Raw genomic sequence first — 136,272 nt, 5'->3', positions numbered from 1 at the left:
ACTAGTTTAAAATTGAAAACTTATATGTTAATTTTTTTGTAAACAAGTTGAAAAATATTTGTTCTTGTTTAGAGACAAGTTTGGAAATACTCGTTCAATAAAGAATTAAGTTTAAAAATTCTATAAATAGAGTTGAGATTGAATAGAGAAAAAGAGAGAGAGAAAAAGAGATAGCTTTAGATAGAAAAAGTAAATCGAGTTTGTGAGAGAAAAAATAATGTATAAACTAAAATATTGAAGTAAAATAGTCGTACTTCACCTTTAGACATAGACAATCTCGTTTTGTATCTGTATGTGCGTTTTTATCGTTATATTTGCTTCTAACACAATTCACATTATTTATGTACAATTCTACATTTATGATGTAATTACATTATTATTTTATGATGTTACATGCAAAGACGTGGCACCACAAGAGGAGATATGTTGATTTCTCTCTAGACACTTCAAGGGAAAGAGTTTTTTAAAAATAGGAAAGATTCTCCAATCTGTCTCACTCTCACATGAATGAAGAAAAGCGAGGATTGCTTGTTAGGGTTTGCTTGGAATGGCATGGATTGGAAAGGTCTTAGAAGAGGAAGAGGAAAAGGAAAAGATGAAAGTGAAAGGCTGTACAACTGTCCATTGTTTGGTATCGTTATTGAATTTAATAACATGATCAGTTAGAGGATTAAATAACCTCGAGAGTCTTGTAGATTACCTTAGGTACCTTGAATGGTGAATTGACATGTATGCCTTTAAATGCGGCAATAATGCCAAATGTATTAAATTTCATATTCCAAAATAGAACAGAGAAGAAATTAGTAGGAGAAAACTACACAACACAAGTGATGTGCATGTGAGGGTCCACAATATGTAGAAACCATAAAAAGTTAAATTGAGAATCAAAGAGAAAAAATTGTAAAATGAAAAAAACTAGTTGGGGAAAATTATCCTTGTGTAACCATGGCTTCAGAGAAGGAGATAGAAGACGAATTGTCACTCAAAATAGCCTTCATATGTCTTTTTTTTTTTTTTTTTCCTCTTTTGAATCTTTTCTTCGAAAAAACACTCCTATACCAATTTTGTTCAAATCAGAAAAACCACTAAATTGTAACCTGGAGTATGTATTTTTGTTGCTTCTGAACATCTATATGATATGACAGCAAACAATTGATGCCGTTTGTCTAACGATAAAAGGCCATAATGGTCTGTACCCTAATCAGTAAGGGAATAATAATTATTCCTTTTATAGCCATGCAAGTGATGCATGTTTGGGCATATCAACCATACATTTCTGGTATTTATTTATTTATTTTCATGGCAAAAATGTTAGAATAGAAGTGATAGGGTGAGAAGGCTTCTAACCGGACTCTCTAAGAACGAGGAGCAACTCAACCACTCAATTACGACAGGTATGTGTATACATTTTGGTCATTTGGTTCAATTAATTTATTTTCATTAGCAGCGTGCCTTGACCTTTGTTTTGTTTTCCGTCTTGGGCATCTTATCGCGTTAGAGTTTGGGTAATATTTTAGTCTTTTGTTTTTTTTGCTTTGATATTTGTTTTGCCGTCTTCTCCGTCACATGGCGTTAGTCTTTGGGCAATATTGTATTTCTCCGGAAATTAATATTCGGGTAATATTGTACTTTTTTTGCTAGGCTGTGTGCATATTTCAATACCCATATTTACCTTGCAAGTTAAACTCATCTTTTTACATATCGCTTATGTAATAACTTTTTTTTTCTTTTTTAGTCGATATTCAAACACATATTGTTTTTACCGAGACTTAAACCTAATATTTTAAAGACATTCCTTTGAAAAAGGGGAGTTTGATACTGCTGGTTTAATAACTCACATTGCATGTACAAAGTAGGCACGAATCCAATCCAATCAGGTGTAAAAAAAGCTACCTTGCGTCATGGCAAAGTCATTGGAGGTGAGAGGATACCAACTAATTAAACGTGGAGTCTTTTCACAGATTATTAATCGATGCCGCATGGAATGTCCCACCAATGGACAATGCCTACCCAATTGATAGTGAAACACAGCTCATGCCTAAAAGGTTTTCACTCCAATTGCATTGTCATGTTGCTAGTTCTGGTGGAAAAGAATAAAACACTAATGATGCAACTAAATGCAATTAGCAAATCAAATCAACCACTACTTTTAATTAAACACATCAAACAGTGATTCAAAATCCTACATCATGCTTTAAATTTAATGCTGGTTCTAATTGGAGATACTCAAGCCATGCAAGAAATTCCATGCTTTTTTAGCTGCCATTATTGGTTCAAAAACATTGTTTTGATTCCCCAATTTCACATACCTAAAACTCATTGCAATCACAAGGAACCTAACTAGGAGCAATTTCACATACCTACCTTAAAATCATTGCAATCACAAGGAACCCACAGCAAATAATATACAAAAGGGTAGCTGTTCATAATACATGGCTGTTCACTTCCTTCATACAAGAAGCAACCCAAAACACATAAGAGCTTCAGCTATCATCACTAATAATAAAATTTAGGATAGGTTAAATTAGAAAAATTATCAAAAGGATTTGGAGGTAGTGTGTAGAGAGACTACCTGTCCCGGTCGCTGCGGTTTGTAATATCCTGACTTGAGAAACTTCGACATACTTGCTCTCAATTTGACCCGATACAATAATTGCGAGATCCACCTTATGAACATGACCTGGATGATGAGGCTTCACCTAGGGAGACAGAAGTCAAGGAAGAAGCCCAAACTCTGGCATTCTTTGCACCATCATGAAAGTTCCTGGTCTTGCATAGTTTCAGCTTGGTCCAAGCCCGCTTCGCATCAATCAAGTGAACAACACGCCCCAATATTTGGCTCCCCCCTCCAAACATCTCCATATTGAAATGGGATACAAATGATACCCAGAAACCTTTAAAATGAGACATTGCTTTAGGGCATACATGTACAAGTATCCTTAAACAGATGAACAAGGTAGAGAGAACTAAGTAGGGCTCCCTTGCTAATATCTTATTTAGTGATGACCCGGTCCATGACTGCATAACAAACTTTTCACTGTTCCTCAATTTGATAGGTTGAGCCACATGGGCATTTTGAACTGGTTCAAAGCCTGAATTCTACATAATCAGTTAAACAGACCCCAAAAATTCAACATGATCTCATGGCCTGAGCTTAGCGATAGGGAGCTACAAATTGCAAGTGACTGCAAGGCATTGATTTAAAAGAAGTATTGGACCTAGAATCTTCTGGCCTCCAGTGTTGCCTCTTTGACCAATGACTTGCAGTCACTGCTCCCCATGACAGCATCAAGCCCATTAGATCAACATTTAATAGACCTAAAGGAAGAAGCAGAAATGATGAAAAAATTTAGTGTCTCAGATATATATACATTCATTAAATTCAGGAAACAACTACCTGTGGTTTTCTCGTAAAATTTCACAAGGGAGCGGAGATCTTTTGAACCACAAAATCTTGTTCTTGATGTCTGGTTCACAATTAATATAGTGGGCAAGCCATGAATGCCATATCTTGAAATTACACTGCAATATATGACCCACAGAAAGTGAATGAGTGTAGAACACTTTTGCAAATTCACTGCGACTACAAACAAGAACAGGTTCTCAAAAAAAGCTACACTTTTGTATAAATTACTCTTACTTTCATACAAGTACCAATTTCGTAGAGAGAAGAAATAAAGCAAGTTTACTCTCAAAAACAAAATATGTACCCTTGAAATGCTACTGATATGATGCCTAAGATTCTAGATTGAGTTCTTTTTTCAAGGATAAATGTTCTAAGTTCTAACAAAATCGTTAACATGAACTCTATTTTAATAACAATATGGTGGTAGAAGCAAGGCAAGTAACAACATCCATACTACCTTCCTATTTGAAGGAACAAAATACACCAATACAACTGAGGCTTAATCAGTATATATGAATAAACTGTTGATTGTTGCAAAATATGACTATATAATTCACTAAACAAAAGATCAGTCACGAAAAGCAAATCCCATAGCGGATAAAATAAAAATTAAAATTAAAAGTACATGATTATTTAAACAAAACAAAAAAAGTAATCAATGAGAAGTTAACCCCATGGAACAGCTTTTACATTCATAAAATGCAGAATTAGAAAGGGGCAATTACAGACTAGTTATATATTGTAAACCACTTTATAAAGCTCTTCAGACAATTATATATTACAGACCATTTTGGGCTAAAAAAATCTCAGTTCCAAGAGCCCTCCCCTAAAAGAATACTCTAGAAGATGGAGTATGGGCTGATTTCCTAGGACAAAATCAATATAATTTTGTAATCTTCTGAAGTAAAAAACGTTTAAGCCAGAAGTCATCCTTGTTTTTACAAGGGTTCTGATGTTCTAAGTTACAAAAGTTCTGATATTGTAAAAATTTATACCTTACATTACCCATGCTAGTTGCTAATTCATCATACTTCTGGTTCCAAAGGCTTTCAAGTCCAAGGACTCTCCCCTAAAAGAAGGATCTAGAGGACAGATTTCATATCGCTTTGACCATTTCAATCAAATATTATACTATTATAATATTTTGTAGCAAAAATTCAAGCTCTGTATCATCCTTTTATTAATCCAGGTGTTCTATAAGTTTCAAATTGCAAAAGTTTATTTTCATATTCAGTTTAGTGTTTGGACGTTCAAAGAGGAGAAAAAGAAGAAGAAACAAAGAGTTAGATATTCCCACCTTGGCATGGCTGAAGATTGTTCAACTGCCAAATGATCAATTTGAGGAAACATGGAAGCTAAGGCTTCAAATTTTGAATGGGCAGTGCGTGAAAATGGACACCATGACGCATAGAAGAGTACAGAAGTTTGCACATTCCCCCGTATAGAAGTCAAAGTTCTGTCAAGGAAGTCTCCATCTACCTGAAGATAACCAAAACCTTATGACCTATCAATATGTTTACTGCATTGCCAACAATGCTAAGAGCAATATATGAATCCCTGAGAGCTCATGCTGGCCCATCATTATTTCCTCATTACTAGTAGATGAAACTGTATAATATAAATGCCCGTGACAGAACATAAGCTAAGAAGGCAAGGATTAATATATGGCGTAAGATGACTCTTAATACAAGTCAGTTGCAAAACACAGCAAGTGAACTTAATTGAGTTAAATAACTTAAATGCATCAATATGAGATGTGACAGTCTTGATGAAAGATTATACATTCAAGAAATTTGGTTTAATTCCAGTAAATATTATTTTATAAATAGTTAGAGGGATTCACAGTGCAGATAAAACTCTAGTGAAATTGAATTGGACACTCTTGGACATCAAAGGTTAGAGAAAAGTTTGAAAGGCACAAGATGACATACCAATGAGAGTTGGAAATGTATTGGAAAGGCAGCATATTTAACAAAGTTGTACAACATAACTATTAAGTTGGTTTTAGTGCAATCCCACAAGTTGGCACACCAAGAAAGGTACATACGTAACATACCATGTTCATCATAGAGGGTAGAAACAAGATGACTTATTGAAGTCCTTAGATCCCTTATAGAGGAAAAACATAGTTATTTGAATACAATGAACATTTAATGGACTCATTAGCTACAGAGAAAAAAAAGGAAAAACACACCAGTGTGTGGACACACGGTGGACTCATTTTAAATCATATGCTGTGGGAACACAATTGTTGAATTTCTACGCAACATCCATACGGCCAAAAAAAAAAATGCAAAATCAAGAGATATAAACCATCATATACTTCCCCCACATACAAGATTTCTTTTTCTTTTTCTTTTTCTTTTCTTTTTTTTTTTTTAAAAAAAAAAATTATCTTTGCACCAGTTGTCATTTAAAAGAAGAATTTTCTAACAAACTATGAAAAAGAACAACTAAGTAAAGAAACAGGCATGAAAATTGAACATCAAGAAATCAGCGTTCACTCAACCATAAACAACCATCTTACCCACAACCTAAAAAGATTGAAGAGGCCCATTCAGCATTGATTTATCCTAAAGATTTTATTTTTCGATAATTTTGTCATCATCCAATTGTTCCCAAATGGGTCCATTCAACGATGTAAAATATCACAATGTCCCAAGGGCAGGTTCTTACGCGTTACTCACCCGTCCGCCACTGGACAACTGATGGAAAGGCTAAAGTAAAATAGAAAACCTCCGCATGGTCGTTAATGGCTGTAATAAAGTATATCATTGAATTCCTAAGGAGAAAAAACAGTGCTATTGGTGAAGACTGACACACAATATATATTATGATCTGATCATAAGTGTATTGTGATTTGTGAAGCTATAGAATTATAGCTGGCACACAGAAGAATAATAATAATGATGATGCTGATTGGAGGTAACCAAATTGAAATTCCCAATTGAGTAGGCTTACCTAGAGTAATCTCTTTGTTTTGGATATAAATGAGCTGACTGGGAACATAGTGGAAGCCCACTACATAATAATTCAGATGAACTAAATTATTTATAAGGATAAAGAAGTCCTAGATCACAAAGATAGGACTACCAGAACCTGCTTTGATTTACATAGCCTTCAACATGTATAACAATTAACAAGATATAAAGGAATGCCTCTTGCGACAAAAAGGGGGTGACAATATGTGTGTGTGTTTAAGTGGAGTACAATTAATTGAAGGGTAGAGAACATTGCTTTTATTGTTTTATCTTTACTAAGATGCGTAGTTAATTTTGTTTCATGCGTACAGATTACAGTATTAACTTGAAGAAAGAAAGGTGTACATTGATTTTTGAGTCATTAGACAGCAATTATGTTATTGTTTTATTTGGGATTTCTACTTTGTTTTTCATACTTGAATGTGATTTAGTTTTTCCTGTCGTTAGTCATGATTATATAGTACTCTATAAATAAGACTTTAGATTGTCATATAACTATGGAAAGGGAACAAATGCTATAATCAACAATATAACACGTCAAATCAAAAGTTAGTTTAGGTCAGTTTGTGCCAGTTAGTCATCATTGATTTGCCTAGTTATTGCCTCAAAAAACGTGATTGAAGAATGTAGATCGTGAAGATGACTTGAATTAACAGTCTTGATGATCTTGAACAGCATATAATTAGGTAAAGGTAAGTTTGACAGAATGGATCATAAAACTAAATCGTATTAAAATTAATATGATCAACCTGAACAAATGTCTACCACACCAAAGAAGTCTTGTTAAGTGTTTTTAAATGCAAAAATGTGTTATTTATCGGATTTAAACACTTTACACCTATACAAACATAACAAGTGTGAATGAAATAAGCTGGTTAAAATGGACAAACTAGTAATATCTTATGTGATGTCGTGATAAAGAGAATATCAAATAGGCTGAAATGAAATCTTACAAGCCGATCATTAGGTGAGGTATCTAATGTGCAGCAAAATGTTAGAGACACCGAGGTAGACTGAAACTAACATAATGGAGTGATTAAAAGACCTAAAGAAAGTAGATGTAATAGAAGAATAGAACAAAATGAAATGAGAGGATTCGGGTGGCCAAGAATTTGATTCAAATCAAAACATGGAAGTTATGAAAACCATCCTTGTAAAGTATGACATTGATAGTAATCCATGCATGACCAGAGATTAAAGGATATATCTTTCTATTTTGAGGATCAATCCATGTGTGTCCCTAGTGAGTTAATAAACAAATCAGAGTTGTTCAACTGTAAGAAATATATATATATATATATATATATATATATATATATATATATATATATAAAAGAATTTCTGATTTTGTAATCTACCTTTTAGAATTTAACTTGGACTAAGGTTCCAAGTTCCAAGTAATGTAAACGGGCTAGATGGCTTTCTCAAACATCTCGAGTGCATGAGAGCATAATTGGGCAAATAGGGAGTGTATTGCAAGTGTTTTCCTACGGACATAGTTTGGGAGATTTGGTAAGAACCTCAGAGCTTGTGCATTCAACATTGTTCTTGGAGCTTGGCTTTGAGATTGATTGATAGAGAGTTAGCAAGATTGTTTTCCCTCACTTCACAATACTACAGACCTTAGTGTCACTCTTTGCCTGTGAAGCAATATGTAGTAGAACAAGTGGACGGGTTATTGCCTACAAAGGATCAAAATGTGCGGAGATGCACTTATTGAAGAGACAGTTACAAGACTTGTGCAAACAAAGTTGGGCATACGACTTGATCAGAGGTAAATCAACTTCATTGATCCTTAGGTAAGAATATATAACTTAAAGTTGTCTTTTTTCAAAGTGGATCGGTTAGCGTCAAAACTAAGTCCCTCAAGTTTTCTCAGTTGGGACTTTTTCATATAAATATCTTGGTGTCATCTTTTTCATTGCTTAACTGATTGATTGGATGGTTATGCATAGTTGAATAATGGCAAATTAAATTGGACTGGCATTAAGGACGCTTGGAGGGCTACGCTGCTTTGTATCTGGTGGTGTATTTGGCTTGAGAAAAATAGGAGATATTTTGACGGAAAAAAGAAGCCTGTTTCTATGCTTAAGTTCTCTGTTATTTCTACTCTTTTTTGTTGGGTTTCAGGGAGAGATTATAGATCTATGGAGGAAATTATTGTTTTCTTGGCCTCTCTGAAGGTCTAAGGCGCCCTTTGGCCCTTTTGTTTCTTTGGGCTTCGCTCCCCTTTTGAGCGTTTTTAATAAATTCTTACTTATCAAAAAAAATAAAAAAAATTGGACTGAAAACTGGTAACTGATTAATCTTCCAAACCGCATCAGTCAAAAGAAGATTAATTTACCTCCCACTCTAGGTCCCTACGAATCCATCTAGATTCTTCCATTGTACAATTTCCATGGTCTCAAAAAGGAAAATGCATACATATTTTTTTACATATATATATATATATATATATACTGAATAAAGGTCCACCATCCCTAGAATCCAACTGTGTACCAAAAAACTTGTTTTTCAACTTTCATTGCCTCCTTCGCTTCATCAACTGAATATTCCTCCCAGAACACAGCACCAAACAAAATGAGGCTGCATTCCTGTGAAGTTTCTCACCTCTCCGGATATTGAATAAAAATGCCATTAGTCCACCCAAAACAACCAAGAGAAGGTGGCACAACTCCCTAACCACCTTACAATGAGATGATCCGCCAAGGCTTATATTAGAAATTAAGTAACGCACACGGTACACCTATTTACGATGCACTTTGAAGGGTAATACTTCTTCACATACTAAATAGCCCATTAACACAAATTACTTGCTTACCGTACCACGTACAACTTAAGGCTTACGCCTCAAACAATTTAGAAATTACTTCCCTGCCACAATTTTATAATTGATAACCCCTTGGTATGCCATATTATCCACCAAATGATTTACATTCAACGTCGCATCAAGAATTTTAATTAAAAAGAGAAGAAAAACAGAAGCTATCCTTCTCGCTAAGGATCAGATGTAATAATCAAGAGCCAGTTGTTCCCTTACATGCCTAAATGTTGAACACTTGAAGACTTGCAATAAACGATCCAATTTAATGTGTATATCATTGAAGTCCTAATTCATACAAAAATAGTTGGAAGACATATGAGAAAGAGAGGGACTAGAAGGTGCTGCTGAAAATAACTTCATAAGACTGGAATTAAGGACTTCTAGAACAAGAATATTAGAGGTCCTCATCTTCGACGCATCAGAAGTCACAGCAACAACCTCTCTCTGTCTCTGTTTAGCACAAGGCACATGCTTATACATGGTTAGCATTTCTAGAAGGGCATAAGTATGAATAATAAGCATAGTTTCCCTATTAGTTTGTGAACCCCTAACTGTAATTTGTGAAATGTTTCTTTCATACTAAACAAAGTTTCCCTCTTAGTTTTAAAACTCCTAACCGTAATTTGTGAAATGTTGCTTTCTCTGTAAAGGCATAAACAAGTAACCATTTCATACTAAGAAAGTCCAAAAGCCAATTCGGTTCTTTATTCTCAACTACTACTATATTTTATTATCAACCTAAACAAGACTTTAACTTCAAACATTCAAAAGTCAAAATATAACACCTTTATTCTGATTCTTTAATTTGTACACCACAAACTCTGTCTCGCCAAATCAAAAAAGAAAAATAATAATAATAAAAAGTAAAGAATTAAAAGAAATTTTATAGTAAAAAAAAAAAAAAAGCATCTGAATTAATCAACAACTACCAAATTTTTCAAATTAATGCTAAAATTTCCGCAAAGAGCAAAATTTATAATGATTAACCAAGAACAAATATGAAACCACGAGAAATGCATCAAATGAATACAAAAGAAACAATATTCCATAAATTGCTATTCGAATTGAACATCTGCAACCTATATGATTAAAGCAAAATTAAAACTATAAGTCGTAGTAATACGTTTATGTACTTGTGTGTGTGAAACCTTGAGCAGATAATCTGTGATCGTACCTGGAGAGGCGAATTGGGGGGAAACGAGAGAGGGCACTGAAATCGGAGAGCGTTGATAAACAAAGATGATTGGTGAGGGCACATGGAGATTGATGATGATGAGACGCGTCGTAGCGCATATACGGCACATATGCATATGAAGAGTAGATATGGCGTTGAAGTCGCCATTGGAGGGTTCAGAGAACCAGAAAACAACGAAAGGAATAAATGATTAACACAGCACACACAAAATGGTGAAGTTGAAAGACAACACCAACAACAATGTCTATCTGGTTTCTCTCTCTAAAACAGTATTGCTGTATGAGTGGGGTACTGGTATCCCTTTCGCTCGCCAATTCGATCTCTCCTTCCTCTCTAGTCTCTACCAACCTATTTTTTGTTTTTTTTTTTCAGCTTAGATGTTTATAATCTTATACCTCTCCTCTATTTAAAAAAAAAACGTAGAAGAGATACAGTGATATGATTATAATTATCGGTGGTAGAACTGAGTATTAGGAGGAGAGAATGAGTCAGAATTACAAAATAACATCAAAACATTATTCTTACTTTTTCTTGCTCTTTTTTTTAATGGGTGTTGATGAATGTGCCACATTACCTACTTGCGTGGCACAACCTACTCTAAAAAGGACACATCTAGCCAGAACCTATCTGGCCTGTCACTGAAAAAGAGACAAGTAACCTCAAGCCACTTGTTCCATAACTGGAATCACTAGCGAGGAAGGAGTCGCTACCCTTCACTCCCTTTGAGGACGTACCCCTGTCCAGACGGATGGGTCCCTCCTCCTTTCTTTGTTATTGCTCGAGGTTCCTTACTGCAGGTAGGACCTCAGGTGCATTTCACCTTTCTCACCTCGAGCCCCTATGCTCAAGGAGACCTTGAAAACCGAGATCTCTCCATTTCAAATTCCCCACCTTGAGTCTGAGGGGAACTTGGGAACCGAGATTTGCTTGTCCCGAGGTCCCACCACCTTGAATTCAAATAGACCTCGAGGGCCAAGTCTGGAGCGGGATCTTGCGGGGGCAAGAAGGCAGTACCTTGAGGAAACTCATTCCCCATCTCTGAGATCGGGAGTCTGAGAAAATGTGGATAGGTGGCTGGGACCCAAGGCTTCGCCTTATTCTTTCAAAGGCCAACACAAAAGGGAAAGGATATTGATACCCAGGGTCAAGTTCTAAATAGGTATGAAGAGATGCATTAATTGTGAAAGACAACTGACGTGACCTGCGTTAATTAGGAGCGCCGTTTCCCCTTCGGACTGAAGGGCAAAAGTGCCTCCGCCCACTGGGTAATACCCCATGTGTCAGAAAGAGGAGTCCTCGATCCTGTGGACAAAAGGAAGCTCACCTCTATGACTGATAGATATTATCCGTTCAGAGGCATTATAAATAGGAGGAGTTAATCAGCCTTAAAGGGGGGAGTTAAGAAAATCTAACAACTAATTACCATGAAGCTCGAGCTTACCTTGGTACAATAAAAATATTGCCTTTCCTTTCTTAATCTTTGAGTTTCAAGAGTCCTTTGTGTTGCTTGGATCCCCACTTGGATACTGATCTCAGCACTCTAGGCTTACGTGGAATATATTCCTCATTTTATAAAGAACTATCATCAACAATGGGTTAAGTGTTAAAAAAATAATAAAAAATAAAATAAAATTGAGGGTTTTAATCTTTATTTTTTTAAAATGTGCATATTAGTTCATAAAAATAAAAAATAAAAAAGTACAAATAAGCCCCACAAAAGCTAAATATGAAAATTCTATTTTACCCTTTTAATTCCCAATTTGCCCCAACCCTTATATGTGCATATTAACCCATACCCATTTCCTCCTCCCTCTCTCTCTAGGGTTATGATATATATATATATATATATATATATATATATATAAATTCTTTATGGAAAATTGTCAAGAAAAAAGTCGAAGGATAGAATAAGGAAAGTGTCTGGAGATTCCGTTGAGTGCTTAAGATGGATTATTTCTCAGAGATGTCAGCATCATTAAACTTGCCAGATAGGTTTTCTCGAAACATCAGGATTTGAGTGATGATCTTGATCATCTCAGTAACGACACCCAATAGGACACAGTCAGGCCAAGTTCCTCTAATCAAGGGAAATATGGCAGCAAATGCGTTATCCATAATATCCATCATTTGGACGGAGCACTCCTTTCGTGACCAAACCCCAGAAAACAAAGGTCTCAAAAGCTGGAAAAGGATACGAGTAAGATGGAATAGACGTACTCACAGCCACAACACCCAAGAGTGATGTGGCCTCTTTTTTTTTTTTAATTTTATTTTATCAATTCAATAGACATATAAAATAAAATAAAAATTATTTTAGGGTAAACACAATGGATAGACAAAAAAACATATATACACCAGAACAACATCAATATGAGAGAGAGAGATAAATTAAGAGTGATGAAAGGTGGCTTACTTGTGAGATGGTGAAAGAATCTACACCAGAAGAAAAAGCAGAGTATATATATATATATATATATATATAACACCCAGAAAAGCAATCCAAGTGGAGAACAAATTAAAAGGTTCACATGAAACCCATGTTTAAGCCCAATACAGATCGCACTCTCTGCCTTCAAATGGGTTTTCGCCATTTCGTAGGTACAAAAAGAGAGTGAAGAAGATTGATTTGCAATGAACAAAAATCAAAAAGAACCCAAAATATGTACTTCAAGTATGATGAGATATATGGGTTCAAAGGGAGGTCTAAGCTTAGACAGAGGAAGCAGGAGGAGGTGGCAAGAGGCAGCGGCTATGGTAGGGAGGAGGAGGCGGCGGCATTTTATACCACACAGTGACCTATTTACGCCAAATTGACAGTATATGGGGTTTTATACCACATATAGATTTTTTTGCATTATATTGAAAGTAGAGGGGTTTTTTTTGCACTTAGACTCTTTTTTAATCCAGGTAAAAAAACAAAAACTTCCTTAAAACAAAAGAAGATATTCTCTTTGTATAAAAAATGGTTAATTACAACGACACCCCCTGATGTTTGCCCTATTGACAGTTATATACAACTTAGCCATTTTTTAGACAAAGACACCCCTCAAGTTTGCAAACTTGAATAATGATACCCCAAACATGATGAAAGTACATGTTTACCCTTTGACCATGTAAAATGACCAAATTACCCTCAATCAAAAAATCTCTTCTTCCAAATTTTCCATCTTCCCATTCTTGTGAGCCTTTCTTCCCTACCGAGCATCAAAGCCGGCACAGCCCACAGCCGAGCTCTTCACCGTCCCGCTGTCACCCTCATCCGAGCCATCCACAGCCGCAATCTATTACCCTCCTTGAGTTACATATGGTCTATTTGATGATTACAAACAAAGCCCCAATATTTCAGTTAGTGTCATATAGATTATTGAGTCAATTTGAAGATAGATGGAGCTAGGGTTTGGGTGAAAAAAAAAATTGCAAAAAAGATAACAGGGTGGTGCGTGTGTGGTGATGATGGTGGATGGGTAGAGAGAACTCCATATTTTCCGGCGCATTCCATTCTTGCCGTTGTTTGCTTGGAGCATAGAGAGGTTAGAGAGAGAAAAAGTACAGGGTTTGAGAGAGCTCGCTACCATCATCCGCAAGCTCACAGCCAAAGCCGCAACCAACCCATCGCCGTCACAGCCAGCCTATCTCCACGTCGGGGGTCACAAGCCCATCGTCGTTCTGAGCCGAACCAGGCCGTCGCCCACGGCCCAACTGTCTGCCGTCCCCATCTCCCCACCATCCGAGTCGGCTGCCATCAAAACCAAGCTCGCAGCCGCCTCCATCAAAACCGATCTTCTTCTTCACGGCCAACTCCTCCACGGTCGTCGCCTTCTCCACAGTCGCAATCCGCCTTTGCTATCATCCACGACCGAGTCCACCACCGCTGCCATCTCGTCGCGAACCAGACCATCACGGTTGAGTCCTCCCCATAGCCTATCGCCGGCACCACCTTGCCCGAACCAGCCCGTCCTCACCGTCCGTGCATTTTGGGTGGACATCTATGGAGCACATTTTTTTGTCAAATATTTTATTCAATTATAAGGCTGTGTTTGGTCAAGTTGGACAGAAAGAGAAACGACTGAAAGAGAGAGGAGATGAGAGGGTAGTTTGGTCATTTTAGGTGAGGATTAAAATATATCTTAGGGCATATTAGACATTTCATATCACTTAAGGCTGTGTTTGGCTCCGTTTTTTTAAAATGGGGTGTCATTGTTCAAGTTTGTAAACTTAGGGGATATCTTTGTTCAAAAATGGGCTATGTTGTATATGGCTGTCAATATAGCAAACCTCAGGGGGTGTCATTGTAATTAACCCTATAAAAAAAGAATGTTCTTTTTTTGGGAGTAGTAATTTTTAAGGTGAAATGTGAGACATTTGTTATTTCCTAAAAAGTTAAGAACTTGTCTTTTTAAGTTTTGAATATTCAAATTTAAAATTTTAAACTCCAAGAACAAATATGAAAAAAATATATGAAAATATGTAAAATATATTGTTTCAAAAAGGAAAGTGGACAATTATTTTAAAACAATCAAATAAATAAATGAAAGGTATGAAAGTTATTAATTATTCCTTTCACATTAAATGAATTGATATTTTGATTTTAGTAATTTTTTTTTTTTTTTTTCCTTCTCTAGTACTAATATTCTTCTTTCTCTAAAAATCTAAATGGTGGGTACGTATCAAACACTTGGATAAGGCATTGATTAGGGTGGCCACAGATCAGATTGGATGACACCTAATCGATCCGATTCTAGCAAATTGAAATTTTTTGAATCCGCCACCAATCCATTATCCTATGGATCGAATTGGATCCATGGATTGAGATTTTTTCTAAATATTTCATATTATTTATTTTTTAACCACAATCCAATAAATAAAATTTTCAATTTATCATCGTTACTTCATATATTTAAATGATTATTAACTAATATATTATTAAAGTCCATTAAATGATCAATCATCAACTAATTAAATTAACTAATACATTATTTGAATATATATATATATATATATATATATATATATATAAATTTCACGGATCGGATCGGACTTACGGATCGAATTTTTAACAGCTCAATTTGTGATTCGATCCGTGAGTTACAAATTCAATTTTTTTGAATGCATCACCGATCCGTGGGTGTAATAATCTGATCTGATTAGATCCGCACGAATTGAACCGGATTGAGTCAGAACGGATTCACGGATTATTTGTCCACCCCTAACATTGACACCCGTTATATATATATATATATATATATATATATATATAGAGAGAGAGAGAGAGAGAGAGAGAGAGAGAGAGAGAGAGTGTGTGTGTGTGTGTGTGTGTGGGCAGAAAATAGCTAACGGACACGTCATGCACACTTTCAGGACACAATACACGTTATGAACACTTTTAAGACACGATAAAATGATTTTGTAATTATTTTTTAAAAAAAAATGAAATTCAATACAATTTACAATATATTGTGGGTTAATGCGAAAAATAATATAAAATTAAAAATAATTAACATTTAATTCTAAACTTTAAATTAGTCAAAGGAGATAAAATAAAGAAAAATGATTATTTTTCTATATAGTAAAATAATTATTTTTTTTCATTTTACAAAAAAATACGACGAGAGGCTGGATAGACAGGATAATGTGGTGGGGTAGTGACAGAGATGGTGGCGGTGAATAGGTGGTTAGAGAGGGAGGGAGGGTGGGGTTGTGTTGTGTAACTTAATACTGTTGCCGGGTTTTTTAGTTACTTCATTTTTAATTTTGTAATTAAAAAAAAAAAGTTAAGTGCAAGAAACATCTTCACTACTTATTAGTATACAGGTGTTTGTTGCACTTAATCTATTAAAGAATGCATTAAAACAAGGGGTAAACATGACATTTCATACGGGGCCATTCTCGAATGTAATTAGACCAAAATTCAGGGGTGAAATTATATGTTTTTTTCATTTTTTACTTCAAAAGTTTTTAACAATTTTTAAAACAAAAAGAGAAAGGAAAAAAAAAAAGAAAAAAAAAAAAGAAAAGAAGAAGAAACAATCTATATATAAACCAGTCATCAAAAAAAAAAAAAAAACTATATATAAACCATTTTTTTTTTTTTTTTTTTAAGCACTTGGCAGAAAACAAACAGAATAAAAGAGGGAAATAGAGTTAGGGTTTGGTGAGGGACGAAGCTAAATGGAAGTGATAGCAGAGAAGAAAGAGTCCGATAACAAGAATTCACTCGTTGATCATTCATCAACGCCCACTTTTGATAAAGAATCCGAAGATCGCGAACGCCAAGCTCGCGATCTCAAAGCTGGGCTACATCCTCTCAAGGTCTCTCTCTCTACATATATATGTGTATTTGTGTAAACATCCTTTGCTTTCTTTATCTTATTTCGGACTGCTGCTTTATAGATTTTTGTTCCATGTTTGGTTGTTTCTATTGTACGTGATGGGATTTCTGTTTCACATATGAATCAAGATCTTGATTTATATTTTAATTTAGATTTAAGTTTCATTCTCGAGTAGATATCGTTGGTTCATTTCGACATGAATAATGAATTTGTTTTTTTTATCTATGCGTGTCTATTAGTGTGTGCATGCTTAATAGTTGTGTTTCTCTGTGGATGTGTTTGTATATTTGCCTGCACGGACTATAATTCGTCTTGGAATTGATCGGTTTAGCTAAATTTCAACCTAAATACGTGTATTGGTATTTGTGTTTGTAGACACTGCTAAAAAGGATCATTTGGAAGAGCAAGATGATTTTGAACATAAAATTAAAGCATGATTGAGGGATATGAGGTTTTTGAATTGTAGGGTGGGATGCCCTGTTCATGGGCCGCCATAGGACTAGGTGTAGGGTAAGATCAGATTTTGTATTAGGATGTGGATGGTTGGTTGAAACTTGGTATGGGTGAGATAGGGAAGTTGTATTATTATTAATTTTTTGAGGTGAGGTATTCCCAGTGGGAGCTTAAGGAGTGGATAAGAAGGGTTTCATGGAGACCAGTTTGGTTCACGATGGCCCCTCCAAAAGTTGCAAGGATTTGATAATTTCTTAAAGTTAAGACATAACTATTAACTGTTGCACACATGTACGCCCGTGGGGGGCATCTTTCTCTGCGTTCTCAGTAGTGAGGATTCATGGGCTTTTCTTCTCGTCCTTCTTTGCAGTTTGATGTGATTTGAGCATCAAATAAAAAAATCTAATGTATCCATTAAAAGCTCAACATAGTAAATTCAAAAGAAAAAACAAATATTTGGGAACAACACAAATCCCTCCCTATTGTAAGGGTGGGGGAATAATTGTAAGAAAGACACTGAGGTAGAGAGAGTTTAAGTGGATAAAGGAAGAGGGGAGGGAAGAGAAAATTATTCGATAGGGCTCACAGAAAAGCAATTTTCCAAACCTCATGAACATATCGCGAGAGAGAGAGAGAGAGAGAGAGAGCTTAAAGTTCGCTTAAAATTTTCTCTATAAGAAGTCTTGTATGGGTTCCTCCTTGTTACAAGGTCAAAGTAGATAATATTAGAGATACCAAAACACAAATGTGAGGGATCAAGAGAGAAGTTATGGATGGAGGAGAAGTAGACTAGCCAAAGGGACCTTCTGGTTATTTGGCAAATGTTAAAATGAAGAAACGTTCAATTAATCCGTAAATTACATAATTTTTGTAAAAAATGTCATTGAAAAGATATACATGGATATCTTTCTATATATCATTAATATTCCTAGAATCAATACACAACTTTTTCTTGCATCAACAAACAAAATTATTGATAAATACGTTTACAATAATAAAACAAATCAAGAAAGAATTGCGAAAAGAAATAAAAGGTAGGAATGTTTTTCTCTGTATGTAAGTGCAGGATCAATTACGTTGCCTTTAATGCTTGCTCTAATGTTGATATTTATAGTCTGATGTCGTTGGTATTACCCGTTGGTCCTTGAGGGGGTTCGGTTTTTTTACCCGAGACGTACCTTGCTAGGTCATGATTGGCTTAGACACCTAAGGGGTCCCATCATTCCTTAAACCATGACTCTGTTTTTGCGTGGTGTGTTAACCCTAATGCAAACATTAAATGCATTTGGCGCTTCGGCAGTGGCGGTGGTTGTAAACATTAATGACTCTCATCATAGCATTAAACGTGATTGTAAGGGTCTCTGTCTAGGCACGTGATTCACTATCCGTTTGGCGAGGCCTATGCTCAAACCTATGAATGCTCTGACTTCTCACCCTCCAATCCAAAAATTAGTTGTGAGTGCTTGAGATGATCCTACCCTTGTAACGTTTTGTGCCCTCAACTTTGAATCAGTGTGTCCTCGGTGACCTAGTTGTGATTCTAGGGTTTTATTTGTACTCAAGAATTGTACTGTCGAGGTTTTGTAACCTGGCATATCACTAGGGCCTTTTACTTGTACTCAAGAGTTGTATCTTCCAGGTTTGATGACCTAGCGTGTTTGCTAGGGTTTTGTTTGTGCTTGAGAATTGTGTCTTTGAGGTTTGATGACCTAGCCTGTTTGCTAGGGTTTTCTTTGTGCTCGAGAATTGTATCTTTGAGGTTTGATGACCTAGCCTGTTTGCTACTTGAGAATTGTATCTTTCGAGGTTTGATGGCCTAGCATGCTTGCTAGTGTTTTGTTTGTACTTGAGAATTATATCCTCGAGGTTTTGTGACCTAGTCATAATGCTAGGGTTTTGTTTGAGAATTACATTCTCAAACAAAATGGTGACCCGGCAAGGTCTATTGATACATTTTGTTGACCCTACAAGTCCTTCGTGGCTTTGTCCTATAACGCGGGCTTTACAAAATTCTAGAACAACTTTGGGCTTTACGAGTCCCTAAAACAAGTCAAAGCATTCTAATCTTATATGTTCTTTTTAGCATCAATTTATTGTACAATATAGTATTCCTAAAATCTCTAATACTTGGTAAAAGCCACTACTCAAATGTTTGTTCCATTAATCTAGGGTGTATTGGGAGGATGGACTTAGTACAAGAATAACATTTGGCATTATTTGCATACTGGCTTCCTTGGACTCAAACTATCTTTTTCGAGCTTGAATTAGCGTAATTTTCATTTTTTTTTTATTTTTTATTTTTATGAAAAAACTTATGAAATTTCCATTTTGTTCTTATTAGTTTGCCCTCCCTCATTCTCATTCTCTTTTTCATTCTTTTGGAATGAAGTTTTGGTAGTTATGTCTCTCTCCTAAAAGCTTGTACCTTTCATAGTAGACGGTGGTGGTTGTTTTTTTTCTTCATATTAGTATGTGCAATTGAAAGGTTGTTCATTAGGGTTTAGGAGACATATTAGTTGTGCTATATTTTCACTTACGCAATCATCTTGTTATTCTTTCCTACTTGTTTGTTCTTATTTTGCTATTGAAGGTCTCTTTTTCCCTCATCTCTATCTAGACACATTACTAAAAGAATTACTGTTCTAAGCATAACTCAGGTAACTTTTTTGCTTGTGATGGTTGGGGAATTTTCTCTATCACGTTTATCATGTCAATATTGAAGGCCCCGCCCTATATTTAGATATTTTCCAACTATTCATTTGGAAATTTTTAGTGACAATATCAGCCCTTATATTCATTTAAATACATAAAGCAAGAGAATGTAAATCCATCAGGATGAATAAATGTTAGGGATAGATGAATATATTTATACGCGTTTAATTCATCTTGTTCGTTTTCATGTTTAATTTTTTAATTTTTTTTTAATGTCTATGCTTATAGTGCCACTCATCTTTCTTTAATGTTTCTATAACCAGCACAAGTTTGTATTTTGGTACACTCGTCGAACACCTGGAGTTCGAACTCAAACATCATATGAGGACAATATAAAGAAAATAGTGGATTTTAGTACGGTAAGCTCCTTCTATATATGTTTAAATATTATTAGGCTACGATGCTAACCAATCATAAATCTTTACTTTAATTAGTTTTACTAGATTTATATATTTTGGTTGAGTGTGTTGCTTTTGTTTTATAATTATCTATTTACAGGTTGAAGGATTTTGGATCTGCTATTGTCATTTGGCTCGTCCCTCATCTTTGCCAAGCCCTACTGATCTGCATCTTTTCAAGGATGGAATTCGCCCACTATGGGAGGTAAATATTTGATCCTGACATTCCATTTCTTGTGATAATTAACGATAGTTTTTTCCTTCTTCCACCCCCTTCCTCTTTTATGCTACACATTATGAATTTGGGAAATGATAAATGTACTTTTTTTTTCTTTAACTAAATGACTTAAATGCCCCGTTATACTTCATTCTCAAGAATGCAATAAAGGACGATAATGTTAGTTCACATTCAAAGTGGAGTGCATTCCCTTTGAATCTTTACCCAACACAATTTACTGATTCTATTGGAAATTATTGTTTGATCAGGATTCTGCTAACTGCAATGGTGGTAAGTGGATAATACGATTCAAAAAGACCGTCTCAAGTCGCTTTTGGGAGGATTTGGTATGTTGAAAGGACAATTAGTTTTTTTTTTTCTTTTTTCTTTTTTCTTTTTGACACTGTATTTAAAGATTTTTAGTTGATTTTTCCGTTCACCTTCAAGTGTTCTGCATTTATTACCGGCCAAGATATTCCCATGAAGTGTGCAATTTATTATGATTTTCTTTACTGTCTCACGCTATAGCGTTCCAATATCTTTGACAGTTTGCATTTTTTTCCCCTGGAAGGTAACAGTTTGCATAATTTAAGCCTTTCTCCCAGCATATATATATATATATATATATATTTTTTTTTTTTTGGATATTCCCACAATTAGAGATATTAGCATACTTGGAGATTTACTTGGCCAGCCGTGTACGGAATGCTAGCCCTCTCTACTTTAAAACTTCGTGCACCGGGGGCCAAATAATTCCAAATTTTGGACTAAATTTCCTTTGACTTATGAATTGATGGTAAATCAAATTTTAAATCTCCTATATTACTTCTAACTAGTGCCTAAACATCCCCATTTGATATACGTGAGGTGGAAATGTTTAAGTTCCATTCCACATGGGGCCTTAAGGATCATATCTGGATCCAGTAAGGCTTGATAAATGTGTCATCTGATGTATCTTATCTTGTATTTTGTTTTTGGGAAATCATATCAGGGTGAACTGAAAGTGGCTTAACCTTGTGTTGATGTTTGGGAAATCATATCAGGGTGAATTTAAAGCGGCTTGATTAAATAAACCTGTGTGTTGGACAGCCATGCATTACAATGATTGGCTTGGTTCATGTGCTCAACCATTTAATTTAACTTTAGAATGCTATCTTTATGTGCATGGAGTGGGAGATTCAAATGTATTCGTTTACGAAGCTCTGATAATCTGAGGAAGCTTGTGTGAATAGAGTTAGACTCGGACCCCCCCTTTGTTGGGTATGTTAGGCTAGCTCATGGCTTTGAAGCTGATAACGTACAGAAATGAAGGAGGTGTGTAGTCTGCAATGTGAATGTGGTTGTTAGCTGACAGTAGACATGATCCTTTTTTACTTTTACTACTAATACATTGCAGCCTTCTGATAGTGCTGCAGTACACTATCAATTTTATAGTTTTGACATTTTGCAGAAAACTATTGCATTTATTGTATAATGTGGCTAATTATTCTCTCCACAATATTGTAGAATTTTTAATTATTTGTTCTCCGGGAATTCTCTTGCAGGTTATAGCATTAGTTGGTGACCAACTTGATTATGGTGATAACGTATGTGGTGCAGTACTAAGCATTCGTTTCAATGAGGATATATTGAGCGTGTGGAATCGGAATGCATCTGATCGTCAGGTTTACTACTGCCAAGTCTCAGCCATCATTTATGTTTACACAAATCTGCAGGCCAACAATAAATTTATTAACCCTGCCTTACTTTTGAATAGGCTGTAATGGCTCTGAGAGATGCGATCAAAAGGCATTTGAAGCTTCCCCACAGCTATGTAATGGAATACAAGCCCCATGATGCTTCTCTGCGTGACAATTCGTCGTACCGAAACACTTGGTTGAGGGGATAGAGATGTGCTGGATCCTCTCATTGCTCTGCCAGGTACTAATGCAGAAGTTGCATATCCGTATACCTCTGGCTGTTCTGTTCTGGTCCTCACGACTGCAACCAGTGAATCCTGTTTTATGATCCAACATCGGCCATCCATTTGGGTGCGCACGGATGACAATCATCAATATGGATGTGTAGGATGTTATCAGCTTTTATTTATACAAATTATATAATCCGAACTTCTGATATTAGTTGTCTATTGTTGTATGTGTATGTAAGAAACAGCCCTTGCCTTGACTGAGGTTTGGTTGTCTAAACAATCTAGTCTCCAAGTTCAGAGATCTCATTGGTTATGGCGCTCTCCAATTTTTTGGTTTGCTAGTTGTTACACTCCACCTTTTCACAGTAGTTTGACTTGTAATTTAAGAAATTGGGTAACACGGAAAAGAAAAGTAGAAAGCTATATAGAGGTTGCTCATAATGTGATCAACAGGACAGCTCATGATTAAATTTTTTTGGGGTAAGTGCAAAAAACACCTCTGAAGTATATATTTCGTAACACTTTTGTTTCCTATTTGAAAAGGTGTGGAAAAAATACTCCTATTCTTTTTACATTTTACGAAAATACCCCTTCAATAAAAAATTTGATATAAATTAGTACTATAATGCCAAATTTACCTTTTTACTCTTTCAACAATGCCCATACCAAACTTTGAACTGGTTCAATCTCAAACTAGTTTAGGATAAGGAAATACCTGTAACCAAACATCCTTTTTCTCTTACACCTCAAGCAGTGGTTGGTTCGGGGCGTACAACATGGCGGCGCAGTTTCCGAAGGCGGTGGCGCGGGTGATGATAGGATGCCCTATATTTTCTCTCTTTATACAAACCACAAGCCCTAATTTTCAAAGACATGCATATGGATATGGTCATGTATATATACATATATGGGGAAAAAGATGGATTAAGGTCGCAAAGATGGGGTGTTGAACCCCATATTAAGGTCGCAAAGATGGGGTGTTGAACCATTATAGCCACCAACCCCATATTTTCTCTTTTTACGAACCACAAGCCCTAATTTTCGCATACATAAATACGGTCATGTATATATATATATACACATATAGAGGCGGTGGCAGAGAGCAGCGAAGAGGATGATTGCAGATCGCTGTGAATTGACTGCCATCGTCGCGATCAATATACAGTAGAGTATCACACCGCCGTCGCTGTTCGCCTGCTCGACGGTGAGCTTCTTGCTTGGCATTCGTTCCATCAAGTAATGCAGTTTGATTGCTGTTCGTCGCCGCCGATATAATTAGTCCGTGCTTGAATCCTTGCTCATTGATCCTCTAGTTCATGTCACTCTAATGCTATGTTTGATTGGAGGGAAGGATTGAGGGGGATGGATGAGAGGAGGGATGGATAAATTTTTTCGTGTTTAGTTGGAGGGAAGGGAAGAGAGGAAGGAAACAAGAAGGGATGAAGCATCCCTCCTTCCTTTATGTTTTTCTATCCGGCCACTTTTGGGAGGAAGAGAGGAGAGAAAGAAGGCATAACTACCTATAAATTTGTAATTTACAATTTTAACCTTTTAATAAATTTTGAAATAAATATCTACCTTTTATAATTTTATATAAAATGGTGTATTGGTAAAAATAATACAAGAACTCTCCTTCCGTTTCTTCCAACCAAACAAGAAAAAAGTATCACTCCATCCTTTCTACTATCCATTCCATTCAACCAAACATAAAATGGGAAAGATACCCTCCCTTCCCTAGGGATATAACATCCATTTCTCCCCTTATCTCTTCCATCCATTTTTCCATCCCTCCAACCAAACGAAGCATAAAGGAATGAGATATAAACTGGAATCTGCATGATTATGGGTGGTTGCGAAGCCAATCCGTCCGAAAGTGCTCTGTGGATGATGATGAAGCTTAGCCGGGAATTTTTTTTCTCCTCATTGTATTGGAGTTGAGAAGACGGGTTTTGGGTACTTTTTTGTCATTTTAGATTATATTATTATTGTTATATATTTTATAAAATGTGTCATTAAGGGTATTTTAGTCCAATTTTATCTTAAATGTGTAAGGAGGATCTATTTGCATAAATGTTATAGTTTAGGGGTGTTTTTTTGCACGGAAGGGGTGCAATATGCACTGTATGCATACTTGAGTAGTGTATTCTGCACTTGACCCAAAAATTTCTGATAAGAATTTTTTGACTATGTACTTATATTTACAAATCTTGTGAGATATGGAACTTGATTTTGTAGGTTTGATGTTTTAATTTGTAAGCACATTTATTTGTTTATTTATTATTATTATATCATTATTTGAGCTCTTACAAAAATAGTCTCTAAAAATAGCTCTTACAAAAATAGTCTCTAAAAATCTAGTTGTGTTTAGTGAACCAAAACTTCCTCAATTCTCGCAACTAAAAGTGGTAAAGTGTGAGCCTTCAAATCTCCAAAGGGTAAAAGTGAATGTGTGTACGAATGCATGACAAAAAGTGGGTGTGTGTGCACGCTCTTGCCTGGCAAAAGTTCAAAATCTCTACCACTGAAAAATTGTTTTATTTTTGTTACCAAACAAGAGAATTTTAAAATTAAAAGTACACAAACCATATTGATTAGACAAACAAATACACGTAGCAAAATTTTCCAGAAACAGACATTTGTAAAGACTAGTCCTGGATTAGCTAGTTCAGGCCCGAGGTTGAGTTGGTCACCACATATCAAATATTTTCCCATGGCCACTTAAATTATAACTTTTTGACGTATATCTCTATTATTTATGCCACATTAATTTTTTTTTATCCTGTCACACAAATTTTTATTGATGTGTATAAAAGGATAGCCAAGCTTGTACAGACCTTCAAGGTTGAGTCGTCTTCTTATGATGGAGGAAACATATTCACATGAGAAGACAGGAAACAGAGTCTGGTGAGTGCATTTTATCTTTGATGATATTATTTTTTATTTATTAATCATAACGTATATAATAATAAAATTGTGTCACGAGTGAGATAATCGTAAGTGATAAGACTTGAGTATTATTCGAGATATGATAAATTTTTTGAAACTTAAACATGACGTATGGTGATACTTTACTAGCTTAAATTGGGCACGTGTTGCCCGTTTAACTAATCCACCTCAATTTTTTTTAACTAGTTAGCTAGGATCAAGGTAAAGAAAATAGAAATAAATAAATAAATTGTAATGTTTTTGGTAACATACTTACCCCACTTCCATATTTTGGTCAAGGAAACAACAGCTTAGGAGTTGAACCCGAGAGTTTTTGGTTTGTACCCAGGCTCGATGTCCAAACTATAGGATGTGTCCTATTGAGTCAAAGAAAAATTAAGTTAGGGTAATGGGCCACAAAAAAGAAAACCCTGTTATATAGATAATGTGCAAGAGATACTCGTTTTTTAAAAGTGCTTACAAATCTTTGTATTTAATTTTAACCAATAATTTTTTTTTTAAATAAAAATTTCAAAATACACTCGAGGGCAATTTATTTTCTGTTTACAAATTTTTTACAAAATTCCAAAAATCTCAAAAAAAAATTTAGTAGAATTTTTAAAATCAATATATTTTTTATTTTATCTAAAGAACATTTTAGATATTTTTATTTTTAAAATTGAAGAATTGTTCTTAAAATTAAATTTTGGTTAGGGTTTAGCTTAATTAAATTAGTTATACCGACCAAGGAATTGGAATTGACGGTTGTGCCATAAAGTTTACAGTAGAAAAAAGAAGCATATACATAGATTATATTCCTTTCTCTCTCTTTGTGGCAATTCCTAGTTGGAAGCAGGCAGGAAATTGTTTCCATTTGCGGCTAAATTCCAACAAACCCTACAAAAACCTTGTGAACTCGACAAAATTGACCTCCAAAACTGTGAGACTAGTAATATTTATTTTTTAATGGCAAACCATACCGAGACTAATTTTTAATGGAGAAAGGGCAAACATCTGGTTCTGTCTTTAGGGTACATGCATTGGTCAGATCTCTTGAACTCCACTTTTAAACCCTATGTGTATTTCTATGAATTTGTTAGTTCCCTTGAAAATGCGACTTTAACTGGTACGTATTATTATTTATTGTTACACAATTTTTTTCAATTAGGTTATGTTTGATACAGGGGAAAAAATAATAACATTAGTTATGAGTAAAATGTTGGGGCACAACGGAAGCAAAAGAAAGAAACAATGTCAAGAGTTTGTGTGCATGGTCCGTTGTTGAAATTCTCTACTATTGTAATATTTCTACGTATACAATAAATCTCCTCTCATCCGTGGATGTAACCCTGATTTTGGGTGAACCACGTATATTTCTTGTGTTGTGGTTTGAATTGTTGTTTTTGTTTCTTTCTTTTGCTTCCGCTGTGCCCCAACAACTGGTATTAGAGCCAAAGGTGAAGGAGATCCAGAAAACACAAGAAGTCTCAACATGTGCTACAACGGGCTTCAGTTGTAGGTGGAGTCAATCGGCTTGATTACATGACATGGAGCTTGAGTAGTCAAGGTGGAACCTTGGGGTTTGACTGATTAAGCAATGTATAATGAAGGGATAATCCGAGTTCTGCAATAAGATCGCGAAGATTGAAGTTGCAGAGAATTGTCTAGATTCAATTGCCATAAGAAGCGATTGACGTAATGGAATTTGAGCTAAGGTGGAGATTGTTAGGAATTATGTCTCAAATTCCCATTATTATTAGTTTCCATTTTAGAGTGTAATTTTATGGTAATTTCTTATAAAGACGTGAATTGGGCTCTAAGAAATTGTAATCCTTGTCCACAAAGGAATTGGGTATGTGACTCTATAAATAAACACTTAGGCTATTGTTGACATTCATGAGTTGAGACAGATGTAGCCTCATGAGGGAGTACGATGATGGTAGGAGTGAGTTACGAGTTTGGTAGAGTGAACACTGATGGCGAGAGGGAGTTTCGTGGCGTACACAGAGAACTCGGTCAAGAGTTTGTGTACATGGTCCGGTGTTGAAATTCTTTACTATTGTAATAGCTCTACATATATAATAAATCTCCTCTCATCCGTGGATGTAACCCTGATTTTGGGTTAACCACGTATATTTCTTGTGTTGTGGTTTGAATTGTTGTTTTTGTTTCTTTCTTTTACTTCCGCTGTGCCCCAACATAAAAAGAAAGAGAAGGGAAGCATAATTTTAATCTCTTATCGTGTTTAGTTGATTAATGAAGGAAAAGAAATGAAAAGATAATAATCATGTTTGGGAAAAGAAATAAAAGAAAATTATTTTAATAAATTTATTATTATACCCTTTTATATTATAAAAAATAAATTTATAGATTTAACTCTCTAATATAAAAATAATATTTTTAGGGCAAATCAATTTTGTGACACCCCCACATTTTTCACGCATAAGTTGATCAGGCTTATACACGAAAAACGAGGGATATCAAAAACAATTGGCAATATACAAGCATGGAATACAAAATGATGATAATAAAAGAATTTAGACAGGAAAGGAATACTAAATAATACAACATCCATCCATCCTTTATTTAATATAGTACTCCATTACAACTTGGAAATCCTATGTCAAGGATCCCTAAATATAACCCTGAGAGTTCAACGTCAAAAGTAAATAAAAACTGAAACTGAAGTGATACATAAAACTTCTACCCTGAACTGGATCGTAAGAGTAGATGAGTCCGGATGGTGGTCCCTCACTGCTAACCTCAACCTTGGAACGGGTACTGACCGTATCCTGAAATAACAACAATAGTGGGTCAACCCCACGAGCAAGTCCTCTCTACTATGACCCAAATCAGAGAATCAAATAAATTAATCATTATGAATCGGACGAGTACTATATTTGCATACATCCTAAGGGAACTATCCAATGTATAACATGACCTCAACCAGAATAGACGGTGATCACTTAGACTCACACTAGGTGGTTAAGTGTCGCCTTTCCCTACCCGGGAAATCAGCTATTATACATGGTGCACGATACTGACAACACAGACTATAACGAACTACACAGTGATAACACCTCTCAATGTACTGATGAATATACTGAGCATATCAATTAGGTAATACAGGCCAATAATAATACTAAATATACTGAGTATGTTAATTAGGAAACACATGCCAATAATATTAAACCACATACCCCGGCAGCCACACATCTGTCTATAGCAACGAATGCCTAAGGTATAAATGAGTCTAAACTTATTAGCCAACTCACATGGTTCTATATGGCAACACATCCATATAATATAAATGCGACATAATTTAAACAGTCCATTTATTCTCTAAAATGCACACAGCATAATAATCATGGTTTATATATAATTAACAGTATAAACATCCCATAATATAACATGGATAATTTATATGACGAAAACCATGGCATTATTTAATTTCAAAGCAATGATTAATACCATTTAATAAAATAATAACATCATCTATATTTAACAATGTCGTTAAATAAAACACATTAATATCCATACTGTAAACGAGCAAATAAATGCTTAGAAAAGACTAATTGGCCATAAGAATAATTAACGGGTATTAAAATAATAATTTCGTGGCCCGTTAAACCCGTAAATACCAACCTAGTACCTAAAAATCCAAGTTTAAGGTTCTGGAATTTACAAAACAGGCCCTAGGGGTCTTCTGGTAATTTCCAGCAGCTGACAGGGCCCCTCACGCACCCCCACGCGCCGCCCTAAGCTCCCCCACGCACAGCCCAACCTTCCCCACTCTCCCACGCGCCTCCACGCGCGTCTGGCATTAGCCACGCGCGCGCAAGCGCTGCCACGCGCCCTCTAATGCTTTTTTGCTGACGCGGCGGCTCCTGATTCGGTGGTTGCATGGACTTTGTTGTGGGTGCGCTCATGGAATTGATCCAAGGCTCATCCTTTAATCCAACGGTTCCTAACTTGCGTGCACCATGCTATTGTGTGCTACGCTATACCGAATCAATCTGTGATTTAAAATCCAATCTAACCGCTACTGATGCGCGCGCATAGTAAGCCTTGTGCGCCGCACCACATGGGATCGCTCCGGTCACCTTCCTCGTTGCCGGTGGCCGGAAATCTCGCCGGAGCCTCGCCGGAAATTATAGAAAAATCCCGAAAAATTCTAGAAAATTCTAGAAAAATCCCTAAAGCCTTATTTAATTATTTTCAGCCATTATTAATTTCATAGGACATTAAATAAATATATACCATCCTATATAATTAAAATTTTACAAATTTAATAAACTAAAATTCCTAATTTATTAAACTCCTTACATGGTCTCTATGCTCTAAAATAATATAAATAAACTAAACAATTAATTTATTAATTCAAAGGGGAAAAATAGATAATAACTTGCCTTATGGATTTAAAATAAATCCGCCGGTTGTGCGTAGTCGGGTAAAATCGCCTACACCGGTCCAAGCTTCTTTCTCTCTCTCTTTTCCTTTCACTCTTATAAAATAACTCTTTGAAATTTTTAAGCTTTCTAACTTAAGTGAGTTGCCTTAAGGGTAAGTTGGCTAACTAATATATATATACAACTTATATAATATATATAATACAAATATCTAAATTTTCATTAACTTTCAACATTCCCACCTATATGGCTTTAAGACAATGCAAATCATAGTCAAGTTATTTGATCTACCATTCTACCATAGTAAATGAAATTCTATCCTAATATTTAATTTTTCATCATTACATTGATTTAATACTATTATTATTATTATAATAATAATTATTATTATATAATACAAATTAAATACTTTAATTAAATAATATTAATTAATCTAAAACATAACCAATAAAAGTTCTAAACTAATCATTATAATATATATAGAACATAAAATCAATATTACATGCACAAATAAATAAAATTAATTAAATAATTTAACATATATAATTAAAAGGTGAATAAATCTACACATTAAAGAATTAACCTAACACAAAATTAATTTAAATAAACTCTTTAAAATTACGGGGTATTACAAATTTAGCCTCCCCAATTGCCTCCATCTCTATTCTCATTCTTAACTCTGAACTTGCCCTTTCTGTCTCTGCAAATGCAAACTACAAAATCTACAAGAATCAGAAGTTCAAAACCTATATATTTCAGTTTATCTATTTCAGTTTATCTACCCGTCTGCAAGAATCAAAAGTTCAAAATCTATTACCTTCGCCCGTTGTTCTAGTTCGGGTTCGCCATTCGCAAGCTTCAGCCGCTATCTCTCAACTCTCCAAGATTGCCCCCCCTCGCTCTCTGCAACTGCTAACTTGTATGTATGACTTTTGTTTTAATTTTTTTTTCTAGATCAACCAATCAAGGTCTGCAATTCTTGTTTTGCCAACTAAATCTTAAAATCAAGTGTAATCTTGATTTTGTGTAAGGGTAAATTTGGCATAAAAAATAATACATCAAGCCTCTCCTTCCCTTTCTTTCCATTTTTGGGAGGATAAAAAAGTTATTGTTTATGCATTGTGTTATCCTTCCAAAACCATCCCTTCCTTTTCCTTTCAACCATTTATGCCAAACATAATTTTTTAATCACCCTCCATCACTTTTCCTTTCCTTTCCTCCCTTTTCCATTACACTAAACTGACCTTTAGGCTTCGTTTGGATACATAGGAGAGAAAAAAAAGAAAAAGATTATGAGAGAAAAGAAAAGGAAAGGAAAGCATAACTATAATTTATATTCATGTTTGGATAGATAGGAGAAAAAAGAAATGAATGAATAATATTCTTATTTGGATAACACTGAGGAGAGAAAACAAAGAAAAATAATAATTAAAATTACTATTTTATCCTTTTTTTGGGGGGTTAGTAGGGCAAATCATTTCAGCCACCCCAATGCCTCCATCTCTATTCTTGTTCTGCAACTGCTAACTTGTATGTAATGGGTTTTGTTTTAATTTTTTTTTTTCTTTCTAAATCAACTAACCAAGGTCAGTAATTTATAGGCCCATGGATGATGGCCACCAGAAAATATATATATATTTTAGGGTAAATCATTTCAGCCTCCCCAATCGCCTCCATCTCTATTCTTGTTCTCAACTCTGAACTTGCCCTCTCTTTCTCTGCAACTGCAAACTACAAAATCTACTAGAATCAGAAGTTCAAAACCTATATATTTCAGTATGTCTATCTGTCAAATTAGGGTAAGTGAGGCGGCTGAGAGTAGATCTGAAATGGGGATGATGTTTTATGAAAATCTATGGGGATTAGTGGGCAGGCTCGTTCAGAGGAATCAGAAATCAACAGCCCTTTGCGTATGTGTGTGTGTGTGTGTGTGTATATATATATATTTGTATATATAAAATATATATAAAGAAAACAAATCATTTCAGCCTCCCCAATCGCCTCCATCTCTCTATTCTCGTTCTCAACTCTGAACTTGCCCTCTCTCTCTCTGCAACTGTAAACTACAATATACAGAATGCTACTTTTGTCATTGCCTTCATTTCCCTTCAAATCCCTCCAAATCTTGTCAACTTTGGAGGGATACAATATGAGGGATTTGGAGGGGTTATCCCTCCAAATCCTTCCCAATCATTTCTTTTCTTTCCTATTCTTTTCATCTAAACAGACAAGTCACTATCATTCCCTTTCTTTTCTCTCCAAATCCCTCTGAATCCCTTAATCCAAACGAAGCCTTAGTGTTGCTCGATGAAACTACAAGTTTCCTTTCTTTTCTTTTCTTCTTGGGAATCTCTCAAAAGCAATCCAAAAATTGAAATATATATATTCATGTTTACTTATATTTTAAAATAGCATGCATCAACTATGGTATGTTAATTAATTTTAGATTTTATTCTCATATGCTATATCTTTTGGTGATAAAACTACAAATTAATTCACCGGACAAAGAACTAGGATTATCTGTTGTAAATGGATCCTGTTGTACCCAGTAGTGCAAATAATGTCAAGATATGTTTTTTAAAAAAGATAATTTAAAAGTGAATCGGAGAAACCAACTAAGTTAATAATAAATTATTAAAAAAATAAAATTCAAAATATAAAACGTTAAAACATTTCATAATGACCATATAATTTTGTTAAAACATCCTATTTATATATCCATTACCCATGCTCTATTGATTTTGGTGATGCAATTTGGGAAGAAGATGGAAAAATATTTATGAGACAAATTTCAAGACTAAAAGACATCAAGCACTTTTAACACCAGACGATAAATAATTAAAAATGAACATAATTAAACCGATTGGATCAATATCTTCTATTTTAGTTTTATTTTAATAACATTTTTAAATGTTCTATTTTACTTTTATTTTAAAAAGGTATTGAGAACAAAATTAAAAAAGTGTTTGAGGTAAAATATAACATTTAAAAAAGTTATTGAAATAAAACTAAAATAGAAGATACATATATATTTTTTCTCAAACAAAGATAAACTCATGTTCATCTAAGAGAATCTTATTGACATAAAACTAAAATAGAACATTTAAAAATGTTATACAGCAAACCTAATTAAAGCGATTTATAAATTTTTAATCTTATCTTGAACACCTTAATCTATACCTCGCCATCTTTTAATCTTCTTGTCAAAATCTTTTAATCTTTACCTGTAACACGTTTTTATCTTGTTCTCAATACCTTTAATCTTTATCTCAACGTGTTTTAATTTTGTTCTTTACAACTTTAATCTTCTATTCAACAACTTTTTAATGTTGTTCTGAACACTTCTAATCTTTACCTAAACACCGTTCAATCTTATTCTCAACATATTTTAATCTTATTCTCAACATATTTAATCTTTATCTCAAAGCCTTTTAATATTTATCTCAATTCCATTTAATCTTGTTCTCAATATCTTTTAGTATTATTATCAACACATTTAATCTTTACCTCAACACGTTTTAATTTTGTTTTCAACAACTTTAATCTTGTTCCCAACACCTTTTGATGTTGTTCTCAACAATATTTACCTAAATACATTCTAATCTTGTTCTCAACATATTTTAGTGTTATTCTCAATACCTTTAATCTTTAACTTAACGCCTTTTAATCTTTAATAATAATTTTTATTTTATTATGCCAATTAACATTCTGCATATAAATACTTGCACTTCTTGAAACCTTTCGGTGAACTGGTAATTTGTCATTTCATTCTCGTATACTTTATTCATTGTAATAACTTTTTTTGACCTTTGTAGACACTAAAAATTTAGTGGGCTTTGGTTTTGACAAATTGACCCATTATGGACTTAATGTTTAATTAAGTTATTTAATTGGCTCAAGCTTGGTCCATTTAAATTATTTAATTAGTCCAACCCAGATGGTTAAATAAACAGATAATTATTCCTAATAAAATATATGTGGAATAATTATTTTTAAGGATAATTATCATAATATAACCGATCCGGCCCAGTTATAATTTGATCCTTATTAGGAGATGACACGTGTCATCATCCTATCAACCCAAGAAGCCTATAAATAGAGGCCTGGAGCAAGAAGGAGGGGAAAAAAATTTAGAGTTCAGAAATCCAGAGACTCAGAAATCCAAAAGGTCCAGAAATCCCGAGGGCAAACCTAAAGACGAAGAACAACAATCACATCCAAAGACGTGCCGTTCTTCATCAAATTCAACAAAGGACACAAATTCAGAATTCAGAAGTTCAGAAATTCAGACACAAATTCAGAATTCAGAAGTCCAGAAACAAAGGACACATAGGGTTTAGGGTTTAGGGTTTAGGGCAAATTCAGAATTCAGAAGTCCAAAAATCCAGAAACTCAGAAGTCAGAGACACAAATTCAGAATCCAAACCCAAAAGCGAAGAACATCAAGCACATCCAAAGTCGTGCCGTTCTTCATCAAATTCCACGGTGATCAACAGCAAGCACATCCAACGACGCGCCATTCTTCATCAAATTCCACGGTGATTCAAGAACAAACTCGTGCAGCCCTTGGATCCAATCAACAACAAAAAGGAGATCGAATCAGAGGACCATTCTTTTTGTAAAGAATATTATTACAGAGGATTGTACCTCAATTTCTTAAATTAATAAAATTATATTATTTGCTCCATATTTTGTTTCTATTTGCAGACTTACAAAATTTGTGTGTACAACCTTATTTTATATTACGGTTTGTTTAAGAGAAAATTTTAGGAAAATAATTTTCTTGCAACCGCTTAATTTTTCCTCAAATTTTTTTCTGACATACAACACGCAAATTTTACTTTCTTCTTCATATCTTAGTTTCCTATTATGCCCACGTCACCCTCCTCACTTTCTCCACAAACTTCTCTAACAAGTGAGTTTTCTTCTTTTGTAAATTGCTTATAAGATAATGTAATACTAATTTAATTGTATATAATTTTATATATGCATACATAATTAAATTTTTATTGTTTTTTTTTTTTCCTTCCATAATTAGTAATGATTGAGAGCGATGTGTGTGTGTGTGTGTATATATATCTAGTATTTAGTAACAGAGTAAGGGTGAAAACCTAGGTTATGTGGATACAAGTTTTGAAATTATAATGTAATTTATACACATATATATATTTTATATATAGATTTCTAGTGACTTTAGAAGTCAACTACTCAAAATATAGTAAATGAACCAAACTAATTTAGTTCCAAATACTTTGTTTCGATTAGACTGAAGTTTTGTTTTGTTCTGTTTTTTTTTTTTTTTTTAATGGCTAAAAGTATTTATATTAACTTCAATCTTTTATCTAAGATTTTTCGGATCAAATTTTTTTTTTAATTAAACTTGCACCTATAATCACATAAATCTTATTATTAAACATCAGAAAATAAATATTATAATGTTTATTATTTCATCTTTGAACTTGAAATTTTAATTTTGTCTATAATTCAGGAAATATGATAATGTCTCAAAAGAGTACAAAATAATCTTATAATTAAAAGGGTAGATTTGGAAAATAAAATCATTTTCTTTTCACTTTCATTTTTTCCAAACTCACAAAACAATATTTTCTCAAAAGTTTTTTTTAAAATTTTTCTTACTAACCAAATACATAATGAAAACTTGATTTTCTTTTCCATTCCTTTACTTTCTTTCACTTTCCACTTTCCATCCAAAATTTCTATCTAACCAAAACCGACCATTAACGTTTTTCCTTTCATATATTCTCAATCTCTATACTTTATTCACTATAATTAGTCTTTTAACTTTATTCTATGTTAGTTGTTTATACTGAAACATATTATTTTTTTTTAATAAGTAAAGAAGAAAAAAAGTTATTATCACTAAAGGAAAGTGTGAAAAAAATTATTGTTGATTTTTTTTACCAATTAAATAAAGATCACATATTCATATGGAACACATGAATTCATAAATTATTCATACGTACATAACTACAATTATATTTTAAAAATCTAACATATTCTTAATGCGATTGAGATTTTGGTTATAGTAGGAAGGAAACGGTGACTCGCGAAGAAGTCACTTGGTGTTTGATTTCTGTACAACTTTTAAATATATATTGAAAAGAATAACGTTTTTCTTCTATTTTTTAATATAAACCTGCTAACGTCACAATATAGTTTTATTCGCTTAAACTTTGGATTGTAGTTATTTTTTTAAAACTTTCTTTACATTCACGTGTGTGTACCGTGCGTGCACTAGATTAACAAAATCGTGATTTTTAGTTTCATTTTCGATAGTAAATTTTATTCATTGTAATTACTTTTTAAACCTTATTCTATAAAGTAACCTTGATTTGTTTTTTAACCTTGTTTAATATAAAAAAAAATTACAGTGGGATTTGTCGGACGTCATCTTTACAGCGATTCAGCTATCTACAAATTTTAGTATACTTGTTCATATACACCTTACGTCGTTTGTCGTTTCTCCTTTCTCAATTATAATTGTTGTTATTTATTTATTTTTTTTAACTTTCTTTTTCACGTTATTCATTGTAATTACTTTTTAAACCTTCTTCTATAAACAAAGTGTGATTTGTTTTAACCTTGTTTAACATAAAAAAAAAAATTACAGTGGGATCTGTCTGATGTCATCTTTACAGCAACTTAGCTGTCTGCAAAACTTCAATGCACTTGTTCATATACACCTTACGTGGTTTGTCGTTTCTCCCTTCTCAATTATAATTGTTGTTATTTTTTTTAACTTTCTTTTTTAAAAAACAGTGGTTTGTAGTTTCATTCTCAATAATAAACTTTATTCACTGTAATTACTTTTTAAACCTTATTCTATAAACGAAGTTGGCAATCGTGATTTGTTTTTTAACCTTGTTTAATATAAATAAATTATAGGTGTGGTCTGTCTGACGTCATCTTTATAACGACTCAGCTATCTGCAAAACTTCAGTGCGTTCGTTCATATACACCTTACATGATTTGTCGTTTCTCCCTTCTCAATTATAATTGTTGTTATTATTTTAAATTTTTTTTTTAACGAAACTGTGATTTGCAGTTTCATCTCGATAGTAAAATTTATTCACTACAATTACCTTTTAAACCTTATTCTATAAACAAAGTCGGCAACCTTGATTTGTTTTTCAACCTTGTTTAATATAAAATCGTTCATATACACCTCACGTCGTTTGTCGTTTCTCCCTTCTCAATTTTAATTGTTGTTATTTTTTCCTAACTTTCTTTACATTCACGTGCATGTACCGTACGTATACTGGATTAGCGAAACCGTGATTTGTAGTTTTATTCTCGATAATAAACTTTATTCACTGTAATTACTTTTAAAATCTTATTCTATAAACGAAGTCGCCAACATTGATATGTTTTTTAACCTTGTTTGATATAAAAAATTATAGGTAGAATCTATCTGATGTCATCTTTGCAGCGACTCTCGTTCATATATACACCTTACCTCGTTTGTCGTTTCTCCCTTCTCAATTATAATTGTTATTATTATTATTTTTTTTACTTTCTTTACATTACTGGATTAGCGAAACCGTGATTTGTAGTTTCATTCTCGATAGTAAACTTTATTCACTGTAATTACTTTTTAAACCTTATTTATAAACGAAGTTGGCAATCGTGAATTGTTTTTTTTAACTCTATTTAATATAAAAAAATTACAGGTGGGAGTTAGTTATCTTCAAAACTTTAGTGCACTCATTCATATACACATTATGTAGTTTGTGGTTTCTTCCTTCTCAATTATAATACTGGAATGATCCTTTTAACCATATGCTGGTTTATAAATAATAAAAATATATATTTTTTAATTAATAAATTGAGAAGAAATTGTGAATGAAAAGTTGTTGACAAAGTTCTTAAATTATAGTTGATTTTTCTACCAATTGAACAGAGAGAGTATGTTCTCATCCCGATGTTTGCATTGGATGACCCATGTACTCATGTTATTATGTAGTGTTGTTTTGTTTATCAGAAAAAAAAAATTGTTTAACATGTAGCACATTAGGTACAGATGCGTGGATTAATTAAATATATGGTGAAATTTGATAGCCCATGTTTTAATCTCAATACTTACCCCAAAAAAAAAACTGATACCCATTTCTATCATTTTACTATCATTTGAAAATTTTCTTTCCCATAACAAGGGAAAAGAGATTTGAGATGATGATAGTTCTAGGATTAAACAAGAATTAGTCAAACGAAGTAATGTTTTTAGTGTATGAGTAACATATTGATTAGAGAGAAAAAATTAATAAGAAATGATACAGAGATACATTGATCAAAATTACTATATAACTAAGGGGATGACGTCAAATAATAATATTTATCTCTAACTCAAATAAAACAACACAAGTACTACACATCAACCTATTTATCATTATTCAAAAATTAGATATATAGAAACTAAGACATTGACCCTAGATTAGCTAGTTCAGGTCCGGGATTCAGTTGGGCCAGATGAAGCCCACCACACATCGAATATCCCAGGCCATGGCCACTTGTAAGTTCAATCCCAAATAACTCTTCTTCTATTTATTTATTTATTTATTTTTATATATCCTATCACAAGTACCTTAAAATATAACTTTCTAATGTATATATATTATTTATGACACATTAATTTTTTTATGGATGTGTACAGAAAATAGCCAAGTTCAAGCTTGTACATGACCTTCTAGGGTTTAAGCTGCTTCTTATGATGGAGGAAACATGTTCACATGAGAAGACAGGAAACAAAGGTCACGTCAGAATGTGAGAGACTGGGTAAAGTTAAATTATTAATGTGTGTGTGAGAGACATCATTATATTAATTTAATGGATGATTGTGTGTAGAGATGGCAAAAATCTCCAACCCGGAGCCCCGCCCTCGTCCCGTTTACAACGAGTTTGGAGAACCGTTTAGTTAAATAGGGTGGGGATGGAGATCGATTTTAAAAAAAAAACGGCCGGTTTTGGGCTGGGGACGAAGGAATCCAATCCCCTCCCCGAAACCGCCCCGATTAGTATATAAAATTATCAATTTACCCCTACATGCTATTATATTTACCAAATTAACCTACACTATATATATGAATGTTGGAAACCCTAGACTACAGTTCACTTCCTAAATTCCTAATGATAGTGAGGCAGCAGAAGGAGGCGGCAGTGATAGAACTGATGAAAGAAAAAAGAAAATAGCAAGGAGCTAAGGACGAAACAACTAGTGGTTCTCGAAACTCCTACCGTCCTACACTCCCTCCGGCCTCCTTCACCACCTTCATCCACCGCCTCAGCCGACGTCCAGTTTCGCAAATATTTTTCTTTTCTTGTTGGATGGTCACTTACATTATGTTGTATACTCAATCTTAGATACTTAGAAGTCCATTGATTTGTTCAAACAATAAGATCCACCAATTGTTTTTCTTACAATTTTCTGGTTTTGATTTGAAGTTATTAGAGGTGAGACTGTAATTTTGTTAATATTTAACTTTCTTAATATTTGATTAAAGAATCAGAGGAGTCTGCAAATCTCAACGAATTGCTTTGAGTTATATATATATATATATGCAATGTTTCTATTTTTTTTTTAAAACCATTTTCTGGAATCTTCTGATTTTTTTCTAGGGTATTTTTGTCTTTTCTTGTTTTGCGTGCTAGACACCGTGGGTGTGCCGGGTGAGTTTCGAGAGTGGTTTGGGCATTTCTTTGAGTTCATGATTCTCAGAAATGTATTGTTAGCCATTTTAACATTTTTTTAGTTTTTCGGACTGGGAGGTCCCAGGTGGGACCCGCTACCGAAGTAGATGAGCACATAAGTTGTGTCACGGGCCTATTACATTTCATACATTGCTAATTTTGTGCATAAATTAAATGTTAGTTTGTGTGGTTACAATTTAATTTGGATGTACACATATATTATAAAAAGGTAAAGGTGAGATTTTTTTTTAAAAAAAATTTATGAGCCCAACAAGCCATTCATTTTAATGGCTCTCACGTAATCTTTCTTTCCGGATTCCTTTTGTTCTCTCTTTCTTCTTTTTTTTTTTTTTCTTTTTTTTTTTTTTTTTTTTAAGCTTAGACTTTTTCACCCATTTTTCGGCCGATCGGTTGGGTTTTCGGTTTGGGTTTCTTGACGAAAAATGTCATTTTCGTCATTCTCTATCACATAGTCAAATGATTTAAATTTCGGAGGAAGGCTGATTATTTTATGAATTTTTGGATTTAAGGCTTCGAAGGGGTTTTTGGCCCACTTGGAGTCGGATTTTGGAGTCGAGCCTTTAGAACAGTAGAATCTCTTCGTCGACGGCTACGTTCCCATAGAATAGTTTTTCGTTCCGCCGTCATTGACCAGCGTTGAATTTTGTTGACCGGTATTGACCGCGTTGACTGGCGTTGACTTTTCCTTACGATGATGCATTTTTGCTACTTTTGAGGTGGGGATGTCTAAATCGTCATGTTTTGACTTTAATTGAGTTCGTTATTTGATTTCTTGCTAAGCATGCTTAAAATGACGTATATCGGGATTGAATTGTTGATTACGTGTTTACATGTTATGTGGTGAAACATGATCTAAATGATGTTAATTGTGTATATATATGTATTTAGTTGCAAAGTTGTTTAATAAGCACGCCTTGCATTGAATTGTTCTCTTAAGATTATATATATATACATGATGACGATGATGAATGTGTATGATTAAGTTGATAAAATGCAAGCATGTGTATTGTCAATTTTATTCATGCATGATTCCATTCATGGCATGGGCATGGTTTGGGAAAAGTGAAGTTGAAATGATTCTTGTAAAGAAATGTGATTGAAAGGGAATTATGAGAAAATGATTTAGAAACGAATCGGGTATTGTAAGCTCGGAACTAACTTGACCAAGAGTGGCCCGGTGTAGGGCGTGAAAAAGTTGACACTAAAAGTGTCAATCCTGGTTCGGTAAAGTCAATTAGCGGCTAACTTGACTTAGAGTGGGAGCGGCTCGGTGTAGGGCGTGAAAAAGTTAACACTAAGAGTGTCAATCCCGGCTCAGTAAAGTCAGTTAGCATAGGTGAGGATTTGGGGTTGGTTTAAGACCAAGCTCGGGACGGTTACGCAGTGCTTTGCATTTCATGGCATTTTGACACCTATGATTATAACTGATTATGTGATGATAATATTTTTAATTGAATGACGTGGGTTGTAATTTTGATAATTCTCTGTGTATGATCCCGATATCTTTTTTCCCTTTTTTAGTTGTTGGCTCAAGGGAGTCCAAAACTGGTGTTTTAGGCATTACCTACTGAGCTGTTGAGCTTATCCATTATCTTAACATTTTCAGGAAACTTAAGGAGTATGAACGTATGACTTGTATCCATGGACTTAGACGCCCCTACCATTTTACCTGCATTTGTGAGTTTTCTGTAATGTTAGTGATATGATGTACTATTAGTCTTGGGATGACGTATATTTTATGCATTAACATAAGAAATGACGATAATGCCTTAGATGACCTTGGGTTCGGGTAAGGATCCGATAAACGATTTGGACCTCTGGGTTCGGGTCGTTACAATATATATTTAATTGATGAATGATGATGCTAATTGATGATGTTATTTTGTTTTGTTTGGTTGATGTTTACTTGAAAGTTCAGATTTATGTGGTTATATAGAATAAAAAAAAATTAGAAAATTCAAATTTAATTGGTTATGGGGTGGTTGCGGGGCAGGGGCGGGGGCGGTTATTGGGGTTGGGGGTAAAAAAAAAATAGTTTTGGGGGTGCAAAATTTTAACGGGGACAAGGATGGGGATTGAGAAACTCGCCCAAAATCGCCCCATTGCCATCCCTAATCATGTGTCCAAAGGTGAAGGACATGAGAGGCACATCAACTCATTGTTCTTTGCTCTCAAATTGTAATAGTCGAATATTATGAAAAACATCGAATGGAAAAAAATAATAATAATAAAAAAATAAAAAATTATACTTCTCACTTGTAGGTACCATCACGATTTATCAATCAATAAAAATATTTAGGGGTGAGATATGATGGCCTAAAAGCGAGTAACCTGAGTCCAACCAAAAAAAAATTATGAAACTAAGAAAGATAATTGAGATCAGGGGATTAAATTTAGATCTTAGACCTTAGAACTCGACTTCATTTTGGATGGGATTTGTGCAAAAGTTTTACCAGCTTAAACCACTCTATATTTTAAAGCTATACGGTTTTTTTTTTTTTTTTTTTTTAAATTATTTTTTTATGACATAAAAACCCTCACAACTACCTGCTTTTTGGACTTGTAGATGCCATGTAAATCTCTGGATATGTACAACAGCCCGCAAGCCACACTTATCGGTTAAGTCCGAATTTACTGTCTTAGAGAGAATCGAACGCAAGACCTCTTATGTATAAAGCTCTTATGTCCAGTTCCTGAACCATTTACATGTTCAAAGTTAAGATTAATTACTTAAATATTTTTGCGTAACATTATATATAAGGAATAATTAAAATATTTTACTTATATAAATAACGTGCAAGAAATACTGTGTTTTTAAAAAGTGCTTACAAATCTTTGTATTTAATTTTAACCATATTTTTTTATATATATATAAATAATTCAAAATATCCTTAAGGGCATGTTAGTTATTTCTGTTTTCATTTTTTTAAAAATAAAATTTCAAAAATCATTTTTTTTTTGTAAAACCCCCCAAATACTCCAAGATTCCAAATTTTTTAATAAAAATTTTAAAATCAGTTTATTTATTTTTTTATATTTTTTTTATTGTGTTGAGAACATTTTAGATATTTTACTTTCTAAAATTGAAGAATTGTTATTAAAATTAAATTTTGTTTAGGGTTTATCTGAATTAAATAAGTTATACCGACTAAGGAATTGAATTAACGGTTGCCTAAAGTTTATAGTAAAAAAATGCAACATATATAATAATGTATGCATATCCCTATCAGGAAATTGTTTCTATTTGCGGCTAAACTCCAACAACCCAACAAAAACCTTCTGAGCTTGCAACCTACTCACCTCAAACTAAAACCTTCTAAACTCGACAAAATTGCAACTTTGAGACTATTAGTATTTTTATAATGGACAAAGAGCAAATATAATGGAGAAAGGGCAAACATTTGGTTCTGTCTATAGGGTACATGCACTGGTCAGTTCTCTCGAAGATGCTTCACTTTTTAACCCCTTTGTAATTCTATACATTTGTTATTTCTCTTGAAAATGCTCGACTTTTAAGCCCAATGTATTCCTATCCAAACAACGGAAGTCACTAGTTTCATTTGTTTTCTTATATTTTCCAGAATCTCCCGATACGGTCCAAAAATTACAACATATACCTATTTTCATATTTACTTATATTTTAAGATAAATTAGATTGACCTCCTTTTAGGTTTGGGTAAATTATATACGAGTAGAGTATTTGATTTTTATTACTTTGATCTACCTTAAGATTTGACGTGTGTACTCAAAACTCTATTGAAAATTAAAAGATGACTAAATTGTCATTTTTTTGTATTAAAAGATTTCAATAACCTTATATTTTGACATGAAGTAACAAAACTGTCATGAAATGCCATTGAAATGCAAAGTATTAATTTTCTTAGCAATACATTTGATTAGGTTTATTTTTACGAGTTTGATTAGGTTTCTTTTTTCTTAAAAAAAAAAAAATAGATAGGGTAATATAGTGTTTACAAGATAAGAAAATTAATAAAAATAAAAAAAGGCAGAATCTTTTGGTTTGACAGAATTTTTTATTGAATTATTATTAAATTAAATAATGGTATGAAAGATATTTTACACTTTTAAAAGGAATCAAAATAATACTATGTAAAGGCCAAATATTCTAAACTAACTTGATACCATGAATGAGTGTATATATATTTATATACACACAAACTAGTTTTTAAGTCAGGTCACGTTGGTGTATATATATATACACACACTAGTTTTTAAGTCATGTATCACCTCTGGTATGCTAAATATTATTATTATTTTTTTATATTAATTACATGCTATATATTTTGGTGATAAAATTAGTTGTCCCCAACATTATTCCATATGTAGTGGCTCACAGCAAAACACTGAAGGGAAAATTAGTTTTTGATAATCAAAGTTGAAATTTTTTACTTTAAAGTGCCTTAATTCGAGAAAAGGTCAAAAAATTAGTTTTTGACAATTAAAATTGAGAAAAATTACTTTAAAGTGCCTTAATTCGGGAAAAGATAAATAGTGACCGAATTTAAAAAATAATTGATAATGAGTCATCTTTTAATTTTAAAGTCCAAAATACCCTTCTTTTTATTGGCAGATCCCCAATTGCTTTTTATTTTCTCCTCTTCTCGGCCATGGAAATCTGAACCTCTAAACCATAAACAAAAGAAAGTGTAACAGAGCATTCAATTTAAAAAGTACTACGTATCAAAGATGTTGGGGGGTGTAGTTTATGTGGAGGTTTAGATTGCTATTAATACGATGTTGTTGTCATCCTGAGTTTTGTTTTACATATTGGCAGATTGTTCTTATATATAGCGTTTTATTGTTACGAATCGAAATACTATATATTAGCATTAATTTTAATTAAATACAAAGATGGGTTCTACCAGTATTATTATTTCATAATCAATGAATAATATATAGGGTCAGTAAATATTGATATCCGATTATCTGTTAAATATATATACACACTGTTGCATTGATGTAATTCCATGGATAGGTCCAGAAAAGAATCCAATCGTGCAACTTAGATTGCCTTGCCCTCAAAGACTATTGTTACGCATGGTCTAACTTAATTCTATCCAAAAAGTTTTGATGCAACGCGTTAGATCGAAAACACCAAATTGAAAACGTTAACTTATCACTCTTTGAATATATTTTAAGTGGGAGTCATGTTCATCACCTAATACATATTAAGTGATAAAAAGTTTTTTGCAATTTTTTTAACAGTTTTAGTGATAAAAGGCAATGAGGATTCGAAATCTCGTTGCTTGTAAACCCAAAGAGCTAATCCGATAGCGGGGCTCAAAATTTGCAAGCAAAAACAAAGAGAGAAGTCACTAGAGACAACCACGGGTCCACTGCCACTAGAATAACAAGAGAACTTCAATGAAAATACAAGGTACCACTTGAATACAAATGTGAAAGCGAAAAGGTTAAAACGAACTTAATCCGTTAATTAAGGGTAAAAAGACCATTAATAGAGACTACAAAGACAGAATGGTCATCAAACATGACTATAGGGCAAAATGGTCATTAGAGATGACCACATGGGCAAAAGAGAAAATATTAGGCCATTTAACCGATAAGATGACTGTCAGAAGAGGAACCCAACCCAAAAAATCCAACTCTAGTGATAAAAGTCATTCGCATAATACGGAGTATTGTTGTTAAATTAACAAAAGAAATTAAGCTTTGGTAGGGTTTACCTGAATCAAATTATCGATTTATTTTCTTTTGAGTAGTCGGTCTAAATTTCAAGAACCTTACAAAGTAACAAAACCTTGTACCAACTTTGAACACCTCAAAACTGAAGCTCTATTTTATAATCAAAACATCTGGTTATGCTTTTAGGGTACATGCATTGGTCACCCCACTTGGAAATCCTTCAACTTTATCCTTTCTTCATGTATTCCCACCGAAACACCGCAACTACAAGTTTTGCCTTTTCACGGTCAAACATCCTAATTTTTAATTTGTTATATTAATCGATGCGTTAGAAAAAATAGACATGCTAATTAAAAATTTGAGTTTTAGAATTTTCGTATATCTAACACTAGCCGTGTTCATATAATGTCTATTGATGATGTCTTTAAGTTTCACACTGGTCAGATCCTTTTTCTTTTTCCTTTTTTTTTTGCAGGAGCTAGATTTGAGTTTTACAAATTTCTAAATTTGTGTGGAGATTGTGAGGGTATTGTAGTAAATAATGGAAGATTTTAATACACTAGAGAGTTGTTGAATTTGTTCATCCGTTGGAGAAGTTTCTAAAACAGTAGTGATTATGAAGTTTGTAAACATGTAAATGTTAATGAAATTTAATTAACTGTCTATAAATAGGGGAGGGTGTTATTTATAACTTTGTCTTTGTACACGACGGTGTGTATTAAGGATTAAGAATGTGCAATGGTTATAAACTTTGAGTATTGTTATAAATCGTCTGTTTGACATCATTTTTACTGTCTGTAAAATTTTAGTGCACTCATTTATAGACACCTTACGTTTGTCGGACCATGTGATTTTATAAATTATCCACGCACAGTTAAAAACCTAACCTATAGTTAATTAAAACATTTAAGAATTAGTTTTCCTAGAAAATTTAATTAATTATTATTATTATTATTTGTTTACCAAACCAAATAAGTAATTATTTATAACTTTGTCTTTGTACACGACGGTGTGTATTAAGGATTAAGAATGTGCAATGGTTATAAACTTTGAGTATTGTTATAAATCGTCTGTTTGACATCATTTTTACTGTCTGTAAAATTTTAGTGCACTCATTTATAGACACCTTACGTTTGTCGGACCATGTGATTTTATAAATTATCCACGCACAGTTAAAAACCTAACCTATAGTTAATTAAAACATTTAAGAATTAGTTTTCCTAGAAAATTTAATTAATTATTATTATTATTATTTGTTTACCAAACCAAATAAGTAACCCTTTTTACCGTTCATTTTTCTCTTCTCACCGTGACTTATTTATTTTCTCTAAAATTCTGATCATTATTTATATATTCCGCACATTTTCTTCTGTAAAATTTTTTCCTTATGGTAATCACCATCATGTTTAGAGTTGACTATAATTTAAACCTCAACATCAACACCCCAACATTTCAAGCCATGCCAGTGCTGAGAGATGAAATGAAACCGTCAGAACAAGGTGCCCCCAAAACCAGAGCAAGTCCTCATATACTTGAGTCCATCTTCCACAGGCATGTTAAATCTTCCTAGAGATGAAACTGTGAGGATAAGAAAACTCCTAGAGAAATTTGGTGCTGTTGCAGATGCCAATGTTTTCTACTGGTTCCAAAACAGGCGGTCCAGGACTCGCCGACCACTACGTCAAATTCAGGCCAGCCTCGCCGAAGCAGCTCAGCCAAGGACTAGTAGTACTGGTACCAGTGCTATCCAGTATGAGAGTAGTAGCTCCGGTGTGGGTTTTGTGCCCTCCTTTTCTCCATCTCCTTCTCCCACTTTATCTCTGTCTCCTTCTCCATCTTCTAAATTGTCATATTGGTTCTTCTTCATCAGGTGGTGGTGGTGGTGGTGTCTTCTCGTTTCCGACCACATGGGTATCCCGGAAATTCATCAAACCTCAAGTCTGACTCCAAATTTTGACTGAGTTGCTCTCATATTCTACCATTTTCACTACCAACCCGGTAATTGCTTATATATTGCTGAGTTGCTCTCATATTCTACCATTTTCTTTCACGCATAACATTTTCTTACTCCTTAATTTTCCTCATACACATGCGTACATACATATATCTGTTCTTGGATTAATTTTCTACTCTCTCTTGTTTTGATGTTAAATTGGGAAAAAAAAGGGTTAAGTAGTCCCTTGTTTTGACTAAATATTGTCTCAAATTTTGAAGGATATAAAACAGCTTTTTAGTAATTACATAATGACCATCATATTAATAATAATTATTAAACAACTCCTCGTAATCTCATATACACACCTCAACTTAATTTCTTTCTAAAATTTTCTTTAAAATCCCTAAGAATGGGACCCACATGTCAAACGTGTATCCCTGGCGTGTCGGACATGTATTCACGGCGTGTCCGTATTGTGTTCCTTGTATCCAAATATCCAAAAAAAAAATTCAGACACGTTATTTTGACGAGTACTTTCTATGTCTTATTTTATATTTGGTGTTATAGAAATCATATCGAATGAAATTGAAAGTTATAAGATGGTTGTTATTTAATTTTTATTTTTATTTTTTTGATTTATAGAACAGCAAGGTTCAAAAAACTAGCATGTCTCTTAGTACATTTTAATGGTGAAGACTAACATGTCTCTGGCTACATTTTAATGGAAGTTTTATTTGTTTCTCGTAGTTTGTATGTTCTCATCCCGATGTTTGCATCGGATGACCTATGTACTCATGTTGTCATGTAGTGTTGTTTTGTTTGTCAAGAAAATAATAATAATAATAATAATAATAATAATAATAATAAATAAAATAAATTAATTTTTTTTAACATGTATGATATTAGGTATAGATGCGTGGATTAATTAAATATGTGGTGAAATTTGATAGCCCAGTTTTTGGCTTTGTTCTCTAGCCCAGGGCAAGTTCCCTATACTGTGGGCTGTGGGGGATGCCCCATGTTTACACTTGTAAATTGTTTTCTTTTTTTTTTATCTCAATACTTACTTACCCCAAAAAAAAAACAAAACCAAAAAAAAAAAAACAGATATGCACTTCTATCATTCTACTATCATTTGAAAATTTTCTAGCCCACGACTAGCATTAGGGAAATGAGAATTGAGATGATGATACTTGCAGGATTAAACAAGAATTAGTCAAATGAAGTAATGTTTTTAATATATGAGTAACATATTGATTAGAGAGAAAAAAAATAATAAGAAATGAAATAGAGATACATTGATTAAAATTATGCCACATTATTATTTTTTTTTATCCATGTACAAAAAGATAGCATATGACCTTCTAGTTGAGCTTCTTCTTATAATGGATCGAGGAAAATGTTCACATGAGAAGCAAAGTCATGTCAGAATGTGAGGAACTGTCAGAATGTGAGGAACTGGTAAAGTTAAATTATTAATGTGTATGTGAGAGATAGTGTGTGTGTGTGAAAAAGACCATTATATTAATTTAAAGATAATGTTTAACTACTCACGAGTGAGTAATTCTACCTTACTCACTCTTTATGTGTATCAATAACAGGGGCGGAGTTAGGATTGTAAAGTAAGGGGGGCTAAAAATAATTAAACTCATGATTACTTAGTGTGTCATTCATGCTCTAAATAAGAATTCTCATGATCAGTCATTTAATTTAACCCAATAATTTACAACCTTTAAACATATTTACACTTCCAAACTCTAATGTATTTTCATAGTCAAGAATCCACTGAAGTCTGCTTCATGCAAGTACTAAAACAAACATCTACAAGAATGCGAGATATATATGTTCTTATTAATAAATTCACATTAGAAAGTAAGACCTATGTGTTCCGCCCCTAACTAGTTATTAATTCATTATATAATAAATTACACAATTTAATAAGAAATTATCAACAAGTCATCAACAAAGACCTTTTTTTTTTTACAAAAATAAAATTCAATACTTCACTAGATTAACAATAATAATCCATGATATCCATCCACCTAGGCCTTAGTGTCTTACACACGAAAAGTTTAGGTCTTCTTCCATAGACTAACAATATGTTTGATTTACTAGGTTGGGCCCTGTTATGTTTTATTATGGTTTATTTTATGATTAGGTCTGTCTATGGTTCGTGGGCTTGCTCATATTTAAGATTTGGTCTATGCAAATTTTATAACTCCTTTTATTTATAGAAATATTATGAATTGGGTTAAGCTGATAGAAAGAGGAAGAGTGGTACATGGGCTCATAGGAACAATAGTATTAAATTTTTTTCTTCAATTGGACCTGGGTTATAGCCCAGGTTAGCTCATTACTAGTTCCTCCCTTGATCAATAACAAAATAACACATCAACTTTAATAACAAAATAATCCACGCCCTTCTTTGCTTTTTCGGATCAACCATTAAATAAAAGTATAAAGTTTTTTTTATATTATTTTACTGATTTTTTTATAAAAGTTGATGTGTTATTTTATTATTGGAACATATAAAGGGTGAGTATGGTGAAGCTATTCACCAATGAATATCTAAGCATTGTCCTTAATTTAATAGTTGATCGTGTGTCTGAAGGCGAAGGACTGAGTGGCACATCAACTGGCTGTTCTTTGCTCTCAAATTATAATAGTGAAATTTTAATCCCTAGAAAAAGGAAAAACATCGAATGAAACACTGCAACAACAAAAAATAAAAATAGAAAAAAGAAGTTATACTTGTCAATTCTAGTTACCATCAAATTTTATCAATCAATAAAAATATTTAGAAATGGGATATGATGGTTTAAAAGCGAGAAACTCGAGTCCAACAAAAAAAAAAAAATTATGAGAGTAAGAAAGATAATTGAGATCATGGAATTAAATTTAGATTTTAGACCTTAGAACTCAACTTCATTTTGGATGGGATTTGTACAAAAGTTTTACAAGCTTAAATCACCTTATATTTTAAAGTTACACGTTTTTGTTTTTATTTTTATTTATTTATTTTTATGACATGAGAATCCTTTGGACTTGTAGCTACGAGGTAAATCTCCGGATATGTGCAACTGCTCGCAAGTCACACTAATCCGTTAAGTCCGAATTACTATCTTAGAGAGAGTCGAACACAAAACCTCTTATATATAGGGCTCGTGTATCTTGTTTGTGAACCATTTACATGTTCAAAGTTAAGATTTATTTATTTATTTATTTTTTTTCTTCGACGTAACAGTATATATAAGGAATTATTAACCTAACTTATGAAATATTTTACTTATATAAATAATGTGCAAGAAATACTGTGTTTTTAAAAACTGCTTAAAAATCTTTGTATTTAACCATATTTTTTTTATATAAAAAAAATCAAAATATCCTTCAGGGCATTTTAGGTATTTTCGTTTTCAATTTTTTTTTTTTTTTTAATAAAAATCTAAATTATTTTGTAAAACCTCAAAATACCCCAAGATCCCAATTTTTTAAATAATTTTTTTTAAATCAATTTACTTTTTATTTATTTATTTTGTGTCGGGTACATTATTAGATATTTTACTTTCCAAAATTTGAAGAATGGTTCTTGAAATTAAATTTGGATATTAAATAAGTTATACCGACTCAGGAATTGAAATTAACAATTATCCACTAAAGTTTAGGGTAGAAAAAAACAACATATATAATAATGTATACATACATTAGATTCCTTTCTCTCTATCTTGCAATTCCTAGTTGGAAGTAGGCAGTAAATTGTTTCTATTTGCGGCTAAACTCCAACAACCCTATAAAAACCTTGTGAACTCGACAAAATTACGACCTACCCACCTCCAAATATTTTATAATGGACAAAGGGCAAACCATACCGGGACTATTTTTATAATGGACAAAGGATTCTGGCTTTAGGTACATGCACTGGTCAATTATTTTGAAGACTTGACTTTTAATCCCTTTGTAAAATTCTATGCATTTGTTTCTCTTGAAAATGCTCGACTTTTAAGACCAATGCATTCCTATCCAAACACCGGAAGTCTAGTTTCCTTTCTTTTCTTATATTCTTTAGAATCTCCAGAGAGTCCAAAAATTGCAATATTCATTTTTACTTATATTTTAAGATAAATTATATTAACTTACCAGGTTTGGATAAATTATATATTTGGTCTTTATTACTTTGATCTACTCTAAGATTTGAAGTGTGTACTCAAAACATTCTTAAAAATTAAAAAATGACTTAGTTGTTATTTTCTTGTATTAAAAGACTACAATAACCTTATATTTTGATATAAAATAACAAAACTATCATGAAATGCCATTAAAATATTTTTAGGGTTTTGATTTAAGTTTCTTTTTTCCACAAAAAAAAAAGGATAATATAATGTTTACAAGATAAGAAAATAAAATAATAAAAAAAGACAATAGAGTCTTTTGGTTTAGCAGATTTTGCTTATTGAACTATTATTAAATTAGATAATGGTACGAAAGACTTTCACACTATTGTCAAAATAATATAAGCCAAACACAAGATGTGTATAATTTGTCCAAACTTTAAAGAATGTTAGTGTAATTTATCCTATATTTTAAACATACTACTAAACTAACTTGATACAATGAATTAGTAAATATATATACACACAAACTAGTTTTTAAGACAGGTTACGTTAGTGTATATACACACTAGTTTTTAAGTCATGCATCACCTCTGGTATGCTAATTATTATATTTTTAATATTAATTACATGCTATATATTTTGGGGATAAAATTAAATTTGTCCCCAACATTATTCCATATGTAGTAGCTCACAGCAAAACACTGAAGGGAAAATTAGTTTTTGATAATCAAAATTGAAAAAAATTTACTTTGAAGTCCCTTAATTTGAGAAAAGGTCAGAAAATTAGTTTTTGATAATCAAAATTGATTTTTTTTTTTTTTTACTTTAAAGTACCTTAACTCGTGCAAGTTAGATTGCCTTGCCCGCGAAGAGACGATTATCAAAATGATAACAACTCCTTCAAAGACTATTGGTATGCATGGTCTAACTTAATTCTATCCAAAAAAAAGTTTTGATGCAATGTGTTAGATAAACACCGTTTGAAAACATTAACTTATTTCTCCTTAGATATACTTTAAGTGAGACTCATGTTTATCAATTAAAATATATTAAGTAATCATTTGTAATTTTTTAACAGCTCTAGTGATAAAAGTGAATGAGGATTCGAAACCCTCATGACCAAGTGCGTCAACGTTGAACCTGAACACCTAACTCGATATCGAGCCCAAAATGCGAAAGTAAAAATAAAAGGAGAGGTCACTAGAGACAACCACTGCCACTAGGACAACAAGAGAACTTTAATGAAGAAGATACAAGGCATAACTCGAATACAAATGCCGATGTGAAAAGGTCGAAATGGATTTAATATGTTAATTAAGGGTAAAAAGGTCATTAAAAAATACTACAAGGGCAAAATGGTCATCAACTATGACTACATGGACAAAATTGTCATTAGACATGACCACAGAGGCAAAAGAGAAAATATTAAACCATCTTACCAATCAGATCCATATGATCGATGAGATTGATGGTCCAGAAGAGGAACTCAACCTACAAATCTATGTAACTGATTAGATGACCATCTGTTCGATTAGATAGATTATTTAATCGATCAAATGCGACTCATGTTTTTCATCTAAAACTTATTAAGTGATAAAAGTCATTCGGTTATAAGTTAGAATAACATTGTTAAATTAGCACAGGAAATTAAGCTTTGGTAGAGTTTACCTAAATCAAATTATATGTAATTAAATAGATCTTATTTCTTTTGAAATTTCAAGTTGTCAGTCTAAATTTCAAGAACCTTACAAAGTAACAAAACCTTGTACCAACTTTGAACACCTCAAAACTGAAGCTCTATTTTATAATCAAAACATCTGGTTATGCTTTTAGGGTACATGCATTGGTCACCCCCACTTGGAAATCCTTCAACTTTATCCTTTCTTCATGTATTCCCACCGAAAACACCGCAACTAAAAGTTTTGCCTTTTCACCGTCAAACTTCCTAATTTTTAATTTGTTATATTAATCGATGCGTTAGAAAAAATAGACATGCTAATTAAAAAAAATTGGGTCACATTGCATGTATCCAATGAAATGTAATTAATTTAGTTTTTTGATACTATATACATCAATTGGTACTATAAAATGAGACATATTCCTAACATTATAGCAGCTCACAATAATAATAAAAAAGACATTTGAAAATATCATTAAAGAATATTAATTTCTAGCACCATCGATCAACATATGTTACCACTGGGCAAACTCTTAACAATGCTGAAGTTTTTTCTTTTTAAATTTAAGTAAATACACATCATACACTCAACCTTGTAGCCGTGTTCATATAATGTCCATTGATGATGTCTAAGTATCACACTGGTCAGACCCTATTTTTTTTTCAGGAGCGAATTTTAGAATTTTCTAAATTTGTGTGGAGATTGTGAAGGTATTGTAGTAAATAATGGAAGATTTTAAAACATTAGAGAGTTGTTGAATTTATTCATCCGTTGAAGAAGATTCTAAAACAGTTGTGATTATGAAGTTTGTAAACATGTATATGTTTAGATGAAGAGTTTTAGAGGGTATATTTTACCTATTGATTGCAATAAAACTTAATTAAGTGTCTATATAAATAGGGGAGTGTGTTATTTATAACTTGGTCTACAAAGGTCACGGTGTGTATTAATTGGATAAAGAGTGTGTAAGGCCGGTAACGGTACTCTGCTTATAAACTTTGAACATTGTTATAAATCGGCGTTTAACCGACTTCGGCCACCATAACCTTTTTTTTAAAATATAAAAAAATTATAGGTGGGGTCATTTGACGTCATCTTTACAGTGACTTCAATGCACTTGTTACGTCTATTGTCGTTTCTTTCTCATCCATTATAACACTGTAATTATCATTTTAACCAACAATGTAACACTGTAATTACCATTTTAACTAATACTGTAATGACCATTTTAACCATACGTTGTTTTATAAAAATTAATAAAAATAATATATATTCTTTAATTAATAAATTGAGAAAAAATTGTTAGCGCTCAATATAGTGTTAGAGCTGCTCATTTGGACTACATTGTTGCCTCTCATTATGGTGTAATTACTTTGAGTCAGCTAAGACTTTCTGGTTTGATGTGGTTTCAATTGCGCACAAGGTAAATGTTCCTTCGGCTTGTAAAATTGTTGGACCTATTTTGTACATATCCATTTAACAAAAAAAAAAAAAAAAAAAAATTGAGAAGAAATTGTGAATAAAAGTTGTTGACAAAGTTCTTAAATTATGGCTCCGTTTGTTTCAACGTAAAATATTTTTTTTGAAAAATATTTTTCATTTTCAGGTAAAATATTTTTTTATTTTTACTTTGTCGATGTTTGACAAAGGTCTACGTAGAAATTAAGGCCAAGTCCATTAGGCGGGACACTTAAAATAACTTGTCGAAATTTTATGGATAAATTATTTTTGTTAAATTTTAATATTTTTTTTTCTTTCGTAAATATTTTACGACAACCAAACACCAGAAAATAAAAAAATATTTTACGTCCAAACAAACGGAGCCTATAGTTAATTTTTTTACTCATTGAACAAATATCAATATTCATATGCACCACATAATTTTATAAATTATCCATATATACACAACTATAGTTAAATATTAAAAACCTAACATATCGTTAATTAAAACCTATAAGAATTAGTTTTCTTAGAAAATGTATTTTTTTTTACCAAACCAAATAAGTAACTCTTTTTACAGTTCATTTTTCTCTTCTCACTATGACTTATTTATTTTTTCTAAATTCTGATCATTATTTATATATTCCACACATTTTCTCTTGCAAGATTTTTTCCTCTGATGCTAATCACCATCATGTTTAGAGATGACTATAATTTAAATAGACAATTCAGTGTTACACTTACTGAAAAGAAATTGTAGAATTATTTTTTATGCAAATTGGAAATAATTTTACAAAGGTTAGCTCATAATGCTAATTATATATGACTTTTAACGTATCTCTATATTTGTGTGCATTGTAGACATATAAGAATTCGTGATACATAAGGCTGTAAAAATATAACAATAGTAGAGTTTTGCTTCCAGAATGGGGTGTAAATATTATTTACTTGCGGACTCTCATATCAGTTTAAGAAAAAAAAAAAATTTCAAAACCCAATTTTCAATAAATAATTATTTAGTGAAGATAAAAAAAAACTGAAATTATCTAATTATTTACTAATTATTAGATTAGAGACAAACCTAATTATTAGAACTTGAACCCACAATTTCAATTTTCACCATTTTCACAGTATGAAACCGCCAATAAAGCAGGGGTAATTTAGTAATTTTGCTCACTAACATTCTGCCTATAAATACTTGCACTTGTGATGTTGACTGCTCATAGTTCATGAGTTCTATATTCTACCCCATTTTCCTTTTCCTAGTTTTGTGCTTAACAACTTCCTTTCCCTTCCTTCTCAGTGTCATGGAAGACCAACATCAACACCCTAACAGTAGTTCTTCAAGCTTTCCTTTCTTTGTGATGGATGATCAACCTCAACACCCTAACAATCCAAGCTTTCCCTTCTTCAGCGTCATGGAAGATCAACCTCAACCTCAACCTGAACCGCAACATCAACATCCTAACAGTAGTTCAAGCTTTCCCTTCTTCAGTGAAATGGAAGATCAACCCCAACATCCAAACAGTTCAAGCCATGTCCCTGCTGAGAGAACAAATGAAACCGTCAGAACAAGGTGGGCCCCAAAACCAGAGCAAGTCCTCATACTTGAGTCCATCTTCAACAGTGGCATGGTAAATCCTCCCAGAGAGGAAACTGTGAGGATAAGAAAACTCCTAGAGAAATTTGGTGCCGTTGCAGATGCCAATGTTTTCTACTGGTTCCAAAACAGGCGGTCCAGGTCTCGCCGCCGACAACGCCAAATTCAGGCCAGCCTCGCCGAAGCAGCTCAGCCAACGACTATTGCTACTGGTACTGGTGCAATCCAGTACGAGAGTAGTAGCTCTGGTGTGGGTTTCGTGCCCTCCTTTTCTCCATCTCCTTCTCCCACTCTATCTCTATCTCCTTCTGATCCATGTCTTCTTGGTTCTTCTTCATCAAGCGGTGGCCTTGTCGGCAACCACCACGGTGGTGGTGTCGGTGATGTCTTCTCGTTTTCTGGCCACATGGGTTTCCCTGAAATTCATGAGCAAACCTCAAGCCTGACTTCAAATTTTGGAGCTTCTAATAATTCAAATTTGCACTACCAACCCTCCGGTAATTGCATGGCTGAGTTGTTCTCATATTCTAACATTTTCTCTCACGCATAAATTGAGTTGATATTAACTGTCTCGAATTTTGCAGGACTTGTGACTGTGTTTATCAATGGGGTTCAGGTAGAGGTTCCAAGGGGACCCTTAGACATGAGGGTGTTTGGTCAAAATTTAGTGTTGTTACGTTCCTCAGGAGTGCCGGTAGCATCTAACGATTTTGGCTATTCAATAGAGCACTTGGAGCATGGTGAAAACTATTTCCTGGTAAGCAATCAAGGGGCTACCAGTACTACTGCCTTTGAAACCAGTAATAGTTATGGTGTGTACCAAAAGAATCTCTGTGTGTGTGTGTGTGTGTGTGTGTGTGTGTGTGTGTGTGTGCATATTTAGATCATAAATGGGAACCCAAAAATGGTTTAGACTCGTCTTTCAAAACATGCATCCTTTTTTAATTACTTCTTCTCCTCCCCTCTCTCTCTCTCTCCAATTTTTCTTTGACCTTGGATACAATTTTGGGTGTGTCTTGGGGGGATTAATAGAGTTAATAAGATACTTTATTTAGGGAAAAAGGTTAATAAGATACTTAATGAGCTCAATCATGAGTTAATTCTCTAATGCTTAGAGGGAATTTTTTGGAATTCCATGAAGCTTCTCTCTCTCTCTCTCTCTCTCTCTCTCTATGTATATACATATATATATTATTGGAATTTCTTAGCTTCTCTCTCTCTCTTGTTGTGAGGAACAATATTGGGTGGTTCGTGGAGTCCACCAAGACAGCATATTAAGATAGTAATTTTGCTTGCAGGTTTCAAGGCCCCTTTAAAGAGGTATTAAAGTTGCACCGACCAGAATGAGCTTCTTCCACGAGGTTTCAAGAATTTAGAGAAGAATTTTAGTGAAGATCTTGAGAAGAAGAAATGTTTATTTTCTTTCTAGTCAATGTTTTTTTTATATATTTTCTACCCTTAGATGGGTTATGTTCTTTTTTCTTGCATCTTTTTATCACAATTAGCCTATGTTGTACTAGAATCCCAACCTAGTTTGAAGAGCAAGACCATGTATTAGATGTTTTTTGAGAGATTAATACTTACAACTTATATTTATATTTGATCAATTTTTACTTCAATGCTACACCAATTAAATGCATGTGAAATTGGTAATTTAGTTACTCTTTTTCTCTCTCATCTCTCTTTCTCTTGGATAAAAAAAGAACATAGATGTGGTACTGATATGTTGCAAAGTTTAATTTCCAGTGATTGAAACTTTTGATGAAATAAATTGACTTGGACCAAAATGGCTCTATAAGTTATGATATGCACTTAATTTGTTAGTATTTTATAAGTTTGGCAAAGCTATGATTTGGTTCTCTAGTTCTTATTCTATGCATTTCCTTTTTGTACTATGATTCATCTATCATTTATACTTTGAAAACACATGCAAGTATGGGGTTTTGAGTTTTTATTTATTTATTTATTTATGGGTATATGGGTTTTGAGTAAGTTGTACTCAAGGAACCAACCTTTCCTTTAATGTTACATTTTGGTCGCAGATTTTTCTTTCCCCCTTAAATTATATATCACATACTTCTATAATGTGTGTGTTTGTTCCGGTAGAAGTCAAAGATTTTTCTTTTGTGTGTGTGTCTGTGTGTGTTTTATTTTTCTTTTCTTCTTCTTTCTTTTGGGTTTCAGTAGAACAAAAATATAGTTGAAGAAAGCAGTTCAAGATTTGAAATTCACACATGGATCATAGTGTTCATAATAGCATCATGCAGCACAAAATGCATAAACGCAATGATCAGGATCATGATCATAGTGCATGTTCACAATAGCATCATGAATCACAACGCAATCATTAATATCATGATCACAGTGCATGTTCACAATAGCCTAAAGCACCACAAAGTGCATGTATAATCACAATGATATATATATATATATATATATATATATATATATATGTATCATATGTAAGTTACACCATATTTTTGTCTCAATTAAGCGCGCTTTTGGGACAGAGTGATTGTCTTATTCATTTTCCTTCTCCTTGTTCCAAATCATTTTTTAGAAAACTACTTTTATTCCTTTCAACTCTGTAGATTAATCAGAATATTAATGTGCTTTACTTTTCTTTGATTTCTTGTTTCTTCCAAATAAATCAGTAGACAGGTTATTGAAATTGCTAATGAATTAGTACCATACCCTTTCCCTTAACACAAAGAAAATAGAGATATCAAAAGTTAAAAACTTGTCTACAAAATATCTGTGAACTCCAATTGTCAAAAGGATTACACTTGTCTTTTAACTTCTTCTTCTTTTTTTTTCTTTTTTTTTTTAATTTTAGGTAAAACATCATTGAAGAAGATAGATCATTTCTACCTGATGTACTCAAGCGTCCTGTAATTTAGTAGTACTTTCTCACATTCTAAGTAAAAGGTCGATGGTTCAAGTCTTTATAAAGGCAAAAATGAGTGTGCGCATGATTCTTACCAAAGAAAAAAAAATTCTATATATATAATAACCTAACATAGTTACTCAATTGAGGCTTGAGAGGAAAATAAGAGAGAAATTTTAAATGGTCCTGACCAAACATACACAACCACGCAACTAAATGTGTCAGTTTATTTAATTTTTTTTATTGCATGACATAATAAGATTGACCAGAACTATATAAATCTTTGACTACAGAATATGGAGTAATTTTTAGGGGGCAGTGTGGGTGTGAATTTTTTTGTAATTAAGATAAAAAGAAATTATCAAAGAGCCTCTAACACAATAATATAACCTTCTTATTCTCAAAGAGGATGAGAGGGATTCGAACATAAACAAAAGTTTGTGTCACTACTTCCCTAATCCAAAAAAATAAACAATAAAACAAAAAAATGGTTCAGTTACAAGTTACAATGGTTTGTCATATCATCTGATACGTGAACTTTTTTTAAGTTAGATATGCGATCCGTATTGATCAATTTATACTGACTTTATTCGAATCTGTTATAACGCGACCGCCGTCGATAGAGGAATCATAATGGATACTCCGAACCATGGAACTTACAACCTAATGGAAATGCATAATGTGGTTAAAAAAGAGTGGCTGGTCTTGTAAACAACACCACAACCCATAATTTGATTGAGATTGATGACCTCCTAGCCTTTCTTCTTTTTGATAATTAGAAGCAGTGAGATTATGAAGCCCATTGTTAATCATAATGAGTCCAGACCTAATAATAGACCATGATTACCACCAGTAAATAAAGTAGCCCAAACTAGCTACTCTAAGCCCAGGCCATTCTACTCTACCTAGTCTCAAAAAGGTCCTCTTAGAATAGGTGGTGTTTGGATTCTCAAAAAACTAAAGTTATAATTAACGCGGTTTGTATGTGTTGTACACTTTGTAGTTGCTTTTAGCTGGTAAAAAAAAATTACTATAAAGCAACTAGTTGTTACCCATCAAGCCTACTAATTCAAGCACTAAAAAATAGTTTTTACTAATAATCACCCTTGACTTTGTCCTCACAGTTGTTGGCAAATTGTTGTGATCAGGGAAGACGTAAGACTTTACGTGAGATGGGACAAGACTGAAATTTTATAATAATTTTAAGAAGGGCGTTAGTAAAATTTTAAGGATATATAGTGAAAAAAGAAAAAAATAGCATGATATATTAATAAAAAATTAATAGATTCGCCTCTGGTTGTGATATGTATGGCTTGTTTGGTTTAATTTATTTTAAACTTGCGTGTTTTTTAAGATTTTTTTTTAATAATAATTTTTTAATTTTTAAGTTTTTAAGAATTGTTTCTCAAAAAATTGAACTTAAACAAAGCTCAGGACTTCTTTTTGTTACTAGTAAATGTTGTCTAGAGTTATAGCCTCTTAACTTGTCCTTAGCGATAATAAATAAATATAAAGAATTAAGAGCTTTGATTGGATAACAAATCTGTTACTAAAAATACCTTAATCAAACAAATTTAGATAAGAATTTTAAGTTTTTGAAACTGCATGTATAGAGTTTCTTATTAAGTTTCCAAGCATGTACTTCATTGATACCAAAGTATTTTTTTTCTGTTTTTTCATTTTTTTTTTTCATTTTTATCGGGTCAGAAAAAATATTTACATATTCTTAGGGCTATCGACCTTAACTTTTAAAATATATATTTTTATTATTTGAACAACAATAGAGATAATATCATTAAACGGAATGAATAATACAATCCGATTGAACCTCCAAATTTTAAAAGGCTAAAAATTTCAGATAAAAAATATACCACTAAATTATCAAAATTTAATCTCATGAAAAAAGTACCCGACAAATGGTAGCTTCCAGCCCTATTGAGGTTGCTACAGATCGCTAGCTCATTTATAGATCAGTTACAATTCTAGAACACTTATTATTTATTATTATTATTATTATGAACATTCTTTGAATGTGATCTGATTTTACAAAATTTCAAACTCACATGGTCGATCCGGTAAAACATGTTTTTACCCAAGAAATCATGTTTGAAAAATACGCTTTAACGTAAAGCAAATTACAAAGATATTTTAAACAACTTTCTGAAGTGACACGTGCAGTAAAAAAATGTTACTTTGAATGAAACTCAGTTAAGAAAATGATAGTTATTGTTAAAATATGCTTTATGATACACACCATGAGAATTTCTGATGGGCCCATGTAGTCAATCATGCAGATCAAAATACGATATCTCTTATTAAAGTCCCCCAATATTTTATCATATTTAAAATGATTTTCTAACTTCATCTATATACACTTTAATTTTTAACAGTAAAACTGATTAAAATACTAAAATTGAAATTTGTTAACAAATGAAACTTAAGTAGGACAAAGTTGGGTGTTAGTTATGGATTCTTATTCCTAATTTTCAGAATATAAAGTTGGGTGTTAATACTTTAATAATTTAAATATTTGAGTTGAATTGTAAAATATTTAATCTATGACAAATGATATCAGAGCAGGTCTAATTCTTTATCCGATGTCATACCAAGCGCACACAATTAAGGTGTCCGAATCAGAAGAAAGTATTCCGTGTATTTAGTGCACCAGATACATCAGAATCATCTATGCAGTGCACACACAAAAACAGACGATTCTGAACCTGGTACACAATGCACCGGATATCCCAAATATATTAAACATGCCAAATATATTCTAACCAATCAAATATTGGATGCCACACCATTAGATCCGGATGGAAATGGTCTTGAGCATGACATAAGTCTTTTAAGTTTTAATCAACAAAATAGTGAAATACATTTGATATGTTAAGATCGACAAGCTGCCAACAAATTTGTACTGCATTCTATGCATGAAAAAATCTTTTATATATATATATATATATATATATATATATTTCTCTCTAGCCTTATCCTTCAAACTATTTTTTCTGAAAAATTGAATAAAGAAGAAAAAATAATATTTATTTAAATTAAGAGGTAGAGTGTCAAATATTTTTTTTTCATTTAATTTTTGAAGCATATAAATAAACAACTCATTTGCAAAAATAATAATAAAAAAAATAAATCAATGTACACGTACTAAATGGAGCACATTAAATAGGCAACAAACCATGTATAGAGACACAAGTATATAATAAATATTCTTCCAGTAAAGCATGGTCAAAAAAGTACGCCAATCACCAACAAACAGCATTAAAAAGTCATGAAAGATGGCCAGGTTCATTTGTCAGTCTTTGAGCCACTACTTTGGCTTTGCCTCATGCAATACACAAAACATCACAGAGAATAATACCAGAGACACGTAACTTGGATAATAAGTCCAAAACTAGTAGAGTAGTGACTTCAATTTTTCTTTTCTAACACCCCCAAAGGCCACAACTAATAAAATATTAAACTCTCTCTGTCTCTCTCCTATTCTCTTAACTTTTCTCACTGCTGTTTTTATTTTTCCATTTATGGATGTGTATATGAAAAGACTCTAGTGCAAAAAAAACCAACTTTTTCAGCATACCATTATAGACTGAGATGGAGAAAATGCATTAAAAGAGCTAACAATTCACAACAGCTTCTATATGTCCTTCACTTGTTACAATTTGGTAGCTAGTAGCAGTACTCTAACTACAACCCATCCCCAAAACCCCATCACTATTTTCTTTATGTGGGTCCTACTCCAAGGAAATCAATGAATTGAATGTCCTTGTGTTTCTCATTCTCATTTTCCCCATACATGAAGAGATTGAGACTAGTCTTGTTATTGGCAACTGACTCAGTTGCTGAAACTTCTGAGTTTGAATCCGAGTGCTGATGACCACATTGGTCCACGTTCATCACCATTGCCACTCCCCCAGGACCATACAACTGGACATCACCAACATTTCTCATTCTCACCACTTTTCCCTCTGCAGATGATCCTACAAAACCAAAAATTATATAATTAAAATATGAATAACTACTAATAAAATTCAAGAATAAATTTATATATATATTTTTGTAGCAGTAAGATTCTTTCATTGTGACATTCCATTGTGACCTCGAGATTAAAAGATAATGGAGTCAAGTCTGCTGGCATATGACCAACCTCAAACCTGTATAGGTCATAGGTTCAAAATAAAAAACAACTACTCTATTAAAAGACAAGGCCTGCATACATCTATCCTCGTTGTAACTCCAATGACGAGAGCCTTGTGCACTAATTTGAGAGCCTTGTGCACTAATTTGACGCAACAATAAAGATGTTACATTATGACCTCAAGGTCACATGTTCCAAACACATTTGCTTAGATCTAAGTCGGTTGAGATCTGACTCTCGAAGCTCATACATTTCCGACACAATTATTTATATGTCAAATGATAAATGAATTGGTCTCGAGACTAGGTAATAACTTTTCCTCTAAATGGAAGTAAGTCTACTTAGATCTGACTTTCCGTCGCTACTCCATTCAGAGGTAAGTCCCGGGTGCCTCGTGAACTAGCTAGTCCTTTTCTTTTTACTATATAAATATAAACTCAATATGACATGGATTTCAAGATTTTTAATAAGAGAGAGAGGGGGAGAGGGGTAAACAATGTTCATACCCAAGTGGAATCCATAAGATTGGTAGTGCTTCTGAAGTGGATTGAACCTAGTGAGGAACGCAGGAGGCAGTCTGGCAGAAGAGGGACTGAGGGAGAGATTAGTGCATGTTGAGGCAGATTCATCAACATTGTTGTTGCTAGAGATGGTTGAATCACTGCATGCATTGTGTTGGTATTTAGCACTCTTATTATACTTCAATCCTTTAGACACTATTTGCTGTGAAGAATTCCTCCTCCTCCTGTAGAAAATGTTATGCTCTCTGTGTTTTCTGGCAAAGATCACATGCCAATGATTCTTCACTGCATTGTCAGTCCTCCCTGGGAACAGCCTAGCAATCATAGACCATTTGTTGCCATACATTTTATGTGCAGCCAACAGCCTCTCCTCTTCTTCCTCAATGAAAGCCCTCTTGTTAATCCTTGGATCTAGCTGGTTAAACCATCTTAATCTGCAACTTTTACCTAAAACAAAATTTAAATTTATAAAAAAATATTCAAAAACATTGTGGATTTTACATAAAAGACTAGTCCAGTGCACGGACTGCCAAAAGGTGTTCATAGTCTTACTTTATTTGTATATCGAGAGAGAGAGAGAGAGAGAGAGAGAGTACCTGATCTTCCTTCAAGTTTCTCAGCAATCAAGTTCCAGTTTTGAGGACCAAACTGGGTAACAAGTTCTTTGAGCTTGGAATCTTCATGTGGTCTCCAATGGCCTCTGGCACAGAGCTTTGGGTGTCCACTTTTCCTCTGATCACTTTCTTCATCCTCGTTAGGGTTCAAAGCAAGGCCTTTTCTCTCAACACCAAAACTCCCATCATCTGTAGTCCACTCACTTCCCCTGACTTCTTGAGCATTCAAAATCTGGAATCCCATTTGAGACCCTCTCTCACCAAGATGGTTTACAGAGAGAAAAGGCTTGGGATCAACAGGAGGAGGACGCATACTAAAGTTCATGTTTGGAAACCCAATGACACCATCACCATCATGATTCTTGATGTGTTGAAGACTCATTGGATTGAAAAAAAAAAAAAAAAAAAAAACACAACCTAGATGAACCCAGGAGTTAAAAGGCGAGAAAGTGAAGGAAAATGAAGGAAACGTCCAAGAAACCAATGTGTTTTCCCTTGATCACTAGTACAATGCCACAAACAGAGGAAAACAGAGGAGACTGAAATAAGCAAAATAATGACCACAAAACAACTGGGTTTCTCTCAAAATCCTCTCACAGAGAGAAGCTGACTAGAAAATCAGTAAACAAAATGAATTAAAGATTTCATTTTTTTTCATACTCTCTCCCTCTGTAATCTTTTGATGGGTTTGATCAAAGAGAAGGAATGGAGAGAGGAAAGGGATGGAAGAGGAGATCTTTATTGGACAGTTACACTTCTTATTTGAAAGGAACCAAAGAAACAAATATAACGTTTATAAAACGGGGAACAGAAAAGAGAATGGTTTTTTACTGTGGAGGAAAAGAAAGCTAAAGAACAAAAAGAAGAGCTGAAGCCACACGATTCTCTCTCTCACTCACTCACTCACTCCTCTTTTTACTCAACTTGCTCTCTCCATAACGCTTGATCAGAGAGGTCCAGGGCACCTTATTTTGAGACTGGTATATGTCTGTCTCTCTCTCTCCCCCCTCTTTCTCTGTCTAGGATTTAGTGTATGGTGTTCATGCAAGTCGAGAGCCGCACGTGTGGGTGGTCTGCTTTGGGTTGGGGCTGTTGCTGTTTCTCTCTCGATGTTCGAGAAAAACCAGAATCCCTCTGTCTGTTTGTGTGAGCCCTTTTTAGCTTTTTAAATGAAAAGGAAAATAACATTAAAAAAGATAGTGCAAGAGTCGTAAAACACCACCCCACCACCTGTAATCAGTACTATCTCAATCTTTTTATATACTATCTTTACTTATATATATATGTATATATTAATATATTAATGTCTATATAATGTACCTTCTGTTTTTAATATTCACTCTTTCTTGTTTTCTTTTTCTTTTGTTAATTGGTTTCTTAGTCTGTTAGGCTTTTGGTTGTTGAAATTCCAATTATGGACGCCAACTTGTTTGAGCCGAGCCTAATTAATACTTGTCCATGCATGTTTACTAAATATATGTGCAAAAGTTAATAGATTTAATTAAAACTGTAACAAGGAAGAAATTTGAATTAGATACGGAATAGTTTTTGAGACAATTGGTTATGGTTTGGGCGCACTCAAAGTAACAAAATAAGTATTTTTTATTAACGCATTAAAAAATGTCCAACTCTCGAATTAATCTCGATTATTTTATGTGAACCATATTAGTCCAAGAATTGGACTGCATATCACGATTTTCTAATGCATTTGATAAAAGAATGTAGTGACGTTTGTTTGACAGGAAAAAAAAAAAAAGGTAGTAGATTAGTTAAAAATTGGATCTAACTCCTACATATACATATTACATGAAACCCTCTCTGTTGAAGTGTGATGTAGCCAGCTGATAAAGAACTCTAATTGACAGTGATAGAATCAAGAAAGAAACAAATAACTGGTAGGTAACCGCAAAGCAAACTCAAATACTTTAGGACTTGTTTGAATCACATTTCTAGTAGCAAGTGGTACCACTTTTTCACTTTTCAAACTAAACTATTCTTAAAAACAGTAAACTCCAGCTTATAGTTCCTGAAAAAAAAAAAAAAAAAAAAAAAAAAAAAAAAAAAAAAATCCACATACTTGAATATTCCTCAGGTCTTTACTTACTAAAAAAACATTCCAACATATCTACAGTTCAAAACATTCCACGAGTTCTTGTCCTAATGCTATGTTTGGGAGCACTTGACGGTTTGGATTTGAAATTAGAAGGAATTTAGTTAAAACTTTGAACTAAATTTTCTTCCATCCCAAATCCACAGCATCAAATTGGTGCGCTCCCAAACACAACATAACAGTAAATTCTAGGAAAACACACAACTTGATCTCTGGTTTTCAATGTGTACTCGTGTACTACCACTTCGACCAAACATCTCAACATAGCAATTGACACAACTAATCTACAACAATTAAAAAACCTACCCAAACAACCCAAAATGTTCAGTGTGTCACACTAATAAACAAATCTGCAGGAAAACTAAAATTCACATTTACTTACCCGAAAACAAAAAACTAAAAATTCACACCACCAACATTATGCTAAAAAATGAAGACAGAGAGAAAGAAAAGAATACCATACAAAGTGATCAATGAGAGTGAGTCGCCGAGTTCATAATTGAAGACAGAGTTGAGGAGGAGATGAGGTAAGGCTTGGGAGAAGAGAGAGTCAAATTAAAACCCAATGATCTTCCCCAGTACCTCTTCCAAAGGTATACATACTACTATATAATTATATATTCACAAACCAGACTAGTCCAGCCAACAAAGCAAGCTTAGCACCTATGTTCAAGCTCCTCGATTAGGGCATCAAATGTGATTTCTAGACGACAAAGGCACGATTGTTAAATATCGATTTACTACCCCAAAATAACCAGGCAACCATAAGTAATGAAAGATGATCACCGAATGCGGCCTTGTAACAAGACTTACAGCATGGTCGCTAGGCTACTAGCACTATCGACTACCAAAAATGTCTATGATTTTTCCACTGTAATCATTAGTAATATTTAAGATTTTCAGTTTTTATTTATAGAACTAGCGTAATTAAGCATACCTTCTCATATTTAAGTTGGTTTCATAATATTCCCCATCCGGAGGAAAGATGCGTTCAAATTAACTGCTATATAAAACACATCAGACTACCATTTCTACGGTACATCTATAAGCCACTTCAAATATATGAATTTAAGAAAAAGTTTGTTACAACAGTAGAATTTTTAATGACTTCGAGGTGCAAATGCTGTTTAAAAATCATAAAGGAATACAGAAAATTCAAGAATTATAATTATTAACACATTACTCGCAAAAATAAAAAAAAATAATAATAAAAAAGAGGAGGAAAAAAATGCACATTCAAAAAAAATTAAAAATATTTCCACATCCCAAATCCTCCCTTTGTACGAGTGCCCACATATGTGAGAGTGAGGACTGATGAATAAAAAGATGAATTAATTAAAGGGATCACACAGGTTTAACACCATGGTTCCCGCGGGTAGGCTGTGTGAATCAGAAAAAATCAAAATATATTTAACCAAAGCATGTTTCCACTATCAAACAATTCAGATGAGGAATTAATAATGCCCCCATGGTCAAACCCCCCCCCCCCCCCCCCCCCCCATCCTATCTCCAAATATGAGAAGAGTATTTGATATAACATGTTTAAAAAATGAGCTTCTAATATGAGAAATCAGAATGAAGAAAGTTCAAAGGAACTCAAAGGGTTGGTCAATCACTCAGCTTGAAGATATCCTTTCTCCTCCAAGTAAGTTACTACTTGCCCCGTCATTTCATGCGGTGTAGGGCAAACCCCATCCTTCTGTCGTATTTCAATCTACAAAATGGGAAAGGATTCTTAGTTGTAAACATAAAGAAACATGACAGTATTGGAGAGACAGTGATGAATTTCGTGATGCCTTTGCATCATTAGATGTACACACCTCACAGTTTAAAGGTGCTTCGTAAGGATCATCTATCCCAGTAAAACCTGCAATGTCATTAGATTATTTGAAACTCAGATTACGGTTTAAGTATTACATCCCAATCACCAAGAAAGGGAAAACTTTAATACACCAAATGTGAAATAAACCCAATCAATCAGGAGAAACTGTTCCCAACTTTGTAAAAAGGAATCAACAAGAGCATCTATAACAAGAAGCAACCCTTTTCCAAGTAAAAGAACCTACTACATGTACCAGCAGATGCCATGTAGTACTTGTGTAATTAATTCTGTAGTGAAAAATCACATCAGCCAATGGCAGTAGGTGGTACTTTAAGAACAAATACGCATTATTACTAATGAGACTTGAAACTTGAGGTCTTGAAAAAGGTAATAAAAAGGAAAGGGATAAGGAACAAAAAAAAATTAATGCTACATGTTCTCAGTGTGACAAATTTTACCAGTTGTTAACTTTTTAATGTTTTTCAGCTGAAGGCTCCATAAATAGTTGAAGATAAAATCTGTCAATATGATGTACCTACGTAGTTTTTTCATTTGAACATTTTCTACTTTCATTGGTGTAAGTCTTCATGTATAACTTGTAAAATATTTTTGTGTAACATACAATCAACCCATGGTAGTAGCCCAAGGCTGCACAAGAGATATAATAACAGTCACACCTTTAATCTTTCCAGCACGTGCAAGCTTGTAAAGCCCTTTTGGGTCCCTTCCTTCACATACTTCTAGAGGCATGTTCATAAAAACCTGTGAAGATACTTATTAAGTCAGCTTCCCATCTTCAAGAAAAATTTCAACCTGGTAATGGAAAGAATTTATCAGATGGAGCCTTGCCTCAATAAATTCCGTATCTGTCAACATTGCACGGCAGGCATCACGGTCCTTTCTATAAGGAGATATCAGACTGGCAACACAGATTAAGCCAGCATCTGCGAAGAGCTTTGCAACTTCCCCTAAATTAAATGAGAAATAAACTTAGGAGTCAGAAATGACAAGTAAAATTATTCAGACAAAGACCACAAAATAAATATCTAATGTTTTACAAAAGTTAAAGATAAATGCATGCTACCCTTCATTATGGTGGTCGACATTCTACCCTAGTTGTTTTCATTGCTCTCATTATGTATGAACAATGACATGCACCTCGAACAAGCACAAGTTTAGAATTTGATACATGTGTCCAATTTTATTATTGACATGCTTCTGCCTTGCTTAAGAAAGTTGTAGAGTACCCCAACCCAAAAAAGAACACCTTTTATTCAGTTTGCCCCAAATTGGGCAGCTCCCAGATCTTTGGAAACCTCTAGGATAAATTCAACATACTACCCAAACACCGGTAAAAGGTGTATAAGCTAATGAGACATTCAGAATAGTAGCATTTGAATCTGTATCTGCTAATGACTGAAACAGATCCTACTAACTTCTGACTTTTCCAACACACATTGATATGTAGCAATAGACTGTTCAACCAATGAAAGTGACTACATAAGCATATCCCATATTTAATTGAGTGCATGTCATTTCAATAATGTGTTGGAGATGAAGCAACCAATGGATGGTTGAACTATATGAAAACGCAGCTTTCAGACAAACCTAACTTAGGTTCAGGAGTATTGAAGTTTTGGAGGAAAATCTTCAATAAGGAGTATGGTTCTTTCAGAATAAACATACTTACCAACCCTGCGTATATTTTCAGTTCGATCTTCAGGTGCAAAACCAAGATTCTTATTTAATCCATGCCTAAGGTTGTCTCCGTCAAGAATGTAGGAAAGTTTTCCCCTGGAGTGCAATTCTCTGCCAAGGGAGCATGCAAGTGTGCTTTTCCCTGTATAATATGGACAAAAAGTTATACAAGAGATGGCATAAACACAAATTATACAGCACGTTGGTAGTTACTAAAACTGTTTAACACTTTAAATAGTTCACTACAATTCCTCACCCACAATTGGACATCAGCAATATAGATGTATTGGTAATCGCTAGTACAAACAACTTGCAATTTTTCTCATATTCCATTGTTGCAAACTGATTTACAGAATTGAAGGTTCCAGATAGCCTGCTGGAAGTATCTATGTGATGCCACCAAAGAGTTCAGATTGGAAATTCACCTTCTTCAATTGGGAGAGGAAAAGGTGATTTAAATATGTATTCTATACATATACATATATATTTGTGTGTGTGTGTTTGGGGGGGGAATAAATCAAGCTACACATATGGAGGTAATGAAAATGAAACAAGGAAAAAGCATAAAAAATATTCAGTCACCAGACATGATAAATCATCAAAATTGACTTCAAACATTATAAACTTGTTTACTGACATCAGAGAGTGCATTGCATTTATTAAAATCCTTTAGTTACTTCATGATCCAATCTGTTTCTCCTAAAGCTATCTCGTCAAGCACACCAGTGACTAAGAAGAGGAGACACTGATAACTCACTGAATTCATGATATCCACAATCCATAGAGTCAAGAATAATAAATTTGGTCCAAATCCAAACACTCCATTACGAAAAAACAGGGGAAGGAAAAAGGGATTCATCTGTTACTGTCTATGGCCCACACCATACACTCCTATAATAGATTCACGGTATTAAGGTAGTGGGCTTTGACTTTGAGCTGTAACTTGTTTGGTGCCTATTCTGTTCCACGTGAGCTAATCATTTCATCAGTTGATTTGTTTATCAACTAAATTTTTTCATAATCACACAATCAGAAGCTTGGCCCTTCGACTTCCATATATAAAGGTAAACATCCTATATTGAAAAAAAAAAAAAACACTTGGAAATGAGGGTATCAGAAAATTAAGTTGGTACATGCTTGGAGATCATCTACAAAGCTATTTTTCTTTTCTAAAAGATAGACGGAAAGGTTTAGAAAGAAGAAAATTTACCTCAATTTTTATACATGAACTTAAAGAAAGTATACTCTCAAGGTCACTGTAACGAGAAAGGGAGAGCTTTAAAGAGGAATCTCAAGTTGCATCAGTTGACCTAATTAGGGACATGAATGACACAAAGTAACTAGCTGAGAACAACTGATAGAGTAATCACCGCATTTCCAAACAGATTAGGCTTACACTGATTATCAAAATCAATTCCTTATCTTTTTGCACAAACTTATAAATGAACTTACCAGGGATTTTAAGGAGACATTCTACGGTTAATGTTAAAAAATAATGAAATAACAAAGAGAGGATTAAGAGTTAGACCCATGATGACATGCTTGGGAACTTTAGGTTTAAGGATATGCAGGAGTGAAAGAATAATATAGAATATATATGAATTGTAGTCTTGGTACAGCCATAAATTCAAGCTAGGTGGGACCATCAATGTCTAGCTAAGGTGATATTTTCTTCTCCTTGATTAAGAAATTATAATGATATAAATGAAGTGAGAGTTTGCTGAACTATTGTGTGATCTCAAAAGACCAGTCAAATTAACAAATTTCCAACTCAGCCATAAAAGCAGTTGTGATCTATCGTTTCGCAATTAACAAACATGCCTACAAAATGAAAAATCTAAAACAATGATACCTAGAAGGATGAATGGCAATATAAGATTTCATACATGAGAAATAAATAAAATTCGTAAGAAACTAGACTTGGAACAGATTGATAAAAAGATGAGGAGAAGTTGTAAGAGATCAATTGACAATGTTCACAAAGAGCAATCACAATTGTACAAAGGATAAGAGGAAGTGAAACCGAGTGTTAGTTAAGATAGTGAGGAAAAACATGATTTTACTATTTCTTAACAAAGGAATGGTTCCAGATAAAGTGGAATGGCAAAAGAAGACATTGTGCTAGCTGTTGGTGTGAGCTTCGGATATGAAGACGTACATATATAGTCAAGATGTCAGAATCATTAAAAATAAGACAAACTGCAGCAAAAAGAGAATTAATATATGCAAGAAATGGACTCTATTGACAAATGGCAAAAAAAATAAATAAATACAATAAAATAAAATAAAAGGAACTGATCAAGTTAATCTGAATATAAACCTGATCCACTCAGCCCCGTGATCCATACTACACATCCCTGTTGGTTAAGCAGCTTTTGCCTTTCAAGCTTCCCAACTGGAAATTCATTCCAGAAAATATTTGTTGAATTTCCCACAGTAGACATCAGAAATAATTCTCCTCTTCCCTGTTCACATAAAACTTACAAAATCAATGATAGCTATTAAATCAGAAGTAATGCTCTTAAATGTCTTTTCCATACACATGCACAAAAGATAGAGAAGAAGAAGAGAGGGGGGAAAAAATAACAGAAAAATAAACTTTAAAAGATATGAAGCAGTCCTCCAAATAGCAGTTTTATCAAATTAGGCAGGACCCCTACTAATTTGATATTTAAAACCATAACTATCAGGGCAATCTCATATGGTACAAACAGGACATTGACCTACCAAAATTTTCTTTCACCACCCAAAAAGATATAAAAGGAAAAGGAATGGGATTATATTCCAAAATTCAGTATTTAAAGTGAACCAAGAAATACAATAAGCAGATCTTTCTACCATGTCATTATTGACAAAACTAAAGGTGGACACTCTCACAACCAATAGAAAGTTCATCACATCATATTATGGAACCGACTATATATTTCTATCAGAATCTAAAGAATCTAGGTTTGGTACAAAGCGAGACCCACCACAATTCCCTTACTCATAGAGAATAGCAACACTAAAGCAAGTCTGGAGTCAATGAAAAGGTCTGGGGAAAAAAAAAAGAAAGAAAGAAAAGAAATAAACACATACACACACAGAGATCTTTCTTACTTAAAGATCTTGCAGCAAGATCACCTGATGTTATATCATCACCTAAGGTAATACACTCTCCTAATCAACCAACCAATGTGAATAGTTGCATCTTACTTGACCACAACACTTCAACTCGCTTTCCAAACAGGAAAGATTCTGAGCTTGGGTGTTGTAGAAAAAATCCAGCATATTTGTTATATCAAATTGTCCAATCTTTAACAAATAAATATATATGGCATAAGTAGGTAAATTGTTACTCCTTATCCCCATTCACATCAGCTGCATTCCAATAATGAGCCTTTTTCATATCATATCTTTTAAATTTCCCAGAAAAGTTATATCTTCTCAAATTACAACTTCCTGTTTTGCTTACAAAGTTACTTTTTGGAATCTCTAACATACCATTTGTGTCCTAGACAAATGCTGTATGAGTTAACCATCCGTCTTTGTTTATGAAAAGCAATTTCTTGAATTGTAAGAATTCAGAAACTACTCAACGCTAGTGGATATCAATATAAATGAAAAAGCTCTGCCAGTATATTTCACTCACTGTATGAGAATGGGTACTATGATTGGTGTTATTGGAAGAAGCCTAAGAAGCACGGACACGGATACGGGACACGGATACGACACGACACGGACACAGCGACACGGCAAATCCAAAAAAATTAGGACAGGGACACGGCAAATAGTATATATATATATATATATATATCAGCATTAATAATTTAAAAAAAAAACACTGATATGTTTAGGTTGGAATATATATATATATATCACTGATATGTTAGTATATATATATATCAGCATCTTTAGGACACGGACACGGCGAATTGTGGCATCTTTAGGTTAGTATATATATATATCACCATCTTTAGGGTAGTAAAAACAAAAAATAGAACATATCAGCATTAAAAATTAAAAAAAAAAAAAAAAAAAATTAACATATCAGCATTAAAAATTTAAAAAAAAAATCCAGAAAAGTGTGTCCGAGCCGTGTCCGAGCTGTCTGAGCCGTGTCCGAGCTGTCTGAGCCATGTCTGTGCCGTGTCCAAGCCGTGTCTGAGCCGTGTCCAAGCCGTGTCCGAAAATAAAAAAAAATAAAAAAATTCCAGACACGTTTTTTGGCGTGTCCGACACGTGTCGGGGCGTGTCCGACGCGTGTCCGTGTCCGACACGTGTCGGACACGGATTCTTCGTCCATTTTGGAGTGTCCGTGCTTCTTAGGAAGAAGCATAGTGGTTTTTACAGCAAAACATGTCTACTGGCTAACTTGAAACAGTTCATAGTAAAGCACAAACTACTTTTTAACTTTTTTTTATTTATAATGCTTTTGTAGTCTCAACACAACAAAAATTCTAAATCCAAATCTTTTGGCGTCGATCATGTAAATGTTTAATTGCTAATAAGCTCTATCTAGAACCTATCTAACAAAATCTTATGACATCATTTATAGCTACCTCCAGTTTCTAAATATTTAGCCATTTCCATTTCAAATCTTCATATTAGCTACACTTAATTTTTAAATGCCTTTGTAGAATTTTGTAAAATATTTAAAGTAAATTTAAATTTTTTCTAAAGATTTGATTGTGAGAATTAACTTCCTAGTAAAAATAAATAAAAAAAAGATCTCCATTCTGTTTACTTATTATTTAACTTTTCATTTTGGTAAGCACCACAATCCACACACACATCCTACCCGGAGTGAATCCTTGTACTTCCCACTTTTGAGGTGATAGAAGATACCACTCCACCTAGACAACTGGTACCCACCATTATAGAATATTTTCCTTTTTTAAAAAAAAAAAAAAAAAATTCTATCCATTCCGAAAAAGATCATTTTGCAGTAAAAAGCTCATGTTTTAGTAGGTTCTCTCTAATCATAAACCGATTTTGAGTCCATGAGATGGAAGCTATGACTTATTCATGCCACACTTTGAAAATTTTTACTTAAAGTTACAAGTGGAATTTGTTTTTATTACCTCTAAACAACAGGAATAAGAAGCACATCCCTATTTTCTTTCTATTCTTTTCCGAAAAAGGAAAAGAAAAGAAAATGTTCATATAATAGACGACATGGTGTTATAATTCATCTTCACAATGAGTCAAAATCACACAGTGATCATGTTGGTTAGATCCAATACAAAAGAAAATTTCCATCATTAAAAAAAATCTTGCCAAATTCACTGGCTGAGGCCAACATTCTTCTCTTAAAGATCAACATACTTGCAACAACTCTAACAAGCATATATGATTCTTACATAAAACCGAACCAAAATAAATACCCAACTTGTCGAACAATAAATGTATGTCCCGTGGTGACAATGCAGTAATTAAATACAAATTCAAGTACATATATAACAATGTTCAGAAAAACCCAAATCAGACATCCCAAATTAGACTTCCAATGGAGTTGCAAACAAACCAATGACATATAGAATCATAAAATGATCAATAAAAGGAAACTTTTAAACATTGCAATCAAACCAAACCAAACTAAACTGAAATGGGGGAGATCAAATACCTGGGGGAAGCCTTGGAATATTCCTGTCTAGAGAGAGAAAGTAGATAGAGAGAGGAGAGGGAGGGGTTTAAGAGACAGTGAGGGTGTTAAACGAAAATTTTGGGCTTTCCATTTCGGGTTTTGAATCTGGACGCATTTTATTCATTTCGCACTGCACAGTTCACATGGACGTCTTCCATTTCTTGGGTTTACTTTTCGCGTCTTCGCAATGATGTGGCGCACAAGGTTTGATTCCTAACGCAGCGTATAAATGTATGTGTGCGCGTCTGAGCGCAACCAAATGCCGTGAGAAAAGGGGAAAATAAAATGAGTTGTTTTGGTTGGCCGGATGTTTAGGGAGTGATTAATTTATTATTACTCTCAAAATAATTTTTGTTTTTATTGGCAAAAAAACAGTTTTTTTTTTTTTTTTTTAGAGAAATGAAAATACTCAAAATAGTATAAAAAAAATTTTGGTTAGATTTTTTGAATTTTTTTTTATAAACCTCAATTATAAAAATATATGTTTTGAGAATCGTGTTTGTTATAGTTATCTATAAATAGCTTTATATTTTTTGAATTTTTGAGAATTATTTTATGAGTGAAAAACTAAGTAAGTTCTTTAATAACGGCTATTTTAGGTATTTAATAATTTCTGGCATAGAGAGGACTTGAAAGAGTGAATTATGATATACTTGGGGGGCTGTTTCCTAATTCCTACTTCTACTAAGCAAAATTGTGATTTTAATTTTTTAGAGTTGAAACAGAAAGTTAAAAATTCATTTTTAGATATTTAAAAGGGAAAAAAAAAAACTGTGGATTGTGCTCAAATACTTGAGGTATGTTTAATTATTTATTAAGTCTCAAAATAAAAATCACTTTTAAAAAGTACATGAAGAAAGTTCCTCTTCGTAAGAGTTATGAACTTAAAAACAATATATATTTAATTACTAAATTGAAAGATATAGTAGTAATAAATAAGTCATATTACTTTTCCCATGTCTCTTCCCGTGAATACGCTCTCTTAACGGCAGTAATACCGTATTGAATTTGTGTGATCCATTAGTTTGTACACTTCATTAGGTGAAAGAATTTATGTTCCGACGTGGGAAAGAAAAAAATTTGGATGGAAAAGTGAGAAAAAATGGATGGTTGAGCTCATTCTTAAATAAGAGATCGTACTTTTTTTCTTTTATTTTTTTGGACAAGACAAAGTGATAAATAAGGATAATAAATTTTTTTAAGAATAAATTCAATCACCCTCTCTCATTTTCTTATTTATCACTTTCTTAATTTTATAATTATGAATTATTTGTGCGATTGAACCACATTAGCAATATGGATGACCTGCTTACCGACAAATCTTGTTATTTCGTTTTCTGGTTCAGCTGAATAAAAATGGAAGAGAATAAGTTCACAAGGTATTATGTTCATTATGAAATAAGGAAAAATAAAGTTTTAAATTATTTTTATTCCTGTAATATCTATAATATTGTAATTCATTACAGTAATTTAAAATAGTATTTAATTTAAAACTTTTATAATAGTCCACTTTTCTTCCCACTCTCTTCGGCTTATTTTTTAACTGGTGAAAATTTGTTTAAAATGAATGATGACGCATCACTTTTACTATCATTTCTTTCTTTTTTTATATTATTTTTACCGAACAAAGAAAGTTTATTCCTTTCTTATTTTCTTTTCATATCTCTATTTGAAAAACGCATCAGTGATAAGCCGGTGATTTTTCACAAAATAATTGACATGTATAATAGCCTCTTAATTAAACATGAGATTTCTAGTCTACAATCTTTTGATACTTGGCACGTGTTGCAATTTGGGATGGCAATGGGGCGGGGCGGGGATCTCATTCCCCATTCCCATCCCCGCTGAATTTTTCAATCCCCATCCCCACCCCATCCCCGCTTAAAATTTCACCACCATCCCCATACCCGCCTCCACCCCCGACCCCTTATCCCCGTCCCCGGCCCCGATTAATATATATTATTTTTTTTAAAAAAAATGTAACGACCCAACTAGATACCAAAATAATAATAAAAATACAAAATTTCGGCATGACCTCTGCAGAAAAAATCTCTCTACGACCTGTTAAAATACAAAAAAAAATGATGCAATGGCCTCATTGGGCCTTAAAGATAACATATCGTATCCTAACGCACAATACAGATATTATATCACATTTCTAAAATGACTACATACATACAAAAAATTTCCGTTCCTCCATCTCATCCAAACAAGGAACACAATTAAGTTACATTAAGTTACAGTCTGTAAAACATAGCTAGAATTTAAAAGTTCATAGCTTACAACATTGTACCAATTAAACTAAAGTTTTTCAAAATACTTAAGATTACATTTACAAAATATTAGAGTTCTAATACAAAAGATAATAAAATAAAATAGGTCTCCAAGCTTGTCTAAAATTGTGATGGATCGTCGTCCGCCACCTCTTTTCCGTGTTCTGAAAAATATTAAAAATAATGGGGTGAGTATAAACTCAGTAGGAAGTGTCTAAGACACTCTTCTTATATCCCCGTAAATCCATACAATGAATAGATAAAAATGAACGGGATCATGCCACAGGGAAACGCACATTCTCAACACAATAACAAGTATGTAACAAATATCAACCAATCACAAATTTACCACAATGTCATGAAGTGCAATGTTATACAAACGTCACTCCCCATTTTACGAAACATTTCCATTTCAACTTCCAAACCGTTAGTGTAATCTGACCCAAAGCACTTCCAAGGCGTCACGAATGGAGGGTTGACTAACTATCCACGACCATAAGGCACCTCCAAGGCGTCGCATCCGGCTTAATTAGCTCAACCATACTCCCTTCTAGACTACACTAACAACACGGACCGCTAGGTGCCTCCTAGGCTTCCGATTTTCTCAAATTCCTTTGAAAAAAAAATTTTATAGCAATTGATATCATGAAACAAACCAACACTAAGCATGCTTCTTTACAAGTTAAAAATCATCACTCTAATAAGCCCAATTAACACATAACACGCATTTATCACCATCAATGTAAATAACCCTAACAAACATAATCATAAAAAATTAAAATTAAGCATGCTTAAAGTCAAATTAGAGGGGAAAATTCACAAGAAATCCAAGAATTAGTGGATTAGAGCACCCCTACCTCAAATAAGAGAAAAGTCCCAAAATGGGTCTCAAATTCGAAATCCCTACAGAGCATTAAAGCTAAAATTGATGGTACCCATGCGTAGATCTTGCTGTGCTCTCCGACTTTACTTCATAAAATTCTACCAAATTCTAACTGGTGAAGGTGAGATCAAAGCTTGAAATTGCAAAAAAAAAAAAAAAAAAAAAAAAAAAAAGAAGAAGAAATGCTAAGAGAGACTGGACGCAGAGAGAGAGAGGAATAAATGGGTCTGTATAGTGACTCTTAAGTCATTTACATTGACTTAAAACTCATGCGGGCCCCACAGGTAAATAAATAAATATTTATTTAACTTTAATATTTATATATATATATGTGTGTGTGTGTGTGTGTGTGTGTGTGTGTGTGTTACATTCTCCCCAACTTTAAAAGATTTCGTTCCCGAAATCAAGCCATACCTGAGGAAGAAAACAATTCTGGATACTTTGTGTGATACCCCTCAATTCTAGAATCACGAGTGATCAAGTCCGGGCACAGATCCGAGAGATATCAGACAATCAATATGTAAACAAGCAAGAATAAAAAAAAAAAAAACTGAATTAAAAATAAAATAATAATGCGCTGAAAGAAATCTAAAATAAAAAAATCGTCAAACTTTAAATAATAAATTAATATCTTTTAAATCCTCAAAATCCGTACAACTCAGGAATCCAACTAGTGGACCCCTGTAATACCCCTAATTTTCAAAAGGATAGTCTTGGTATTTTTGTTTAATTGTTTTCTGTTCATTAATGGTTTGTGGTTCATTAATTGTTTTGAATTATGTTTTAATTGACTTTTTAATTATTTGATTTACTTGACTTATTTGTGTTATTTGAATTAATTAGTTGTATTTGATTTACTTGACTTATTTGTGTTATTTGAATTAATTAGTTGGTTTATTTGTTTTCTTTGGTTTAATTAATTATTTGAATTATTTACATTAATTGTGATAATTGTGATTATTTAAGTTAATTGTTTAGTTATGTGTTTAATTGTAATAGTGTTATATTTAATTCTTTATTGTAAATTTAAATTGGTAATTGTCTTGATTTAATAATTAGGGTTAAATTGGTAATTGTCTTGATTTAATAAGTAGGGTTTTACTTTTAATCAGTTTGTAAGCCGTCGTAGGTGTCTCAGTATGTTGGATGGGCCGGTTAGGATTTCGGTTGGGGCTTGAATTAATTTAGGGTTTAGTAAAATCCTATAAATATATGTTAGATGTTTGGTTAGGGTTTGAGAAACATAACAAAACCAAGTATACGACTGTGGAGACAAAGGAAGAACAGAGAGTGTTCACGTTGGTTTTCGTCGGAACTTTAGAGACGGCGTAGAGATTTTTGGATAAAGATCTCAAAGTCAAGTTCTAACCTTACTCTCTCCCTTATACTCGTGTTCTTTGCATACTCAATAGTTCCAGGATGAATTACATGTTTAAAAATAAAAAACGTTATCTGTTTCATGTTTAGAGTTTAACTGAAACTGAATTTGTTTTAAAATCGTTAAACTGGTTAACTTTGAACTTTCTTGTTTAATTCTTGGTTTAATCCATATTAGTAGCATAATAAGGACTGAATTAAGGGTTGGAATCTTCTGGGATTAAGTTAAACTCTCTGAAAACCTATACTGTGAAGTGTCGGAGGCGTAAACGACGACTGGAGAGGAGAACACGAAGAAGAGGAGGGAGAGAGCCAGCTCCTATTGGGTTGGAGCCGGCTCTCCTTGGATTGGAGGCGGCTCCAATGGTCTAGGAGCCGGCTCCAAGGCCATTGGAGGCGGCTCCAATATTCTGGAGCCGGCTCCAGGTTGTTTGTTCGTGGGTTTTTGGTTCTGTTGTTTGTTTTTCCACTTTTCAGTGATTAGGCTTCCTAGTGATTGTTTTAATATGTTTTAGTAGAGAATGAATACTGTAATGGATGGTTTAGGAGTGGTCTAGAGTAAACATAAATATTCAAAGATCAGATTAACATAGAATTGGACACAAAGCATTAATCATTAGGATTACATGGAGTTAATTACGAATGTCTTGTAGACTTGTGTGGATTTGGAGTTTCTAACTTCTAGATTATAATGTAAAATTTCTTGTGAGAGTTTGTGCACTGCTAATTGCAAATTCTTAGAATATACATACATACAAGGAATCTGTATTTTTGCTAAAGATTAATTGATTATTAAACTTAACATTTAATTCGTCAATTTTGTTGAGTAGGAGCTTAACAGTATGATAAATTGTCTAGATTTATTATGCATGCCATGGAAATAAATATTATAACATTTGTTTAAGCTCTGTTAATTATGGATACCGGGAATAAACTTATATTTACAGACACAGTCCTGTGGGTGATCAGGTAACGGTTTATTGTTGGATTAATTAAGCATGTTTTTCTAGTATACTTTAATGTGCTTAGTTTGGAACTGTGGGTTTTGACACTGATACTGTTAGTACTTAATCAGTGGTTGGATTTATTAAAGCATGATGGTTAATCTATTCTAACATGGTTAGGTTGGAATTGTTGGTTTTGGCATTTATAAATTATTTAAATGCGTGGAATAGAGTAATTAATATTGATATTTATGTTTCCAATGTTAATCAATTTGTTGGGACTATTCAAGAGCGGTTGTTAATACATTCTGATATGCTTGATATGGACTCGTTGATATTGTTATGTACTTGTATATGCTTTATCAACTATTGGACGGATTGGATTGTATGTACCGGTATGGGACGGTGACATACTAGGTTTGGATTAGCTCAAATTGCTAAGTCCTACCTATTTTGGAGTAAGGGCACGGGTTATAAAATACAATCCTCTTTATATATATAAGTCGGTACGGTTGAATACGCCGAGTGACTTACTGGATTTCTTGTGGATGGTTAGAAACGGAGTTTAGATATATTTTTATGTTACCGTGTCATGAGCTTGAGTCTCAGTGTCGACGGTTAGGGTGCGTATATGCAGTTGGATGTGTAGCTGATTGTGAAGGTTGAGGTATACCCTGTTTAGGTTTAGGTACTCATGCCCACTCAGGTGCGTATTGTGTGATGCCTTCTATCCAGGTTGAGACCCCCTTCATGGCCTAGCGAGAGTCCAGTAGTGTGGATATATTTATGTACGGATTATTAGTTATTGTTGAACTATTTAGTATGTACATGCGTATCGAGTCTCTGCTTGGATTGTAGTAGGATAGAACTTGTTCGTGGGCCTGACCCACTCCTATTTTTCAGGTGTACGTCAGTTCCAAGCTTAAGCTTGTTCGTGCTGAGCAGAGACGATCTTCCATTTTACCGACGATGTAGGGTTTCTTTCCAGATCTTGGATTTGGATTTTATCTTTCATTTTACTTTCATTCAGTGTGAGATTTTTATTAGGGGTCCACTAGAGATGGATTCCCGAGTTGTTCAAATTATGGATATTTGGTTTATCAAATTTAAGTATTTAATTATTTAAGGATTATCTTTTAGTTCTCTTTTCAGCTTTAAACTTTCATTTCTTAATTCATTTTGTATTCCGTGTTCGTTATAAAATATTAATTGTTTGATATTCCCTCGGGTTTGGGCCTGGGCCTGATCAACCCTTATCTCGGATCCGAGGGGTATCACAACCCCTAATAATCCCAAATGATAAAACTTTACAGAATTAAAATCTAAAACTAAAATCAGAAAGAAAATCCTATTTAGTTGGAAGAGTGAATGACTGTAGCTGCATCACCACAAATAAGCTCTAAGTATGGTACTGTTGAACACCTGAAAAATAAGGGTAGGTGAGGCCCACATGCAAGTTCCATACTACTACAATCCATACATAAACCCGATACGTAGATACATCCTAGATAGCTCAACAATAGCTAAAGTAGTCCATATAGATATAAGTACACACTATAAGACGTTCACCAGCCCACATAATCCGTCTCAACCCAAGTAGAACAAGCAGGGAAACATCATCAGGCCTGGTTATCAATCCTAGGCGATATACGCACCCTAACCGTGATCAGGAGACTCAAGCTCGTATCACGATACCACAAGTATATATATAAATTACTTCTTAATACAGAAAGATAAAGCAACCATCCGTTATGTTGTTCGACTATTTTAGTTGACAAGACATGCATCCATATAGGAGTTAACTATTTTAGTTAATCCATTCCTTATGTATGAAGGGGTAGGACTTAGCTTTTTGATCTAACCCATCCCTGATATGTCACTGTCCCATACCGGTACATATAATGCAAATGACCCACAAATGATGCACATTCATTAGAACATCAAATACATCCAGAGTCCAACATAACAGCAATCAGATATAAGCAAGATTCTATTATGCATACAGTACATGATTAAAATCACGAAACATTCGTTCAAATTGCTACAGTAATGATAAACAATTTAAACCATCCATTCCCCATATAATTGACAGAACAGGAAATATATTAGTTCAGCAATTAACATCCATAACATGATATAATGATTTTCAGAATTTTAAACTGACCACATTATATTAGAAATCCCAAACCATACTCTCATACTAGTTTATTTAAATCACTAAAATAAAGACTAGTAATGAAATCCTCCGCAATCCTCGACGACATGTAAATTAGTAGTTAATCCCACGACGTCCCTTTAATCCTCATTGCATAAATCCCACTCCTGACATAATGACACTCAGAAGTCTAGGCAGAGTACACTATATGAATTCCTAATAGTAGTTTCATACTAATCCATTTAAATTGGTTAAAACACAACCAGCGAGTAAAACTTCCTCAACTCCTGATAACGTGTAACTTAATATCTAAAACACATGATGTATATAACCATATCCTAAACCAATCTATCTGGCCCTCATTAAATTATATATATCATTTATATAACATCCCAGAAATAATTTAACACCAGTCCGTTTAAGTTGCTAAAACAAACTAGCGATTTACACCTTCCTCCTTCCTTCCTTGACAAAATGCCTATTATTTGTTTATGTTTCATGACGCCCCTTAGGATTAGCACCCTAGCATAAACCAACTATTCTAAGGCTTTAACAAGTTAATTTTAAACATTTAAAACCCCACAACATTTTCCAAAAATTCCATTTAAGCCCCTGGACTCAGAAAATTACCCAAAAATAATTTCTGGGCAATTACAAAAAGTAGAGACGGCTCCAACTTTAAGTTGAGCCGGTTCCACCCACATTGGAGCCACCTCAACACCTTGTGGAGCCGGCTCCACTTCAATGGAGCCGCCTCCATTGAAGGGTGGAGCTGCCTCCACACACCCAACCTCCGTTTTTCCTTCTCCGCTTCCTTTGTTTGCCTTCTACGCTTCCAGTAAAGTTTCAGTCCTTTGTCCCACTTTTGTTAAAGATTTTTAAGGTTCAATTTAAGTCCTAACAATCCTAGAAACATCTCCAATTCCAGTATGAATTACTTAACAAAAGCTTAAACCATGATCGTAACAGTTTATGCTTCCTTCGTTTGTCAACTTCGCTTCCGGTGAAGTTCTATGTTTCTGTCCCAATTGTTTTTAAACTTTTTAGGGTCCAATTGACATCCAAATAGTTCTACAAAATCTTCCCATCCCAATATGAATTAATTTACGGAAGTATAAAAACATACTTAACACAGTTTATGCAAGAAACCGATTCCAGTTATTAATTGTAAAACAAACTACAATCCGATAAAATATGCATCAACCATCAGTTTTAAAAGTTGAATTTAGTTCCTGGAGACTATAAAGGATGCACAGAACACAAGTTTATAAGAAGGAGATAGAACGAAACTTGCCTTCGGTTTCAGCTTTGAAACCTAAACCACCGTCTCTGTATTTTCTGACAGACTCCCGACTGCTGTTCAACACCTCCGTTGCTTTTGGTTCCATCCAGAAACAATCCCTTTTCTTCCTCCTTGAGCCTCTCTACGTTTATCTCAAAACCAACCCTGCTTTCTTCTCCGGACCCTTTCTGTTTTTCCTCTCAAGACACTATTACGTGAATAGGGTTTTCTAACCCTAGCAGACGTATACAAGAATATCTATATAGGCGTCCCAACCGTAAGTCAGATCATAACCGTATATTTATAAGCTTTAATTAAAACCTAATTTAAGTCGGCGACTGCATGAAAATAAAATCCTAAACCTAAACTATAAATACAACACACATAAATTATATAAGCTACCAAAAATACACGTCAATTAAGTCACTACTAATCAAATAATTAAATTAACCAATAATTAAATTAAAAACAATTACAATTATTTTAAACAAACACCATTACCAATTAAGCAAATAAAACCATTAAACACGTAGCCAGATATATCCAAATAAATAAATAAATTTCAGTTATATCCTTTTGAGAATTAGGGGTATTACACTTTGAGCTAACCTCCTATTTAAGCTCCCAAGTAGCCTCCTCAACTCCGTGATACATCCAAAGAACCTTTACCAATGGTATCGTCTTTTTCCTCAACACCTTCTGCTGTGTGTAAAGGATTTGAACTGGTCCTTCCTTGTAGGAAACATCCTCATCAATGTCAACCTCAACCGAACTCAAAACGTGAGATGGATCCGATTCGTACTTTCGTAGCATCGATATATAAAAGACATTATGAACCCTGTCCATCTGTGGTGGCAATGCTAATCTGTAGGCAACCTCTCCTACATGGTCCAAGATCTCAAAAGGTCCAATGAATCGTGGCGACAACTTGCCACTCTTCCCGAACCTCATTAATCCCTTCCGTGGAGAAACTCGAAGAAAAACGTGGCCTCCCACCTCAAAGGATAGCGATCGTTTCCGCCTATCTGCTTAACTCTTCTGTCAACTATGAGCTGTAAGCAATCTCTGCCTGATCAGTTTAATCTTCTCGGTAGTCTCGAGTACAATATCGGGTTCTAAGGCGGCTGTCTCACCCACCTTAGTTCAACAGACAGGAGACCTACAAGGTCTACTATACAACGCCTCAAATTGAGCCATCTGAATACTCGCCTGATAATTGTTGTTGCAAGTAAACTCAATAAGTGGAAGGTGATCCTCCCAACTACCACCTAAGTCAAGTACACAGGCCCGAAGCATATCTTTCAAGATCTGGATGGTACGCTCCGACTGGCTATCCTTCTGCGAATGGAATGCTGTACTAAGGTGCAACGATGAACCAAACGCTGCTTAAAGTCCTTTCCAGAACTTCAAAGTGAACTTGGCATCCCTATCTGAAACAATAGCCACTGGAACTTCATGCAATCTTATAATCTCTTTCACATAAAGTATACCAAGTGCCTCTGCATCATCTGTTGCCCTAATAGGTAAGAAGTGAGCTGTCTTGGTCAATTTAAAAATAATGACCCATACGGTTTCATTTCCCCTCCGTGACCTAGGAAGACCTGTCACAAAATCCATGCCTCCCATTTCCACTGCGCTACCGGCAATAGCTGTAATAAACCAGCTGGTCTCTAGTGCTCCGCCTTCATCTGCTGACAAGTAAGGAACTTAGACATAAATTGTGCAACGTCATTCTTCATTCCATTCCACCAATACTGACGTCTCATATTGTGATACATTTTGATACCACCTAGATGAACTGTAAATCGGGAAGTGTGAAACTCCCGTAAGATGTCCTCACGACAAACTGTGGGAACAACTAACAAACCCCTGAACCGTAGACCTCCATCTGCATGTAAGGTCCGATCCTTCACAGTCTCGCCATTGGAGATCAAGGTATAAATGGTATCCAAATCCGAATCTTGTCTCTATGACTCAATCACCCGTCTAACAAGAGTGGGTTGAGCCACGAGACTTAACAAGAATGCTAGCTCACTGTCATCATCATCATCATCATCAAAGCAATACAATCCCATTTCAGCTAAATCTTCAAGCATCTTCCACTTCCGAATGGCTAACCCGGCCAAAGTCCCACGAGATTTCCGGCTTAAAGCATTAGCTACCACATTTGCCTTACCCGAATGATACTATAAATTAAAGTTGTAGTCTTCTAATAACTCAACCCATCGCCTCTGTTTGTTGTTCAAGTCCTTTTGGGAGAAAATGTACTTGAGACTCTTGTGGTCCAAGAACACCTCAAATCTCTCACCATACAAATAGTGTCTCCAACACTTCAAAGCAAACATGACTGCCACCAACTCCAAGTCATGAGTAGGGTAGTTAAGGTCGTGAGTCTTCAACTGTCGAGACCCATAAGCCACTACTCTATCATCCTGCATCAGTATACAACCCAAACCATCACGTGAGGTGTCACAATAGATCACATAACCCAAGCCACGCTCGGGTATCACCAACACTGGAGCCGTAGTCAACCTTGTTTTCAACTCATGAAAGGATGACTCACATGCCTCATTCCATGCAAACTTGATCCCTTTCCGGGTCAATCTAGTCATAGGAGCTGCCAAACGGGAAAAATCCTTCACAAATTTTCGATAATAACCCGCTAGACCAAGAAAACTATGAATCTCAAAGACATTCTTAGGTTGCTCCTAATTGAGAACTGCCTCTATCTTTGAAGGATCAACTGAAACCCCATATTCCGAGACAACATGTCCCAAAAATTTCACCTCTTGTAACCAAAACTCATACTTTTCATACTTGGCGTACAAACGGTGCTCCCGTAGAATCTGCAACATTATACTCAAATGGATCTCGTGCTCCTCCCGAGTCCGTGAATACACAAGAATGTCATCCACGAAAACTACCACAAACTGATCCAAGTAATCGTGGAAAACACGGTTCATTAGATCCATGAATGCCACTGGTGCGTTAGTCAGACCAAAGGGCATGACAAGAAACTCATAGTGTCCATACCGTGTACGGAAAGCGGCATTTGGAATATCCTCTTCTCTAACCTGTAACTAATAATAACCTGACCTCAAGTCAATCTTCGAAAAACAACTGGCTCCTCTCAACTGATCAAATAAATCTTCTATCATTGGCAATGATACTTGTTCTTGATGGTGGTATGATTCAACTTTCGGTAATCAATACACAACCTTAAAGAACCATCCTTTTTCTTAGCGAACAAGACCGGTGCACCCTACGGTAACACACTCTCTCGGATGAAGCCTTTCACTCTCAAATCATCAAGTTGCTTCTTCACTTCTTCTAATTCAATTGGTGCCATACGATACGGTGCCATAAAGATTGGTGCGATACCAGGTATCAAATCAATAGCAAATTCCACCTCTCTATGTGGAGACAACTCTATCAAATCATTCGGAAACACATCCAAGAAATCATGTACAACTTCTGGATAATCAACCCTACAAAACTCCACATCGTCATCGGCGAAAAAGCTAGCCAAGAAGAACGTCTGCCGATCCCGACCCCTAACACCATAGAATGAATGAGTGAGAGGATCACATCGATCTCCCACAAAACATAAACAATCCCCATCCGGGGTACACACTAAAACTCTGCCCCTGAAACAATCAATGATAGCTCTGAACGATGACAACCAGTTTATCCAAAGAATGACGTCAAATCCTGTAATCTCGAGAAGGATGAGATCGAACTACAATACTCGTCCGGCAATGGTAATGGAACAACCCCGACAAACTCTACCAAAAGTGACTGAACCCCAATAGGCGTGTCAACACAAAGCAGTCTGTCTAACTGACTGACCTCCAAACCCAATGCCCGTGCAAATGATGAAGCAATGAATGAATAAGAAGCATCGGAATCAAACAATACACAAGCCCAAGAATGGGACACAAGAAATATACCCCTGACAACTGAAGGACTGGACGGTGACTCGGCTGGAGTGAGTGCAAACACGCGACCCTGGGTCCTCTGCCCCTGAGAACTATCTGCCTGATAACCAAACTGCTGAGTGGGTGCACTCGAAGAAGGTCCCCTACCCAGTTAAAAACTCTGGGCTGACACGGCTGGCTGAGACAGCTGAGATGGTGGTGGCGGTTGAAACCCTGACTGAACTGTGGCAAATTGTATCTGCCTCTGCTGTAAACATCCACCTTTGCCCAAACCACTGCCCCACTGTGGACAATCTTTCACCTTATGCCCTGCTGGCCACACCCGAAACATCCACCAAACGCCACCTGGATTTAAGTACACTGGGACTTGTGATGCCCTGACTGTCTGTGATACCCCTCGGATCCGAGACACGGGTTGATTAGGCCCAGGCCCAAACTCGAGGGATATCAAACAATTAAAGTATTTTAAAGCGAACGTATAATAGAAATTTAAGAATTTAAATAAAGAACCAAAAGAAATATAAAATCCTCCAACCTGAAAAATATTAATAATCCAATCTTTCCAAAACCTCCAAGGTTACAACTTGGGAATCCAACTAGTGGACCCCGAAATAAAACCTCAACTGAAACTAAAAAATTGAAAGTAAAAATAATCCAAGATTAAAGCGTGAAGTGAAATCCTACGTTGCTGGTGGAATGAATGAGAGTCTCTACTTAGCATGATCAAGTTTGAGACTGGAACCGTCCAATACCTGAAAAGAATAATAAAGGAGTAGGTCAGACCCACGAGTAAGTTCTAATCTAACTGCAATCCATACAGTGACCCGATACGCAGATACACCGTAGACACCTCACAATATCTATATAGTCCATACATATAAATATATCCACACTAAGGGACATTCACTGGTCTATAATAGGGGTCTCAACCTGAATAGAAGGTAACATGCGAATACGCACCCAAAGGTGGGCATGAGTACCTAGACCTAACAGGGTACACCTCAACCTATTATAACCAGCTACGCATCCACTGCATATACGCACCCTAACCAACGAGTCTGAGACTCAAGCTCAACTCGTGGTACCATAAACATATATATAAAGTCCGTCCAAATCCAGGGTATGTAGTTCAACTATTTATTAAACTGACATACAATAAACTAACTAGTTAGTCACTTAACTTATTCAGTTGATATGACTTAACTACCATCCATTAATCCAGGAAGCCACTCAACTTAGTTGTAGTTGATATGACTTAAACAAAATTAGGATTCAATATTTATAAATTAGGATTCAAACAAAATTAGGCGTTTTGAGCTAAACTGTCCCTAGTATGTCACCGTCTCATACTGGTGTATATAATCCTCCATATCCTTGTAAATTACATCATATATATAACAGTTTAGTAATTTACAATCCAAAACTAATATCCAAATAATTGCAGAAAGAAGATTAACAATCTAGCAATTAAAATCCAGTATTAATCCATGTAATTGCATCGAAGAATTTAATATTCTAACAATTAACATCTAAAACATGCATAGTTCAAATTTAATATAACAATGACCCTATCATGTATTTAAAATAAGTTCTATAATAATATTATAGTCCAATAAATCACTAAATTAATTTAAGCGATTTAGTTCATTCCATCCGGTAACAGCGTACTAAGTTATATACTTATATTCTGTTATATCTTTTAGCACAGAGCCACACATTATGCCACAAGTCCAATTCATTAATTTAAAAAGACTTCACCATGCATTTAAAATAAATTTAGAATCATTTTATAGCACCCTAAACCGTCAAATTAAAATTAGTCAGTAAATCTCCTTCCAGCCGTTAACTGCACGCAAAGTTGTCAAATAGCGTACTGTTAATTCTATTAAAACTAAGGGGTAAATTTATGCAATTTAAGACCTTAGTTACATGTTAAACTAATTATTTAAAAACCCATTAAATTTCTAAAACTATTCAATAACCCAAAATGCCCAAACAGTGACTGAAAAGTCACTGTACGCACAAAACAAAGAAAGAGCCTACTCTAGAAAAATGGAACAGGCTCAATGTGGCATAGAGCCGGCTCTAACACCACCTTAGAGCCGGCTCTAACAGGTGGGAGCCGGCTCTTGGCATTCCAGAGCCGGCTCTCTCTCCCCCTGTGAGCTTTCTCTCCATTTCAGCTTTATTCTGACCTCTGTTCCAACTCCGGCCAATTACAACCTTCCTGTTTGGTTTTAAAACTAATTTAAGAGTCTTATTTAAGCCTATAATCATCCCCAAGAGTTGTTTACAATAATTTGAAATCAAGTACAGAGACTAAACAAAGCCATTAAATTAGCATGCTTGAAAACAACATTGGAACAGGTTTAAGAAATTTCAGTTCTATTCACCACTGAACCTAAAGATCTTATCTCATCCCAGTAACATCCCCATGGTTCGTTTGCAGTAGTTAAAAATTAATTACAAAGTCTAAAGTTACAGCAGAGTTAACATGCTTACAAAAAAACAACTGGAACGAGACACGCGTGAACTGTAACAGACTAGTTTTCAACATAAACAAATCATTCATATAACATATATTAAACATATAACTTCCAGTTATTGATTGATTAAACCCTAGAGATTATCTAGGTGCACAGAACACGAGCCAAAGAGAAGGAGAAAGAGAAGAACTTGCCTGTGATTTCAATTATGAAATCCCGGTGTCGTCTCTAAGTTTTCCGACAATTCTGAACGCCGTCAAGCTTCCTATTACTTCGTCTCTAATCCTTAATCAACCTCCTTGGTCCTCTCTGTACAATTCCTCTTAAGCCTCGCTCTGTTTCCTCACAACTGCTCTATGTTTCTCTCTCTGTATCTTTGGTACGTGAATAGGGTTTTTCCAACCCTTGATATAGATTATAACCGTGTATTTATAGGCACAAAAATAACCTAAGTCTACTTAAAACCCTAGACTGTAATTTAATCGGCCCATAGAAAACCTAAGTCATATTCTGTCGGCTATCAATATAGAACCCCTAAAACATACGTGAAAACCTACTTGCATAAACAAAACATTTAACTTATTTATTTAACTTATTTATTAATAAAAACAACTAATAAATCCACGTTAGATAATTAAAACATTCAATTAAAATAAACACAACAATTTATTTAAACAAAACAACTAAATAAAAATAATCAAGGAATTCATTTAACTCAAATAATTCAAATAAATTAAAATAATTTCAAATAAACAAGCAACAAAACCATTTAAATAATTAAAAATACAGGTAAATACTTAATTAAAATACCAGGACTATTCTCTTAAAATTAGGGGTATTACACTGTCCACACTTGAAATAAATCACTTGAGCTATCTGAGCCTGAGTGCATTGGGACTTGTAATGTCCCAGCTGCCCGCATCTGAAACAAGTAACATTCGGTCTAAAAGACCCAATAGACATTAAAGCTGTGGGTGCGGATCTAATTGACTGTTGTCCCCTGAACCCTGACTGCTCATGCTTCTGCTTCTTACTTAATTGTCCCTTGGAAAAAGCACTCATACCCCTGTTGTGCTTGTAGGACTCCCTGATAGCCTTGCTATCTTTGCTCTCAGCCTCAACCACTGAGGCCTTTTGCACTGCTTTTGCATACTCTGTCGGTTCTGAGGCAACTACAATTTGCTTGATAGTAAGATCAAGGCCATCAATAAATTTTTCTATCTTTCCTTCTTCATCATTAGCAATCCCCGTGCAAATCTCAAAAGCGATGTAAACTTGTTTTCATACTCTGTAACTGTCCTGTTTCCTTGCTTCAACCCATCAAACTCCTTCTTTAGTTCCCTCCACTTAGACACCGGAAAGTACTTCTCATAGTACAACTTCTTGAAAGTATCATATGTCATAGTATCCAAATCGTGCGTGTGTGAAACGGTCCTTCACCATATCTTAGCATCACCAATAAAATTGTAAGTCGCCAATATGATCTTCAACTTGTCCATTGCCAAATTCATGGCATTAATATGCTTCTCTACCCTATCCATGAAACTATCTGCAACAAGCGGATCCGGGCCGCCCTCAAACAGAGTTGGCATTAATTTAATAAACTTTGCAATGTGATAAAGAGTATCATTCAACTAATTTGTCTTTGGAGGTGGTAGTGGTGGTGGTGCCAGTGGTGGCACAAACTGTGACGATGACGCAACTGCCGGTCTAAATGCTTTGAAAAGAGCTGCCTGAGCGGCCAACTGCAATTGTTCCTCATTTATCTGAAAAGGTGGATCAACGGTCCCCCTCTTGGTGGGACCAAATCACGCAACAAGATATCTTCCTCAATTTGCTCCTGATCCCTTTCCATGGGATTGGAGTTAGAACTTTCCCCGGGATCCCTTCGTGGTGGCATAACGCTGTAAGAAAAATGAAACGGATCAATTATGATGACACTAAAATACGCACGAGAACGAAGTCCTCACATGAATGACTTGACAAGAATGGAAACACATAAACACATTCCATACTCCCAAAATATCCAATTAATGATAAACACGATCATGCTAATAATATACAACAACATTAAACACTTAACACGTAATCATATAAGCAGTTAAACAATTAAGCATGCCTTTCAAATAATTGAACACCTTAACACATATGTGTATAAGCATGCAATCACGTAAGCAATTAAGTAAGTAAACAAATAACTCAACTCCCCATGCAATCCTAGGTAGACCTCTACCCGTCGTCCTAATGGTATATGAACATTCGTTCTGATATTAAATTTGTAACGACTCAACTAGATACCAAAATAATAATAAAAATATAAAATTTCGGCATAACCTCCACAGAAAATGTTCCTCTACGACCTGTTGAAATACAAAAAAATGATGCAATGACCTCACTGGGCCTTAAGATAACCTACCATGTCCCAACGCATAATACAGATATTATATCACATTTCTAAAATGACTACATACATACAAAAAATTCCCGTTCTTCCATCTCATCCAAATAAGGAACACAATTAAGTTACATCAAGTTACAGTCCGTAAAACGTAGCTAGAATTTAAAAGTCCATAACTTACAACATTATACCAATTAAACTAAAGTTTCTCAATATAGTTAAGATTACATTTACAAAATATTAGAGTTCTAATACAAAAGATAACAAAATAAAATAGGTCTCCATACTTGTCTAAAATTATGGTGGATCGTCGTCCGCCACCTCTTTTTCGTGTCCTAAAAAATGTTAAAAATAATGGGGTGAGCATAAGCTCAGTAGGAAGTGTCTAAGACACTTTTCTTGTATCCCCGTGAATCCATACAATGAATAGATAAAAGTGAACGGGATCATGCCACAGGGAAACGCACATTCTCAACACAATAACAAGTATGTAACAAATATCAACCAATCACAAGTTTACCACAATGTCATGAAGTGCAATGTTATGCAAATGTCACTCCCCATTTTCCGAAACATTTCCGTTTCAACTTCCAAACCGTTAGTGTAATCTGACTCAAGGCACTTCCAAGACGTCACAAATGGAGGGTTGACTAACTATCCATGACTATAAGGCACCTCCAAGGCGTCGCATCTGGCCTAATTAGCTCAACCATACTCCCTTCTAGACTACACTAACAATACGGACCGGTAGGCGCCTCCTAGGCGTCCGGTTTTCGCAAATTCCTTTGAAATTTTTTTTTATATTTTTCCCAAGAACAAATTCATTTATTTTAAAACATTTTTCCCCCTTTTTCTTTCCTAATGGATGCATGAATGTTTCATGCTTCATTTCATCAATTCAACCATAAAGTTCCCATATACTTTTTCAAATAAATTAATAAATTACAAAAAATACACAACTCATATTCTTATTCCACATTTTGCTAGCAATTTAAATATACAATTCACAAATTTATTTCCCTAATTATAACATAAATTTTCATAGCAATTGATATCATGAAACAAACCAACACTAAGCATGCTTCTTTACAAGTTAAAAATCATCACTCTAATAAGCCCAATTAACACATTACACGCATTTATCACCATCAATGTAAATAACCTTAACAAACATAATCACAAAAAATTAAAATTAAGCATACATAAAGTCAAATTAGATGGAAAAATTCACAAAAAAATCAAGAATTAGTGGATTAAAGCACCCCTACCTCAAATGAGAGAAAAACCCCAAAATGGGTCTCAAATTCGAAATCCCTAGAGAGCATTAAAGCTTAAATTGCTGGTACCCACGCGTAGATCTCGCCATGCTCTCCGACTTTGCTTCACAAGATTCTACTAAATTCCAATTGGTGAGGGTGAGATCAAAGCTTGAAATTGCAAAAAAGTGAAAAAAAAGAAATGTCGAGAGAGACTGGACGCAGAGAGAGAAAGAGAGAGAGAGAGAGAGAGGAATAAATGGGTCTGTATAATGACTCTTAAGTCATTTACATTGACTTAAAACTCATGCGGGCCCCACAGGTAAGTAAATAAATATTTATTTAACTTTAACATTTATATATATATATAAACATTACAAAAAACATAATTTTTCTTATTTTCATATATATACTAAATCTAATTTAATAATAAATTATTAAATATAAGGGTATATTAGTAATTTAACACTTAATCGGGGCGGGTTTACGGTAAACCCGCCCCGCCCCCGACCCCGTCCTCGACGGGTATTTAAAATTTACTCCCATCCCCATCCCCGCTATAAACAGGACGGGGTGGGCGAGGACCCGACGGGAATGGGGAATTTGCCATCCCCAGTTGCAATTCAATTTCTTAGGTATAACCAAGTATGCACAATGGGCCGGCCTGACCCCCCAACTGGGTGTCCTAGTCTGATGGGGCTTGATTGGTCATTGGGCCAACTGCTAACAGGCTGTAGAAAATTTGATAAGCCTAACCCACTCTCTTTTAGGGTTGGGCCTCGACTTTGTGCTTTGGGCCTATTTTTTTCACCCTTGGGTATAAACTAATGGAAATTGGGGTGAAAAGGATGCAGCAACTTGAAACTTTGAAAGTGCCAGTTGAAACCAATCTATGGACGGAGTATTTATGAGCAGCTCACATTACTTAATTAGGCAAGCAAAAAAAAAAAAATTATTTTGTTTTTTCTCGAGGACAATTGTGATGTTTTAGTATATCTCATAATTCACATTGGGCACGTGAAGTCCCGTCTCATATGCAGTGGGGTAATTAAAAAAATTAAGAAAAAAAAAATTTAATCAGGCAACTTTAGTTTGGATTCATTTTGGGGCCTTGTTCGTTAACATTGTTTTCTTGAGATTTATTTGTTTTGAATTTTTTTTGTAGTAAATATACATTTATTATTCACAATATGTTCCTAAATGAACTCACTCACAAATATTTGCATAAACTCTTATAGTATTTGATGAATATATGTAAACTTTTAATTCATGTCTTATGTGCAATTCTTATACTTTCTGGGGTAAAAAAAAGTTTATATAATATGATGAAAACATAAAAATTAAGAAATTTTAATAATAAAAAAACAAAGTTCCATGAAAATTATTAAATGTTTGGGAAAGCTTTCAGTTTCTAAAATTCCTTTCACTGATTCGGCTTTGATGAAAGGAATTTAAAACAAAAAGTTGTTTGGTGGGTAAATTTTTTAAAGTTTTTTTAAATATTAACCTAATTTAACTTGACAATTATATTTTTAATAAACCATAAATAATAGCAAAGACAAGGAAGATAATAAAAACCATATTTAAAGTGATGAAGTGAAATTGAAGATCCGGGTATACAAATTTAACCCAATCTACATGGTAGAAGTTTTTTTTTTTTTTTTCTTGACTGCATGATAGAAGTTGAAAGATATGGAAAAAGAGGAAAGAAAAATAAAATGAAAGAGAGAGATGACAGCAAAAATATTCTATTTTTATTTTTATTTATAACTATAAATCACTTTAATAGTGGAACGGGTAGCCTTCAATTTTTTTTTATTTTTTATTTTTTTATATATTTTCACGCACACAATATATATATATATATATTGAGAGAAAGAAAAGTTATTTTCTACTTAGGGTTATTTAGAATATAGAAAGGAAAGTAATTTAAAATAACTTTCCTTTCGATATACTAAATAACCCATATATATATATATATTTTGTTTTTTGAGAGAAATGAAAGTTATTTAGAATTCTACTTAGAGTTGAATTTTGGATGTGTGTTCATAAATTTTGGAATTCTTCAGACTTTGAAATCAAATAAGAGTCAATAATAATTTTTATTACAACTTCACAATCTCTTGTTCTTCCTTTGTTGAATCGTTTTTTAACAATATTTTTTTCAATAAGGTTCTGTGAAATTTTGATCAACATTATTTTTTTTACTTTTTGGGTACAGAGCGAATGAAGAAGATGATACAGAAAGAGAAAGATAAAAGTTTGCAAAAATAGAAATTGGTTAAATAATGGACAATATAGGAATTTTACATTTATTACTTAAAAAACATGTAGTTTGCATTAGAAAATATGTTTTATTAGTTTTGGTCAATCGAGCTATTTAGACTTTTTAAAAGTCCGTTTTCAAAATTTTTACTAAATACTGTTATTATTGAAAAAGGTTTTTATGGTCTTAAAAGCACTTTTTGAGGCTACAAGAAGCTCACCCAAACAGTAGTTCATCCAATTCCAAAATACCTAAATATGTTTATTAATCTGTATTATCTTTCATCGTACTCGCTATGTGTATAAACTTAACGGGTGCATTATCAAGATTCTTCCTTTCCTTTGTTTTTTTTTTCTTCTTAACACTCCCTCCAACTCATCAAAATTGTTTCTCTTTCATTTTAACTGTTTCAAAATAATTATTTCAATTTAAAATCTAATGTATTATTATTATTTTTATATTCTTAATTAATCCCACCTTACTTTTATGTTATAAAAATAATTAAAATTTAAAATAAGACCTACCATATTTGAAAATTTATTTTCTAGCATGTTAATACAAAATATTAAAAAATACACTTTTAAAAAGTTCAGTTCTTAAACAAGAAATTTTTAATTTTTTTTGAAGAACAGAAGGATTTTTTTGATCAACACGACAACAGTCACAACACACTTCACATTAACTGATTTAAGATTTTTAAAAATGTGGAGTTTTATGAACCATCCGATCGAATAAAAAGAAAACATGAGACAGAAAGCAACGGAGAGATCCGATTCCGGGACCACATGAGACAGAAAGCAACGGAGATATCCGATTCCGGGACCACATGACAAATGTCATGTGCGTCCTCATGGAAACCTATGCGACCTCACTTCCATTTCCAGCAGTGAGATTGAAAAACCACGACACAGAGGAGTGGACATGAATGCCTGAAGAGCACAAAAATGCAGGCATACCTCTTACTGGGACCAACCTCCATCGACGGCGGTGGAAAGATCACTCCCGCCGCCGCCGCCAATCGGAGCCTCTTCATTGGCCCGTGTATCTGGCCCCACAGCCGTAGCCCTAGTACCCATCGTCGTTTGTGGGCCCCAGTTACCGCATCCGCCACCATCAACGGCGATCAGAACTACTACGCCGTCCTCGGCGTCTCACCGGATGCTTCCCCAGCAGATATCAAAAAGGCCTATCGTCTTCTCGCTCTCAAGGTATTATATCTATATGCGTATATATGTTTGTGTGTGTTGCCGAGTATGTATAATTTATGTGAATTTTGGTTATGATGATGGAGATTTTGGGATCGGTAAAGCATGTTACTGCTGTATTTGTTTTTTTTAATTTAATTTAATTTTATTAATTTCCCGAGAATTCAAGGGAAAAGCAAAGGCCTTGCAATCTACAAAGGATAAATTTTGCCTTAGCCTGTTAATTGTACACTGATGTGATTGATCCATGATAGGCAAGAGCCACACAATTTCAATAACTTGCTAAACATGATAAATATTGCATTTTTTTATTCTAATTATATAATAATACTTGTATGAATTTTACATTGAATTCTAGGGTGCTGTCTATGATAAAAGTTTATTAATTTTTTATTTTCACTATTGTTATAATCACAAATGCACTCAAACATGAACGTATATAAAAGTTATTCAATGAAGGATATTCATATATCCTATTCTCAATGGTTTGTAATTATAGTGGTAGGCATTAAACACCCATATTTGTCATGCAAGCAGGCTATGTAAAACTCCATTAGAAGAGTGAAAGGCGTGGGGCTTCAGTTTGTGGAGCATTGTATACAAAGATGAAAATTAACTCGGGTGAAAAGATCTTTTGTTTGTTATAGGGATCTAGTGATCCAACTGTGGTTGTGGTTTTGCAATTTAGTGATTGGGAAAATCATGGACGTTTATACTAAGACTTTGAGGGTAAGAGTTCACATGCTAGAATTTTGTTTCATGTGGCTTGGATGGTGCGCAACAAGGGACATGTGGAATCTTTAGCCAAGATGCATGTGGCAAAGCTTTTGGCAATTAAACTTTTCACCATTGCTCAGTGAGCTAAATTTGACATGTTTGCCAATTGTGCTGATTGTATTGTAATTATTGTACTGCATTTATTCACATTTCTTATTTACCATTTTTTGGGGACCTCTATCTTCTGTTAGGGTATGGCAACAGTGACATCTATAGGAACAGTTTAGATGGAATGCTATAGGTCTCTGCCTTGCCATGCTCTTAGCACCACTTTGTCCAATTTTAGCTAACGACGACTCATGAGAAATTTATGTGCCGCTATTGATTTATGTTTTTTTTTTATTGGAAATTTGATTATGTGAAGTCTCAGTGAGGTTGATTTTATGACCTTTCACTGTCAATGAAATGGTTGTTATTTAAATTTGTGTCTTCTATTTCACTATTGCAGTATCATCCAGATGTTAGCAAGGTTTCACAAGCTGATGAGGTGTTCAAGAGCATCCGTCTTGCATATGATGTGAGCATTTCTATTCTTCTTTGTTTTTGGCACACTGATAGCTGCTTTTAATACAGTATGAAATATTTCAAAAAGCTCCCTCAAGTTGTTGAGAAGACCACAGTGGACTTAAGGTCAACTTGAGTATGGATCGAGATAGTAAGGAAAGACATGGTAGTGTATGGTTCAATCATAGATTAAGATACTGGTTGTTACTTAATAGTCTCGAAGCCTTTTGACTCTATCACATCCGATTAATAGATGGCATTACATAATTCTTGCAAAAATTATTTATTTGTTGTTATAATAATAATTATTTATTATTTTTTGTGTGGGGGGTTAAGGTTATTGCTGCAACAGTTGTTCGTATTCCCTCTTTTAACTTCTCTTTTCTCCGCTCTCTTGTGACGCTCTAAAACTTGTATTGGAGGCTGGATCTATTAATTAGATGTTAGAGTAACAAGATCTGAGAGTTATTTTTTTAGATTAAGCCATCCGATTTGTCATTTGAGGCTTTTTTTTGGAATTTATTTATTTTCTCTTTAGCATAGCATATTTTTTTTTATAAAAAATGATATTAATTTTATGATATTATTAGAATCATCAAGAACCTGCACACGATTTTTTTATTCTTTATTTATTTTTTATGGTGAAGTGACTAAACTCATAAATGAATGAGTTATAAAATATATGACTCTTTCTTTTTTATGGTTTATTTTTATTTATTTTTTATGGTGAAGTGACTAAAGTCATAAATGAATGAGTTATAAAATATATGACTCTTTCTTTTTTATGGTTTATGACTTGTAGTTGCATTATTGGTTATTAGTTATTGATATGTTCTTCATAATTGACGGTGCTTTCTTTTCAATTTGACTTAGAACCCATATAAATTCTAGTATAGCAAGTTAAACATCTTTGTGTCATAGCATACATAAAAGACAATTTTAAATATTATAATACGACAAAAATGGTTCAAAACATGCTTGTCATTTTTAGTGGTTAGCTAGTGATTGGAAAAAGTTGACAAAATCAATTCCTGTCAAGCCTTACCTGATTACTCCTGATACTGTTACACTGAGACGAGTGCCACTGGTGCGAGTTTGAGCCTTAGAACAACCACTGTGTGAAATATGAAGGTTAGTTTTGTCTCGAGATCTCCCTTTCCAAGACCCTGCCGTTAGAATTCTTTTTTAATTTGTATAATTAATGTGCATAATTAAATTATTCTAATTGTTTTCAGTTACTTTAATTTAATCAAACTTTTTAAATTATTGAAAATTTTGTGAATATTATGGAAGAAGAAAAAGCAAGTTAGATGGTTAGAACTTATATGCTAATCTTATTTAATTGTACCCTGATTTAATTTGAACTATGAAATTGGGTTCCTTCTATTCTTTCATATCTGATTGTGAACCAGACCTATTGGTTTAATTGTCAATGGAGTATTGTAATGTAAACTCATGCAACCCCTGATTTACCCGTAATCATTCCGGGTAAATGATTGTGTTTGTTGCCAATCCAGCCAATGAAATGATATTCAATGACTTCTCAGACCTGACATTTACGACAAGTTCATTGCTAAATTCTTTGAGAGTGATATGTTATATGCATATTTATATATATATTTTTAATTTATTTTATTTTTTCCCAATATGGAAGTTTAAATTTTATTAACTGAAAACATGATATACAATAAAGCTCAAAAGCACGCTTGTAGACAACAACGAGAGCGAATTCTCACAACCCGACAGGATAGGTCACATATGCCTAAAGCAACAAACACAACAATCTGAACGATCTCTCAGAATGCCAGAGGAATGGGTATCCAAGAGTAGTACAGACAATAGCAAGACGAGCTTAAAAGCTAGCTTCAGCACGTAGAAGTTAAAAAAGATTATCATTACCCTTCCCGCACTCTGGTTTCAAAGGATTTGGAGGCCTCCTTGTTTGTTTGAGACATGATTCTTGGGCTTACAAGATCAGATTGCTATTTCTTTTTCATGAGTATCCTTAATCCTAAGAATTCTCTTCCAATTTAACTTATAAAAAAAAAAAGAATTCTCTTCCAATTTCCTTTTTGTTTTCCTCCTTTTAGTACATTCCTCAATACTGGTAACTGGTAGCGTAGAGATTGAGGAGGAATGCCAACCCTCAAGGCTTGCTTGAGTATTATGCCCCATTTGCAACTATAATTTCTTTGCCCTTCCTCTTGGGCACTTTTTGCCATTCATCATGAATAGCCCTTAGGACTCCTCCCTTTGACCTGCCATTGATGCTTACAAGGACTTTTTGGGGTGGTGGAATGCCCATTTGCCTTGAAGATTTTGCATTTTTTGAGGATTCCATGGGAGATCTTGAAAAATCTCAGCTTGAAACCTTTTGGGATTTTCCTCTTGGCTTGAATCCCCACACAAATCCTAGGAAATTTGAATCTAGTGTTTAATCAAGTTAGCTCATCAAGGTATATAAGGTTATTTGTTACACTTGCAACATAGTTAAGTGTCGCAGGGCCGGGTCCACTGCCTAAGCCCTTGTGTTTTTGCAAGGGGGTTCCAAATGTCGTGCGTGGGACCTGTGCAACTATTTCCCGAATCATGTACCTTTGGGCTAGCTGATACCACTTTCATAGGATGGATTATCCAACATGACTTGGCTTTGCCACACCCACTTAAGATCTGGGACCACCCAAGTACACTTCCAATGTGGGATTTGGAACATGTCTATGAAATAAACTCCTCTCTTCTGTTTGAAACGCCAAGGGGTGATTGAACAATGGACCCAAACTGGAATGCAAGAGAAGGCGCATTGATGATTTTGGTTTTGCCCGGAATTTTCGGAGGAAGTACTGCGGAGGAAGATGATCAGGTTTTGGCATGCTAGATTTTGACTGGATTTTGAGACTCAAATCTCATTTAGCTAGCCAATATGTGTGAAGAAATGTTACTAAAAATTTAAGTTTCAACTGATGATTTCTGCTTGATCTTTTATTATAAATATTTGAGAAAATATATTGAAAGCATTAATAAATAATAACCAACATCCCCTCCAACATTACTGGGAGATTGGTCAAAAATTTGTTTACATGTACTGTGCCCCTTTGGCACCTTCAATGGATTGCTTTTACATATTAAACAAAATAATACTTGAAAACTCTTAACTTTGACTAATGTATGTGAAATTCAGTGACAAAACCTATCTTTTCTTCTTTTTCCATTGACAGATATTATCTAACGAAACAAGAAGAAATCAGTATGATCGGGCCCTCAAATTTCAAGAGGATACTGATAGGCCACGGAGAGGAAATTGGGAATACAACCCTGAATTTGATGATGGCATAAGGATTTATAGGTGGGCTGATTTGAGACAGAGAATGCAACGTGAAAGACAGTGGGAACGATATAATGCCCGAGGGGAGAATTCTTTCTCTGACAACGAAACAGATGAGGAGTCTGAAGAAGAAATCCTAGATGAAGAAAGAGGCTCCTTCAGCGACGTGCTTAAATCTGCCTTCGTCTCTCTGTTCCTAATGCAAACCATTGGAGCTCGACTGTCTCTCACGTTTAGTAGCCTAATGGCTTTGCTTGATCGTAAGTTGGATGCTGGATATAAGGTGGGTTATCTGGTAGCATGGGTTTTGGGTGGGAGGGGGGGCATTTTACTTACTTTGTGCCTCTCATTTGCAAGTTGGGTTTGTGGCAAAACCAGCAGTAGTGTAGTTGCTCTGGTGGTTGTAGCCATGTGGGTTGGATCAAACCTTGCAAGGTATGCCCCACTTCCACAAGGTGCACTTCTTACCCTTTTGTACATGTCTATTAAGCTGCAAGTCGATTTAAACTAAATCTATTGCTGCTGCATCTTCTGTAATGAAATGTATTTCCCTTCTTAAATGATGTTTGTACAGATGTTGCTTTAATAAATCTACAGTGTTTCTTGTCTTGTTATAAGTTTTCTGGCTTAATTTCTTTTCATCCACAATAGGCATTCCATACCTCCACTGAACTATAATTTTTCTTTTCCATTGCTATATTATTAGTTCCAAAAGTAGAATGGAAAAAGTTATAGGATTCCTGATCTCCTTTAAATTCTGAAAACATTATTTCCACTTGATTTGGGGAATTGAAATCTCGACTTTCTTCTTTGAAAGATAAGTAGGACTAATTTTCCTTCCCGTGTGGAATCCTGTGAAAGCAACACATTAAATTTGTAGAGTGGCATAAAAATTTCACTACTATTTTGCATTGTTTCAATCAAGCAAACGGAGTACGCATATTTGAAAGAGAAAACCAGCAAAAAAAAGAAAAAAAATCTACAATGTATTTTTTCTTTGGCCTGTCAAAGAACTCTCACATTGACCTCCAACTTTTGTTTTGAAAGAAGAGAAAATACCACCTAGTGTTAATTGATACATTTATTTCTTACATAAAACAATATCCCGTCTCTTCCATTGTCAAATCTATCAGCTCTTGATCTCATCTTTCTTCATCTCCCTCAGATTTCTCCACAAGTACCTCCCGCTGGCCATATCCACAAATACCCAGAAGCCGTTTTGAATTATCTGGAATTTAAAACAATGTCAGAGATAAAAGAAAAGAAATCAAAGCAAGAAAAAGAAAAAAAACACACAGTAACTCAGAAGAAAAACACACAGTAATCACAGTGATATACCCTTTTCATGTTGAACCCTTGTTTGTCTTTCAAAGATTTCTTCTCCCCTTTGGAATCCTCTGAAACCAAAACTCCATTTTCCTCGGAAGAACGAACCGTTCTCCATGCAAAATACCCTGCAAGAACTGCGGAGATGAACACCAAGATGAATCTCAAAGGACACATATCTTGCAGACAAGGGAAAAGAATTCCCAGGTCGATTTTCCGGCAATTGGAGGAATTTAGAACTTGTAATCAGAAATTTTCCTTTCAGGATAGGTATGGTTATCTTGAAGAGAAAGGAAAAGAATTCTTTGGTTGATTTTCAGGCAATCGGAGGAATTTAGGACTTGTAATAAGAAATTTTCCTCTTTATGTTTTGTTTCATGATAGGTATGGGCATTATTTACAAAGAATGCGAAAGACAGAAGGTGGTGTAACAAGGGCATGGCTTTTTTTAAGGGTGTACGTGAATATAGAAGACGCGTTATTGGTGAATAGTGGGTTTTTTTTAACTACAAAGTCAATAGTTGTGCCACCTACTACTCTAACAGTTGTTATGTTTATATGAAAGTCAATTTAGGAAACAAACGTGTTGAGCTGTGAGAGGTGGGACTTTTTCTAAATGTTGTGTTTTGGTGGGTGATGATTACGTACAATGTTATCCTAATGTGATCGTGATCGACCGTGACCTTAGGTTAATCAAATCGAAGCGGATTACGGCTAGTCTGGTAGAGGATTTTGAAGTAGCATGATATTCATATTCATTTCACCTTCCGTGCTAATTTAAACAAATATTCGTTGTAACATTTTTTTTATTTGAACTCAAGATGTTTTCGTTGCGATTGGATTATTCTACTTACCCGAATGAGTTTATTTGGACACTTGGTGTGACATATTTTTTTTATTTGAACTCAAGATGTTTTCGTTGCGGTTGGATTATTCTACTTACCCGAATGAGTTTATTTGGACACTTGGTGTGACATCGAATTAACGACTTGATTTGACTCCGATATTATTGTAACGGATAAACGCTTGTTCATTTATTCAAAAACTTGAATTTATAAATAATGCTACATACTTATTCATTTGAGTCAACAAATCATAAGGACATGAAATTATTGCATTATTAAACTGCAATATTATTACAAGTCTTAATATATTTTGATACATTTTCAATTTAATCATATTACGATCTCGATTGATGGAGACTAACAAAAGTATTTCGAGGCTCAAAATAAATTGTTGCACTCTATTTTGATTTAATTGCGTTTTACCAATCACATGCGTCCAATAATAATACCCCGCAGAACAAAAAAATGTGCACGAGTTCCTTTTTTAAAATCCTCCCAAAAATATGAGAAAAACATAGAAACTCTCCTTTTAAGATTTTGTATATAACTTTGTTTTTTTTTTTAAAAAAAAAAAAATGGAGGATTTATCACTTGGATTGCCCATGCGATTATTCTGTGAATTTTTTATCAATAAAATAAGTAACGAAAAAAATGACAATTTAAACTCGTGAGTTGTGACACCAACCGAAAAACACTAATTTTGTATCCAAACAAGGCTAAGAATAAATTCTAAAACCAAACACATCCATCAAACTACATCATCAAGGCCCAAACAGGCATTAAGAAGCCAGCACAGCTGCACAGGATAGGAAGCATGCTAAATATCAACAAAGAGACCCCATTACTTGCATGCCTCTTCACCTTAGATACTTATAATTAGTACACTCAATATCATCGTGCCAGATTAAAAAAACTCATGCCATTAACGATCAAAAGTCAATATCAGAACCCTTAAAATTACACAATGTATCTGGAAATGACAACTCCAAAAGAGAGGAGTGCTAAATAAGACACAAAATGTCATATTCTAATATCTCCCTCTGCCCCTAAAACCACCACCACGGCCACCGCCTCCGCCTCGAGGGCCACCTCTACCCCTAGGAGCACCCCTTCCGCGAAAGCCACCACCCCCACGTCCACCGCCTCTGCCACCTCCTCTTCCTCCACCTCTAGAGAAAGCTTGTGATGATCCCCTGCAAAAAATAATGAAACATTCAATTGATGTAAAATGATGTGTGATCAAGGAAGAATTCCAAATGAACTACATCTGAACCAAAGAACAGTAACCAACTCCAATTTAAAGAATTCACAAATCAATTCTTTAACAGCAAACAATACCTAAAAAAATAAAAAATCGTATCTGCATAAACTACACGGTAGAGTGGAGGTGGAAGAAAGCCATTTGGTTGAATCTTTAAAATAAATTACCATTTCACCCAAAAAAAAAAAAAAAAAAAACCAAAAAACAAAAAAGGCATTAAAAGGACATCTATAAACTAGGACTACAAAAATTGTAAAACAATATGCAATATGTTTCATTTGCTATATAGTGAGCACACTTGAGTCGAGAATCAAGATCATGCTCATTTTTTTGAACTCGTCATTAAACCATAGCCAATCTAGAGCTAAGCCCACAAAATAAACAAGCAAAGTCTGGACAGTCTCAAGCATTCTTCAGCGCGATTTGTTTTCAGCCCTAATATGTATACCAATGTGAATATAAGCATTTTGCATCAACATACTTATAGGATAATATACACACACACATACACACACAAAAGTGAATAATTATGAGAATATGCACAAAAAATGTTATTTATTGATATTATATAAATTAAGTGCATTGGCACAACTCTACCCCACGGGTTTGTTTATGCATGTGCGCATTCGTCTCTCTCACCCTCCACACACACACATTTAGCAAACGGGTGCAAGTGACAATTTCAAAAATAAAACAAAATAACCCCAAGTCATTTTCAGGATTTCCAAGCTAGTTACATTTTAAGATGCATTTGAACATTATAAGAGCATAGCAATAACTGATTCATAATAAGAAAAACACAAATTCTTTTAGTATCTAAATAGTAAGTAAAAAAAAAGCACAAATTATTTTTAGTATCTAAATAGTAAGTAAAAACAAACATACTTCGGCTGTGGAAGAAATCTTGCCAGCGGCAGAAGTTTAGCCGGGTCAATGTAGAATTTATCACCCGAGGAATATGATGTTGCTATTATGCCTTCCATCATCTTAACTGAAAACAACTACAAAATAACCACAAAAAAAAAAGGTAATCACTCAGAAATTAAACATAAACTTCCACACACACACACACATACATATATATTACAAAGGAGGTAAAGACCCAAATTTGGTCAAGACATGACAAGTTAAGAAGACTCACAGATTCATTGATGGGACCAAAAATTTCATCAACTTTGCCAATCTGGGTTTTGTTATGCAGATAAATAGGGGCATTAAAGTAGGGTATTTTCTCATTGGTGAGCTTCGTCACTGCATCACCCTCGCAAGCATGAAGAAATGTCGAAACTTCTGCATAAAAAAAACAAAGCTTACATGAAAAACAAAATAAATAAACGATATATACATACATTTATATATAAAAAAATATTCATATGCGTCAACACATGTACGAACGCATTGAGAGATAAAAAAAGAACAGACCTACAACTTCGGACGGAGGGCCTTCGTCACGAAAACCACCACGGCCACCTCCACCGAACCGACCGCCCCTAAAACCGCCACGGCCACCATCTCTGCCGCGTCCGCCATCTCTGCCGCCCCTGAATCCACCACCTCCACGGCCTCTCGGAGGTCTCATTCCTCACCAAACCTAACAGACCAGAGAAAAATGTGAAGCTTGAAAGCAACTGTGAGTAGCGGAGGCGGGAGGGACTAGGGTTTTGGGTATAAGCGTGTGCCTCTGTTATTTATTGGGGGCGTCAAATGACTATTCTCTCCCTGAACTCTTCAAAATTACCCTAGAGATAAATTAAATGGTAAATTACACTTAAGTTTGAATTTATTGCATTAACCTCCCTTATGTTTTGGATAATCAAAAGTAAAGGGTTCGAGCATTTTTTTATCACGACCCAAAAAAAAAAAAAAAACTTGTAATGTGTATTTATGTGAATACCCTCGACAAATTTGAAATTTGTAATTTTTTTTTTTTTTTCGCCAACAAACAAATTAAGCCATAGAAGTGGAAGAAGAATAAATAGGGAGAAGAGCATTTAACAACCACGGGTGCCATATGCTCCACTCCAAATCACCACACTTGGCTGCAAGAGCCTTTCTGCTCAAAAAATGAGCGACACCATTTCCTCCAAGAGGAATCCAAACAAGAAGGACCTAGACAAAGGGAGAGAAGGGAACAAATATCAGGAAAAACACCACCTGACCTTCAACTGTCACTTGTAACTGCATAACAGGCTTGTAATCCCCTTCAACCACGACATCCTTGTAGCCCCAACGATTTAGAAGCAAGAGCGATTCCCTTAACACCAAAGTTTCAGCCAAAGAAAGACTAGAATGAGAAAGGAAAAAAGTGGCAACTTTGACAGGCCGACCCAAATGGTTTTGAAGAATTACTCCACCTCCACAAGTTTGATGAGAAGAGTTGAAAGCTGCATCAAAGTTCAGTTTGAAACACTCCAAGGCTGGGGCCGACCACACAGCTGGAAAGAGCCAGACTGGACAAAAGGGCAATGATAGAAGATTATTTTGCCGAGACACCTCCTGAAATTCCTGAAAGTCCGTAAACGCTTTCTGAGCAACATCAAAAGGATTCCAACGTTTCCTATTAAAAACAAGATCGTTGCGGCACTTCCATATAGACCAACACACAAACGTCGCCAAACTCGTACAATCATCAAAAGCCCCCAACTGCGACCAACGATCACACAAATCAAACCATCGTTTTTTCCACATGGTAGGAGCTGGAGAAGAAAAAACGATCCGGAGCGGACATAATTTCCAAACCAACTGAGCGAAGGCACAAGTGCATAGCAGGTGATCAATAGTTTCCACTTCCGAATCACAAAAAGGATAATCTGGAGAAGAAGGAACCCCACGAATCCCAAGTTGGGACTGGACCAGAATTCTGTCATGCATGCTTTGCCAAATAAAGAGAGTGATTTTCTGATGGGCCTTAATCTTCCACACGTTTCGCCACATCAAATCAGAAACGGCATCAAAACTGGAACTTGTCTCCGAAAGAGAGGAGGGCACTTTATGGAGGAGAGAGCAAGCAATATGGTAAGCACTTTTGACAGAAAAACGACCATTAAGAGAGGTGCCCCAAACCTTATGATCTTCACGCCGAAACAAACTCAGAGGGATATTTAAAATAAGATCACGATCCCGTTGGTTGAAAAACCGGTCCACTAACTCCACATTTCAACAGTGAAGGGAAGAGGATATTAAGTCAGCCACCAAGGAAAAGCTCGCTCCGTGAGGCTGAGAAGAAACAGCATGGTTAAGAGAGTCCGATAACCAGTTGTCAGACCAGCATTTCATCTTCGCTCCATCCCCAATACCCCATTTCAACCCTTTCCGGATCAACTCTTGAAAACAGAGAAAATGCTCTTCCAGACCCACGAAGCATGAGACAGAGACGACGATTCCACAAAGCTGCAATTTTTAAAATATTTGGGCTTGAAGGATTTGTACAATATAGACTCATCGCCTACATCCATGCGTTAAGCAACCTTAGCTAAAAGTGCCATATTGAAGGCTTCAACATCCCGAAAGCCCAGACCTCCCCCATCCTTGGATAAACACATATCAGCCTAACAAATCCATTTAATTTTATGCGATCGCTCCACCCCACCCCACCAAAAATTCAAAAGCTGGCTGGACAAGACTTGGCAATTCTTTTTGGGAAGCCGATAACACTGCATAGAGAACACTGGAATAGTCAAAAGAATAGATTTCAGAAGTACCTCCTTACCAGCTTTAGACAACAGAGAACCCTTTAAACAACTAGCCTTTGCAGAAACTTTTTCCGACAAAAAGTTAAGAGCAACTGTCTTGGATCGACCCCAAAAAGAAGGCAAGCCCAGATACTTATTTGGCCAGTCCACATTATGAATACCCAACAACCGCCGACATACCTCCTTCTGTGAAACTGAAGTATTTGGAGAAAAAAATAAGCTGGATTTATCAAAATTAACCAGTTGGCCCGTTAAGGCTGTATAACGATCTAGAATAGATTTGATCCGAAACACCTCAACATCTCTTGCCCGACAAAACATGAGAGCGTCATCTACAAACAAGGGATGCGAAATCAAAGGACAACCACACCCTACCTTTAGACCCAAACACTAAGCACGCCGACCGAATGAATTAAATAAGAGGGAGAGACCCTCGGTACAAAAGAGAAAGAGAAATGTCGATAATGGGTCTCCATGTTTGAGCCATCTCGAAGGAAAGAAATCCGCACCCCGTTCACCATTAATCAAAACGGAATATGGCGCAGAACAAATGCATTCCATAATCAAATTTACCCAACTCGAAGCAAAACCCAAACACCGTAAAAACTTGCCCAGAAAAGCCCAACTAACCCTGTCATAGGCCTTCGCCATATCCAATTTGAGGGCCAAAAAACAAAGGTTTCCACTCCTTTTGGACTTCAGAACGTGGAGAAAGTCGTGTGCAAGAAGAATGTTGTAACGACCCTAAACTAAAACCATTTATACAAAAATTTCGGCATGACCTCCCCTAAAAGTGGTCCTTCAACAACCTGTCCCAATATACAAAACAAAAAAAATATACTCCAGCATCCCATTCATCCGTTCATTATACCTCAACGTGGCTCATCTCATGGGGAACATCTACATACCGTTTAATCCAAATTATCATAATTACAGTCCCAAAATATAGTTACAATAACAAGAGTTCACGAATCTCTATACCAAATATAACAAACTAAGATTTTACAAAAATATGGGATTTAATACAAAAATAGCAAAAAGAAATCTTCTAATCCAAATTAGGCCTGTGGTGGAAAGTCATCCGCCACTTCTTTCCCGTTTCCTGAAAAAAATTATTAAATAATAAGGTGAGCATAAAGCTCAATAGGTAGCACTTAAGACACGCATCTTGTGTCCTTGTGAATCAATACAAAGAATAGATCAATAGGAATGGGGATCATACAATATCGGGATAATACAACATTCCAATCAAACTCAAGTACAAACAATGCAATGCCATGAAATGCGAATGCATGCCGATGTCGCTTCCCGTTTTCACATTTAAAATCCATCTCTTTCAAACTGTTAATATAACCTGCCCTTTGGTGACCCCGCAGCGACACGAGAGGAGGATTGGCTAGTGTCCCTGACCTTTGGTAACCCTGCGGCGTCATTATGGGGCCCAGCTAGCTCAACCACGCTAGGGCGACTCCCTAGTCCCCTCTAGGCCATATTAACACTCCGGCCCTTTGGTACCCCCGCGGCGACCAGGTTTTCATAAAATCATTTCGTAAAAACTCTTTTCCCAAAATTTCCCTTTTTGTTTCAAGCAAATTCTCCCATTTCATGCAAACCCAATGGTATGTACATGTATATATATCCCATGCTTTCAATATTATGGCATTTAGAATTTTACACCACATAATTAAGCATACATCATATTTAACATCTCTAAATGAATTATCAATACATTAAACACAACAAGACAACACAAAATTTTACACCACAAAATTAAGCATACATCATGTTCAACATCTGCAAATGAATTATCAAAACATTAAACACAACAAGACAACCTCTAAGCATGCTTTTCTACTCATATTCATAATCATGAATTTTCCTAAACATCATTTATATAATTATTGAAACAATTAATTTCCAAATTAAATATGCTCGTCACAACAAGAGAGATATAATTCACAATGGAGCAAGAAAAACATGGATTAAGAGCCCCTACCTCTAAATTGAACAAAACCCTTGAAATTGGGTCTCTAAACTCGAATGCACAAATGAGCACCAAAATTGAAATTGTTAGTATGGATGCGTAGAGCTCGTCATGGGCTTCGTTTTGCCTCAAACGGCACTTAAATCCGCCAAAAAATGAGGGAGAAATTAAGCTTAATTGTGTAGAAGAAAAAAAGAAAAGAAAAAAGAAAGGCAAGCGGCAGAGAGCTGCGAGACAGAAGACAGAGAACAAAAAAAAGGAAAAAAAAAAAAAGTGTGGTCTTATGACCACTTAAACTTGTGGGCCCCAAACAATTTTTTTTTTTTTTTTTTTTCTAATCTTTTATCTTTTTCTTTTGCCTTTTAAATTCCAGACATTACAAATGTTATCATGGATAAGACGGTTCGGTACAAAGGCATTCTAGGTTTCAGTAATTAGCAAAGGGAGCAAAGGTTTCAAACGGTTAACTATCACTTTAGAAAAAATTTTATAAGCCACATTACAAAGAGTGATAGGGCGGAAGTTAGACATAGAAGTGGGGTGCGAAACCTTGGGAATCAAAATAGGTTTGTGGAATTCAGAGATTGGGGCAACGGAACTGTTTTTTTTTTTTTTTTTGTTAAATTATTTTTCGAAGCACAAAAAAAATATTCCGTATTTTGTCAATTTAAAGACTAAAATGTCCTTGAGACAAATTTTTTTTAAAAAAATATTAAGTTCAATTTTAAGAATATTTTAGAATTTTTATAAAAAATTAATCAAAATTGACCATCAATTTACACATATTTTTAATTATTAAATTTAAATGTCCATACTAAATTGTACTGTAATTAAATTTCGTTGAACCTAGGCCAGACCATGTTGTCCAAGTTCGTAAAAAAACAAAAAAAACAAAGGAAGGGATTGGATTGAGGTTGACTCGTCGAGTTGCGCCATTACTCTATACAGAATTCCTCTCTTGCTGTCTTTTCTTACTTTTACCAAAATTTCCCTTACAGTTTCATCCATGAAAATTGAGGTCAAACTTCACTATAGAGGTGGTGATTAATGGATCCTTAGCACATTTTTGTTTCACGTTTATGACAGGTTAGTTATTGAGAGAATTCAAACGGTGTTACTTGTTCTGGAGTCATTTATCATTATTTTGAATCATTGGGTTATATAATACTCTTTCTATCCCAATATAAGTGTTACTTATGGGGAGTAATAATTTTTAGGGAGACATGTAAGACCATGTATTGTCTGTCTGAAAAATTACTACGTTGCCCTTTTAAGTTTTAAATATTGAAGTTTGAAATTTAAACTCAAATGACATTTTTGGAATGATGTGAAATATATTGTTTGGAAAAGGAAAGTGGACACTTATTTTGGGACGGACAAAAAATGAAAGCATGACCCTTATTTTGGGACGGAGAGAGTAATACTTATATTGAGATTGCAAGGATAAATAAATGTTATTAGCAGTGTTTTACTGGAATCCTCCTTCACATAGAAGGTTGAGGGTTTGAGTTCCCAGTAAGATAAATAGAGTATTTGTAAACTTACCATCACAAAATATATAAACATATATATATACACACACACATATATATTTTAACCAATATAGTTCCTTTGCATTTGAACTTTCATTCCACCATTGATGTTCTAACCCGTATAATTATATTGCTATTAACAGTTCAAAATAAGTTGAAGTACGGTGCCAAGTGGTATTTTCTTGCCTTTCTACTTCTAGAGTTTAGTGCCCATAGGCTATATAGAAGCTGTGAGTGAATTTCTTGCTGAGTTAGGAGGTGTTTAAGGGGGGTTAAGTCCAGATATCTTACATTCCGTCTAGAAAAGGAATGATTGGAAAATATAACTAGAAAAAGTTTAACAATTTTTTATATTTTTCACTCCCAAGTGAAAGAAATTGGAAGGAAGAAAGTGATTGATTATTTGTGTTATTTATATTCACATAAATAAAGCGTTAATTATTTACTTTTTCTCCCCTTTCTAATCCTAATATGTTGTTTTATGTTCCCATTCTACTCCTTTTTTTTTTTTTTTTTTTTTTTTTTTTCAGGTATTCTTGCCTAAAATGGGCATAAATGGCCCTCACTTGTAATTCTACATGATTTGCTGGTATGTAATTTATCTGTGATGAAAGTTGCTAGAATAATTTATTTTCATTTTCTTACCAACCAACCAAGAAAAGTCAACTCTGCTACTTACAAATTCTTCTAGTTTGCATTTATGTTCAAGTTTAGCTTTAGTGCAGGGAATGCTTAGAGAACAATTCTGTTTTACCACTTAAAGGGACAATAACCTCTAAGACCTGTGTATTATGAAATTGCTTGTCTTGGGCTTTTCCTCTTTACTTCAATAATTTATTATCTCATGAAAAAATAACTTGCTTATGAATTTTATGCCTTTTATATTCAAGATTTATGTGCGAGGATGTTGAAGAAATATATACATGTGTGTCTGTACATAATACATATATATAGCAGCAAAATGATAATCAAAATGAAAACTAAGTTACGAAAATGATATGATATTTATCAAGTTGGAAGATCCCAATGAGCTATGAGAGAGTACAAGTAGAGGATATAACTCGGAGAGACATGCATTTGGAAGAAAGTAAGTAATTCAACTGTAAAATTGTGAAAACTAATTCCTAGCCAGTCTTGTAGTCCTGTTGAGGCAATGATGGACAGACTCAGATCAATCTGTTGTATGTGATAACCAAAGTTAGGAAATTATATATTTTAGATATCAATTGAGTATTGGGTTCCTGAAAACATTGTAAAAAGAAGTCTGTGTGTTATCAAATTGCTAATTTCTTTACTACTTGATTTGGAGATTATAACATTATGACTCAAAAGTGACACTAGATCACTTATTCCCCATCATGTAATTGGCTCTATCAGATTTTAGTTTTAGTCTTTTGGGGCCTAAGGGAAAATATCACTATCCAAAGCCAATGTCATGTTTAATATGCATCAAGATAGTGTAGCTGATCGTGAACCAGGGACTGCATGCCAAGAAACGAAATATCAAAATGCTTATATAGGTAACGCCAAGCAAGACTACGGAAAACATTTATGCATAACATTAGAAGCAAAAAGAAAACAAATGAATTTCAACTAAACACATGAAAATGATTGTATATTTGAAGTACGCAAACTAAGCACTTTGTGATAATGGCTGGTTTTAGTTTATATTCAGGACTGCATAATGTTTGTTTAGAAGTCTGATTTATTTGTCATGGGGTCATAGCAGCGTCTAGTTGTTCCATAAACCTCTCTCAGATTGATGCAGTACTTTTACTTAAAGAGTTTTACTAACAGTACTTTATGATTCTTTATCTAAGTCATGATATGCCAAACAGAGAAATGGAAAAGACAATTTAAGAAGGAAGATGATTTATATTAATTGATTCTTTCATTAAACTATATATCTTAAACACGAGGCCTCAGGCTTATGATGCAAAACATTATCCTGTGGATGTTTACGAGAGGACTAATTATTTAGACTTTCATAATTAGATGTCCTGAACAGGTTTTGAAACCTCAGAAAATTCATTCCCTAATCCTAAACCTAATAGGAGGCCGGCGACGTCGCAGTGTGGTGTTGTCAAAGTAGCCAATGGCATAGGCCACTCCAACTGCTGAAAACAACCCAACTGGATACCCAAAACCTGCATATTCCCATGAAAACCATGTTTCCTTGCTCTCATTCTCCTCTCCCTCTTGTGGTGGCGGCACGTCCTGACAAGGAACCTGGATTTGCATTCCACATAGTCCACTGTTGTTCGCATAATAGTTTGGATCAATTAGGCTGTCCATTTGAGGACCTTCTGGAATGGGACCGACAAGGTTGTTGTTGCTCAAGTCTAACGTGCTCAATTCTAAGAGTTTTGCGAAAGTTTGAGGTATTTCACCTGAAAGCTTATTGTGTGACAAATCCAAGGTCTCTACACTCTCCAAATCGCCAAAACTTGTAGGAATTTTTCCTGAGAGTGAGTTAAAGGACACATTGAGTAACTTAAGGCTTCTAAGACCACCTAATGAATCAGGAATTTCACCTGATAATTGGTTGTCTGAGAGGTCTAATAGAGAGTAAATACCAAGGTTGTTGCCGGATAAACCTTGCTTTGAATTCTTCCAGTTGACTAACAAGTCCTGTAATTCAATTGGGAAGGTAACCAAGTCAGAGAGAGTGGGGATATAGGGAATATCAACCATTCCCCTCAGGTTTCCAAAGCTTGAAGGAATATTTCCAGTAAGGTTGTTGTTGGAGAGGTCTAGGATCCGAAGACTACTCAGATTCGACAGATCATCGGGGATCGACCCCTCAAGCAAATTGTTCCGAAGACTAAGGACTTGAAGAGAAGATAGTTGGGAGAGAAATGATGGGAATTCTCCTGTGATTTTATTGTCATAGAGATCAAGGTGTGCAAGCTGGCTCAAATTGGACAGGTTAAAAGGCAAGTGACCAGAAAACTCATTTTGACTCAGTGACAACATTATTAAGCCTATCCCAAAAGTTGAAGGAACCTCACCTGACAATTTGTTAGAGGAATAATCAATGTAAGCAACAAGGGCCGCTGGGTCGAAAACTGGGAAAGTGCTTCCAGAAAAGCTATTTGACGACAAGTCTAGCCATAGCAACCGATAGATATTTGAGAGGGAAAGTGGCACAGGCCCAGAAAAATTGTTACTGGACAACATGAGTATCATCAATGCAGTAGCTTCACCAATGTTTTCTGGCAATTCCCCGGAGAAGTTGTTTCTTGACAGAGCAAGGACAGATAAACTTCGAGTTTGGAATAAACGAGGGGGCAGAGAACCCGTAAGCTTGTTATCTGATAAAATTATACTTCCAACATCCAGTTCAGCCAGCCATTGTGGAAAGTTTCCTTCGAGTTCATTTTCACTCAAGTCCAAGAAATTAAGACTTGTTTGATTGGAAAGCCAGATGGGAATATGCCCTGAAAGACCACAAGATCTAAGAGACAGCTCAGATAACACACACTCTGGAACTACCGTGGTGTTGTTATTCCAGGTGAGTCTGTTTCTTCCGAGGTGCAAAATTTTCATCCCCTTGAGGCTGAACAACCATGCTGGGATTTCACCGGAGAGAAAATTGCTGTCCAGTCGAAGTGTCTCCAACTTACCCATCTTTTGAATTGATGATGGGATTCCACCACTCAAGTTGTTCTTGCTTAATGCCAAAGTTGACATATTCAACAAGTCCCCAATATTGGCTGGTATCTCCATTGATAGAGAATTATTTCGCAGATCTAACATTTGCAGCTCCCTCAAATTTAACACGGACACTGGAATCCTACCAGAGAATTTGTTTTGACGAAGTGACAATTTCTGTAACACAGTTAAGTTTCCAATCTCCATAGGTATATTTCCTTGGAGAAAGTTTTCTTCCATGTTCAACAGCTGCAAATTCCTGAGGTTACCAAGCTCACCACTCAGCATCCCTTGAATCGAGTTGCTGCTTAGATCAAGGTATTGGAGGTACCTCAAACTAAACAACTGAGGAGGAATTGAACCGCTGAAGTTATTCATCCTCAGGTCAAGATGGACTAGTTTGGACAAATTGGCAAAACCAATTCCAGGTATTTGACCTTGTATTGAATTGGAGGAAATGTCAAGTAACATGAGACTTCTTATGCGAAAAATGGGTGTCAAGACATCTGAAGTCACAGCAGTCATCAAGGGTAGTAAAGGAATGACATAGTAGAGATTAAGACCGGTCACCTGTGGTGAAGATGAGCTGTGGTGGCAAATGACCAGGTCCCATTGACAACAATCTGAACTGGAATTCCATGAATCCAATCCAGTGACCGTTGTGTTCATGGGATCGTTTCTCAACGAATCACCAACAAGTAAGGATTTGAATTGGAGGAGAGCTTCTTTCTGATCTCGTGGACAACAAAGTGAAGGGCTACAACAAAAATTGAATATGAAGTAGAAGAAGTACAACACAAGTATATGTTCTGATTTGGCCATTTTGGGCAGTTCTGTTCTTTCTTTGATTTGCTAAATCAGAATTGAAATACTTATAAGAATGTCAGAAAGGAAAATGAACAACAAGGGACCACTCTTTATGGGTAGTATGGCATTCAAAGGATGGATGATTAATGTGTAGACATAACTCAGTTTTTAAGTATTGAGTGGAAAGACAAGGGAAGCTTCCTAGGTTCTTTCATTGTTAGAAACTTTGAGAGTTAATTGACTTGTCTCTTTTAAAAAACTCAATTCATCTGAAGGTTTATCCACAAATTAATTTTTAATATAACCTTGTTATTATTATTATTATTGTTATTATTTTTATTTTATGTCTTAATGTTGATTTATAGATTATAAGTCCCCCCTACCAACTTCACATGTGTCCCTCCAAATAGCGGTTATGATGAGCAAATGACTGAAAAGTCATGCAGTCGACTTCAATTCAACGGTGCAGAGTATCATTGCATCAAAAGACTTCAAAAGACTTCTAGAACATCTGTTTTTACTGAACATGATAACTCGAATTTTTAAGATTTTAATTTAATTTATTGTATAACTTTTTAGCTGGGTGTATTTTGATTTATTTAAATTTGTATAAATTGAAAATTTTATTAAGATTTTCGGGTCGTGTGATACCCCTCGGATTTATGAATGCGGGTTGGCCAGGCCCACGCCCGAATACCCGAGGATATCAAAACAAATTGATAATAAACGAACACAAAGTACAAAAGAATAAAGAAGAATAAATAAAATGTTGACAAGAAACTTAAATGATAATCTAATAATAAACCTCAGAATATATTTCCATTAATTAATAAACTCTTCTGATACAACTGATCCTCCAAAATACAACTCGGGAATCCATACTGTGTGGACCCCTAGAAAATCCAAACTAAAGAAATGACAGCAATAACTGTCTAAATCAGGAAACTGAATCATAAAAGAACTCCTATGTAGCATCGGAAGAATGAAGTAGACTGATCCCTGCTCAGTACGAACAACCTCTACTCCTGACGAACACTTGAAAAATAATGGTGGGTAAGCCCCACAAACAAGTTCTACTCTACTACAGTCCAAGTAGAGATCCGATACACGTATACATCCTAATCAATTCAACAGTAACTAGTAGTTCGTATATATATATATATACACACTAAAGGAACTTCACTAGACTATAGGGTTGTCTCAACCTGAATAGTAGGCAACATGCAAAACGCACATATAGTGGGCATGAATACCTAGACCTACCAGGGTATACAACTACACTATATCTAGCTACACATCCCTGGCGATATACGCACCATAACCACTGATCTTGAGACTCAAGCTCATATCATGGCACCATACTTATATATATATAATCTAGTAACCATCCTATCCGGTATAAATTAATCCTCCATAAGTCATTCAACTTGTTCAGCTGACCTGACTTGAATATAAATAAGACTTAACATTTTAGTTAATCCATTCCCTTATATAATAAATTAATTATCCATAAGTCATTCAACTTGTTCAGCTGATCTGACTTGAATATAAGTAGGACTTAACATTTTAGTTAATCCATTCCCTTATATAAAATAGGTAGGACTTAACTGATAAGTTAATTCGTCCCTAGAATGCCACCGTCTCATACCAGTGCATTAAACCACACAATCCAACAATTAATGTAACGATTAAGGAAATACATCAAACAATTCAGAAATAACTATAATAATATGATATCAAGTTATCACAAAATATGAATGACTTATTATTTATTTAAGCTTCCTATATCATATGTCCTACATAAACTGAATCTTATACATATGATGATATTTTATTATACCGTCAAATAAGCATTTTCCATATCCAATTCATCTTATACATTTAATCTCAATTGCTAAAACATATTAAAAGATTAAATTCATTCGTTTGTTTAAAACATTCAAATAGCAAGCATCATTATGATTGAGTCTATTTAAATTTATTTAAACCCAAACCTAGTTTCTATTTAATGTTCAGGAATCCTAGACATGTTTTTACGTTCCATCGTTCCACAGATATGAAAAATACATAATTTAAACATGTAAAAATTCACACCGGAAATCAAATCAAAATCATGCATTTATCAATTCATAACACAAGAACAGATATGAACCAAATTCATAAAACCTACGTTCTAATCTAATTAAACATGCAAAATTATTTAATTTTATGTGTTTAATAAATTTTGGAATTTCCTAGGCATGTACAGAAACACGAATCAAAGGGAAAGAGATAGAAGAAGAACTTATCTTAAACTTTCGAATCGAAAATTAAACTTCTTCTTCCTTGATCTTCTCTCTACAGGATTTTCTCCTCATTCCTTCCTCTTTCCCCTTCTCTCTCTAACTCTTTCTCTATAGAATATATTACGTGATATATTTTCACTCCTTTTTCAACCTATAGTTGTGTATTTATAGGCTAAATAATAACCCTATTCCTTTTCCCAATCCAAGTCAACTTAATAAAGAAAAATAAAAAATAAAAATATTAAAAAGGTAACTTAAAATATGTTACGTATATAATCTATGTATATCCTTATTAATTAAATAAAATATATACATTAGATTATTTATTAATACTAAAGTTACAATAATATTAAAAGGTAACTTAAAACATGTTACATATATAATCTATCTATATCCTCATTAAATAAATAAAATATATATATTAGATTATTTATTTATACTAAAGTCACCATAATATTAAAAAGTAACTTAAAACATGTTAAGTATATAATCTATCTGTATCTTCATTAAATAAATAAAATATATACATCAGATTATTTATTTATACTAAAGTTACCATAATATTAAAAAGGTAACTTAAAACATGTTACGTATAAAATATATGTATATCCTTATTATATAAATATATAAAATATATACATCAGATTATTTATTAATACTAAAGTTACTATAATATTAATAAATTACTTTCCTTTTTATATATATGTATATACATATATATCTATATATATACATATACAAATATCCATGGGTAATTATCCATACCCATCCAACCTCTTATTCAAGTAGTTCATGGGACCCAATTAGTTAGCCCATTACCACTAACCATAAAATAAAATAAAATATTTAATCATTTAATTTACAATTAATTACAATTAATCAAATACATCATTTAAGCACCTAATCTAATTAAATAAATAATACAAATAGCACCTAGACAAAATACAAATAACACATAAATAAGTAGCCAAGTAATGAAGTAATACTTAATTCAATTAAACACATAAATAATTAGTTAAATAATCAATTAAACAATTAAAAAAATATAATAAAAATAAATAAATAAATACTGAGACTATCTTTTTAAAATTAGGAGTATTACAGGTCGTGACACATCTTTTGGAGGATCTCAGAATCCCTGCATATAAGTCAAAGTCTACATTGGTTATTTTCATGTCTGCAATAGTATATGGTCCCCCTATGTTCTCATTTTCAACACGGTGTTAGGTAAGAAAAAGGAAGATGCTGTGTTGTTAATTAGTCTTCATTTGTTTATTGAAGTATCATATAATTATTTTTAATTTAAAAAGGACAAATATACTTGACTAAATGTTTAGTTGTCTGTCTTGTTAATTTGGTTTTAGTTAATATGTCATTCTCTTAAGTTTTGTTTTATTATCTAAAACTGAGAAGAGCTTGAACAATTTCCCTGAGGCCAAGTCTTCTTCCCAGTTTTCACTTTGCAGCAATAATGGCTAAGTTTCAATATGATGAATATAATTGGTTTTTTATTTTTTTTTGGTAAGTAATTTGGGAAAATTTATTTGCTCTGTACTCCTGGTGCAATTAAATGGTAATATCATGAAATTGTATCCATCGGACCCTGTTTTAAAGCTTTTGTAACATAAATAATTAGACCACTGTCAAATGCTTGTTAATTTAATATTTAATGTACATCTAGATTGTGACACTGATCATGAATTTGAGACCGCCAAAAAAAACAAGAATTATCAAAATGCTCATGTAGCAAACCCAAGAAAAACTACCCAAAGCATCGAATGCATAAGATAAAAGAAAATGAAATTTCAACTTATATATCAACAGGATGGGATTGGTGTTACTGAAGGTGAAGGATCAGTGATATGGACAATTGTGATTGTCCAAAGCATTCCACTTCTTGAAGTGTGAAAGATTAAGCATTGCATAATATTTGACCGCGCTATAATAGAGAAAATCTACAAAAACCTAAGAAGTGGCCCAAAAGTACTTCAATTCTAAAAATTACAAAAAAAATACAGGGAATGAAACCCAATCACTAAACATATTCTGAATCCTTAGGAAATTCATGCCCATGGCCTTAGCCGAAGAGTAGGCTGGTGGCGGCACCACCATGCTGTGTTGTCGAAGTAGCCACTAGCATAGGCAAATGCAAGTGTTGAAAATAACCCAACTGGGTATCCTATTCCTGCAAACTCCCATGAAAACTCATTCTCCTTGTACTCTTGTCCTGGTAAGATTTCCTGACAAGGCACCTGAATTTGCATCCCGCATACTCCGCTGTTGTTTGCATAAAAGTTTGGATCATTTAGCCTGTCCATCTGAGGACCCTCTGGAATGAGACCCACAAGCTTGTTGTTGCTCAAGTCTAACGTGTTCAATTCAAGGAGCTTTGCAAAAGTTCGTGGTATTTCACCTGATAGATTATTGTGTGACAAATCCAAGGCCTCTAAACTCTCCAAATAGCCAAAACTTGCAGGAATTTTTCCTGAGAGCAAGTTGAAGGACATATTGAGTAACTTGAGGCTTCTGAGACCACCTAATGAAGCAGGAATTTCACCTGATAATTGGTTGTTTGATAGGTCTAACAAAGAGTAAATATTAAGGTTGCTGGATAAATCTTGTTTTGACTTCTTCCAGTTGACAACCAGGTCAGGGATTTGGTTATGGTATTGTATAGCAAAGGAAAATGTATCAGCCAGAGTTGGTGATCCAAAGAAAAGATCATCCGGGAATTTCATAGCCAAGGTAAATGCGTCAGGGAGAGTTGATGAGATAAAGGAAATATTAATCATTCCCATGAGGTCTCCAAAACTTGGAGGAATGTTTCCAGTAAGGTGATTGTTGGACAGGTCTAAGATTCGAAGACTACTAAGATTTGACAGATCATTGGGGATTGACCCCTTGAGGTAATTGTTCCGAAGACTAAGGACATGAAGAGAATGCATTTGAGAGAGAAATGATGGGAATTCACCTGTGATTTTGTTGTCATGGAGATCAAGGTGTTCAAGCTGTCTTAAATTGGACAAGCTCAAAGGCAAGTGACCAGAAAACTCATTTTGACTCAGTGATAACAATATTGTTTCTCTACCAAAAGTTGAAGGAACCTCAACTGACAATCTGTTAGAGGAAACATCAATGTAAGCAACATCAGCCTGTGGGTGGAAAATTGGGAATTTGCTTCCTGAAAAGCTGTTTGACGACAAGTCTAGCAATATCAACCCACAGACATGCGAGATGGAAAGGGGCACAGGCCCAGAAAAGTTGTTACAGGACAACAAGAGTATCATCAAATCAGTGGCTTCACCTATGTTTTCTGGCAATTCCCCGGAGAAGTTGTTCCTTGACAGAGCGAGGACAGATAAATTTTGACTTTGGAACAAACGAGGGGACAGAGAACCCGTAAGCTTGTTATCTAATAAAATTATACTTCTAACATCCAATTCAGCTAGCCATTGTGGAAAGGTTCCTTCGAGCTCATTTTTACTCAAGTCCAAGAAACTAAGATTAGTTTGATTGGAAAGCCAGATAGGAATATGCCCTGAAAGACCACAAGAACTAAGAGACAACTCAAACAACACACACTCTGGAACTACCACGGCATTGTTATTCCAGGTGAGTTTGTTTCCTCCAAGGTGCAAATTCTTCATCCCCGGGAGGCTGAACAACCATGTTGGGATCTCGTCCGAGAGAAAATTGTTGTCCAGTCGAAGTGTCTCCAACTTACCCATCTTTTGAATTGATGATGGAATTCCACCACTCAAGTTATTCTTGCTCAATGCCAAAGTTGACATATTCAACAAGCCCCCAATGTTGGCTGGTATCTCCATAGAAAGAGCATTATTTCGCAAATCTAACACTTGCAGCTCCCTCAAATTTAACATGGACAGTAGAATACTACCAGAAAATTTGTTTTGATGAAGTGTCAATATCTGCAACCCAGTTAAGTTTCCAATTTCCATTGGGATATTTCCTTGAAGAAAGTTTTCATCCATCTTCAATACCTTCAAATTCCTAAGGTTACCAACCTCACCACTCAGCATCCATTGAATCGAGTTGCTACAAGAAAATTTGTTTCGACGAAGTGACAATGTTTGCAACCCAGTTAAGTTTCTAGTCTCTACAGGGATATTTCCTCGAAGAAAGTTCCCATCCATGTTCAGTAGCTTCAAATTCGTAAGATTACTAGGATCACCACTCAACGTCCCTTCAATTGAGTTGCTACTTAGATCAAGGTACTGTAGGTACCTCAAATTAAACAACTGTGAAGGAATAGAACCACTGAAGCAATTCTCGTTCAGATCAAGATGGACTAGTTTGGACAAATTGGCAAAACCAATTCCAGGAATTTGACCTTGTATTGAATTTAAGGAAATGTCAAGCAGCATGAGACTTCTTATGCGAAAAATGGGTGTCAAGACATCTGAAGTCACAGCAGTCTTCAAGGGTTGTGAAGGAATGGCTGCGCAGAGATTAAGACCAGTCACCTGTGGTGAAGATGAGCTGTGGTGGCAAATGACCAGGTCCCATTGACAACAATCTGAACTGGAATTCCATGAATCCAATCCAGTGACCATTGTGTTCATGGGTTTGTTTCTCAACGAATCACCAACAAGTAAGGATTTGAATTGGAGGAGAGCTTCTTTCTGATCTTGTGGACAACAAAGTGAAGGGCTACAACAAAAATTGAATATGAAGTAGAACAAGTACAACACAAGTATATGTTCTGATTTGGCCATTTTGGGCAGTTCTGTTCTTTCTTTGATTTGCTAAAGCAGACCTGAAATACTTAAAAGAATGTCAGAACGGAAAATGAACAACAAGGGACCACTCTTTATGGGTAGTATGGTATTCAAAGGATGGATGATTAATGTGTAGACATAACTCAGTTTTTAAGTATTGAGTGGAAAGACTAAGGAAGCTTTCTAGGTTCTTTCATTGTCAGAAACTTGAGTTAATTGACTTGTCTCTTTAAAAAAATCTCAATTCATCTGAAGGTTTATCCACAAATTGATTTTTAATATAATCTTGTTTTTATTATTATTCTTATTGTTATTATTTTTATTTTATGTCTTAATGTTGATTTATAGATAATAAGTCCCCCCTACCCACTTCACATGTGCCCCTCCAAATAGAGGTTATGATGAGCAAATGCCTGAAAAGTCATGCAGTGGACTTCAATTCAACGGTGCACAGAATCATTGCATCAAAAGGCTTCTAGAACATCTGATTTTAGTGAACATCTTTTGGAGGATCTCATAATCCCTGCATGTAAGTTAAAGTCCACTCCGCATTGGTTATTTTCATGTCTGCAATAATATATGGTCGGCCTATGTTCTCATTTTCTACACGGTGTTAGGTAAGAAAAAGGAAAATGATGTGTTGTTAATTAGTCTTCATTTGTTTCTCGAAGTATAATATAATTATGGGTAAAGTACAACCACGCCTTTTGAAGTTTGGCAAAAGAATATTTAAAGAAAATTTATCTATTTTTTAGACAAATACATCTCCTGGAGGATCCATAATGGATAAAGATACCATTTTACATGAAAAATTGACCAAATTACCCTTTAACCTTTTATGAGACTTTTTTAACTTTACAATTTAATAAATTGGACCAATCTACCCTAATGAACAATTTATGCTTAAAAAAAAAACTTATTCGCTTTTTTTTTTTTTTTAAATGTCTTAACTTCTTAAAAATGTAGACGTCTAAAATGATTTTTGTTCAATACATATATTTCAAATAAATTATATTTTGTTATTACTTCTTTTCTTTTTCTTTTTTATTTTTAAATTAAGATACTTAATTCTTTCATTTAAAAAAATTAAACCAATCTCTTTTCTTTAAAAATAAAAAATATGGATACCAGTATAACTTTATGCATCTTAAATTATATATCAAATATTATACATTTCCCAACATAAAAAAAAAAATGTATCAGTATAACTTTATATGCATCTTAAATTTATGCTGGCCTTTGTTTTGTTTTTTTTTTTTCCCCCTTTTATGTTGGGAAATGCATAATATTTGATATATAATTTAAGATGCATAAATTTATACTAGTACCATATTTTTTATTTTTAAGGAAAAAAGATTGGTTTAATTTTTTTAGATGAAAGAATTAAGCATCTTAATTTGAAAATAAAAAAGAAAAAGAAAAGAAGTAATAACAAAATATATTTTATTTGAAATATATGTATTGGATCAAAAAATCAATTTAGACGTTTACATTTTTAAGAAGTTGGGACATTTATAAAGTAAATAACAAAAAAATGAACAATATAAAGTTTTTTTTTTATGCATAAATTGTTCATAAAGGTAGACTGGTCTAATTTATTAAATTGTAAAATTAAAAAAGTCTCCTAAACGGTCAAAAGATAATTTGGTCAATTTTTCATGTAAAGGGGTGTTTTTGTCCATTTTTTAAACTTCAGGGGGTGTCTTTGTCCAAAAAATAGCTAAGTTTCCTCTGAGTATCCTTTTGCTAAACTTCAGGGGGTGTGGCAGTACTTTACCCAATAATTATTGTAACGTTTTCAATTTTTTCCCTTTTATCATTTTTAGGAATTTTCTGAATTTTTCTATAACGACCCGAACCCGTGGGTCCAGACCGTTAGCCGGGTCTTTGCCCTGACCCGAGGTCAATGAGGTCATACTTGCCACTTCTTATGTCCAAAAATTGTCATAGAGCTCACTCTGGGGTTCAAAATACCATAAATCACAGTTCCACAATGACGGTCAACCAACACAGGTCAATTGGGGATGAGCAGCCAGTTAATGGGCTTTCATTGGCCGGTTGACAAGGCAGGATCAGCCAGCTGACCTACAGGGTCGATCGGCTGAAACGATGGGGTGAAATAAAGGCTCTCGAGAGTTTCACTGTACAAGCTTCGATTAGCTGACGATGGGGGTTCGTTCGGCTAAACAATAAGTTTTGGTCGGCTGATGGTGAGGGTCAGCGGGCCGAAACAGGGATTTGAACCCTGAAACTCACTAGAGTGGCCTCTGACTGTGTTTTATGCATACTAAACTCATAATAACCTATTATTGACTGAAATTCCGAGTTCACGGCAATAGTTTAAGACACAAATCAATACAAAGAGGTGATAATGATTATTCAAAACAGGGTTTCTTTCCCTTACATCTTCAATATTTACAAAGTCTCAAGTTTATATCAAAATACCATTATTGTTTATAATTACAACACATAACCATATTCACAATATGAGGGGACTTTACAATAATTGAGACTTTACGAAAGATTAGTAGATACACAAAAAGGGTAGCAATACAAGTTTCTAATCTTCTTTAAGCTTGAGATGGTTCAGTGTCCACAACTTCTTTCCCTGGTCCTAAAAAAAAGTTAAATAAAATGGGGTGACCAAATTGCTCAGTAGGTAATGCCTAAGACCCACCTCTTGTAACCCCATGAATCCAAAAAATGAATAGGACAATAAGGAACGGGGTCATACAAAGCCGGGAAAAATACAATATGCATTTTCAAGTTTAAAACAAATGAATGTCGTGCCATTAACATGAATGCAATGTCATGCATGTCACTCCCCATTTTTCAGAAAACTTCCATCGCTTCACAAAATTGTGTGACGACCCGAACCCGGAGACCCGAACCGTTAGCCAGGTTCTTACTCGAACTCGAGGTCATCTACGTCAAACTCAACATTTCTAGGGTCAAAACATCATCCTTAGGGTTAACACTAGGCTTCCCAAAGGTTCAAAACACATTTCCCCAAGGTTCAAGGGTAGGAAGTCATGAGAGGAAGAGCAAGAGGACAAGACAAGTACACTTCGGTAAACCGAAGTAGAGCTTCGGTCGGCTGAAGCAGACCCTCCAGAACCGGTCGACCGAAATAACCCTTCGGTCGACCGAAGGGTGAGATCCCGAGAGTGTGAAGATGGTTCGGTCGACCGAAACAGGAGATCCTGAGATCACCTACTTGGTTCGGTCGACTGAAATGGCTCCTTCGAGCCCTGAAGCTGAAATTGACCTGCTGCCTTATGGAAATGAAAGGGGGCCTAAAATGGAGACTTTAAAATGATTCAAACGTGAGCTAAACCATCAAAAATGAGACATTTCACGATCATGAACATGAGTACTATCGCATGATCAACTTAATCCCATTTATTTTCAATGAAAACTAAGTTTCATTCTTAAGTTACAAAGCCATGAATATTAACATATGTTACATTCTCAAAACTATGGTTATACACTGAATAGCCAAAATACAAAACAGCAAAATGAACTTCTAACAACTTTCAAGCCTACGGTGGATTATCATCCGCCAATTCCTTTCCATGACCTGAAAAATGTTAAATATAATGGGGTGAACGAATTGCTCAGTAGGTGACACTTAAGACACGCCTCTTGTGTCCCCGTGAATCCAACCAAAGAATAGAGCAATGGGAGTGAGGATCATACTATGTCGGGATAATATAGCATACTAACCATTCTCAAGTATAAGCAGGATGATGCTATGGAGTGCAATGCATGCCAATGTCACTCCTCATTTTCAACATTCAAAAATCATCACTTTCAAACGATTAATATAACCCGCCCTTTAGTGACCCCGCAGCGACACGAGAGAAGGATTGGCTAGTGTCCCTGACCCTTGGTACCCCCGCGGCGACTGGGTTTTCATAAAACCAATTCATCAAAACACTTTCCCAAAATTTCCCATTTTCATTTCAAAACAATTTTTCCCATTTCTTGCCCAATGCCAATGCATAGATGCGTCAATGCCATGTATGTAATTATCATCCCATAACTAGTACAAATTTTAATTAACATGGCATAATTCGCAAGGATCATCAAGAAGGTCATAACATGCTTTTATACAACAAAGATCTAGCATGATAAACATTTAAAACTCAACAATTAAGCATGTTCTTCACATAGGTCGTTTAATACACATGATCACAATTAACATATAAACATAACTACCAACAATTTTCTAGAGTCTACATAATCTAATCATGTTAAACAACAATTAAAGATAATTAACTCACTAAGGTACAAGATCTCATGAATTAAGGGCCCCTACCTCAAATTGATGCAAAACCCTTAAAATGGGTCTCCAATTTCGAAATCCCTAAGGAGACTCAAAGCTGAAATTGTTGGTACTCACGCGTAGAGCTCGTCATGCTCTCCGTTTTGCCTCAAACAACACTCAAAAATTCCAAGTATTGAAGATGGAATCTTAGATCAAAGTTTACTTCTCAAAATAAAAGAAAAATGAAGAGAAATTGAGAGAGAAGAATAAGTTACGGGGAGAGAGAAAGTGGGGAAATAAATTGTGGTCTCTAGACCACTTATGTGGTTAGTGGTGGGTCCCACCAACTTTCTTTTCTTTTCCCTTTTTCTTTTTGTCTCAAAATTACACCACACATTTAAATACATGCACCACCAAGTAAATGCCACTTAATTCATATAAAATAAAATGTGTGAAATGCAAATGGACCCAACTAAAATCCCGTACGCAAAACGTGAAAAGACGAAAATGCCCTTGCGGCGACAAAATTCCGAAAAAATGAAATATGTGGAAAATTAGAAACATCACAATCTCCCCAACTTAAAAAGGATTTCGTCCCCGAAATCAAGCCATACCTGGGGAAGAAAACAACTCTCGGTACTTGGAGCGAACCTGCTGTTCAAGCTCTCAAGTAGCCTCCTCAACTCTGTGGTGTCTCCATGGAACTTTCACCAACTGTATTGTCTTGCCCCTTAACACCTTCTGCCGGGTGTCGAGGATCTGCACTAGACCCTCTTCATAGGAGACATCTTCACCAATGTCCACGTCAACCCAATCCAAAACATGAGATGGATCTGGTTCATACTTCCGTAGCATCGACATATGAAAAACATTGTGAACCATGTTCATCTGTGGTGGCAAAGCAAGTCTGTAGACAACCTCTCCTACACGGTCCAAAATCTCAAACGGTCCAATGAATCGTGGTGACAACTTGCCATTCTTCCCGAACTTCATCAAACCCTTCCGTGGAGAAACCCGCAGAAAAACATGGTCCCCCACCTCAAAAGATAGCGGTCGTCTCCGCCTATCTGCATAGCTCTCTTGTCGGCTCTGAGCTGTGAGTAATCTCTGTCTGATTAATTTAATTTTCTCGATAGTCTCGAGTACCATGTCGGGTCCTAAGGCAGCTGTCTCGCCAACCTCAGTCCAACAAACTGGAGATCTACAGGGTCTACCATATAACACCTTAAAAGGAGCCATCTCAATGCTCGCCTGATAACTATTGTTATATGCAAACTCAATGAGTGGAATGTGGTCTTCCCAACTGCCACCTAAGTCAAGCACACATGCCCGAAGCATATCCTCTAAGATCTGGATAGTACGTTCCGACTGGCCGTTTGTCTGTGGATGGAATGCCGTACTAAGATGCAACGCTGAACCGAACGCTGCTTGAAGTCCTTCCCAAAACGTTGAAGTGAACTTAGCATCCCTATCCGAAACAATGGTTACTGGAACTTTATGCAACCTTACAATCTCCTTCACATATAGTACACCAAGTGTTTCTGCATCATCTGTTGCCTTAATAGGCAAAAAGTGAGTCGTCTTGGTCAATCTGTCAATGATGACCCATACAGCCTCGTTGCCTCTCCGTGACCTTGGAAGACCTGTCACAAAATCTATAGCAATATGCTCCCATTTCCATTGTGCTACAGGCAATGGTTGCAACAACCCAGCCGGTTTCTGATGCTCGGCCTTCACCTGTTGACAGGTAAGGCATCTAGTCACAAACTATGCAATATCCTTCTTCATCCCGTTCCACCAATACTGACGTCTCAAATTATGATACATCTTAGTACCATCAGGATGAACTGTAAAGCGGGAAGTGTGAAACTCCCATAAGACGTCCTCCCGACAAACTGTGGGAACCACCAACAAACCCCTAAACCGTAGACCCTCATCTGCATACAAGGTCCAATCTTTCACTGTCTCACCACTAGAGATTAAAGCGTGGATGGCATTTAAATCCGAATCCTGTCTCTATGACTCAATCACTCTTACAATAAGAGTAGGCTGAGCCACAAGACTAAACAAGAATGCCGATTCACCGCAACCATCATCGTCAACATAATATAATTCTATTTCCACCAGATCATTAAGCATCTTCCATTTCCGAATAGCTAATCCGGCCAAAATTCCACTAGATTTTCGGCTTAAGGCGTCTACTACCACATTTGCCTTGCCCAGATGATACTGCAAATCAAAATTGTAATCTTCTAAAAATTCAACCCATCGTCTCTGCCTGTTGTTCAAGTCCTTTTGGGAGAAAAGGTACTTGAGACTCTTGTGATCCGAGAATACCTCGAATCTCTCACCATACAAGTAGTGTCTCCAACACTTCAAATCAAACACAATAGCCGCTAACTCTAGATCATGAGTAGGGTAGTTGTACTCATGCGTCTTTAACTGTTGAGACCCATAAGCCACTACTCTACCATCCCGCATCAACACACATCCCAACCCATCACGTGAAGCATCACAATAGATCACATAACCCAAGCCACGCTCAGGTATCACCAACACTAGAGCTGTAGTCAATCTCGTCTTCAGCTCTTGAAAAGATGACTCACGGGCTTCATTCCACATAAACTTGATTCCTTTTCGGGTAAATCGGGTCATAGAAGTTGCCAAATGGGAGAAATTTTTCACAAATCTCCGATAGTAACCCGCTAGGCCAAGGAAACTCCGGATTTCAAACACATTCTTGGGTTGCTCCCAATTCAAAACAGCTTCAGTCTTTGATGGATCAACTGACACTCCACCTTCCGAAACAACGTGTCCCAAAAACTTCACCTCTTATAGCCAAAACTCACACTTCTCATATTTGTCATACAATCGGTGTTCTCGCAAAATCTGTAAAACAGTACACAAATGGACCTCGTGCTCCTCCCGAGTCCGTGAGTATACAAGAATGTCATCCACGAAAACTATCACAAATTAGTCCAAGTAATCATGAAAGACGCAGTTCATCAAGTCCAAGAATGCCATTGGCACATTAGTCAAGCCAAAAGGCATAACAAGGAACTCATAGTGTCCATACCGTGTACGGAACGTTGTCTTCGGGATATCCTCATCCCTAACCCGCAACTGATAATAGCCAGACTTCAAATCAATCTTCGAGAAGCAACTGGCTCCCCTCAATTGGTCAAACAAATCGTCTATCTTTGCAAATGATACTTGTTCTTGATGGTGGCATGATTCAACTTCCGGTAATCAATGCACAACCTCAAAGAACCATCTTTCTTCTTAGCGAATAAGACCGGTGCCCCCCACGGCGACACACTCGGTCGGATGAAACCTTTCATCCTCAAATCATCAAACTATTTCTTTAACTCTTCCAATTCAATTGGTGCCATACGATATGGTGCCATAGAATCAGTGCGGTACCGGGCATCAAGTCAATGGTAAACTCCACATCTCAGTGTGGAGGCAATTCTGTCAAATCCTCTGGAAACATGTCCAGAAAAATCACGAACTACCTCTGGATAGTCTTTTCCCACAATATCATCTTCTTCGGCTAAAAGACTAGCCAAGAAATAATCTCCACGACTTCGTTCACGAATTCCATACAATGATGAAGGATGGGAATCACTCCGATCTCCCATTAAAAAGAAACAATCTCCCTCAGGAGTGCAAACTGTAACTCTACCTCTGAAACAATCAATCGTGACACGAAAGAAAGCCAACAGATCCATCCCGAAAAATGACATCAAAGTTAGTCATGTCCAGGAGGATAAGGTCAAACACAAAAGTTCGTCCGACTATCACAATGGAACAATCCCGAACAACTCAGCTCAAAGACATTGAAACCCCAACTGGCGTATCAACACACAATGCCTGATCCATGAAACTAACCTCTAATCTCGATGCAAGTGCAAATGATGATGATATGAAGGAATGAGATGCACCAGAGTCAAAGAGAATGTGAGCCCAAGAACCAAACACTAAAAAGATACCTCAGAGAACTGATGGTCCAGAAGATGCATCAGTCGGTGCAAGTGTAAAGACACGTCCCTGTGGTGCCTGCGCCTGAGAACTGCCACCCTGAACACTAGACTACTGCACCGACACAGTAGGAGCATCCCTCCTAACTGGTCGTGAACCCCGAGAAGACATGGTAGGTTGTGGTGGTGGCGGCGGTCTGAAACCTGACTGAACTGTAGCCGACTGTGATGGCCTCTGTCGTGACCCTCTACCACTACCAGTGCCTACTCCCTGACTAGGACAGTCTTGAATCAAGAGACCCTACTGGCCACACCCATAATAAGCCCTTGGAGCTGAAGAAACTGTAGACGATCTCATAGGGCAACTGGACTTGTAACTCCCTGGCTGCTGACACTGAAAACATACGACTCCACTCTTGTCAGACCCAGCTGGCATAGGAGTGGTAGGAGCAGATCGTGCGGACTGCTGCCCCTGAAACTGAAACAAACCACCCTTGTTCTTCTTCCAAGAAGATCCTTCTGAAGATGACCCTGCACCTCTCTTTTGCTTCCATTGTTCCCTTCTTGTATCCTTATCTTTGATATCAGCCTCAAGCATCAAAGCCCTCTCTACAGATTCAGAATAAACCTTGATGAATTATGCCGTTATCAATAGTCTCATTCTGTCATGAAAACCGAAAATAAATTTTCGAGTTTTGTCAACTTCATCTCTCACCATTTCTGGAGTAAAGCGAGAAAGTGAAGTGAACTTGTTCTCATACTCCGCCACTGACATATTGCCCACCATTTCTGGAGTAAAGCGAGAAAGTGAAGTGAACTTGTTCTCATACTCCGCCACTGACATATTGCCTTAAATAAGGCCAATAAACTAGTCTTTTAACTCCCATCTTTTAGAAATCGAAAAATACTTCTCGTAAAATAGCTCCTTGAACTTGTCCCAACTCATCTTTTCCACCTTATGCCGATTCGTAACTGACTTCCACCAAAGCTTGGCATCCTTAGCAAACTTGTAAGCTGCTAGGATAATCTTTAAGTGATCCTCTGTCACATCCATTGAGGTCAACTGAGTTTCAACTTGATCCATGTAGTCGTCTGCTACCATTGGATCCGCACCGCCCTCAAACATAACCGGCATCAACTGAGAAAACCCCTTAATGATCTTAAGACGCTTCTGAGCTGGCGTCTCCTCTGCCTAGACTACATGTTGTGGTGCCGGCTGCGGCTGAGCAGCAATTGTTACCCTCAAGACACTTTGCAACAAACGATTCAACTCCAGTTCCGCAGAACCTTCACCCACTTCTACGGGTGCTTCAACATTATCCCTCCTTGTAAGGATATTTCTCGGGGGAATCAAACCTCTAAAAAGTGTGTCCTCATCATTTAGCTCCTCTGGATTGGAGCTGGAGCTATCGCCAATATCACCCCTTGTTAGCCTAGGGCCAACTTCTTTGGGTTCCTCACGCCGTGACATCGTGCTATAAAACGAGAAAACGGTTCAATAATAAGACACTAAGGTCCACTGTGGGTGACTCAACATGAAATGATGCCGTAACGACACTTAGTATGCACAACTATACAAGAAACATTTTAACATAAACATTTAAGCATGTAAGCACATAAGCAGTTAAGCATGCTTCTTCAAGTAATAAACAAGTAGCAAATAGTCACATAAACAATGTAATCAACATCCCATGCAATCCTATGTAGGCCTTTACCCGTCGTCCTTTAGGTTTTCGAACCATCGCTCTGATACCATTCATGTGACGACCCGAACCCTGAGATCCGAACCATTAGCCAGGTTCTTACTCGAACCCGAGGTCATCTACGTCAAACTCAACATTTCTAGGGTCAAAACATCATCCTTAGGGTTAACACTAGGCTTCCCAAAGGTTCAAAACACACTTCCCCAAGGTTCAAGGGTAGGAAGTTATGAAAGGAAGAGCAAGGGCACAAGACAGGTGCACTTCGGTCGACTGAAGTGGAGCTTCAGTCGGCCGAAGCAAACCTTCCAGAACCGGTAGACTAAAATAACCCTTCGGTTGACCGAAAGGTGAGATCCCGAGAGTGTGAAGATGGTTCGGTCGACCGAACCCCATTTCGGTCGACCGAAACAAGAGATCCTGAGAGCACCTACTTGGTTCGGTCAACCGATGCACCATTTCGGTCGACCGAAATGGCTCCCTCAAGCCTTGAAGCTGAAACTGACCTTTCTGCCTTATGGAAATGAAATGCGGGCTAAAATGGAGACTTTAGAATGATTCAAACGTGGGCTAAACCATCAAAAATGAGACATTCCACGATCATAAACATGAGTACTATCGCATGATCAATTTACAACATCTTATCGGTCGACCGAAATGGCTCCCTCGAGCCTTGAAGCTGAAATTGACTTGCTGCCTTATGGAAATGAAAGGGGGGCAAAAATGGAGACTTTAGAATGATTCAAACGTGGGCTAAACCATCAAAAATAAGACATTCCACGATCATGGACATGAGTACTATCGCATGATCAACTTACAACATCTTTTTAAGTCATTAAATGAAATTATACACAATATTACATTAATCCCATTTACATTCAATGAAAACTAAGTTTCATTGTTAAGTTACAAAGCTATGAATATTAACATTTGTTACATTCTCAAAACTATGGTTATACACCGAATAGCCAAAATACAAAACAGCAAAATGATTTTCTAACAACTTTCAAGCCTATGGTGGATTATCATCCGCCAATTCCTTTCCATGACCTGAAAAATGTTAAATATAATGGGGTAAGCGAATTGCTCAGTAGGTGACACTTAAGACACGCCTCTTGTGTCCCCGTGAATCTAACCAAAGAATAGAGCAATGGGAGTGGGGATCATACTATATCGGGATAATATAGCATACTAACAATTCTCAAGTATAAGCAGGATAATACTATGGAGTACAATGCATGCCAATGTCACTCCCCATTTTCAATATTCAAAAACCATCACTTTCAAATGGTTAATATAACCCGCCCTTGCATAGATGCCAATGCATAGATGCGTCAATGCCATGTATGTAATTATCATCCCATAACTTGTACAAATTTTAATTAACAAGGCATAATTCGCAAGGATCATCAAGAAGGTCATAATATGCTTTTATACAACAAAGATCTAGCATGATAAACATTTAAAACTCAACAATTAAGCATGTTCCTCACATAGGTCATTTAATACACATGATCATAATTAACATATAAACATAACTACCAACAATTTGCTAGAGTCTACATAATCTAATCATGTTAAACAACAATTAAAGATAATTAACTCACTAAGGTACAAGATCTTATGAATTAAGGGCCCCTACCTCAAATTGATGCAAAACCCTTAAAATGGGTTTCTAATTTTGAAATCCCTTAGGAGACTCAAAGCTGAAATTGTTGGTACTCACGCGTAGAGCTCATCGTGCTCTCCATTTTGCCTCAAACGGTATTAAAAAATTCCAAGTATTGAAGA

General features: G+C 34.8%; 11 protein-coding genes and 1 pseudogene across 13 annotated transcripts; 4 read left to right on the top strand and 8 right to left on the bottom strand.

Moving 5' to 3' along the window:
* Nucleotides 1-2,380: 2,380 nt before the first annotated feature.
* On the bottom strand, nt 2,381-10,913 carry LOC132293742 (5'-adenylylsulfate reductase-like 5). 3 transcript variants are annotated; one of them, XM_059791342.1, is made up of 4 exons: nt 10,386-10,908; nt 4,704-4,885; nt 3,398-3,522; nt 2,381-3,092 (listed from the first exon to the last, which is right to left on the bottom strand). In XM_059791342.1, the coding sequence occupies exons 1-4, from the start codon at nt 10,551-10,553 to the stop codon at nt 2,668-2,670; spliced, it is 900 nt and encodes a 299-aa protein (XP_059647325.1). In that variant the 5' UTR covers nt 10,554-10,908; the 3' UTR covers nt 2,381-2,667. The 3 variants fall into 3 exon arrangements, with proteins under 3 accessions (XP_059647325.1, XP_059647328.1, XP_059647329.1); XM_059791345.1 differs by having other exon boundaries at nt 2,381-2,894; XM_059791346.1 differs by lacking the exon at nt 2,381-3,092 and adding an exon at nt 3,103-3,318 and having other exon boundaries at nt 10,386-10,913.
* A 5,585-nt stretch (nt 10,914-16,498) lies between these two features.
* On the top strand, nt 16,499-22,737 carry LOC132293741 (eukaryotic translation initiation factor NCBP). Its single transcript, XM_059791341.1, has 6 exons — nt 16,499-16,715; nt 20,164-20,259; nt 20,399-20,503; nt 20,785-20,862; nt 22,060-22,179; nt 22,272-22,737. The coding sequence occupies exons 1-6, from the start codon at nt 16,575-16,577 to the stop codon at nt 22,401-22,403; spliced, it is 672 nt and encodes a 223-aa protein (XP_059647324.1). The 5' UTR covers nt 16,499-16,574; the 3' UTR covers nt 22,404-22,737.
* Nucleotides 22,738-42,866: 20,129 nt separating this feature from the next.
* LOC132295669 (WUSCHEL-related homeobox 11-like) lies at nt 42,867-47,109 on the top strand (annotated as a pseudogene).
* An 8,702-nt stretch (nt 47,110-55,811) lies between these two features.
* Nucleotides 55,812-57,239, top strand: LOC132295668 (WUSCHEL-related homeobox 11-like). Its single transcript, XM_059793970.1, has 3 exons — nt 55,812-56,409; nt 56,497-56,724; nt 57,211-57,239. The coding sequence occupies exons 1-3, from the start codon at nt 55,812-55,814 to the stop codon at nt 57,237-57,239; spliced, it is 855 nt and encodes a 284-aa protein (XP_059649953.1).
* Nucleotides 57,240-62,449: 5,210 nt separating this feature from the next.
* LOC132285518 (transcription factor CSA-like) lies at nt 62,450-65,237 on the bottom strand. Its single transcript, XM_059787710.1, has 3 exons — nt 64,067-65,237; nt 63,456-63,917; nt 62,450-62,791 (listed from the first exon to the last, which is right to left on the bottom strand). Exons 1-3 carry the CDS (start codon nt 64,464-64,466, stop codon nt 62,535-62,537), a joined length of 1,119 nt encoding a protein of 372 aa, XP_059643693.1. The 5' UTR covers nt 64,467-65,237; the 3' UTR covers nt 62,450-62,534.
* Nucleotides 65,238-67,693: 2,456 nt separating this feature from the next.
* Nucleotides 67,694-75,563, bottom strand: LOC132293740 (adenylyl-sulfate kinase 3-like). The gene is made up of 7 exons (XM_059791340.1): nt 75,320-75,563; nt 72,035-72,179; nt 69,707-69,856; nt 68,866-68,984; nt 68,694-68,778; nt 68,015-68,061; nt 67,694-67,908 (listed from the first exon to the last, which is right to left on the bottom strand). The coding sequence occupies exons 2-7, from the start codon at nt 72,156-72,158 to the stop codon at nt 67,807-67,809; spliced, it is 627 nt and encodes a 208-aa protein (XP_059647323.1). The 5' UTR covers nt 72,159-72,179; nt 75,320-75,563; the 3' UTR covers nt 67,694-67,806.
* A 21,898-nt stretch (nt 75,564-97,461) lies between these two features.
* LOC132293738 (uncharacterized) lies at nt 97,462-103,023 on the top strand. The gene is made up of 3 exons (XM_059791338.1): nt 97,462-97,806; nt 99,029-99,097; nt 102,300-103,023. Exons 1-3 carry the CDS (start codon nt 97,543-97,545, stop codon nt 102,915-102,917), a joined length of 951 nt encoding a protein of 316 aa, XP_059647321.1. The 5' UTR covers nt 97,462-97,542; the 3' UTR covers nt 102,918-103,023.
* A 256-nt stretch (nt 103,024-103,279) lies between these two features.
* On the bottom strand, nt 103,280-104,186 carry LOC132293739 (uncharacterized). The gene is made up of 2 exons (XM_059791339.1): nt 103,745-104,186; nt 103,280-103,634 (listed from the first exon to the last, which is right to left on the bottom strand). Exons 1-2 carry the CDS (start codon nt 103,907-103,909, stop codon nt 103,536-103,538), a joined length of 264 nt encoding a protein of 87 aa, XP_059647322.1. The 5' UTR covers nt 103,910-104,186; the 3' UTR covers nt 103,280-103,535.
* A 1,232-nt stretch (nt 104,187-105,418) lies between these two features.
* LOC132285507 (putative H/ACA ribonucleoprotein complex subunit 1-like protein 1) lies at nt 105,419-107,485 on the bottom strand. The gene is made up of 4 exons (XM_059787701.1): nt 107,261-107,485; nt 106,980-107,128; nt 106,724-106,839; nt 105,419-105,770 (listed from the first exon to the last, which is right to left on the bottom strand). Exons 1-4 carry the CDS (start codon nt 107,415-107,417, stop codon nt 105,605-105,607), a joined length of 588 nt encoding a protein of 195 aa, XP_059643684.1. The 5' UTR covers nt 107,418-107,485; the 3' UTR covers nt 105,419-105,604.
* A 300-nt stretch (nt 107,486-107,785) lies between these two features.
* LOC132295667 (uncharacterized) lies at nt 107,786-110,181 on the bottom strand. The gene is made up of 6 exons (XM_059793969.1): nt 109,962-110,181; nt 109,548-109,862; nt 109,433-109,491; nt 109,104-109,283; nt 107,993-108,985; nt 107,786-107,947 (listed from the first exon to the last, which is right to left on the bottom strand). The coding sequence occupies exons 1-6, from the start codon at nt 110,179-110,181 to the stop codon at nt 107,786-107,788; spliced, it is 1,929 nt and encodes a 642-aa protein (XP_059649952.1).
* Nucleotides 110,182-114,940: 4,759 nt separating this feature from the next.
* LOC132285497 (receptor-like protein 46) lies at nt 114,941-117,605 on the bottom strand. Its single transcript, XM_059787693.1, has one exon. It carries the CDS (start codon nt 117,520-117,522, stop codon nt 115,075-115,077), a length of 2,448 nt encoding a protein of 815 aa, XP_059643676.1. The 5' UTR covers nt 117,523-117,605; the 3' UTR covers nt 114,941-115,074.
* A 3,975-nt stretch (nt 117,606-121,580) lies between these two features.
* LOC132285488 (receptor-like protein 46) lies at nt 121,581-124,550 on the bottom strand. The gene has a single exon (XM_059787685.1). The coding sequence runs from the start codon at nt 124,526-124,528 to the stop codon at nt 121,856-121,858; it is 2,673 nt and encodes an 890-aa protein (XP_059643668.1). The 5' UTR covers nt 124,529-124,550; the 3' UTR covers nt 121,581-121,855.
* Nucleotides 124,551-136,272: the final 11,722 nt, after the last annotated feature.

This window comes from Cornus florida, unplaced genomic scaffold (genome assembly GCF_030987335.1).
Source record: "Cornus florida cultivar Cherokee Brave unplaced genomic scaffold, ASM3098733v1 CherokeeBrave_3.0.0_Hap2_Chr02, whole genome shotgun sequence".
Taxonomy (NCBI): domain Eukaryota; kingdom Viridiplantae; phylum Streptophyta; class Magnoliopsida; order Cornales; family Cornaceae; genus Cornus; species Cornus florida.
Note: the sequence above shows the minus strand (reverse complement) of the source record. Positions and strands in the feature narration are given on the sequence as shown.

Coding starts and splice junctions, on each gene's coding strand:
- LOC132293742 (XM_059791342.1), bottom strand. CDS start 10,553: ATGGCGACTTCAACGCCATATCTACTCTTCATATGCATATGTGCCGTA. Junction 4,886..10,385: donor CCCCCAATTCGCCTCTCCAG/GTACGATCACAG, acceptor GGTTATCTTCAG/GTAGATGGAGACTTCCTTGA. Junction 3,093..3,397: donor ATTTTACGAGAAAACCACAG/GTAGTTGTTTCC, acceptor TGTAGAATTCAG/GCTTTGAACCAGTTCAAAAT.
- LOC132293741 (XM_059791341.1), top strand. CDS start 16,575: ATGGAAGTGATAGCAGAGAAGAAAGAGTCCGATAACAAGAATTCACTC. Junction 20,504..20,784: donor GAATTCGCCCACTATGGGAG/GTAAATATTTGA, acceptor TTGTTTGATCAG/GATTCTGCTAACTGCAATGG. Junction 22,180..22,271: donor GGAATGCATCTGATCGTCAG/GTTTACTACTGC, acceptor ACTTTTGAATAG/GCTGTAATGGCTCTGAGAGA.
- LOC132295668 (XM_059793970.1), top strand. CDS start 55,812: ATGGAAGATCAACCCCAACATCCAAACAGTTCAAGCCATGTCCCTGCT. Junction 56,410..56,496: donor TTTGCACTACCAACCCTCCG/GTAATTGCATGG, acceptor CGAATTTTGCAG/GACTTGTGACTGTGTTTATC. Junction 56,725..57,210: donor TGAAACCAGTAATAGTTATG/GTGTGTACCAAA, acceptor TTTTGCTTGCAG/GTTTCAAGGCCCCTTTAAAG.
- LOC132285518 (XM_059787710.1), bottom strand. CDS start 64,466: ATGAGTCTTCAACACATCAAGAATCATGATGGTGATGGTGTCATTGGG. Junction 63,918..64,066: donor GAAACTTGAAGGAAGATCAG/GTACTCTCTCTC, acceptor ATTTTGTTTTAG/GTAAAAGTTGCAGATTAAGA. Junction 62,792..63,455: donor ATCTTATGGATTCCACTTGG/GTATGAACATTG, acceptor TTGGTTTTGTAG/GATCATCTGCAGAGGGAAAA.
- LOC132293740 (XM_059791340.1), bottom strand. CDS start 72,158: ATGTCTACTGTGGGAAATTCAACAAATATTTTCTGGAATGAATTTCCA. Junction 68,779..68,865: donor CAGATACGGAATTTATTGAG/GCAAGGCTCCAT, acceptor GTATCTTCACAG/GTTTTTATGAACATGCCTCT. Junction 68,062..68,693: donor ACGTGCTGGAAAGATTAAAG/GTGTGACTGTTA, acceptor ATGACATTGCAG/GTTTTACTGGGATAGATGAT.
- LOC132293738 (XM_059791338.1), top strand. CDS start 97,543: ATGCAGGCATACCTCTTACTGGGACCAACCTCCATCGACGGCGGTGGA. Junction 97,807..99,028: donor ATCGTCTTCTCGCTCTCAAG/GTATTATATCTA, acceptor TCACTATTGCAG/TATCATCCAGATGTTAGCAA. Junction 99,098..102,299: donor GCATCCGTCTTGCATATGAT/GTGAGCATTTCT, acceptor TTCCATTGACAG/ATATTATCTAACGAAACAAG.
- LOC132293739 (XM_059791339.1), bottom strand. CDS start 103,909: ATGTGTCCTTTGAGATTCATCTTGGTGTTCATCTCCGCAGTTCTTGCA. Junction 103,635..103,744: donor AAGGGTTCAACATGAAAAGG/GTATATCACTGT, acceptor TTTAAATTCCAG/ATAATTCAAAACGGCTTCTG.
- LOC132285507 (XM_059787701.1), bottom strand. CDS start 107,417: ATGAGACCTCCGAGAGGCCGTGGAGGTGGTGGATTCAGGGGCGGCAGA. Junction 107,129..107,260: donor CCCTCCGTCCGAAGTTGTAG/GTCTGTTCTTTT, acceptor TTTTTTATGCAG/AAGTTTCGACATTTCTTCAT. Junction 106,840..106,979: donor TTGGTCCCATCAATGAATCT/GTGAGTCTTCTT, acceptor GTTATTTTGTAG/TTGTTTTCAGTTAAGATGAT.
- LOC132295667 (XM_059793969.1), bottom strand. CDS start 110,181: ATGGCGAAGGCCTATGACAGGGTTAGTTGGGCTTTTCTGGGCAAGTTT. Junction 109,492..109,547: donor TTCTCTGTTGTCTAAAGCTG/GTAAGGAGGTAC, acceptor TTCTCTATGCAG/TGTTATCGGCTTCCCAAAAA. Junction 109,284..109,432: donor AGCCAGCTTTTGAATTTTTG/GTGGGGTGGGGT, acceptor GCATGGATGTAG/GCGATGAGTCTATATTGTAC.
- LOC132285497 (XM_059787693.1), bottom strand. CDS start 117,522: ATGGCCAAATCAGAACATATACTTGTGTTGTACTTCTTCTACTTCATA.
- LOC132285488 (XM_059787685.1), bottom strand. CDS start 124,528: ATGGCCAAATCAGAACATATACTTGTGTTGTACTTGTTCTACTTCATA.